This window comes from Lolium rigidum, chromosome 2 (assembly GCF_022539505.1).
Source record: "Lolium rigidum isolate FL_2022 chromosome 2, APGP_CSIRO_Lrig_0.1, whole genome shotgun sequence".
Classification (NCBI taxonomy): Eukaryota; Viridiplantae; Streptophyta; class Magnoliopsida; order Poales; family Poaceae; genus Lolium; species Lolium rigidum.
Genome location: NC_061509.1, coordinates 156546497 through 156690675, shown reverse-complemented (window position 1 = coordinate 156690675; position 144179 = coordinate 156546497). Strand labels below are relative to the sequence as shown.

Sequence of the window (144179 nt, the reverse complement as noted above, 5' to 3'; positions counted from 1 at the left end):
GACTTGGCCCACTTCTCACGGCATTCATATATCCCAATCATGAACAAATGATCCCTGAGTTTGTATTTATTTAGCAGGGCCTCCCATGCAGCCTCAAACTCATCAATGGTTAGCATTTCGTTCAAAACCTTATGGAACTGGTGCCTGAATTCAGATCTCTTGCTGTATACTGGACCCAATGATTCTTGTGCCTTCCTAAGGACATGCCATTTGCACCATAGATGTGTAGTGTTAGGCATTACTTTCGGTAATGCTGTAGCCATGGCTATACACTGATCTGAAAGCACAAAAGCAAAAATAGAGTTAGGAGGTTGCATAAAATCTATAAATGCTTCATCACTGTATATTTTAGATTTAAAACAAAAGAACTAACCCTGTGAACAATGTTTGTGGGGGTTTCCCTCCCATGAGGCTAAGAAACTCCTTGTAAACCCACTCAAAACTCTCATGTGTCTCATCTCGCATAAGAACCCCGAGCATATATTGTCGGTCGAAAGTGATTTGTTGACCCCAACAAACAAACCGAATGGCATCTTGTATATATTAGTACAGTAGGTGGTATCAAATGTGACTACATCACCAAAGCACCTGTCTCGCATCTTGCTCCTGCCGTTTGTCCAGATCAGTGACTTTACCCGGTTGAGACTATCTAGGTCAACACTGAAAGCAAATTATGGGTCATCATTCCTCATTTTCTTAAAAACCTCTAGGGTTTTCTTGGCATCATCATCCATCTGGTCACGCGCTATTTGAGAGCAAATGGTGCGCAAGGACCTCTTGGTGAACGGGAGGTCAGCCACACCACCAAAAATGCTACCTAATATGCAATGGACCTTGCTGAGGGACACATTGTTCTCACGGAGGTACCTTATCATATCCTTTGTGTAAGCACCGATTGTCCTGTGAGACTTCCACTGCTTCTTCTCGCCACAGCTTTCTCAAAGAGGGTGGTTGTGGTCTTCGATTATCTGGCTAACATACCAGCCATGATCCTCAGTGCGTAACAGCTTGAGAGACGCCATACATTTGCGGCAACTATTCTCGGTATTTACATCTCTTGTCTTCACCCTGAAGAAAAATCGAATGGTTTTGACATGATAAAACATTAGAAGTCTTTGTTTTCTAGAGGAAGTTGCAAGTCATACTGATGAGGACATCCCTACCTCACTACTACCTCCGTCATTAACAAATGAAGATGAACCTGCTGTGAAGCTCAAGTCCAATGAAGTTCGGATTGGACCAATTACAAGAGCTCGTGCGAAGCTACTTAAACAACGAGTGAACTTGTTCTTAAACGATACTTTGATTGATGAGAACTTTATACCTGCCTAAGTCCTATTACTTATGTATCATCGGGTATCAAGAGGAGACAAGCATCGCACGAGGAGAGGAACAGCTGGACATGAAGACGGACGTCAAGAGGGCCGTGAAGCTGGACATGGAGCTGGACATGAAGATATCTCATGGACGCGCGAGGGAGGAGCGGGAGGAATGCGCGAGAGGAGAAGAAGAAGTCCGGGCCGGTCCGGAACCCGGTCCGACCGGCCTCCGGACCGGCCAGCCCGGTCCCCGGCCCGGTCGACCGGTCGTAAACCGGCCACCAACCGGAGGAAATTTATCGTACGGGCGAGACCGGAAGCTTCGCAGTTTCCGGTTTCCGACCGGTTGACGGACCACCAACCGGACCGCCCGGTCCACAGCCCGGTTGACCGGACCATAGACCGGACCACCCGGTCCACAGCCCGGTCGACCGGATCCCAGACCGGACCAGTCCGAGTCTGTCTCGACCAGATCTATTCTGGGTCGGTTATTTTTGTATCTTTTCGACCAGAACTCGTCCCGGACACCTATATAAGTGCCCAGGACGCCCCCTAGCTGCTTTAGACCACGTTTAAGATAAACCCTAGTTCTTAGTTGTTTGCTCTGCAAAACTATTGAATTCCCTACACCATATTGCTTGGATATTGTGTAGATCCTGTTTAAGTCTTGTGTGATCTGTTGTTCCATTGGGAATTAGACGGTTGCAACTTACCGCTTCGTGGTCGGCGGCTACGTGCGCAAGTGTGTGGAGTTGCGAATATCTTGCGGGGTTGAGAGCTGTTGCATTGGCGACAGGGGACCAATCGAGAGATCTCGTTGCGTCATACAAGTTATCATCCACTACATCGTCGTGTTTCTCCGCTGCCATCACCCCGTGATCATCATCACCACCGTTGCTTCATCGAGAAGATCGGGCCACCCCTTATCATCTTGGTATCAGATTTCCAGTTTTCCTCGGTAAGCTATCCACAATCCACCCCATAGTTGAGTTGTGAGTGTTGTCCTATCCGGAAAAAGCCATAAAAAGTTAGGGTTAGGGTTTGCCATAGCCTTAGATTGCACTAATTTCGAGTTTTAGTTGCTTTTCGTAGTTGTTTTTGCGTACCTTTATCTTTCTTCTAGTAGAATTGTTAGGGTTTGTGTTTTCTTTTCATCTAGTTTGTCATCTAGAGTCAGTTTTGTTTACTCCGAGTCCACATAGCATACAGTGTGTTTGTCCAAACCATAGCTACAGCCTTTCGATATACGTGACTAGGAACTTCCCCAGAAGAGACTAGTTTTACCGCTCGACAGGCTGCTCATTAGGGTTTTGGTGCTTTGCATATCTTGTTGGCCGTGTTATCAAGGAGTTGAGTCTTAAAAAAAAAAAAAGAGAAAATTGAAAAGAAGCAAAAAGAGCTACATAGGCTGCGTGTGTTATACAAAAAGAAAAATACAAAAAGAAAAGTGTCGTGCTAGTTGAATCAAGTGAAAGGCCTAAGTTTTCTTTACTGCACCTGTAGTTGAGCAATCTTGTGCACTGTCTCGTTGAGCTTTGCTAGCGTCTCTCTTGTGCATTGCAACCTTTCCCACATATAGTTGCATTGCCCCATTATATCGCCTTGTGTGAGTATCTTTGGTTGTCTACGGTCGGCGCTAGAGCTTGTTATTGGTGCAAATAGGTAGCCTACCTACAGCCCCACATATATCCCGCTTTGTCGTGTGATTGTTCTTATACCCTTGATATTCGCTTCGCTACATCCGTGCACTAGTTGTTACTACAAGTGGTAAGCAACACTAATTTACTTTGGAACGGTAAGATTTCCTTTTCTTATCAGTTTTGAGTGAGTTGTGAGAGTACCACCATATATTTTTGATTTAGTGCACTAACCTACTAATCATGTCTGCTAGTGATACTAAGATTGTTAATCGTAGAAAACAAGAATTCGGCGAGATATCATCACATGGAGGGAGTATGAAGCTCTTCGTAACGAGATGCGACGTGAATTCCGCACTAAGGATGATGAGCTTAAGGGTACAGCTTGACGAGATCAAACGGACGTTGGATGCTACTAATGTCACCGTCACTCGGTTTGGCTGATCAAATGACCGATATACAGCGCAATCTTGCCGATATGCGCCTCGCTATTGAGAATTTGACTCGCACAACAACAACAAGACGATGATGAAGATCCTGAGCTTGCCGATGACGCACACAATGCTCGTGGTGCGCCTCGTGATTATCGTCCACGTGGTCGGGCTCCACTTGGCCGTAATGGTCGTGGGCAAGATGAAGAAGATGGATTGGGTAAGCCCAAGTTTTCCATACCCAAGTTTGAAGGGGGAGCTTATGTTGAAGAATATCTCACTTGGGAGCTCAAGATTGAGAAGTTATGGAGCTTACATTCCAACTACTCTGAAGATAAGAAGATCAAGCTTGCTTCTTCTGAATTTGATGGTTATGCATTGCGTTGGTGGGATTCTTTGATTCGTAACCGCGACGAAGATGGTGCACAACCTATCCGTACATGGCGTGCTATGAAGGAGGTTATGACTTCTCGTTTTGTGCCTACCAATTACATGCGGAATATATTTGATAAGCTAACACTATTGAGGCAAGGTGTGAAGACTGTTGATGAGTACTACATGGAGATGGAGATGCTTATGCAGCGTTGTCGTGTCCGTGAGTCTCTAGAGATGACAATGCAGCGTTTTCTCAATGGATTGAAGTATGACATTAAAGGCATTGTTCGTCATTACACCTACACCGATATGAATCAATTGTTACATCATGCAAGAGAAGCTGAATCACGGCTTGGCTGAAGAAGCAAAGGTTAAAGGACGTGCTACGGGAGCTGGGCGTTTTACACCCCGCGCGCCCTCTACGGCGCCGGCACCGTCGACGCGCTCCGTTCCTTACTCTACTCCGCCTAGCAAACCGGTCTCCAATGTATCTAATGCAAAGAAGTCCGAATCTGCGGCAAGTACGAGTGGTTCCGGTGTGTCTACAACGCGCAACCGCGATATGCTTTGCCATACATGTGGTGGCAAGGGTCACTTCAAGAGAGATTGTCCTAACCGCAAAGTCATGTTTATCAATGAGGACAATGAGTATGAGACTGGAGATGATGTTGATCCAAATGCTCCAGACAATGATGACTATGACACTGATGGTGAAGATGCATATCCTTCCGATGCTCGTACCATTGTTGTGTCGCAGCGTGCTCTTAATGTGTTGCCTAGTGCATCTACTCGGCGCTGCAATTTGTTCCAAACCAAAGCTTTGGTTGGTCCGACAAGGCTTGCAAGGTCATTATTGATGGCGGGAGTTGCCGCAATTTAGCAAGCAAGGAGTTATGCACCAAGCTGAAGTTGAAGTACCTACCGCACCCGCATCCATATTATATTCAGTGGTTGAGCGACAATGGTGAGATGAAGGTAAACCATATGGTGCGTGTTGAGTTTGAGATTGGACCGTATAAGGATTGCATTGATTTTGATGTGGTTCCTATGACGGTTTGTCACCTCTTATTGGGTCGGCCTTGGCTCTATGACCGTTCAGTGCAACACAATGGCCGAGCCAATACATATCACTTGGAGTACAAGGGCAAGAAAATTAACTTACAGCCTATGTCACCACAACAGATTGTCAATGAGTCTCGTCAGAAGATTGAAGTGAATTTGGAGGATGCATCCATAGATAGGCGAGAGAATTGTAATGCCGTGAGTGATATAACGAAAAGTGAGAGAGTGAATTCCTTAGTCTCATTAGCCACCAAAGAAGACATGAGAGAATTTAGTGAGGATCCTACGGCCATGCCTCTTGTGCTTTTGTACGGGGGTACGGTTTTGGTTTCTAACGACATGACCCCTCTTCCTCTTGGTGTTTCTAGTGTTTTGCAGGAATTCGGCGACGTGTTTCCGGAGGAGGTACCCGCAGGACTACCACCATTACGAGGTATTGAGCATCAAATTGACTTGATTCCCGGAGCATCGCTGCCCAATAGGGCGCCATATCGCACTAATCCCGAAGAGACGAAGGAGATACGTGAAGCAAGTACAAGCGCTACTCGACAAAGGTTATATCCGCATAAGCCTTAGTCCTTGTGCTCGTTCCTGTTATTCTAGTTCCTAAGAAAGATGGTACTTGGCGTATGTGCGTAGATTGTAGAGCTATAAACAACATTACTATTCGATATCGTCATCCTATTCCCCGTTTAGAGGATATGCTAGATGAATTGAGTGGTGCTGCTGTGTTCTCTAAAATTGATTTGCGTAGTGGTTATCATCAAATTAGGATGAAAGAAGGGGATGAGTGGAAAACAGCCTTTAAAACAAAATTTGGTTTATATGAGTGGTTAGTAATGCCTTTTGGGTTAACTAATGCACCTAGCACTTTCATGAGACTAATGAACCATGTTTTGCGTGAATTTATTGGCAAATTTGTGGTTGTATACTTTGATGACATATTAATCTACAGCCGCAATGAATCTGATAACACTATACATATTCGACATGTTTTGCAAGTGTTGCGTGATAATAAACTCTATGGTAATCTTGAGAAGTGCACATTTTGCAAAGATAAGGTCATATTTCCGGGTTATGTTGTCTCTAAGCATGGAGTAGAAGTAGATGTGTCTAAAATTGAAGCTATTCAAAATTGGCCTACTCCCATGAATGTGAGTCAAGTTAGAAGTTTTCATGGTCTAGCTGGGTTTTATCGCCGTTTTGTGCCCAATTTTTCTACTATTGCTGCACCTTTGAATGAATTGACTAAAAAGGGTGTTGTCTTTGAGTGGGGCGTTGCCCAAGATCATGCTTTTGATGAACCGAAACGATTGTTAACTTCCGCACCGTTGCTTGCACTTCCTGATTTCAATAAACAATTTGAGATTGAATGTGATGCTAGTGGTATTGGAATTGGTGGTGTGTTGATGCAAGAGGGTCGCCCAATTGCATATTTTTCCGAGATATTATCTCGGTGCTAAGTTGAACTATCCTATATATGATAAAGAATTGTATGCTTTAATTAGAGTTCTTGAGGTTTGGCAACATTATTTGTGGCCAAAAGAATTTATCATACATTCTGATCATGAAGCTTTAAAATACCTGAAAGCCCAATCTACTTTGCATAAGCGTCTAGCTAAGTGGGTTGAGTTCATTGAGTCTTTTCCATACATTATTAAACATAAGAAGGGAAAAGATAACATTGTTGCTGATGCTCTATCTAGGAAGAATATGCTATTAACTCAACTTGATGTTAAAATTCCTGGTTTAGAGATACTATGTGATTTGTATGCTACTGATCATGATTTTGCTGAACCATATCGCTTATGTGCTCTTGGTAAAGCATGGGAAAAATATCACATACATGATGGGTTCTTGTTTCGAGCTAACAAACTATGTGTTCCGAGAATCGTACGTGCGTTTGCTCTTATTGCGGGAATCACATGCTGGAGGTTTGATGGGTCACTTTGGGCGTGAGAAGACGCTTACTCATGCTCGCCGATCATTTTTATTGGCCAAAGATGAGGCGGGACGTGGACGAGTATGTGAAGAGGTGCATTACTTGCAACAAGTCCAAATCCAAGCTGAAGCCTCACGGTTTGTATACTCCAGTTACCGGCACCTACTACACCTTGGGAAGATATTAGTATGGATTTTGTGTTGGGTTTGCCGCGTACTAAGAGAGGCCATGATTCTATATTTGTGGTAGTGGACAGATTTTCTAAAATGTCACACTTTATTGCCTGCCACAAAAGCGACGATGCGTCGCATATTGCTAACCTGTTTTTCGGGGAGATTGTTCGACTACATGGAGTCCCGAAGACTATTGTTTCTGATCGTGATGTGAAGTTCATGAGCTACTTCTTGAAGACACTTTGGGGAAAGCTCGGGGACAAAGCTCACGTTCGAGTACTACTTGTCATCCTCAAACCGATGGTCAAACTGAGGTGGTAAATCGAACCTTGTCACAACTGCTGAGATCCATGATCAAGAAGAACCTGAAGGAGTGGGAAGAGTGTTTGCCGCATGTGGAGTTTGCTTACAACGGGGCGGTACATTCTACCACGGAGGCTGTGTCCTTTTGAGGTGGTGTATGGTTTCAAACCCATTACTCCACTTGACTTGTTGCCTTTGCCCATACATGAAAGAGTTAATATGGAGGCATCCAAGAGGGCAGATTTTGTGCGTAAGATCCATGTGAAGACTAAAGAGTTGATCGAGAAGAAAGGCAAGAGCAATGCTGCAAGGATGAACAAGAAGCGCAAAGAGATGTTGTTCAAGCCTGGTGATATGGTTCAGGTACATTTTCGCAAGGATAGGTTCCCGAAGCTGCGAAAGTCTAAGTTGAAGCCTCGTGGTGCTGGTCCTTACAAAGTGCTTGCCAAGATCAATGATAATGCATACTCGATAGATCTTCCAGGTTGATGAGTTTGGTGTCAGTAATTCTTTCAATGTTGCTGATTTGACACCATATGACGGAGAAGACCTTGGAGCGTCGGGGTCGACGCCTTTTGAAGGGGGGGAGATGATGAGGACATCCCTACCTCACTACTACCTCCGTCATTAACAAATGAAGATGAACCTCGTCGTGAAGCTCAAGTCCAATGAAGTTCGGATTGGACCAATTACAAGAGCTCGTGCGAAGCTACTTAAACAACAGGTGAACTTGTTCTTAAACGATACTTTGATTGATGAGAACTTTATACCGCCTAAGTCCTATTACTTATGTATCATCAGGTATCAAGAGGAGACAAGCATCGCACGAGGAGAGGAACAACTGGACATGAAGACGGACGTCAAGAGGGCCGTGAAGCTGGACATGGAGCTCGGACATGAAGATATCTCATGGACGCGCGAGGGAGGAGCGGGAGGAATGCGCGAGAGGAGAAGAAGAAGTCCAGGCCGGTCCGAACCCGGTCCGACCGGCCTCCAGACCGGCCAGCCCGGTCCTCGGCCCGGTCGACCGGTCGTGAACCGGCCACCAGCCGGAGAAATTTATCGTACCGGGGCCGGACCGGAAACTTCGCAGCTTCCCGGTTTCCGAGCCGGTTGACCGGACCACCAACCGGACCGCCCGGTCCACAGCCCGGTTGACCGGACCACGGACCGGACCGCCGGTCCACGGCCCGGTCGACCGGATCCCGGACCGGACCGGTCCGAGTCCGTCTCGACCGGATCTATTCGGGTCGGTTATTTTTGTATCTTTTCGACCGGAACTCGTCCCGGACACCTATATAAGTGCCCAGGACGCCCCCTAGCTGCTTTAGACCACGTTTAAGATAAACCCTAGTTCTTAGTTGTTTGCTCTGCAAAACTATTGAATTCCCTACACCATATTGCTTGGATATTGTGTAGATCCTGTTTAAGTCTTGTGTGATCTGTTGTTCCATTGGGAATTAGACGGTTGCAACTTACCGCTTCGTGGTCGGCGGCTACATGCGCAAGTGTGTGGAGTTGCGAATATCTTGCGAGGTTGAGAGCTGTTGCATTGGCGACAGGGACCAATCGAGAGATCTCGTTGCGTCATACAAGTTATCATCCACTACATCGTCGTGTTTCTCCGCTGCCATCACCCCGTGATCATCATCACCACCGTTGCTTACTGAGAAGATCGGGCCACCCCTTATCACATACCGCATTCCCACACTCGAATAACTGCTTGGTTCTGTAATTGCTGCCCTTGTTATCCTTGCTTCTGCCATACCTAATGCCGAAATCAACCTCCCAAGAGTATAAATTGTAAAACTCGTATGCTTCTTCAACAGAGTAAAAAACAAGCCCAGGTGTTGGGTAGAATATTTGTACGGTCTTCCTAGAAGCAGAAGCCCACAATGCAGCCTACGGCTCCAACCTCGCCTGGTGGACTGCATGTAGGCAGCTCTACCCCCTTTGGCGTACGTTTGCTTCAATGTTTGCAAAAATAACAGAAACAAAAGTTATATTGTTGGAAAAATAAATAATTTACTGGGTTATAGAGGAATCACAATGACCGATAAATTCAAGTTTGTGAAGGACAAAATAAAACAGAAGTTACAGTATAGGTAAATGGTGCTTAATTTTTCTGATGCAAAAACTGCATCAGACCGGATGCAGTTCCGGGGCATATATACGTATAATAACAGATGAGATATGAAAAACATAAACAAAAAAATGCATATCTTTCGGTTCTGAATTTCTATCATTGTGCTAGAAACTAAATTCTAGTACTACCTCTGTTCTATTCTCAACTTTTTCTAGGTACGGATGTATCTATGGCAAAAACATGTCTATATACATCCGTATGTGGACAAAGTTGAGAAGTTCTTTTCGAGACGGAGGTAGTAGTGATTTTGTTGATAACATGAACTAGATAATTACACTCATTTACAAGCAAATGGTGCTTGTCAATTAGAATCGGAAAATTCCAAAAATTGGTACAGAAAATGCAGGGAGATGGCATGGTACTGAACTACATCGACATAAAAATAAGGCATACTGTTTTGTTAATTAGCTATACTTGAAAACAATGTAAAGCTTGCAGTTAGAAGAGGGGCGCTAACCGTTTGACATAAAGAGATCTTGGAGGAACATAATTATTTGATGCTTCAGGAGCAGCAGCACAGTGCATCACAGTAGCAAAAGTTTCAGCCGAGGCGGTGTACCCCTCACCACCAAGAAATTCGCCACCGTCAGTGGAAATTGGGGGCGGATCGTACGGCTCTGAACCGCTGTCGTCTTCATCGTCTTCTTCCGAACCTCGACGCCCCTCCGTCCCGGGATGAGATGCCGGGGTCCGATTCACCATAGGCTCTTGAATATTCGCGTCGACTGTCTAACGCCTCGCCGGACGAGCCCCAGTCGTTCGCCGCTACCCTGGAATAAAGGACAAACAAAGCAAATGAAACAGGGGGAGATCTGGATGTTGAGGCTGCCAAGGGTAGGAGATCAGTACTGGAAGGGGAAGCACTTACTGCACGAATCCAGGGCCGGAGACGCTCGCAAGAAGCTCCGTGAAGCTCTTCATCCCGACCATGGTGGCGCCGGCAGAGACGGCGACTTGTCTAGTGATCCAGTCTGACAAAGCATACTTAGTTTCGGTGGTTAGCCCACAACGATTGCTCACGACCAGGCACACATCTCACCGAATCTCAAAGACAGGAGCCCTCCAAAGTATACCTGCCGATAATTGTCCATCACCCATACCCAAATCCATACCCATTCTTTTGGGTAGGGTATGGGTAGAAAATTATTTACCCATTTTACTTTGGGCATGGGTAGGATAATACCCTGTTATCTTTGGATTACCCGCCTTACCCAATGTATAATGCTGCCGGCTGTCCGCGGTTAACGAACGCGTGACCACGATCGTCCTCCATGTCGACGTGCACCGTCGTGAGGTTGGAGAAGTTGGCGAAGGGCACGGCCGCGTCGGCGTGGAGGTCCAGCAGCTGCTCGGCCGACACGTCAGGGAGGCTGCTGCGGCGCTCGCAGGCGGCTTGGCGATGAGCGGGAAGCGGAGCGCGCCGACCAGATCTGGATCGGTGAGTTCTGCGACGTCGTGGATGGCGACCTGGACGGGCACGCCGAGGGGGGTGGCACGCGGCCGGGGGCGTTGACCTCGGCGGGCGATGGCGGCCGGCGGGTCGATGACGGGGACGGAGGGGTGTAGGGCGGAGAAGGCCCTGAGGACACTGCGCGTTCCAGGGCTCGTCGTAGAGCCTATTGGATGAGGAGGTGGAAGGGGCCCTGGTCGAGGAGGGGGCGGGAGGGATCTACGGCGACCAGGTGCATCCCGCGCTCGGCTGCCTGAGCCACAAGTGACGGGCGGAAGACGGTGTCCGGCTGCTTCGACGGCATCGCTGTATGCTAGCTTTATCAAGTGGATAACCCGTAACCGCTGGGTAATATCCATTATTTTTGGATATGGATAATATCAGATTAAACGGGTATGGGGAAATTAGGTTGTGGGTATGGGTGCATCCATACCCTGTCCAACGGCAGGTATACACCAAAGACAGATACGGCCAAGATAAGCCCGAGACGCGTAAAAATATGGGGAAAATTTCCTTATTTGACACTCGGCTAAAACTTGTTACCTATTTGACACTCCAAAAATATTTCTTCCCATTTTAACATCTAAATCTGCTTTATTTCCTCATTTGACACTCTAGTTCATTTTCAACACAAACGGTGTCAACTAGGAGTATGGAAAGACCCTTTTGCCCCTGACTTATCATGTGAGAAAAAAATGTTTTACCAAGACGCATCGGAACCCCTAACTCGCGACAACGAGGCCAATGGGTCGTTTGAAGGAAACTGATTTTGTCATGGTAAATGAGCTACTAACTCGCAAGTAATGATTGGAATGAGGATTTGATCTGTGAGATCTTTTTTGCTCCAGATGTTGATTCCTTTTTGAGTATTCCATTGAGGAGTACAGGGGGTGATGACTGGTTGGCATGGTCCAAAGAAAAATCTGGAATTTATACAGTTCGGTCGGCCTACAAGTCCTTGATGGAAGCGCTAGTCGGAGGAGGCTAGGGTTAATAATGGGCATGTTGTGTCTTCGTCTGAAAATGATACTGAATTATGGAGAAGATTGTGGAAACTGCCAGTAGTACCTAAGGTGCGTGTTTTTTGGTCGCGAGTTCTTCGAGGAAGGTGCGTGTTTTTTGGTCGCGAGTTCTTCGAGGAATTCTTCCTGGCTATAGGATTTTGTCACGGCGACATATAATGGATAATAGCACATGTGCTCTATGTAAAGCAGAATCTGAGAGTGTGATGCATGCTTTAATTGAATGCAGTCATGCAAAATTGTTTTGGGAGGTTGCAAAGGAAAAAAATTAGTCAAATTGCCGAAGCTACATACAGTGACATGGGCAAAAGATATCCAGTGCGAGTCTTTTTTCAACCAACATGAGAAAGCTATTATAACTTCAGTCATGTACTCGATCGGGTCATCGAGAAATAATCTGACTCATCGTGAGAGTGGTTTTAGTCCTGCTAAAACTATGGAGATGGTGAAGGAACCTTGCAGACTCTTGAGTTACCGGGAGAGAGGGTGTTCCTAAATCTGCTAGGCCGGACTTTAAGTTGCCGATACCACCTGATGGAGTTGTCAAAATTAATTCCCATGGTGTTGTTAATGTCAATGATAATCTGGCAGCTACTCGTGATGTTGCACGAGAGGGGGTGGCTTCCGTGGTGCTACGGGTAAGACTTACCGAGGTGTGTCTGATACTTTGATGGTGGAGTCCCTTGCCTTTAGAGATGTTGTTTTGTATGCAAGAAGCAGGGGTTTCACTAATGTTGTGTTTGAAGTTGACTCTGAAGATTTGGTCTAACTTTGGCAAAATAGAGATAATGATCTTTCAGTAGTCAAGCAGGTCTTAGATGAGATTAGTGAGCTGAGTTTGTTGTTTACAAATTTTAGGTTAGTTCATGCTCGTCGCGAGGCTAACCAGGCGGCTCATTCGTGTGCAAAATTTATAAGCCTACATGATGGGTCGTTTTCCAGGGATGCTGAGCCACCTGCTTTTCTAGTTCACAGCCTTAGGGCTGATTGTAACTTGGTGTGATTTGTGGGCTGCAGGTTTCTGACGCACTCTTTTCCTTACCAGGGTACCTAAGGGGGCTGGAAGGTTTTTAATGAGGCGGCTTGCTAGCTTTTAATATATATATTATCTTTCAAAAAAAAGGTTGCACTCACGTTGTAGTGAGTTGTCACCAGATTTTAAATAAAAATAAATAAATAATTGGACATAGCCTTGATGACCCACAAGTATAGGGGATCGCAACAGTCTTCGAGGGAGTATTACCCAATTTATTGATTCGACACAAGAGGAGCCAAAGAATAAATATAAGCCTTGACAGATGAGTTGTCAATTCAGCTGCACCTGGAAAAATAATAGCTCGCAGAGGTTTATCAGTAGCAACAGTTTTATAACAGTGGCGGTAGTAAAGTAACATCGGAAATAAAGTAAAAACAGCAGTAGTAGTAAATGCTGTAAACAGCAGGATTAAAATAATGTAGGCACAGGGATGGATAACCGGGCGTTGCATGAATGAGAAGACTCATATAATAGCTAACATGGGCATTTGCAGATAAAGTGATACAAGTATCAAAGAATAAAATAACCATAAGCGTGATTTCCTATTTAGTCGCACGTGCTCGCAATGAGAAATTTGTGCGGCATCTTTTGTCCAACCAGCCCGTTACAGCGGGGCCTTGAGGGAAACTACAGCTCCTTTTAATAGAGTACCGGAGAAAAGCATTAACACTCTGTGAACACGCGTGATCCTCACATCAAAGCCATCCCCTTTGGTTGCCCCGATTATTGTCACTTCGGGGCCTCGGGTTCCGGACAGAGACATGTGTATACAACTTGCAGATATGATCAAGAACAATATATAAAGCATCATCATCAAAACACAGTATGTTCAGATCTGAGATCATGGCACTCGGGCCCAAAGTGACAAGAATTAAGTATAGCAAGTTGCAACAATGCATAAACTACTCACAACGGATACTAGGCACTATGCCCCAAAAAAATATAATGCTATTACATGAACGAACTCATCCAATCCCGACCATCCCCTTCAGCCTACAGCGAGGGAACTACTCACACATGGATGGGGGAACCATGGATGGTCGATGGAGAGGCGTCGGTGATGGCGACGACGATGATCTTCTCAAAATCCCCGTCCCGGCAGGATGCCAGAATGGAGTTTCTGCCTCCGGATTTAGGGTTTTCGCGGAGGCGGTGGCTCTATGGACTTTTCTCTGGTATAACTTCGAACCTCCTCGGGGTTTCTCGTCACGAGCGACTTATAGCCGAAAGGGGAGGCCGAAACGATGAAGGAGGCGCCAGTACCACCCCTAGGAGCGGCCAGGCTTGGGGCCGCGCCTGGGCCAGGTACTGGCAGCCCAGGCCCCTCCTGCTCCTCAGCTTCTGGCTCCGTAACTCCCCCGGGAAAATAAGACATCTGGGTATATTTCTGGGATTTTTCCCGAAAGTTGATTTTCTGCACAAAACTAAGACACCAGGGCAATTCTGCTGAAAACAGCGTTAGTCCGCGTTAGTTGCATTCAAAACACACAAGTTTGAGGTCAAATAGCAACAAAAAAGGTTCGGGAAAGTAGATACGTTTTGGACGTATCAACTCCCCCAAGCTTAGCTTATTGCTTGTCCTCAAGTAATTCAGTGACAACTGGGTGTGATAAAATACATTCACGAACCTATTTGTTTCACAAGATGTATATATTCTCACGGATGATCAAATACTTAGCTAATTCATAAATAAGGAGCATGTGAAACAACATAATCAGCAGTATTGCAAACCATGAATGGATACCAATAGCAATGATAAGCAACATAAAACATAAACACTTGCAAGATAGCAATAGTCATAATGAAGTAAGAAATAGTGGTATCTCGCTTGCCCCTATTTAGAAGCAAAACATAAATGCATAGGGCACCTCTGAAGTTCAAAAGAAGACTAGAAGTAAAGATATCGGAAGCTGCAAACACCACAAATATGCCACAAATAATCTTGCCTTGGGACAAGCACATTACACTAAGAATGACTGCCAATGCTTTTAAGAGAGTGCTTTTTTTAAGAAATAATTGTGACTCAACTTTGCGGTGATTGAATGGTGAGTGAGAAGATGAATGCGTTGTGCAATAATGCTACTAATAAGTTGCAAGCCTCATACATGATATACTAATAGTGCCCACTTCTTGTCCTAATTAGCTCGGACTTCCCATGGATCATCACCACATGCATATGTTTTATCCAAGTATCACAAAGGGGTATGATACGTCCCAAACATATCTATTGTTTTGTGATGATTCCTACATGTTTTATGTGCACTTTTCTACACTTTTTAGCATTTTATGGGACTAACCTATTAACGAAGTGCCAGTTCCTGTTTTCTGTTGTTTTTGTGTTTCAGAAATGTTGTACATGAAAGTTTCTCGAAATTGGACGAAACAAAAGCCAGTACCTTAGAATTCCGGGAAGAATAAGGAGCCAGAAGGGTGCCACCTGGAGGCCTGCCATGTGGCAGTACCAGGGGCAGGCGTGGCCCCCCTGGCCGCGCCTGGCCCTGGTATTGCCACACCGTCGCCTCGCTCGCTTCGCCCTTTCGCCTGTTTATTCCGCGTATCGGGAAAACCCCAGATACCCGAGCCTCCATCCACGAAAAGTTCCTTCGCCGTCGTCATCCTAAACCCTAGTTCGGGATGGTTCTGCAGTCTGTCCCGGCACCCTGTCGGAGAGGGAAATCACCGCCGGAGGCCTGTACATCGCCATGTCTTCATCCAAGGTGATGCGTGAGTAGTCCTCCACGGGACCATGGGTCCATAGCAGTAGCTAGATGGTTGTCCTCTCCTCATAGTGCTTCATGTTTTGATCTTGTGAGCTGCCTAACATGATCAGGATCATCGATTGTAATTGCTACTCGTTGGTTTGATATGGATCCGATTTATAGAGAGATTGCTTGGTTGAGATTATGCATTATGTTATTATGATTCTTGCATGCTCTCCGTTTCTAGTAGATGCTTTGGCCAAGTAGATGCTAGCGACTCCAAGAGGGAGTATTTATGCTTGATATTGGGTTCATGCCTCTATTTAACCATGGGAAGTGATAATAATCTCTACGGTTGTAGATGTGATGTTGCTACTAGGGAGAAAACAACAATTTGATATTCAAGGGTAGTACAATTGATTACATTACACACAATGGTTAATGCAATTATTTGTTGTTCGCAACTTAATACTGGAGGGTGTCGCGGATGCAATCCCGAAGGTGGATTATTAGTCATAGATGCAGTTGGATTAACGGTCAATGTATTTCGTTGTAATGCCCACATGATCACTTAATATATATTCTACCTCAACTTTAAGCGGAAAATCTCTGTTTGTCAATTGCCCATCTATAATTTGTTTACCCAACACACCTGTTTATTAGGGAGGCGCCTCTAGTGAAATAATGGATCCCGGACCTTCTTCTTTTAATTGCAAACATCCACAACAATTTCATGTTTGTTCTCTGCAAACAACTCTTTTTCCACACGGTTCGTTTAATCCTTTGTTTTCAGCAAAACCAGTGAGCCTGACAAACTCGCTGAAAGTTGGGGACAAAGTACTTGGTTGTTTGTGTGCAGGCCTCCACGTTGCAGCCGACGTCGGCAGTGCGCCCTGCCACAAATTGGTTCGCAACACCTCGGGAGAGACCGTCTTTCTCCTACGGGTTCGATATCCTTGGTTAATTACTAAGGGAAAAACTTGCTGCTTGCTCTTCACACCTTCCTCTTGGGGTTTCCCAACACCGCATATTTCTCCCTCGCCGAGCAAGCGTAACAAGACTTTTTCTGGCGCCGTTACCGGGGAGAAAGCATCTCTTCTGCGAGGGGAGTCTCTCACTCTCAACTTTTTACTTTGTTATTGTTTTGCATATTTTATTTCTTGTTTGCATTTTATATCAAAATCCAAAAAAAATAGTGTAGCTTTTATTGTGTTACTTGCATTATATATCAAAAACAAAAACAAAATTAGTATAGTTGTTATTTTTATTGCATTTAGTTTACTATGATTAATCCTGAGTTTGAGTTTAGGAACCTATCTTTAGCTGAACTTGCCCCTGATTATGAAACCGCTATGGCTTGCCTAGTTAAAATGCTAGAGAGTAAATTCATTAGCCTCCATCCATCCTTACAATACATGTTTCTCAAATTACATGAAATTGAGGATGGTGTGAAAAAAGACTTTATTCTTGAAACCTTGCTTAGAAAAAATAAAAATGAAGCTTTAGAGGCAAGGAAGATATTTGATCGTTACGGTATGCTAGGATCAAGCATAGACATTCTGAGTTTATATGGTGATATTGGTGAAGTTAAACCGGAGGAAATCAATATACCTATACCTTTCAAACTTGCAGTCGTGCATGATGCTTATGATAAGAATTTTGATTGGATTATTCCTGAAAATTTATTTGATGAAGAAAGTAGACCCAAGAGCACTGAGAGAGGAACTTCAAAAACCACTATAGATACCATAGAGTGCCTTGTTGGAAAAATCCTTAGTTTTGATCTTAATGATCCTCCACTTGATAATACTTGATATATGCATACTTTCTGTGCCTAGCTCAAAGGCGTTAAAGAAAAGCGCTTATGGGAGACAACCCACGTTTTATTTCTGTTATTTTTGCTTTGTTGAGTCCTGGAAGTTATTCCTACTATAATAACCTCTCCTTATCATGTTTTTGTGCCAAGAATTGCCTCTAACTTAAGAAAAGTAGTATTCGGAGAAATTGTTATTTCTATTTCTGTTTCTGGACTGTCACGAGAAAAATTCTCAAACATCACCAGAACGTCGCCTTGAGCTGAAAATTTCTGAGCAGTTGCCCTGGGTATTTATATATCTTTTGTTAGTTCATCATTTTTCCATCTAGGCGACATAAAAAAATCAAAAAAATCGATCTCTGCCTGCTATTCTGTTTTTGACAGATTCTGCCATGTTATGCATTATGCTTCTATATTTTGTTTCTTTTGAGTTCCTTTTGATCAGAGAGCTTATTTAAGATTAAAGTTACATTAGCATGCTATTCTGAATGTATTTTGGCATATGTCATACTGAACCATGCTGGTTTATTATTTTGATTGCACTAACGTCGCTAATAAAGAATTGTGATGAGTTTCGTGTGAAGGAAGTTTTCAAGTGTAGGGAGAGAAAAATGATGCAACAAGATGAATTATGGACAAGAGCTCAAGCTTGGGGATGTCCCCTGGACCCCCCAAGAAGTACAAGTGTCAAAGCTTGGGGATGCCCGAGGCATCCCTGTCGTGGTGGGAACACGGCAGATGCCATAGGATGGCTTATCTTGGGGCCGTAGGACGCTGGAGGTGAACGGGGAGGGTTCTCGCTAGAGCGAGGGAAGAACTCAAGCACACGAACACGATCGCGTACCCAGGTTCGAGGCTCTCTTAACGAGATAACACCCCTACTCCTGCTTGCTTCTCTCTATAAACTTGTTCACAGAGAGCTACAAAGTGCTCCTTGAGCTGTATCAATGGAAAATGGAGGAAGATGTCTTGAGGTGGAAGAAGAAGATGGCGGCGGGTGGAGAGATTGATCGATCCCCCACGCAAGAGGGCTAGGTCCTCCTTATATACGGGAGGACCTAGGTTACAGAGGAAAAAACCCTAAGCTATGTGATGACTTATGTGACCTTCGCAAATGGGGTGATGTGAGTCTTATCACCACTCTCGTGGATGCCGTCATTGCCTGCACGTCGCTCCAAAGCTTCTGCCCGTTGGGGAGACAAGTCGTACTCTCCTGTCAGGGCCTAGTACACCTTTTGACTTCCTTTTGACCGTGGACTACAGGTCTTGTCGGTGCTTTAGGGGAGTGGCATCTTCCTTCACGAGGAGAGCTCGAGTCTCCCAAGCCGGAGCGGTTACCGGCTTAGGCCTACTCGCTCCATGCCGGCCCAGCCAAAGAGCAACTCGGCCCTTGCCTAAAATACGAAAGTGGGTTAGCTGCGATCGGCCGACTTCCAAGTCGGCCAGGTGACGAGATCTTCCAGGCGACCCGGCAGCATCAAACCGGGCATCTGCAACTTGGCATCTTCCAACTGGCGGGCATGCAGGATCGAAGAACCGCATGCTGGGTTGGCCTTCCAGCCGCCGGGTTGCAGAAGCGTCGTCTTGGCCCTACCGGGGGTCAGCCCCTCGACAATAGTCCCCGAAGTTGCTGAGGTCCGGGGGTCTTGATCCCTGGGCCTTAGTAGGTTCCAAAATGCATCTATACTTCTATCGTCCAACTCGCATGCCAATTTTATGCCGGGTTCGGATGCCGGTCGTGTCCATTTGCTTACAGTTGAGTGCTTCAGCCTTGCCGACATGGGGACGAGTTTGAATTCACTCGTCCGGGTTGTCCACGTCATGGTGGAATCCTGCCGTTTGCACATTCTGACAGGTATCAATACGTGGCGAACGCTTTCCAGCCCTTTGGTGCATATTTGGACACGTGGTGACCGCAGGGGGAGGTTGCCTCTTCGATTCCTGTGTCTTGAATGACGTTTCACTGCGGTGCATGGCAGCAGAGGAGAAACGGTCGAATCGCTCTGCCAATGCATTTGATGAGCTGCCCACTTGCGGTTGCACAGTGCGCCAGATCGCGTCCGATGGTTCCCGGGTGTGGCGCCTCAGATCATGCGTAATGGGACGGTTAAACGGATCGTGTGCGTACATGATCAGCATAACCCTAGCTTCAGCCTCCTTTAAATAGCGGGCGGGCGGCCTCTTCTTCTTCCTTCGCTTCTTTCGTCCAGATCTTCTCGAGCACACAGCACCTCTCGTCACCGGAGCTTCGAGCGCACAGCAACTCTCGCCGCCGGACCTTCGCGTGCACAGCAATAGCTCCTCCACGCCGCCGTCGAAGCCGCTCGCCGCCGCTGCCGTTTGCCGCGGAGCTTTCCTTCTACGAGCACCTCAACCGCACGGCACCAGCGCTAACTCCTAGCTGATGCGCTCCTTTCGTGGCGCCGCTGCATCTCGTCGCCGCCGCCGCTGTGGGGAAGGTTAGCTTTGACCTCTATTCCTTCGAGCACACCGGATCTTGCTCGAGCGCGGTTTCTCCCTCTTCCTCCTTAAGTTCAATGTCTTCCTCCGGCGAACTGTCTGGTAGCGCCGCCGCTAGGGCCGGTAAGGAAGTAGACGCGGCGGCGATTCCGTTAGAGGAAGAAGAAGCCCCTGAGCGCGCTTGTTGGGACGGCTCGAACGTAACCGACGAGGAGATTCAATGCCTCCGGCACTCCCACCGGATTCCCGATGGTGCGGATTGCCGGCTTCCTGGCGCCGAGTTGCAGCCCGATGTGCAACCCGGCGAGCATGTCATCTTCATGGCGCATTTTCAGAGGGGACTCGGGTTCCCTCTGTCCGACTTCATGGTGCAGTTCATGCAGAAGTTTGGCGTTTTGCCTCACCACCTCCCGGCAAACGCCTCCGTCCATCTTTCCACTTTCGTTTCCTTCACGGAGGGCTACTTAGGAGTATGGCCCTCCATAAATCTGTTTTGTAAGTATTTTTCTCTCCGGCGGCAATCCGTCCCCAATCCTGATGAGGGACGAGTATCACCTGCTGCGTCTCAATCACCACCGCCATACATCATGATGTTTGGACAGATACCGGTGGAAATGCCACCAGCTGAGGAGGTGAAGCCGAACTTCAGGACGCCACCTGCAAAGGAGATGCCTGAAGCCAACCGGATAATCCAGTCGTAGTCCACCGGATAATCCGGTCCCCGAGGAAGAAATCCACTAAGAGAATGATGGCGCGCTCACGGTATAGCGACCGGAAAATTGGTCTGGATTTTTCGGAGTACCGGAAAATCCGTCGATCGGATTATCCGATCCTACCCTATCGGATAATCCGGCCTAAGTGTTTTCTGTTTTCGTTTTGTTTTCGTTCTCGTGTGTAACTCGGCCTGGACTTCTTCCTGGCCGACTTAGTTCGCCCCAGCCCTCTTATAAGGAGCTGCAGGCCACGTTTTAGAGGTAGACAAGTTTAAAGTAAAGTTTAGGTTTTTTGAATAAACACCAGAAAAGGTCCCAATGTTTGGGGACGCATATCGTTGGTTTTGCTTGCGGATTTGCTGAAGATATGTTCGTTGCTGAGCGTGGGAGTTGATCTTGGTTGATTCCACCGTTGAAGTTTTGGGTTTTGCGATTGATTCTTTGTCAGTCGAATTACCTCGCTGTTTTGCATCTTGATCGCCGTGAAAGATCAGGCCAATCCCCTATCGGATCGGGTCGATCCGTATCATCTTGGTATCAGATTCCGTCGGGTTCCTCACGGCGAAACTGCTGCTGAGATCTATCTGCTGCTCGTCGTCAGATCAAGCCGCCGCCGCCATCTGCCGACCGGATTATCCGCCTCTACCCACCGGATAATCCGCCCACCGGAAAATCCGGCCCCTTCAGACCGGATAATCCGCCCCTGCGACTGTTCTTCTGCCTGCAGTTTCTGCACCAATGACGACATCAGATGTTGGTCAGACTTCTGTTACTGCTGCTGCTAAAGGTCCTGCTCTGAAGACCACGGATATTCCTCTACCGGTCTATGACAAAGGACTTCCTGACAATGTCCGTGCAGGTTTTGATAGCACTTGTGTGTATATTCAGGACTGCACTAATGCTTTGGTGGAAAGACTGAACTTGAAGCTGGATTCCATTACGTCTCGCCTTGATGCATTGACGGATATGGTTGCTAATCAGAATGCGCGAGTGGAGTTACCTCCTACCACAGATTTGTGAGGTGCACCCGCACATGATGATTTGGCTGATGATGCTAACACTGGTCCCCGACAGCCCCGCTATGATGCACGTCAAGTTGCTCCTGCTCGTGTTCCGGGTGTTGATAGAGGCCGTGTTGGTCAAGCTGCTCGTGTTCCCTTGGATGATGGTTTTGGTCGTGTCAAGATTTCCATACCACCGTTCTCTGGTTCCGGCACCCCTGAAGACTACCTGGAGTGGGAGATGCGCATGAATCACATATTTGCTGCACACCAATTTTCTGAGGACAAGAAGCTACAACTTGCTGCTATGGAGTTCTCTGGCTATGTTCTGATTTGGTGGACACAAATTATGATGCTTCCCCAACGTCCAGCTACCTGGCAAGGTATGACCGAGCTTATGCAGCGTCGTTTCGTGCCTGAATATTTCAAGCGCGAGTTGTATAATAAGCTCCAGCAGCTGACTCAAGGTACAAAATCTGTGGATGAGTACTATAAAGAGATGGAGTTGCTGATGATATGTATAGGAACAAGGGAGAATCATGAGGCTACAATGTCTAGATTTCTCAATGGACTAAATTATGAGATTCGTGATCGAGTGGAGATGGTCTACTATCATGATTTACATGATCTTGTGCACCAGGCTGAATGTTCTGAGCAACAAATAAAACATCGCCGTGCTATAGCCCCTGCATTTTCATGGCGCCAGCCTTCGTTCGACACTGCTACTACTAGTGCACCGACGGTGCCTACTCCACAGTCCAGTCCTGCTACTCCTAGTGCGTCTACAAAGTCTGTTGTGTCACAGTCTGCGTCAAGCGTGCAGTCTACAGCTAAGACTGAATGTTTCTCTTGTGGAGGTCGTGGCCACTTGAAGCGTGATTGCCCCAATAGAAAGAGGGTGATGCTTACTCAAGAGGGCTATGTGTCTGCTAGTGATTATGACCAGATTGATCCAGCTACTGAAGAGCCTGCTGAAGAAATTGAGAGCATTTATGTCCGTCCTGATGATGTTATGTTTGCTGGTTGCACTAACCTGATGGTGCAGCGTGTTGAGGCAGATCGCATAGATGGTCAAGGACAGCGCTGGAATATATTTCAGACTCAATGCTTAGTCAAGGACACCACATGCAAGCTGATTATAGATGGTGGTAGCTATACCAACATTGTTAGCAAGCAATTGGTGGACTCTCTGAAATTGCCTACATGGAAGCACCCGCAGCCACATTGTGTTGAGTGGTTGTATAATTCAGGGAAGCTGAAAGTTACACATAAGGTGCGCCTGAAATTTTCAGTAGGTGATTATGAAGACACGGTTGTTTGTGATGTGATGCCTATGGATGCATGTCACGTGCTGCTAGGACGACCGTGGCAATTTGATAAGCGATCCACTCATGAGGTAAGATCAAATGTATATTCTTTGCGGCATAAAGGGAAACGTCATGTGCTGCGCCCTATGCTTGTCAAAGACATCCAAGTGGAAGTTGTTGCTGTGAAGCTGAAGGTCCAACAAAAGAAGCTGAAACCGTGGACGGTTTCCTTTCAAGGGGGGGGGGGGGAGATGATGAGGGACGAGTATCACTTGCTGCGTCTCAATCTCCACCGCCATACATCATGATGTTTGGACAGATACCGGTGGAAATGCCACCAGCTGAGGAGGTGAAGCCGAACTTCAGGACGCCACCTGCAAAGGAGATGCCTGAAGCCAACCGGATAATCCGGTCGTAGTCCACCGGATCCCGAGGCAGAAATCCACTAAGGGAATGATGGCGCACTCACGGTATAGCGACCGGAAAATTGGTCCAGATTTTTCGGAGTACCGGAAAATCCGCCGACCGGATTATCCGGTCCTACCCTACCGGATAATCCGGCCTAAGTGTTTTCTGTTTTCGTTTTGTTTTCGTTCTCGTGTGTAACTCGGCCTGGACTTCTTCCTGGCCAACTCAGTTCGCCCCAGCCCTCTTATAAGGAGCTGCAGGCCACGTTTTAGAGGTAGACAAGTTTAAAGTAAAGTTTAGGGTTTTTGAATAAACACCAGAAAAGGTCCCAATGTTTGGGGACGCATATCGTTGGTATTGCTTGCGGATTTGCTGATGATCTGTTCGTTGCTGAGCGTGGGAGTTGATCTTGGTTGATTCCACCGTTGAAGTTTTGGGTTTTGCGATTGATTCTTTGTCAGTCGAATTACCTCGCTGTTTTGCATCTAGATCGCCGTGAAAGATCGGGCCAATCCCCTATCGGATCGGGTCGATCCGTATCAGATCCGGAAGCGCCCAAAGCCGAGATCAAGCCGATGAAGCAATGTGGCGCTGCCACCATCAAGGCTCGGCCTGGTTCCGGCTTCCCGCGGGCCACGCCGCTGGAATCTTGCAAGGGGTGGAACCGGACCTTCTTCTATGTGAAGAACCGGGACCCCAACGTCGACCTTATCCGGATTCCGCATCCGTTCAAGATCGGGGCCCCCACCGACATGACGGCATGGGGCTTCAATCCGAAGAATCCGTTCAAGGAAGTCAATCTCGCGCACGCTCGCTTGACGAACCTGGTCGTGGTCGGGCTGACGTCTGACGATCTCCTCCGGACCTTCATCAAGAGGAGGGTCCTGCCGCTGCAGAAGCGATGTCATAAAATCTGCCAAATGAGTGGCCGGCTTGATCCTACCCAGATCTCCACGGTGAAGCTGTCCAAGGCGAAGGTCCAGAAGCGGGCGAAGCTGATCGCGATGACCTCCATGTCGGCGGACTGGATCTGGGGCGTCAAGCCCTACAAGCGGTCCCGGCCGATTATGCCGGTAAGTACCCGGCATGTCAAATTTGCTTGCAAGCCGTTTCGTCTTGCATTTTTGTTTTCGTTACTGATCCCGACATCGTTATTGATCTTATACAGATTCTCCCTCGACAGGTGTATGAAGACGGGCCTCTCCCCCTCACCTGGACGGCTGATCTTCCCAGCGATGCCGGCGGGGAAAATGACTTGGAAAGGTTCAGCGTGTAGCGGGATGCGAACCCGACCACGACCCCTTCGATCGGTATGCCCTTGTTTACGATCTCTCTTGACGGCTGGCCAGGGGATATTGACCACATGAATCCAGTGATTCCAAAATTCGTGATGCCGCTTTCTTATTCTTATCCGGCTCGTCCGGTAGCATCTGAATTCTTCGATGTCGTTGAGGGCGTGAGGCCGCTTCAAGTCGGCAAGAAGAAGGTCCCTTCCTTCCAGAAGCCCGTGCGCCGGGTTCTGAAGAAACCGGTGGAGGAAGGGTATATTGCTCATCTTCGGTTTTTCTGTTTTTATTTTTGCCGGGTTACTCCGCCGCCTTACAGATACTTGGTTTCGACTTGCAGGGATGCGATGGAGCTTCCCAAGGGCCCCCGCTCCATGTTGGATTCCCCTCTTCATAAGAAGGGCCCGGGTCGCACCTCCAGACCGGCATCACCGTCCGGGTTATCGCGGCCTTCTTCGCCACAGGCGTCTTCTCCATTGAAGTTCGACCATCCGATCTGGCCGGGCACCGTCAACCAACCATCTGGCAAGGTGATCCTCTTGCCGGATTCGACACCAGTCCCCGACATGGGGCCTGGTGTGACCAAGGAGGGAAGTGTGGCCCCAGAACAGGAATTTCACCATGCCCAAGAAATGGATCTCGGCACTAGCCACATCAGTGCCGAAGAAGAGAGAGTTAAGTCTCCGGCGAAGCCGGAGCAAACTGCGACCCCTACGACATCTTCCAAGATTCCTACGCCGACTTCGACGCGGGCCTCCACGCCGCCCAAGTCGGTGACTTCTCCTGAACGACGTCCGTCACCCCCGCCTAGAGTAATATTGGCCGTTGACCTCGGCCTCCTGAAGCGCTCCCGTCCGGAATCGTCCGAAACTTCCCCCGCAAAGAAACAGCTGGCGACTAGTTCACCGGCCAAATCCGCGCCGACATCGGGCGCCGGGAAGGATCTGCAGGTCCACGGGCCGGCAGCAGTCGATCGTGCCGCAACTGATCAAGCCGCTCGTCCAGGGCGTATTTCAATCCGGACGAAGAGCGGCGGAAGCATGGGCTCCCTCAAGTGGCCTTGGGTCCACGAGTGGAACGCCGCAGATGCAGATGAAGGTGAAGTCAGTTCTGCCCTGGTTGGCAACCCGCGGACGGTGCCACATCCAGCTGGAGGCGTCTCCTTGAGCCAGCAGATGCTTGCCATTCCCGAGCACAGGCTTGCCGGGGATAAGCTACTTTTCAATGCAAGCCGGAATTTCGTGGTAATATTCATTTCCCCCAGTCCCCGAGTTTCGTGTGGAACTCGTTCGATTCGAAACTCTAATGAATGCCTTTTGCTTGCAGGCTTGCGCCAACACATGGTCCCGATTATACCAAGATCTTCTATGGGAGCACCGCTCTGTGTCTCGGCAATTCTCCATGACGCTGAAAGAGCTGCATGACCTCCAAGGTAAAGAATCCAGTTTGTCTGCCTGCCTTCTTTAATCACATGAGTTGCGTTGCCAACAAGATTCTCCGTCTAGCAGAACAAGGGCGCAAATTTCCTCAGGCTGAGGAGCTGCAAGCCCGCATCTCGGCCTTGACGGCTGAGAGGGCCGACTTGGAGAAGAAGCATCAAGATTGCACGGCTGCCGCCGACATGGAGCGCATCCTCGCTGACCGGGACCGGGTTAGCAATGGAAAGTTGGCGAAGGAGAAGGAGGAGTCTCTCCGGTTGGCTGCCGAGATGAAAAAGATGGAGCAGAAGCATGCTGAAGAGCTAGCCACCATGAGGTCTGCCTGCGAGGCTGAGGTGAACAAGCAGAAAGAGCTGGCCGACATGGTGGTCACCCAGGTGTCCACAACTCAGAAGAGCTTGGACCGGTGCCGGGCCCAGCAAAAGTCCTAGTTGTCCTCCTTGCGCCAAACTCAAGCCGCCATGCGAGGTAAGCAACATTCTCTCTGCGAACTGCCACGATCTTAATACAACACGAGTTTCTCAATTCTTTATGTTCCTTGCTGCAATGAGTTTTCCGGAGTCCGAGCGTGCGGCAAAAGGCTGTTGTGGACCGGTGGGCCAAGAAAGCCGAGACCGCCCCTATGGAAGCTGCGTGGGGGCATCGAAGACCACCTTGCAGCGCTGCAGGCCCGGGTTGGGCCTTTGAAGACGATCGGCGTCGATGTCTTCGAGGCCACGCTTGATATGGTAAAGGCCCTCTAGACTGAGGAGAAGTTGCCACTTCCCCATGCTGCCGTCGCGGAATGTCTTCGAGATGGCCCTGACCGGCTTGAGGAGTGGCGTGCTTCTGCTGCCCGGGTTGGTGCCGACGAGGCTTTGAGTTATGTGCTCTCGTGGTTTGAGAGCATACCTCTCAGCCGGCTCACGCACATGAGGAGCAACGACAAATATGAGAAGGACCCGGAGGCCAAATGCCAGCGCCAGGAGCTCGCCTACTCGTACGTTGATTATATAGACCTCAGCCAATTCCGGGAAGATACTCAAGCGCCAGAGCAATCCGGCGTAGAGCCGAGGATGAAGAATCTAGCGATGAGTCCAGCAGGCCCGACAAAGCCACTGAAGAATCAGTCAGGATCGAAGCCGGCAAATCGAAGACAGCCGATGCTTCTGCCGCCGACATGACCTCCTCAGCTAGCACCCCGGCTGCTCCTCCGGCTTCTTAACTAGACGTTCTTACTTGCTCCACCTGTATCTGTAACACCTTGAACGAATTTATCAAATTCCCGGTATGCCGGGTAGAAGATGTAAGCTAAGACATTTGGCGACTCAAGTACTTGTATCAAGATATGAAAAGTACGAGGCTTATGTCGAAAACATCAAGCCGAGTCCCCGAGTTCATCTTGCGTACACTGATTTTCTTGTCTTTGCTCCTGCCCACCTCTCTGGGTGTTTGCGGCCTTGAGTCACAAGACCTTGAATTTCGGTGTACGGTTTTAGAACTCGTAGAGTTAACCGTTGATGTTACCCGACATAACATGCGAGCACATACAACATGACAAAATATATGCCGGCTTAGATGAGTCTCTTTCCTTAGCATTTCCACTGCTGAATCCACCTCTGGCTTTTGCTCTTGCGGGTCGGAAAGCTGTATTGAATGGACAGTGACCTAACTAAGAGTGGGCCTTTGGCAATGCAACGCTTATCCGACATGCGGAAATATACAAAGCTAAACCGGGATAGAAAACGGAAAGCTAGCATGCATGACACGAATGCCGGAATTCCTTGCGTACATTTTCCTTAGTCGCTTTTTTTGGATGTTTTCAATTTCAGTGTGTGCTCTCGCCGGTCAGAAAGCCGTGTTGCATGGACAGTAACCGGATTGAGAGTTAGCTTAAGAATGAAACACCTATTGAGCCGACATCAAAAAAGGTAGAACAAGCATACGCCGGCATAAAAAGCATAACGCAATTAAAAGGCATAGAGGAGAGAAAACATAAGTCATGGCAATGCATTTTATTCATAGCATGTGTCAAAACCGACATCACGAAAATTCAGAGATACATACTGTCCCTCTTAGGTGTAAAATGGGCGCAACAAGGCAATGTTCCAAGGCCTTTTGGTTTCTTCATCCGTCTTGCATTTCTTGCCTTCCACTGGTTCCTGCGCATCGATAAGATAGTATGCATTGTTCGCCAGAGCCTTGATGACTATGAATGGTCCCTCCCATGGGGGTGAGAGCTTGTGCATGCCTTCTGTTCGTTGCACAAGCCGGAGTACCAACTCTCCTTCTTGGAATACTCATGGTCGCCCATTACGACTGTGGTACAGGCGCAAGTTCTGCTGGTATATGGCTGATCGGGATGCAGCTAGTAGCCTAGCCTCCTCAAGCAGATCGACATCGTCCTCTCTTGCTTCCTTCACTTCTTGCTCAGTGAAAAGGCTAGCTCTTGGAGAGACATGCATCAAGTCATACGGGAGCATGGCCTCAGCCCCATATACCATGAAGAACGGTGTGTACATGGTTGATCTGTTGGGAGTGGTTCTGAGACCCCATATGACGGCCGGGAGTTCATCCAGCCATCATCCCGGAGTTTTCTATAGTGGTGTTATCAATCTGGGCCTCATGCCGGCTAGGATGAGGGCGTTTGCCCTTTCGACTTGCCCATTGGCTTCTGGATGTGCCACTGAGATGACATCCAGCTGTATGTTTTTCTCCCTGCAGAATCGGGGGAAAGCACCTTCAGCGAAGTTGGAGCCATTATCGGTGATGATGTTGTGTGGGTATCCATATCGAAGGATAATATCTTTCAAGAACTTGACCACTGTATGGCCGTCACATTTCTTGATTGGCTTCACCTCCACCCACTTGGTGAATTTGTCAATCATGACTAGCTGATGCGTCATATTTCCTCTCCCTGGCCGGAATGGACCAACCATGTCCAAGAACCAAGTGGCAAATGGCCAAGTTATTGGTATTGTCTTGAGGGCAGATGCCAACATCTGAGTTTGCTTGCTAAATCTTTGACATCCTTCACAGACCCGGACAATGCTTTCGGTGTCTTGCAGCACTGTCGGCCTATAGAACCCATGCCGAAATGCCCTAGCAACCAGGGCACGAGATGAAACATGATGTCCACATTCGCCTTGATGTATCTCCGTGAGGATTTCTCGGCCTTCTTCTGCCTCAACACAGCGCTGAAATACGCCGGTTACACTTATCTTATACATCTCATGATTGATGATGGTGTAAGACTTGGAACGGTTTTGCACCCGTCTTGCCAAGATGATGTCCTCCGGGAGGTTGCCGTTGAGCAGGTACTCCATGATTTCTTGTCCCCAAGCCGGCACTGGATGTCGGAGGGTGAGTGGCTGATCTGTATCCATTGGATCGTCCAGCATTTCAGGCGCTGCATCCGGCATTGGCTCATCGCGGATCGGTGTTGAATCTTTGGCTAGCTCTGGCTGCTTTGCACGCATGCTCCTTGTGGCCACCGGCATGCACTGCGCAGTCCCCGGGTTCAGACGAGCAGTCCCCGGGTTAAGACGAGCAGTCCCCGGGTCCGGGGAAATGCTGTCAACCCAATCTGAAATCGCCCGTAGTATTTCGACCGACACCCCATGCACCGAGTTTTCTGAATCTGATGGCGCGCCGAAAACCGACATGGATTGCGCAGTCCCCGAGTTCGGACAGGCAGTCCCCGGGTTCGGCTGGATGGTCTTTCCCTTGCTGGTGTCTACCTCCATAGGTACTGCTTCTGAGTTACTATCATCTGCCATATTGATCGAACTCGAACTGGATCCGGCTTGATAGAGGGTTTCCAAAGGTACTCCAATGCGATGTCGGGTGGGACGGCTTCGAGGGATGACCCAAGTTTGGATAGCATGTCAGCTGCCCCATTGTTTGCTCTTGGAACATGCTTGAACTCACATCCTTCAAAGAAGCCACTGACTTGTTGGACATGAAACCGGTACAGAGACATGTTTGGATCTAGTGCGTTCCACGTGCCGGAGCATTGCTGAACCACTAAGTCAGAATCGCCGAAACACTCAATCCGGCGGATGCCGACATCCTTTGCCACCTTGAGCCCATGGCCAAGTGCTTCATACTCGGCAACGTTATTGGGTGACTTGAAATGGATCTGCAGCACATATGTCAGCTGGTCCTTCTTGGGTGAGGTGAGGACTATGCCGGCTCCGAGGCCTTGTTTGGTTTTGGACCCATCGAAGTGCATTACCCAGTAATCCAGATCCGGCATGGGTGGCTCATATTCAATTTCGGCCCAATCCAAAGTCAGCCAAGGCCTGTGACTTGATGGCATTTCTCCGTTCATAGCTTGGGGTATAAGGGGCCAACTCAATCGCCCATTTGGCAATCCGGCCACTGGCATCCTTGTTGCAGATAATCTCCGAGATCGGAGCTTTGCACACAACTCTCATGTCATGCCCTTGGAAGTAATGTTTCAACTTCTTGGCCGCCATATAGACGCCATAAACCATCTTCTGGTAGTGTGGGCAGTTCTGCTTGGAAGTAGAAAGCACTTCACTGAGGTAGAATATCGGGCATTGTATCTTCTCACCATTTTCTTCCCGCTATAGTACAATCACCACACTAACAACTCGGTTTATTGCCACGATGTAAAGTAGCATTGGCTCTCTGCTCAGTGGCGAGGCTAGTATGGGAGCTGTGGAGAGCATCCTCTTGAGCTCATCAAATGCGGCATCGGCCTCTTTAGTCCAGACAAACTTGTCCGACTTGCGCATTAACTGATACAGGGGCAGAGCTTTTTCGCCAAGCCGGCTCACAAACCGACTTAGGGATGCTAGGCATCCCGTGAATTTTTGAACATCCCTTAGGCATGTCGGTAAAGTCACTCTCTCTATAGCGCTGATTTTTACCGGGTTCACCTCTATGCCCCGGCTTGAGACGAGAAAACCGAGTAGTTTTCCGCCTTGCACACCGAAGGTGCATTTGGTTGGGTTCAGTTTCATGCGATACCGTCTTAGGTTATCGAATGTCTGTTTAAAGTCGGCCACTAGAGTGTGACTCTGTTTGGTTTTGATGATGACATCGTCGACGTACACTTGCACATTGACCCCGATTTGGTCGTGCAAGCATTTTTGCATACATCTCTGGTAGGTTGCACCCGCATTTTTCAACCCAAATGTCATGGTAACATAGCAATAAGCCCCGTACGGGGTGATAAACGATGTCTTTATTTGATCATCACGGTTTAGTGGGATCTGGTGGAAACCAGAGTAACAGTCAAGAAATGACAGAAGCTCACAACCAGCAGTGGCATCGATCACTTGATCGATGCGGGGTAGTGGGAACGGATCCTTCGGGCACTCCTTGTTGAGGTTAGTGTAATCGATACACATGCGCTAGACTTTCTCGATGTTCGGGTTCTCCTCTTTTCCACCAGAACCGGGTTGTCTAGCCAATCCGGGTGTAGGACTTCCATGATGAAGCCGGCTGCTATGAGCCTCGCGATCTCCTCCCAGATAGTCTTCCTCTTCTCATCTGAGAAGCGCCTCAGAGCTTATTTTACCGGTTTAGCGCCTTTCCTGACATGGAGCGAGTGCTCAACCAATTCCCTCGAAACACCCGGCAGGTCTTTATTGGACCAAGCAAAGATGCTCCGATTCTCACGGAGGAATTGGATGAGCTCGCTTTCCTATTTGTCGCTCAAGCCGGCACCGATGCGGACGGTGCGCTCGGGGAAGTCGGGGTCTGCTTGCTAGCGCCAAGTGACGCTCGTTGGGAAACCCCAAGAGGAAGGCGTGATGCGTGTAGCGGCTAGTTTTCCCTCAGTAAGAAACCAAGGTTATCGAACCAGTAGGAGTCAAGGAGCACGTGAAGGTCGTTGGTGACGGAGTGTAGTGCGGCGCAACACCAGGGATTCCGGCGCCAACGTGGAACCTGCACAACACAATCCAAATACTTTGCCCCAACTTAACAGTGAGGTTGTCAATCTCACCGGCTTGCTGTAACAAAGGATTAAATAGATGGTGTGGAAAATGATGTTTGTTTGCGAAGAACAGTAAAGAACAATGTTTGCAGTAAATTGTATTCAGATGTAAAAGAATGGACCGGGGTCCACAGTTCACTAGTGGTGTCTCTCCAATAAGAAATAACATGTTGGGTGAACAAATTACAGTTGGGCAATTGACAAATAAATAGGGCATAACAATGCACATACATATCATTATGAGTATTGTGAAATTCAATTGGGCATTACGACAAAGTACATAGACCGCTATCCAGCATGCATCTATGCCTAAAAAGTCCACCTTCGGGTTAGCATCCGCACCCCCTCCAGTATTAAGTTGCAAACAACATACAATTGCATTAAGTATGGTGCGTAATGTAATCAACACAAATATCCTTAGACAAAGCATTGATGTTTTATCCCTAGTAGCAACAGCACATCCACAACCTTAGAACTTTCTGTCACTGTCCCAGATTAAATGGAGGCATGAACCCACTATCTAGCATAAATACTCCCTCTTGGAGTTACAAGTATCAACTTGGCCAGAGCCTCTACTAGCAACGGAGAGCATGCAAGATCATAAACAACACATATAGATTGATAATCAAAATAACATAGTATTCCATATTCATCGGATCCCAACAAACGCAACATGTAGTATTACAGATAGATGATCTTGATCATGATAGGCAGCTCACAAGATCAAACAATGATAGCACATGAGGAGAAGACAACCATCTAGCTACTGCTATGGACCCATAGTCCAGGGGTGAACTACTCACACATCAATCCGGAGGCAATCATGGCGATGAAGAGCCCTCCGGGAGATGATTCCCCTCTCCGGCAGGGTGCCGAAGGTGATCTCCTGAATCCCCCGAGATGGGATTGGCGGCGGCGTCTCTGGAAGGTTTTCCGTATCGTGGTTCTCGGTACTGGGGTTTTTGCAACGGAGGCTTTAAGTAGGCGGAAGGGTAGGGTTAGCGGAGTCGCGAGGGGCCCACACACTAGGGCAGCGCGGGCCCCTCCTTGGTCGCGCCGGCCTAGTGTTTGTCCACCTCGTGGCCCCACTTCGTATCATCTTCGGTCTTCTGGAAGCTCCGTGGAAAAATAGGCCCCTGAGCATTAATTTCGTCCAATTCCGAGAATATTTCCTTTGTACGATTTCTGAAACCAAAAACAGCAGAAAACAGCAACTGGCTCTTCGGCATCTTGTCAATAGGTTAATGCCGGAAAATGCATAAAAATGACATAAAGTGTGTATAAAACATGTGAGTATCATCATAAAAGTAGCATGGAACATAAGAAATTATAGATACGTTTGAGAAGTATCAAGCATCCCCAAGCTTAGTTCCTACTCACCCTCGAGTAGGTAAACGATAACAAAGATAATTTCTGAAGTGACATGCTATCATTCTCTTGATCAATACTATTGTAAAACATTTGTAATGAATAAAGTGATTTGAAGCAATGGTAAAGACAATGAATAAACAACTGAATCATATAGAAAAGACTTTTCATGAATAATACTTTCAAGACAAGCATCAATAAGACTTGCATAGGAGTTAACTCATTAAGCAATAAATTCTTAGTAAAAAGTTTTGAAGCAACACGAAGGAAGATATAAGTTTCAGCAGTTGCTTTCAACTTCAACATGATTATCTCATGGATAATTGTCGACACAAAGTAATATGATGAATGCAAATAAGCAAGTATGTAGGAATCGATGCACACGGTCGACACAAGTGTTTGCTTCTAAGATAGAAAGAAGTAGGTAAACTGACTCAACATAAAGTAAAAGATAGGCCCTTCGCAGAGGGAAGCATGGATTGCTATATTTGTGCTAGAGCTTTTATTTTTGAAAACATAGAAACAATTTTGTCAACGGTAATGATAAATCATATGTGTTGTGCATAAAATGACTTATAAGTTGCAAGCCTCATGCATTGTATACCAATAGTGCCCGCACCTTGCCTTAACGAGCTCGGATTTTCATGGATTATCATTGCATAACATATGTTTCAACCAAGTGTCACAAAGGGGTACCTCCATGTCGACTGTACAAATGATCAAGGAGACAGTTCTTTAGGATCTCTCGCCATCGAAAGGTCTCAACTTGACCATCCATACCGGAACAACACAGAAAACAGACAAATGGGCTCCTCGAATTTAATGCTTTAAGCATTTAACAATTACTATTATCTCGCAAGAGATTTTGAGGATTAGTTACCCATGCTGAAACTTCCACCATGATACATGGCTTAGGTTGGCGGCCCAAAGTTCTTCTCTAACAATATGCATACTCAAACCATTTGATCATGAAAAATCTCCTTTACTTCAGAACAAGATGAACATGCATGGCAACCCACACGATATTCAACCAAGATGTGGCAGGTTGATGGCGTTCCCCAGTAGTTCAATGGTTATCGCACAGCAGGCAACTTATAAGAAATAAGATACACAAGATACATATTCAAAACCACAATAGTTTTTACGCTATTTTTCCATGAGCTATATATTGCAAAGACAAAGAATAGAATTTTAAAGGTAGCACTTCAAGCAATTTACTTTGGAATGGCAGAAAAATACCATGTAGTAGGTAGGTATGGTGGACACAAATGGCATAGTTTTTGGCTCAAGGATTTTGGATGCACGAGAAGCATTTCCTCTCAGTACAAAGACTTAGTCTAGCAAGGTTGTTTGAAGCAAACACAAGTATGAACCGGTACAGCAAAACTCACATAAGAACATATTGCAAGCATTATAAGACTCTACACTGTCTTCCTTGTTGTTCAAACCCTCACCGTAAAAATATCTAGACTTTAGAGAGACCGATCATGCAAACCAAATGTCAACAAGCTCTACAGTATTTCTTCATTAATAGGTGCAAAGTACATGATGCAAGAGCTTAAACATGATCTATTTGAGCACAACAATTGCCAAGTATCAAATTATTCAAGACATTATACCAATTACCACATGTAGCATTTTCTGTTTCCAACCATATAACAATGAACGAAGCAGTTTCAACCTTTGCCATGAACATTTAAGAATAAAGCTAAGAACACATGTGTTCATATGCAACAGCGGAGCGTGTCTCACTCCCACATAATGAATGCTAGGATACGATTTTATTCAAACAAAACAAAAATAAAAACATAAAGACGCTCCAAGTAAAGCACATAAGGTGTGACGGAATAAAAATATAGTTTCACTAGAGGTGACCTGATAAGTGGTCGATGAAGAAGGGGATGCCTTGGGCATCCCCAAGCTTAGATACTTGAGTCATCTTTAAATATGTGGTGATGAACCACGGGGGCATCCCCAAGCTTAGAGTTTTCACTCTTATTGATCATATTGTATCATCCTCCTCTCTTGATCCTTGAAAACTTCCTCCACACCAAACTCAAAACAAACTCATTAGAGGGTTAGTGCATAATCAAAAATTCACATATTCAGAGGTGACACAATCATTCTTAACACTTCTAGAAATTGCACAAAGCTACTGAAAGTTAATGGAACAAAGAAATCCATCCAACATAGCAAAACAGGCAATGCAAAATAAAAGGCAGAATCTGTCAAAACAGAACAGTCCGTAAAGACGAATTTTTATGGGGCACTTAACTTGCTCAGATGAAAATGCTCAAATTGAATGAAAGTTGCATACATATCTGGCGATTACGCACGTAAATTGGCAGATTTTTCTGAGTTACTTACTGACGGGGCAGCTCTATTTCGTGACAGTAAGAATTCTGTTTCTGCGCAGTAATCCAAATCTAGTATCATCTTTACTATCAAAGACTTTTACTTGGCACAACAATACGATAAAATAAAGATAAGGAGAGGTCGCTACAGTAGTAACAACTTCCAAGACTCAACAAAACAAAAATAACAGAAATAAAACATGGGTTGTCTCCCGTAAGCGCTTTTTTATAGCCATTATGATGGGCTCAATAATTTCATGATGCTCTCATAAGAAATATGAATTGAAGTGAAAGAGATCATCGAGAAGCAAATATGAAACACATTTAAGTCTAACCCACTTCCTATGCATAAGAATCTTGTACACAAATAAATACACAAAGAACAAAGTGACAAGCATAGGAAGATTAAAAAGGAGTAACTTCAGAATTTTAAGCATATAGAAAGGTGTTTTAGTAACATGAAAATTCCTAAAACCATATTTTCCTCTCTCATAATAATTTTCAGTAGCATCATGAATAGACTCAACAATATAACTATCACATATAGCATTCTTATCATGAGCCAGATGCATACAATAATTATTACTCTCCACATAAGCATAGTCATTCTTATTAATAGTAGTGGGAGCAAATTCAACAAAATAGCTATCATTATTGTTCTCAATAGGTATGGGACACATTAAAGCAATCCCATTTTCAGTAGCAAAACAATTCTTACAAGTTTCATTCATAGGAGTATCATGGACACAAGTATCACAAGCAGCAATTTCATCAAAAAGGGATATATCAAAGGAATCAATGGGATCGTCACATTCATCAATATAGCACTCATCCTCCCTTGGGGGAGAGAATCTACCAAGGTGTTCATTTATATAGCAATTATAATCCTTGTAATTATCAAAGCAATATTTAAGTATAGCATAAACCTCATATTTATAAGACGCTTCATCAATACTCTCAAGCAAAGAGGCAATTTCGAATGCACCCTTCCAATTAATAAATTCTTCAATTTGTTCCACATCATAGAGCTCATAATTTCCCCTGACATAAGAAGATATGGTAACATTATCATTATACTCACATTGAAAAGGGAGGTGTTTGTGCCTCCTACAGCAACAAGATTTATCAAAGCAATATGTAACATTATAAGTAGAGCACAAGTTTATAGCAATGATATTCAATCTATTAATTTGCTCCCATAAGCGTTCCACTTTTTCTGACAAGTGGTGTTCATCATAATATTGTTCTTCCATGAACCCACCTTTTCTATAAGATTTGGTGTCAAAGGAATCAACCATTGATAGCATGCATGATAAAGCAAGTAACAAACAACATAAAGAAAAGCTATACTATTTTTTTTTTGGATTTTTGATATAAAATGCAAACAAGACAAGAAATAAAATATGCAAGCAACACAATAAAAGCTACACTAAATTTTTTTGGTTTTTTGATATAAAGAACACAAACAAAGCAGTAAATAAAATAAAGTAAAGCAAGAAAAAAACAAAGTAAAGATATTAGAAGTGGGAGACTCCCCTTGCAGCGTGTCTTGATCTCCCCGGCAACGGCGCCAGAAAACGTGCTTGCTAGCGCCAAGTGACGCTCGTTGGGAAACCCCAAGAGGAAGGTGTGATGCGTGTAGCGGCTAGTTTTCCCTCAGTAAGAAACCAAGGTTATCGAACCAGTAGGAGTCAAGGAGCACGTGAAGGTCGTTGGTGACGGAGTGTAGTGCGGCGCAACACCAGGGATTCCGGCGCCAACGTGGAACCTGCACAACACAATCCAAATACTTTGCCCCAACTTAATAGTGAGGTTGTCAATCTCACCGGCTTGCTGTAACAAAGGATTAAATGTATGGTGTGGAAAATGATGTTTGTTTGCGAAGAACAGTAAAGAACAATGTTTGCAGTAAATTGTATTCAGATGTAAAAGAATGGACCGGGGTCCACAGTTCACTAGTGGTGTCTCTCCAATAAGAAATAACATGTTGGGAGAACAAATTACAGTTGGGCAATTGACAAATAAAGAGGGCATAACAATGCACATACATATCATGATGAGTATTGTGAAATTCAATTGGGCATTACGACAAAGTACATAGACCGCTATCCACCTTCGGGTTAGCATCCGCACCCCCTCCAGTATTAAGTTGCAAAAAACAGACAATTGCATTAAGTATGGTGCGTAATGTAATCAACACAAATATCCTTAGACAAAGCATTGATGTTTTATCCCTAGTAGCAACAAGCACATCCACAACCTTAGAACTTTCCGTCACTCGTCCCGCATTAAATGGAGGCATGAACCCACTATCTAGCATAAATACTCCCTCTTGGAGTTACAAGTATCAACTTGGCCAGAGCCTCTACTAGCAACGGAGAGCATGCAAGATCATAAACAACACATATAGAATCATAATCAAAATAACATAGTATTCCATATTCATCGGATCCCAACAAACGCAACATGTAGTATTACAGATAGATGATCTTGATCATGATAGGCAGCTCACAAGATCAAACAATGATAGCACATGAGGAGAAGACAACCATCTAGCTACTGCTATGGACCCATAGTCCAGGGGTGAACTACTCACACATCAATCCGGAGGCAATCATGGCGATGAAGAGCCCTCCGGGAGATGATTCCCCTCTCCGGCAGGGTGCCGGAGGTGATCTCCTGAATCCCCTGAGATGGGATTGGCGGCGGCGACATCTCTGGAAGGTTTTCCGTATCGTGGTTCTCGGTACTGGGGTTTTCGCGACGGAGGCTTTAAGTAGGCGGAAGGGTAGGGTTAGCGGAGTCGCGAGGGGCCCATACACTAGGGCGGCGCGGGCCCCTCCTTGGCCGCGCCGGCCTAGTGTTTGGCCACCTCGTGGCCCCACTTCGTATCATCTTCGGTCTTCTGGAAGCTCCGTGGAAAAATAGGCCCCTGGGCATTAATTTCGTCCAATTCCGAGAATATTTCCTCTGTAGGATTTCTGAAACCAAAAACAACAGAAAATAGCAACTGGCTCTTTGGCATCTTGTCAATAGGTTAGTGCCGGAAAATGCATAAAAATGACATAAAGTGTGTATAAAACATGTGAGTATCATCATAAAAGTAGCATGGAACATAAGAAATTATAGATACGTTTGAGACGTATCAGGGTCATCGGCACATCCTTTGTACCACTGACCGGCTTGAAGGTTGCCCCGGCATTGGGGTTGGTCATTGCTAGCAAGCCGAGTTGGCCTTGCTACGCCAGAACTCGGACCTCTTCGATCCTCTTTTTCTCTTCCGCAATCACCATGGATTATGCCAGGACTGAGCCGGTTGTCGCGCATTCTATGGAACGCTTGTAGTTTCCTGAGATGGTGATTACCCCATTTGGCCCTGGCATCTTCAGCTTAAGGTAGCTTATGTGAGCCGTGGCCATGAACTTGTGTAAAGCCGGCCTGCCGAGTAGCAGGTGGTAGGGGCTATGGAAGTCAACTACCTCGAACAGGATGTTCTCAACCCGGCAATTTTCTTTGGTGCCAAAGATGACGTCAACCCGGATTTGACCCATGGGAGCACAAGACATCCCGGGCACTATCCCATGGAAAGTGGTCCGGGTTGGCTTCAGCATGCCTTCGGTGATACCCAACTTCTGCATCGTATCCCGGTGCATGATGTTTATGCTGTTATCGTCATCAATCAAAGTTCGAGAGAACTTGATATTTTGACGGGACCAACCAAAGTCGGATCCAGTACCAAGGCATAAGTTCCTGGCTTCGGCATGATTTTTGTATGATCAACTTGGCTCCATGTGATTTCTTGTTCATACCAGTCCATGAAGCTTGGTATTGCCGGCATGGTGGCATTAACTTCCATTTCGCGCCACCTCTGGCTCAGCTTGTCTGTTGGCTCAGTGATGAATACCACACAGACCTCATCATTCTCTTGGTATACATGCCGGGTTCTGTAGTCACGCTGCACCTGGTTGACGCCCGCATTCTGTGGTGCCGGCCGCGCTTGCGGTTGCACCCCGGGGTTTGCTCTAGACGGCGATGGTATGGCTTGAGTATTGGCTCCAGTGAGCGGGTTGTGCATCTGTTGTGGTCTTGGCGCCATTCCTTCTCCTCTTGCAAGCCGGCCCATCCAACTGCACTGGCGGGACGTATGGTTCGCGGGAGGTTGTCCTGCCGCTGTATCGAAGCTGCATGGCTAATCTAGCATAGACTCAAAAGTCCAGCCGGAATCATTACGCTTGCTCTTCTTCGGGCTCCATTCCTTCTTGCCGGCTTGCTAGCCCCACGGCTTTTTCGGGCCATTGAATTTTGGGCGTTCCTGGAACTCGACAGCAGGTGGTTCTTCATGGTCCTCTATGGCTGCCACCTGATAAGAATTGTAGCGATGATCATCCTTTCTCTTTTGCCTAAAATCTCTCTGATCGTGCTGCCGGAATGAGCCTCCTCCTGAACTGAGGTTTGGGTCAGCGCAAGCCGGCTGCATTGGGTCTCCCAATGCATAGCTGTCTGCTATCTGAATCGTTTCGGCTAGGGTGCCAAGTCTTTTTCTTTGCAGCCTTTGCCACAGCATAGAGCCATGCCAGCAGCCATTCGAGAACCAGCCAATGGCTAGGTTCTCCTCGATTCCTTCACAAGAGTTGCGAAGGGTGCACCATCTCGTTAGGAATTCTCTGTCAGTCTCGTTTTCCTTCTGCTTGCATGCCTGCAACTGCTGCGGCCGGTTTGGGCGCTTGTAAGTGATGGTGAAGCTGCTATTGAAAGCTTCTTCGAATTCAATCCAGCAGTTGATGCTACGAGATGGCAAATTGTTCCGCCAGATTCTTGTTGTTCCTCGAGCACTTGTGGTACATACCGGATAGCCCACCGGCGATTGCCACCAGCGACATCAACCGCTTGCAGGTAGTCTTGAAGCCAATCCTGAGGCTTGGTGGTGCCGTCATACATCCTCATGGTGCGAGGAAGGTGAAAGTTGTTGCACGGCGGCGGCTCGTTCAGGGTCCGGGAGGTGAAGCATGCCGGTCCAGGTGGACCTTGCTCCTCCAGCTGTTCCGACAGCATAAGCCGGTCCAGCTTGTGGCGGGCATCCCCTGCTGACAAGCTGCGACCTCCAAGCCGGTCAGCCAAAGTGTCACGATCCCTGAGCCTGGCCGGGTAAGCACTTTCTCCTCTGCCGCCGACATGGCTGTCATATTCACTGCTGTCCAGATGTCGGCGCGTTGGCTGGTTGATGCGGCCGGGTCGGGGCGGGCGTCCGGCGCTGCGACCTGCACGATCGCCACCTCTGGCTTCGTGTTGTCTTCCGGCTTGCTTACCGGTGTAGACGGGACCATACACCATCATCTGCTTCTTCTCTCTGGAATTCACACTCCCTTCGGGTCGAGTGTTCGTTCGAGCCCGGCCTGCATGCCGATTCGGAGAGGATGCTTGCCGGTTTGACCGGTTCTGGCCGACATCGCCGCTCGAGTAGATGATACCCGAAGGAGCTTTCGGGTTAGCCTTCTTCATCTCAGCATTCAGCTTGCTGGCCGTAGCTAGGAGCGCCTGAAGTCGGGCCTGCTGCTGAACCAAGGTCTCGCCAGATAGACCACTCCACTCGGCAACTACTTGCTCTGCTGCCTTGATGCATTTAGCCGGAGTATTGTAAACCGGCTTCGAAACCGAGATGAAGCTACTGTGAGCACTAGACTCAGCTACACCATCTAACTCCTTAGCTAAGTTCTTCCCTCTAACATGCTGCCTATCTATCTGAGCAGGACGGGATCGAACTATGGGAGTAAAGCCATTGGCAGAGTTGTACTCACGCATGTCGCGGTCCATCTCTTGGCGCAGCTTGGCCATCTGCTCGGCTTCGTAGAGGATTTGCTGGCGCTTCTCATCCAGTGCTCTCTGGATCTCAGCCGGGTCGGCGCCCTCAGTGAGCTCGACCGGCATCTCCAGCTCTGCGATGGTGTCACACATCATGGTCGGGAGAGGCGAGGAAGACGGACCCGCCTGGTCCCGGTTCTCAGGCTTCTCGTAAGCCGGCTTGCTTCTGCGGGATGTTTGTTCCACCAAGTCGGCGGCGAGCTTTTCCCCACCGGCTTGAGCAGTGGTAGCTACCATGATTTCGCAGCTCACGATTTCAGCTGGAACCCGGCCACGCGCAGCCAAGACGGCTGGCGGGTCCTCTGCCTCCTGCACGAGGAGGGGAAACTCGCGAGCTTGCTGACGAGGCTTGACGCTGCCGGCGAAGATCTCATGCACACCGAAGCGCAGCACGCAACCATCGAAGGGGAACGGCTCGTTGCCGATGTTGGCGGCGTTGTCGGTGATGAAGCACAACGCCCCAAAGCGCTCCACGAGGCCGGAGACGATGCGCTCGCCGCCGGGAAGAAGCTTGACGCCCGTCCGGATCTTGACTCCAGCCAGCGCCACTGCCAGCCCCACGGTGGGCGCCAACTGTCGTGGTGGGAACACGAAAGATGCCATAGGATGGCTTATCTTGGGGCCGTAGGACGCTGGAGGTGATCGGGGAGGGTTCTCGCCGGAGCGAGGGAAGAACTCAAGCACACGAACATGATCGCGTACCCAGGTTCGGGGCTCTCTTAGCGAGATAACACCCCTACTCCTGCTTGCTTCTCTCTATAAACTTGTTCACAGAGAGCTACAAAGTGCTCCTTGAGCTGTATCAATGGAAAATGGAGGAAGATGTCTTGAGGTGGAAGAAGAAGATGGCAGCGGGTGGAGAGATTGATCGATCCCCCACGCAGGAGGGCTAGGTCCTCCTTATATACGGGAGGACCTAGGTTACAGAGGAAAAAAACCCTAAGCTATGAGATGACTTCTGTGCCCTTGGCAAATGGGGTGATGTGTCCACTCTTATCACCACTCTCGTGGATGCCGTCATTGCCTGCACGTCGCTCCAAAGCTTCTGCATGTTGGGGGGACAAGTCTTACTCTCCTGTCAGGGCCCGGTACACTTTTTGACTTCCTTTTGACCATGGACTACAGGTCTTGTCGGCGCTTTAGGGGAGTGGCATCTTCCTTCACGAGGAGAGATCGAGTCTCCCAAGCCGGAGCGGTTACCAGCTTAGGCCTACTCGCTCCATGCCGGCCCAGCCAAAGAGCAACTCAGCCCTTGCCTTAAATACGAAAGTGGGTTAGCTGCGATCGGCCGACTTCCAAGTCGGCCAGGTGACGAGATCTTCCAGGCGACCCGACAGCATCAACCCGGGCATCTGCAACTCGGCATCTTCCAACTGACGGGCATGCACGATCGAAGAACCGCATGCCGGGTTGGCCTTCCAGCCGCTGGGTTGCAGAAGCGCCGTCTTGGCCCTACCGGGGGTCAGCCTCCCGACAATCCCCTCTTCATCAACAAAAATCACCAGGTCATTTTTTAGTGCGCTATATTTTTATTCCTTCATGCATTATGTGTTTTTCTTGGAGCGTCTTTATTTTTGCTGTGTGTTTTATTTTGTTTGTTTGTTTTTTATAAAGTTGGACCCATCATGTTTGTTTTGGAGAGAGACACGCTCCCAAATGCCTATATAGAACGCCCTAGTTTTCACTTCCGATGCTTTCTAGTGTTTTAGTTTTCGTCTACTGCGTTTAGCTCTGTGTTTTCATCAATATTTTTATTCAGAGCTTGTTAGTTTGCTTATGAATAGCTCTCTGAAAATTTACTTATTTTTCATATATGAGAGTTATTTGGTTTCACTTGGTTGGCGTTGGATGCATAAAAAAAGGTGCTATGCGTATGTGATGCAAATAGAAGCATTATTTTAGACTGTGGTATAGATTTTTGCATATCATGCTAGATTTTCTTCTCATGATGAACTTGTTAATTATGTTTTCATTATGATTAGTCTCAAATACTGAGAGTGTTTAGTGTGCCATTTAAGGTTTCATGCATTTTTTAGCATATAAATAGCAAAGCATAATATTGTGGTATATATTCTCCTACGAATGTTTTATTTGGGTTGACTTGGCGCATGTTTTGCAACAAGTTATGACTACATCCCAGTCAATTCTTGCCTTCATGATCATTTAGTTTGCAACTTGTGTATCACTTTATGCTTTGGTTAATAAATATTTTATCGCTATGCATGATTATGGCCATTATGCTCTCATAGTCGGTCGCATCCCAGTCTTCTTCTAGCCCCACTTGTACTAAGACGAAATGCTTCTTGTGCATCCAACCAACAAAAACCAAAATATGCCAAAAGTGTCCACCATATCTACCTATATGTGGTATTTCACCGCCACTCCAAGTAAATTTGCATGTGCAACCTTTAAAACCTTCAAAACACTTCTCATTTTGTGCCATTGTTTTTAGCTCATGAGAAAGTAAAAAATATTATTATTGTCTTCCATACTATTAAGTACCCCAAGACTCGTGAGCTTCATCTCTCTTGTCATTTAATTTGCAAAAAGAGCTGGTCAGGCCACTACTTCCAATAGGGGAAGATCATAATCAAAAAGAAAAAAATAGGCACTCCTCCATGGTTTGTGAAAGTTTGGTCGGCACCCGAGGATTCGGTTAGCCTTGGTTTGTGAAAGAAAAAGGTTGGAAGGAGTGTCAACAATTGAAATAATGCAAAAAGAAAAGAGGCTTTGCCCAAATATTCGGAACCTCTCTTAACTTATTTAGTATGGAGATGACAAGAAGATCTTTACTAATTCGTTGACATTAACCACCACCACTCAAAAACATTTTTATTAAGTTTTAAAATAAAAAGCTCTAGCACATGGTTAATCTCTGCTTCCCTCTGCGAAGGGCCATTCTTTTACTTTTATGTTGAGTCTTCATCTTCTAAGTTACATGCACCACTTATGAGAGCATAGTTGTCATTCTTAGTTTTATGTGCATGGTCCCAAGATTCTATTGATTGATTCCTAATTATGGTATTGCTTGTTCAAACTTTATGTTTTTAGTCATCCTTATAACCATTTAAAGGTGTCCAAGCATTTATGTTCTGCTTCCACTCATGGGACAAGCTGAGTACCACTTTATTATGTACCTATACTATGCTCTTAACAATCACTTTACCTTTCATGCACATTTTTACATTTTCTTATGTTTGATTACTATTCATGTTTTAGCATGGTTATTAAGTTTCATTGTTTGATTATATCTATCATGCTATGTTATGATCATATTACTCCAGGTATGTTTGCTTTTACATCTAGAATGATCAAAGTAGTGTGACAACATGTCACCTCAAAAATTATTTGTTTGTTATCACTTGCCTACTCGAGGACGAGCAGGAGTTAAGCTTGGGGATGTTGATACGTATCAAACGTATCTATAATTTTTGATGCTCCATGCTTGTTTTGTTATGATTCCTACATGTTTTATGTGCACTTTTCTACACTTTTTAGCATTTTTTGGGACTAACCAATTAACGAAGTGCCGCAGTGCGTGTTCCTGTTTTCTGCTGTTTTTGTGTTTCAGAAAAGTTTTACATGAAAGTTTCTCGGAATTGGACGAAACAAAAGCCCGGTACCTTATAATTCCTGGGAGAATAAGGAGCCAGAAGGGTGCCACCTGGAGACCTGCCATGTGGCAGTACCAGGGCCAGGCGCGGGCCCCCCTGGCCGCGCCTAGCCCTGGTATTGCCACATCATCGCCTCGTCCGCTCCGCCCTTTCGCCTATTTATTCCGCGTATCGGGAAAACCCCAGATACCTGAGCCTCCATCCATGAAAATTTCCGTCGCCGCTGTCATCCTAAACCCTAGTTCGGGAGGGTTCTGCAGTCCGTCCCGGCACCCTGCCGGAGAGGGATATCACCGCCGGAGGCCTCTACATCGCCATGTCTTCATCGAAGGTGATGTGTGAGTAGTCCTCCATGAGACCATGGGTCCATAGCAGTAGCTAGATGGCTGTCCTCTCCTCATAGTGCTTCATGTTTAGATCTTGTAAGCTGCCTAACATGATCAAGATCATCGATTGTAATTGCTAGTCGTTGGTTTGATGTGGATCCGATTTATAGAGAGATTGCTTGGTTGAGATTATGCATTATATTATTATGATTCTTGCATGCTCTCCCTTTCTAGTAGATGCTTTGGCCAAGTAGATGCTAGCGACTCCAAGAGGGAGTATTATGCTCGATAGTGGGTTCATGCCTCTATTTAACCATGGGAAGTGATAATAATCTCTACGGTTGTAGATGTGTCATTGCTACTAGGGAGAAAACAACAATTTGCTATTCAAGGGTAGTATAATTGTTTACATTACACACAATGCTTAATGCAATTATCTGTTGTTCGCAACTTAATACTGGAGGGTGTCGCGGATGCAATCCCGAAGGTGGATTATTAGTCATAGATGCAGTTGGATTAACGGTCTATGTATTTTGTTGTAATGCCCACATGATCACATAATATATATTCTACCACAACTTTAAGCGGAAAATCTCTGTTTGTCAATTGCCCATCTGTAATTTGTTTACCCAACACACATGTTTATTGGGGAGGCGCCTCTAGTGAAATTATGGATCCCCATCCTTCTTCTTTTAATTGCAAACGTCCACAACAATTTCCTGTTTGTTCTCTACAAACAACTCTTTTTCCACACGGTTCGTTTAATCCCTTGTTTTCAGCAAAACCAGTGAGCCTGACAAACTCGCTGAAAGTTGGGGACAAAGTACTTGGTTGTTTGTGTGTAGGTATCCACGTTGCACTCGACGCCGGCAGTGCGCCCTGCCACAAATTGGTTCGCAACACCTCGGGAGAGACTGCCTTTCTCCTACTGGTTCGATAACCTTGGTTAATTACTAAGGGAAAAACTTGTCGCTTGCTCATCACACCTTCCTCTTGGGGTTTCTGAACACCGCATATTTCTCCCTCGCCGAGCAAGTGTAACAGGGTACCCCCATGCCTCATGTACAAAGGTCCTAGGAGATGCATCGCTTTTAGTTTCCAATTTTTGAAGCATCTTCGACTATGGACATCCATACCGGGACGACATGGGCAACAGATAAATGGACTCCTCATTTTTAATGCTTTTAGCATTCAACAATGATAATATTTCTAAAAAGATAATGGAGGATTTTTCCAACTGAAATTTCCACCATGTAAGCATGGCTTCGGTTAGCGGCCCAATGTTCTTCTCTAACAAAATGCATGCTCAAACCTTTTTCATGGTTGGTCTCCTTTACTTCAGACAAGATGAACATGCATAGCAACCCACATGATATTCAACAAAAGGATATGTTGATGGTGTCCCCATGTAAGAAATGGTTACCACACAACAAGCAACTTAAAAGAGCTCAAAAGATTGCACAAGAAACGTTCTCTTAAACACAATAGTCATTTGACTACTTTCACATGAGCAAAACGCTAAGAAGTGGCAATGAAGTACCACAATAGGTAGATATGGTGGACTCATTTGGCATGTTTTGGTTTCAGTAGTTGGATGCATGAGTGTTAACTCAGTACAGGTGGAGGCTAGCAAAATACTGGGAAGCGACAATCAAAAATGCATTTGGCGGTCATAATCATGCTTGCGACAAAACGCGATTAAAAATGGCATAAAAGCAATGTAAGAACTCCGAGGCAAAATAAATCATCAAGGCTTAATTGACTATTGTTCAGTCATATGCATGCGTGAGCATGTGCCAAGTCTATTCAAATGAAACAATCAGAGGAGGATACCACAATGTCAATACCGCTATATGAAAAGAGCAAAAGCAAACACGAATGCAAAATGTTACCCGCCATAAGCAAACTGGAACCAGTCATGAGAGAGCGGATACTACTGAATATAAATGAGTAACATACTCTCCACATGAACAAACTAAGTGCTCTCACATAGATGAGTATATGTACAAAAATGAAAACAAATAGAGTTCATACCAGCCTCTCACCACAAGCAGATTGTCGTAGATCGTCATTATTGCTTTACTTGTGTGACTCGAATGCTATAAAATGAAAACCATGATCCAATATAGCCTTGAGAGACCACTGAACCCTGCATCAAACTATACAAAACCAAAAAAAAAATTGGGTTTTTCATATTAGAGTCACCGAACGAAAGTAAAATCTTTTTGGATTTTCTCATAGAAAACCAACAACAGCAAATAAAGCAAAACCAAAGAAACAAAAGATGAAGAGAAACAAAAGAAATATTTTTTGTATTTTTGTGTTTTAGAAAAGAAACAAAGCAAAAACAATAGAAAGAAAACTAAAAGAGACACACAAAAGCAAAGTGGCAGAAATCTGCCAAAACTTGACAACAGTACAGTAATGATTTTTTACGAAACTGTTCTGCTGCTCAACTAGAAAAGTGCCCAGCTAATGAAAGTTAGATAATAATCTAGGGAGTATGCACAAAAATTTGCAGCTCAAAATAATGTTCTGGTGATTTTTGAGAATATTTCCAGTAACAGTCTAGAATCTGTTTTTTTAGACAGCACTTCCCCAAATATTATCTTCCTCATATTAGAGGCAACCATCGGCACACAAATGAAATAAATAACACAAGTAGAGGTTATTACAGTATTAACAACCTCCAAAAACTAAAAAGAGAGAACCTACTGAAATAAAAATAACCGAAAGAGAAACAACAAAAGAAGCGAAACAATATATACAAATGACAGGCAAACGAAACATGCAAAGAATGAGTGATGCCGGCGTACCTCCCCCCAAGCTTAGGCTTTTGTCCTAAGTGAAGCTCAATAACAAGGGTCCCATGGTGCAGGAGGTGCTGGGACGTACTCCGAGGTAGCACCATCTTCCAGATGCGAGCTCGAGGATGCACCGGGATAGTAGACCGTGTAGTTCACAGGGGGTGCCTCCTGATACTCCTCAGGCTCCGGGTCGTGCTGCTCGTGAAAGCCAAGTACTATCACCTCATCCTCCACTCTCTCCAATGTAACAAAGAGAGGCATGTTAACAATACTGAACAATTTTTGTCGAGGTAAAGGCAAGTGCCTTTCCTCATGGTTAGCGAAAAACAATCTATACACCAAGTTTCCAACTTTTGAATCGTTCGTAACAAAGTAGGGCATTTTCATTGCCGCAAGGTTGAGCCTTGGCGACACAAGCAAGGTATCAGTAGGATCCACATCAAGCTCATAATGGTGAAGAGCGAAAGTAGCAATAATCCCACCAAAAGCAGGACCTCTCTTTGCCAACCGCCGAGCAATCAAAGCACCAAGATTGTACTTGGGGCTTTGATGGATGGCCGCATCAAGGAAGGCCAAGTGATGGCTAGAGATATTGGTAGTGTTCTCTCCCCCCAAAACAATAGTAACAAGGAAATAAGCAAAATAACGAAGCAGGGAAATGGATGTTTCTTATCTTCCCTCGCTGAGAACCGCGAGTGTCGTCACCGGTCACTTCCCTATAGATTTATACAAGTTCAGCTGGACTGTTTGAGATCTTATTATCTGCACCTACTGTACCAAGACCTAGCATGCTGCAAAACTCTGTCAAGAGCATCATAATAGTCCTATCATATATCTTAAAGGATACATTTATACCATAATCCCTAGACTGGATACTGAACCTCTTGGTGAAATTCTTTGTGAGCCTTGCATATTGAGGAACTTCATTCCTCACATAAAATTTTAACCCATCCCCATCAACAAGGGCAAGGAAATCATTAAAAATCCCTGCATCGTTTAAGAATTCGTAGCAAGGATAGGTGCATGCATTTGCATCACCATAATCCCTACTCTCTAAGTCCGGCGCGATGTCATCTTCATTGTATGATCTTCTAATTCGAGTAGAGTACTCGAAGGTCTTGATGACCTTCTTGGCTCTCCCTCAAAGAACTCACCGAAGTTGTGTTGGTTCATACTGTTTTTCTGAAATTTGAAGCCCACAATATAAAAATTAATTTCGAGACAAACAAATGAGGTAGAAACACTAAAACAATAAGTAGGAAGGCTAAACATGAGTCGAAACTACTTCTAAGAGCATAAATCAAGCATGCAAGCTCACATATCCTGTCACCTAAGATGGAAAAATACTCAAGATATACTCTACCAAACAAAATTATACTTGGATATTCGGAGGAGTCACATACCGGAGAGTAGATGTGCCAAATTTCAGATAGAAATCTGGGTTGAGCAAGGAGATCGAGAAATCCTGAGCTATGGGGCGAAAACACGAGTGAGAACGAACTGGTTCGAGTTTTTTCGGGAGAGAGAGTGAAATGTGTGAGGAGGATGAGTGAGTGTGGCCAAGGTGGTCCCATACAGGCAGCAGGCGCGGCCAGGGGGGTGCACGCGCCTGACCCCTGTATGGCCGGCCTGGGTGCCCCTCTGAGCATCCTCAGGTTCCATTCCCCCTCATTTCATGAAAAAAAAAATTTGGTAAACTTTCTGGAATTTTTGAGAAACTTCATTTTTGACCAAAATCCAGATTTTAAAACAGAAATTCCAGCGCGGGAAAAATTTAAGCAACGATGAAAAACAAAACCAAATAAAATTTCCAGAAGCTCTAAAACATTCTAATATGAAAAGTAAACAGTAGTGGGATTTATGAAAGCATGGTTTCATTCATCAAAATCATTTTGGTGGCAATGTTGATCAGGTCTTCACATCAAAAATAATTTCACATGAAGCAAAACTTTGCATTTTCACAGAATAATCAAGTTACCTCAATTTGAATAGGAATATCTCCAATCATAATAATATCACACTCCTTATGAGGCTTTGACATAGGCACACGTATTTTACCAATTTGGATAGTCTCAATATTGATAATAGAATTTAGGCAATATGCCCCATTAATCTTCTTCGAAAATAGACGGTATGCTCCTTGTCATTAACAATAAAAGTAATCTTGCCTTGATTGCAATCAATAACATCCCCTGCAGTATTAAGAAAAGGTCTTCCAAGAATAATAGACATATTATCATCCTCGGGCATTTCTAGCACAAAAAAGTCAGTTAAAATTAAACAATTATGAGCAACTTGAACAGGAACATCCTCACATATACCAACAGGAACAATAGTAAACTTATCATCCATTTGCAAAGATATATCAGTAGGTATCAACTTTTCTAAATCAAGTCTCTTATAAAGGGAAAAAGGCATGACACTAACCCCGGCTCCCGAATCACATAAAGAAGTTTTAAAATAAATCTTTTTAATAGATCAAGGAATTGTAGGTATACTTGGATCACCGAGCTTCTTTGGAACTTTTCCATTGAAGGAATAATTAGCAAGCATAGTAGAAATTTCCTCATTAGGAATTTTCCTTTTGTTAGAAACAACATCCTTCATATACTTTGAATAAGAAGGCAATTTAATTGCAGCAGTCAAAGGAATTTGCAAGTACATAGGTTTCATCCATTCACAAAACCGGTTAAAGTGTTCCTCTTCCCTTGATTTGCGTTTCTTATCAGGGAAAGGCATTGTTTTTTGCACCCAAGGTTCTCTTTCTTTACCATGCTTGTTGGCAACGAAATCTTCCTTAGTGTACTTCACATTTTTAGGTGCAACCTCACCTTCTTCTACTTCTTATCAGGGAAAGGCATTGTAAATGGGACGATGATCCCCCTAGCTTCCTCCTTAGTAGCCTCATCACCGATGTTTCGATACTTTGATTCTGAAGCAGCAGGTTCCAGACGCACTCTTTTCCTTTCAAGGTACCTAAGAAGACTGGAAGGTTTTTAATGAGGCGGTCTGCTGGCTTAATATATTATTTACTTAAAAAAATTATTTACCTAATTCCACGAAACTTTTTTTCACTTGGAGGTGACATGTTTTATTATTTACGATTAGGTGGGAGTATAAACCCGTCCAAAAAAAGGTGAAACAGGGAGAAACCTTTTTTACTTTATTATTAAGTATAAATTAACCTATTTTGATAGCTTTCGGTATTTTGAATGATACATATCCCCTCAAAGAAAGTGCACAACTACATGCATAATACGCAAAATCTTAATACAAACGCATATGTTGTGACGTACCTTCTGAACAGGGAAGGCAACACCAAAAGCCTATAAACATGCCTTCATTAGTGGTGTTTGAGCTGCAACTAACAGCCCTTTCAGTTCAATCCCTGCTTACTCGTGCAATGAGACTCTTTTGTTGGGGGAAAATCTGATATGTTCATGGTCCCTTATAATAATAACGGTCCTTTCAGTTCACTAGCCCTGATGTTTGATTACATTTTTTTCCTGTGTTTCATAGATATTTCAAGTTATCTTTTTTATACATGATTATTTTGTTTCTCATAATTTGGTTACTCTTTTACCACAGTATTTAGCATCATATGCTATGAAATTTCCGCAGCAACGCGCGGGTATCACCTAGTTAATATGATTACTGGTCCCTTGACTAAGACTTTTAGTCAGGAGTTATTTGGTAAGCATGTTAAGGCTATGGATTCACTGATATTTGAATGATTGTTTTGGATAGGTGGGAGATGTAGGAAATATGTGTCCTGCAACTTATTCAAATTTAATTATTATTTATATATAGGAACCTCATATGGAATCATACTTATGCTTGCACATGGAATTATATATACTTGTTGGAATATACTTAGTGCATTGTCATGCCTAAGGAAGCTGGTCAATATAATTTATTATGTACATATATTGGAAAGACTACCCGGATACGTTGATAATTGAAAGAAACTAGGTCATAGTTAGATTATAGCCCTAATGTCGACCTTTATGATTTTGCATTGCTCACAAGTGCGTGTTCCGGGACATAACGGGTAGAGTCCACTTACAAACAAATTATATCATGGTTGGTAGTTTGATCTGAACACTATCCCAAAAACTAGTTTATAACACTAGGAATCTTATTTATACTAGTATTAAACAAGCCAACATGAACTTTCTTAAATACACCCACCTAATCGTGCGCAGAACAACCAGAACCCTCTAATTAGATCCACTTCGTAAAACTAATCTATACTTCTATATCTATATCTATGCTACCATTAAAATAGCCAACATGAACTTTCTTAAATACACTCAGCTAATCGTACGCAAAACAACCAGAACCTTCTGATTAGAGCCACTTAGTTAAACTAACCACATGATACAAGTAATAAGCGGTGATTGTGCATTTAGCAATTATTTCGACGGAACACCGACGAAACAAACAAAAACTTCCACACGGTCTAGCCTCGATTGGATTAGGATAGTCCCATCGTTTTCCCCAAGTCGGCGCCTCGCCCTTCTTTCCCAGCACACAACCGCCTCGCCTCTATATATTGCATCCTCACTAGGTCGTCACTACTATTAAACTAGCCAAAATGAACTTTCTTAAATACACCCAGCTAATCGTACACAGAACAACCAGAACCGTCTGATTAGATCCACTAAGTAAAACCAACCGCATGATACAAGTAATCAGCGGTGATTGTGCATTTAGCAATTATTTTGGCGGAACACCGCGCGACAAAACAAACAAAAACTTCCACGCGATCTAGCCTCGATTGGATTAGGATAGTCCCATCATTTTCCACAAGTCGGCGCTTGCCCAGCACCCAACCGCATCGGCTCTATCGCATCCTCACTAGGTCGACATAAATCGGGATGGGATGCTCACGGCGACCTAGAGACGTCATCCTGCCGCTGCCGCCGCCGCCGTTCCCATGTCCGCCCCCAGGATATCGCGAGTCCGACGCCGTTCACCTGCCTCTGCACTGTCGTTTCGCTGTCCAACGCCACCGTGAAGAGGCCTTCGGTAGGACCCTCCTCATGCTTATGGGAGGACAACGAATCCCATGGCATGCCTCCCTCGCACGTAGCCACCGATTGGAGCATACACCACGGATTGGAGGCCACCGCCCATTTGCCGCCGCCGTCTTATGGACCTTAAAAGGCACGCCATGATCCTGTCTGCCCCGAGAACGATAAGGGCGACATACACGGCTACACCGCGGCACCCAACACGGGCAGCAACTTCACGACGGTAAATTCCCCTCTCGATATCTGCTTTCTCCTTTCTTTTCTAGAATCCCTAAATTCCTCAGTCCAACTTACCAATCTGGCAGGTTCATCTCCACCTAAGGTATTTCTCACGCCTCTGGATTTTCGTTGCTACCTCACGCCCTATGGATTTTTTGGGATTTATTTTGGATTCCCTATGATTGCTCAGCCTATCAGTCTGCTGGCTGGCCGCCGTCGACGTCTCTGCCACCGGTCTGCACTCTAGAGGCATTCCGGTTTTGCTCACCATTCTGTTTTCATTATTCGCCCAATCATGTTTTTGAATCTGCTAGGTTGCACTTCGGATCAGATCGGATGTTGCTCGATGTTTTGCCTCCCCTGCTTGAATTGGATTGTATTATGTTTGCTGCTAGCTGATGTTTGGAGGAAGCGGGTGTCGGCTGGACTCCGCGTGATACTTGCTGGAGGTAGGACTGGAAGGAGGCGGTTGTCATCATCTGTACGACCCACACACGATAGACAGCAGTAACTGCTTCATGGTAAACATCGCTCATGTCTTATTCTTAATTTATATTCTACATCAGATGAGCACATGCATCTTACATTTCTTTTACTCTTGCTGATTGCTTCATTTTGAGCCCCTCAAATCTTCCCAATCAATGCCGATTGCATTTTCTCTTTCCAATTAAACTTTGACAACGATCTCCCTCCTCGTGTGTAACGGAAGCACTGAGGCATGAGGCGATTACTCCTGTCTGGTTATCTCCTATAAATATCCCGTGATGCAATCTGAGTTGGAAAACTACATACACATCTCTGTATTAGTGTTGATGTCTGCTCCTTATGGCTTGCTAGGCCTTCCCCTCCCCAAGGACATGTCAAGATCAGCAAATATGCTTTGTCCCGGAGTCTAATGGGTGCGGCCAGACTGCTTGTTGTGATTAGTGAAACTTGAGTACACTTAGTTGATGCATTTTTATTATTGCTTATGGATTCCATATTTCTCTGGCTGTGGTTCTTCTCCCAATATATCCAATCAAGGAAGTTTTCCTTTTATGCATGGATATTTGATGGTTACCCCGCAAAACCTGAGGTATGGGAGAAATTCTGCTTACATGATTGATTTCACTTCCAAAATCAACTCGGCTTCAATGAATGGTTTGCCTATTCTATCTTAACACTGATTGGCTGAATAATGAATATGTGGAACAAACTGTTCAGTCTATTTCAATACTGAAACACAGGATGTGCAATGAATCTGCAGAACATGCTATTCAGTGTATTCTATCACTGAATGGTTGTGATTGTCAAAATCATAGAGGCTATTCAATATAACAGGAAAGGATCTTATACTATTGTTACCAGTCAATATTTGAAATTTAATACTTTATCCGTTTCTATAATCTTGTATGGTATTCTGTTCAAAATCATTTGTTCTATTTTCAGGTACAAATACACTTCACGTGTCTAAGGTAGTACCAGAGCTGGTCCATCGAAGGAAAATCCGATTCACATATATTAGCTCATTGTACTAAGCTTTTCCTATAGTTATGATGAAAAATATAATTCCATGTCTCCCGGATATCTTCTTTTAAATTTGCGTTACAAAGATGTGTATTCAATTGTGTTACACATTATCTTTTGCTTTTGTGTTGTGTTACAATTTTTCTCAGTTAAAAGAACACATGTGTGATCACCTTGGGTATATGCATGTCAATTTGCTACATTCTGCACTTCAAATCATGGCATGTGTGTCCACTACGGAATAACTTTAAAATAATATTCGTCCTTGTAAATTTTGGTCTTCGGGATTTCAGTACATTTGTTATTTAGTCAAGCAACTTCAGTGGCAATGGTAAAAGAGAACATTCCTACATCCGTGTCTTATTCTTTGCATTTCGAGAAATGTTCGTAGCATCTGTGGATTTCTATTTTTTTGGGAAGTTATGCATGCTAACATTTTTTGTATAAATACTGAAGGCTCACTTTTATGTTTTTCTGGAATGATGGATTCAAAACCTAAAGGCCTTACGTCTAGATAAGCGAGTGGAAATGAGTTCTCAACTTTATACAAGTGTTCTATATAATATTTGTGTTGATACTTTTGTTACCAGTTAGATTCTCACATGTATCTTATTTGCATCTTTATATTGTGAGAAATATACCATGATATATTTGATCCCCACATTTGGGCACTTATTTGCGGCTCTTCTTAAAGTAAAAAATATTATAGTATTGCTTGCTAGCTTTTCTTGAAGTAAAAAATATTGCATGCTGGATTCTATTGAATCTCACCATTTTACAACGCTGATAGTAACAGTGTGCATAATTTTTGTCTCTTCAACCTTACAAAATAGCTTCGGATTGGATAAAAATGGGCGTGGGGAGGCCCAGTTTCCCAGCGGCGAATCCACGAAACAGTCGGCGTAATATTTGAATGCAAACGAATTTGAGCGAAAATAGATGAAATTACACTAAATTTGGTAGCTTGTCGAATTTCAACATATATATGAATTCGACTATAACTAATTAGATTTAAAAACTAATAAACCGGTGTTCTACATGCCGAAGTGGCGGTAGAACACCGTGTAGTCGCCACCGTCGTCAAACCTTGGCGATGTCGCTGGCACCTGCTGGCTGCTGCTCTGGCCGGGGTCTCCCCAACGGCTGGTACCCTGGCCAGGATCGCCGACGCGCGCCGGAGACGATGATGGCAGGTACCATTTGTCGTCGCTCTCCTCGAGGTTGACAACGGGAGCGACGCGCCAGCGAAGCGCGGCTTCCTTCAGTAGCCTCTGCTGCTTCGCCGCCTCCTGCCTCTCCCAGTCCTCCCTGGACCAAGCGAGCGTCTGGTCCATCGGGAGGGCGTTGCCGGCGGGGATGAGGTCGTAGAATGACCTCGCATCACCGCCTCGAGGATCGTCGCCTCCTTCGCCTCGGACGCGGCGGGGGCGTTGTGTTGCTCCTGCTTCGGCGTCCGCAGGCGCCTGGAGCTGCATGTTTCCCGTCGGGGGCGGACGAGGTAGACGTGGCCGCGTGGCGGAGACGGATCACGCCGTTCGTGGATCACAATGCCACCGGCATTGCGTCCACGCCCACGGGTGCGTGGCGGCGACTACGGCTCCGACTTAACTGGCCGAAGGCCGCTCCTCGGCATCGCAGGAGGAGCGGAGCCGCTCAAACGCGACCTCGATGCCGAGCCCGACGACGAGGACGGGTTCGCCATCCGACGAGGCAGCCAGGAGCGGCGTGACACGCTCGCCATCCTTGGCTGCGGCGGCGGCATCTCGAGGATGGGGTAGTTGCCGCCCTAGATGTGTGCGAGGACGGCTTCGGGGGTGCGCCCCAGTGCGCTCCACCAACAGAGGCGACGAGCGGCGTTGTTGCGCATAGGAGGGGGAGGCGGGCCGTCGTAGGAGGCGAGCTCCCGCTGGTGGCGCCGCTGGAAGAAGGCGTTCGAGACATCGTAGTTGTCGGGGAAGTGTCAACGCCCAGATTTTTAAGTCCAGATGCCTATTATGCCATACATCACAATCCCAGGAATACCATTTTTGCGAGACATAATAGATTGGTGTCACAACACATCATTTATTACAAACCATAATCGTCTTAAAAAAGAGGATCTCATGATCCAGTCTTAATACAAAAGTTGATCTATTGACCAAATACAAATCAAGCATCGGAATAAACGTAGTCGTGTCCATCTGTTCCGCAGGCAATGGCTTGAGCTTGGGAGCAGTCTTAGTTATCATAGACGTCCCGGTGTCCATCTTCCGGGTACTCCTTTCCATAGTCTGGCCATTTGAATAGCTAGGGACAAAGCCATGAGTACTTTATAAACAAACCAATACTAATATAAGTACTTAACAGTGCTAAAGGGTGTTCTAAGCTCTAGGTTTATTTTGCATAAAGCTATTTTTATTTCATCAACACTTGGTAGTAAAAAAAATTGTCAAAAATTACTCAAGTGGGAACATAAGTGTCATTACCACAACTGTGGTAGTCAAGTCACAAATCATTTTCATTTCCAAAAATCTGTGGTGGTCAAATCACTTTCACCTTTCAAGTCACAAATAGTTATGAAAACATGTGACAACGGAACAGTATGGCCTTTCCAACCGTCCATGACTGCGGACGCGGCTATTCAAGTAGTTTTTCACTCTGCAGAGGTCGTACTCTTGTACCACAACATTTGATTACATCCGTCAGGGATTGCCCTGAATAGTCATACTCAATATGCGGATCATCAACCATAACCTTTCAATTACATACCCTAGTACATGCACCTCTCCTATGAGCCTGGCCTCCTAGACATGGCAAACCACCATCCTAGGAACTGCATGGGTGCTTGGGTATGTCATTCACTTGTCACGAGGCAGCCTCAGCCTCGCCTCTTTTTCACACGTGAGGGAACTCATACTAAGGTACATAAACTTCCAGTTAAACCCTACCCAGATTCAGGTATAGTGGGTGTACTCAAAAATTAGAATGATATCGCATCCGAACCCAACCATCAGTTTTTGTCAAAATCACCTTGTCATTCACAGTCATATTCACCTTCAAAACTTTCACTAGAATGACTCATCATTCTAAGGTTTTCATAATCATTTTATTCACATGTTCCCATCTAGAGTGATCAAGTTTATTTCTTAGCACTAGCAACTAGTCATGATTGATCCACTAGTGAGGGGGTGCTAACTACTTTCTAGCCATCTAAGTTTGATACTCTTGTAGTAATCTAAATTTAGACAAAGGTCAATTATTAAAATAACTTTGATAAAATAAAAGTAAAGCTTGCAAGATAAAAATTGTGATTTGTAAAGTTCATAAATAAAACAAATTGCAAGGGTTCTTGCAATTCATCACAAAAGCTTGCATAAGGTAGCTTATACTAGTATAGCTTGCCTTGATTGGTACAATGATCAAAGTTTTCCTCCTCTTTGTAGACTTCGGCTTCCTCCTCATAGCCTTCGGTACTAGCGTCTATAAATAAATACGAAGTGCACAATCACCAAGCAACACTTACATACTCTATTTATCACACAAAGGTTCACACAATATGATCTATTCTCATCCCCAAAATAATACTAGGGTTTGATTTATTTACTCTTTGAAAAGTAATTTCCACTGATGGAAAATTACTAAGACTTAATATCCTCAAATAATCAAATATGGGCTCATGTTGACAAATGTCATAACCACATATTTATCACTTGGGAAATTGATTTAAATGAGAGGTTACACCTCATACTATTTATAGTATTTTAGACTAATTTAAATGGGCTAGAAATAGCCACATAGTCATCATTTTAAATCCGTATGTGACTACTGTAAGTAAAAAATATATTTTATTTCATATTCAAACACAGCATATCAAATGTGAATTTTTTGAGGTGGAATCACCTCAAAAGGATTTCTGATTATTTTTCAATAAATGTTTGAAGTTTGCATAGTCACTGTTTTATTATTTTTACTGTAAGTGTTTTATAATTTTTCAGAGGAGGATAGTATTTTATTTGAATATAAATATTAATAAGATTTTTATACATATTAATTTCATAAATTATGGATCTGCATAACTTTTTAAATGCATTTTTCAATACTATGTAACTCATAGATAACAATTAAAATAGGAAAACTAAACTCAAATTGACTGGGTTTAGGCGGGAAGCTATTGGGTCGGCCCAGTCTCAAAAAAAGAATGCGCACTGATCAAGGGGTCCCACTATCAGCGACTATTTAGAAAACCCGAAGCGGTATGCAACGTGCACCGTTAGATTACAGGTGCATCGGACGGAGGAGAGTCATCTCCGTCCGGGGAGTGTCTCCGGCGAGAGGCTAACCCTAGCGCGGCCAGTGAGGGTCGTGGGAGGGCCTTACCGGCGTCAGGTGGCGTCGGAGATGGGGGCGAACGGTTCAGGGTGGTGAGGCAGGTCGAGGGAGAGGCTTGGGGGCGCTGGAGAGGGCCGGGATCAGTGGCGCCGTTGGTGACTGCACGGGCAGCGCTCCGGCGAACAATCAAGCTAGCTAGGGGAGAAATTGAAGCGTGCACTTTCTCTGGAAGGATCAGGGGAGGAGGGGAGTCAAGCTGTCTGAATAAATCGAGAGGGAGAGGTCGCATTATATAGGCTCGACGAGGAGGGCGGAGGCATGGGCACTGGCGCGATGTCGACATGGCTACGGTGAGCTAGCATCACGCGCGCGAGGTTGAGCGTTCTCTTAACTTCCTTGAGAGGCTCTGGGACAAGACGGCATGGGCGGGACGGAGGGGCATGCGCGTCCTTGCTGCTTACCGGCGGACAGGGGCGTGCGTCAAGGACAGGCTCGATGGCTACGGGGAGCTAGCGGCTAAACGGAAGTGTCTAGGCGATAGGCGAGGTACAGGTCGGCGTTCTGGAGAAAGGAGAGGTCACTAACTAGCACTGTGCAGGCGAGCATCCGCGTGCACTTCTGTGCGCGGGGAGGTGGCATGGGCTCGCGCGTGATGGGCATTCCAGAGCTTCTCTTCTTCCAGGTAAGGTACCAGTGTGCTCTGGGATGGAGGGGGGCCTGCTAGACAAGGTTGGGCTAGTTAGGGGAGAGGGAAAACATGTTGTGCAAAGAGGGGTTTCAATAGAGTGACATAGACATGTCATGGACTTGTCAACCTCTCTTTGAGGGCTGCAGAGGGTACAAGAGCTCAGGGCAAAGATGATAGGTGACAATGCCCTGCAGTGGATGAGCAATGCATGCCAAAAGTGTGGTCATACATGTACCTTAAAGTGGTTTTTGTGCTTCCTGCCTGCAATGTGTTTGTGAAAATGGCCGCAGGAAACTTTTAATTAAATTTTGTCAAACTAAAATTTGTGAGCGTTAGCAATATTGTATAGCATCCATAAGTAGCATTTTTTTTTTGCATTTTACTATAGGTTTGCTTGCATGTTAGAAAGTGAGGATCTTGTTTATGTTATTGCATTGCCACTTTGCATCTTTATCAAATTCATTTGAAAAGTGCTCTGCAAGCTTTGCAAACACAAAAGTGTTCACTTGCATGTGCTCTTTGACACTAGCCAAAACGATCCATGTGTTTGGTTTAGAAATGCACTAATGCATGGGCTCAAAGTGGAGATATTGATAACATGGGCATATGTGACCATTATCGCACACATGCATCATTTTCTTTTTCTTATTTTTTTCTTTTTGCCTTCATAGAGTTCAGTGAGTATTATATTGAGTTTATCAATGTTTTCAAACCATCCAAACAAAATAAATATTGCATTTAATAAAATATGCAAATGTGTTATGTCACATGCATGCATCTATTTTTATTTTCTTTTATTTTTTGCTTTGCATTTTATTTGCTCTAATTATTATTGTTTTGGTTTTGTCGCATTTTCAAACACTTAAAGAAACATGCATGGCATAAGCAAGCATTCACTCAAAGTCACTAAGGAAAATACTTTGCATAATGCAAGTTTTTTGGTGACTCAAATTTTTGGGTATTTGGAAAATTTGTTTTTATTTGTTAATATTTTTGGGGGTGTTACAGGAAGAACCGCGGGTCAGCGCGCTGCTCGTCCGACATCGTGTCGCGGATCTCCTCGATCGCGACGTCCAGGGCGTCACCCTGAGGCGGCGGCGGGATTGGCACGTCGCCAGCGCCCAGTCTCCAGCCGCCGGGAGCGCGAGTATACGGCGGCACCCGGTACCCCTCCCCTCCCGCTGATGGAGGGAGCGGCGCGCGAAGCCGTTGTTCGTCGCGTCATCGTCGTTGAACGCCATTGCTAACTGTGTTTTTTCCGCGCGAGAGAGAGAGAGTTGGTGCGGCGGCCGGTGTGGATGTGCCGCGTTATAACTACAGTTCACTTTCACATATTTTTATTTTTACTGTTTCATTTTGGCGAATTCTAAGAACTTGGAAAACGTGTTCGTTGGATTCTCCTTGAATTGTCAAAATGAATTCACTATCGTAAATATGCATGGTGTTCTTATCAATCTAATTTGAACATCTGCAGAATATAGTTTGGTATTTTCGTAGCAAACGCATGAGCAAAGGGACAGGCGCATGATCGTGGATGTACGATAGCACTGATGGGCGTGCGGCTTCGACGAAGATGACGAGATGGCGGTGATCAGCAATATTAGGCCGAATCAACCTGTAGCAACGCACCTGTAATTTTCATAGTTATCTACATATATTATGGAAACCAAACATGATTAATTTTCACATTAGGAAGACAAAAATGGTTTTTTCTTGAAAAGGAGCATGAAGTCCATCTGGGTAACTTATTATCTCTGTCAGTTGTGCTAGAACAGAAAAGTCTCCCACGTACAATATTCAATATATTTTAAAGTAATATACGGTGAGAAAGGAGAGTGGACTGGAAAATTCAAACATCGGACCCAGCCGTGGATATACCACCAATGAAAAACCGTTCCACTGGTATTACATCACTCAGTTTGGTAAAATAGAAACATCAGGTCCAAGGCATTACTATAGAATTACCACCACGAGAGAGCAGATTATTAGGGAGACTTTAAAGTGCGCTTCAAAATAACTAAAATGTCTAACTATTTTTAAAGGCATTCAAAGAATGTGCTACATTTAATCGTGTTGCAGAAAAATATTGCCGCACTTAAAAAAAAAACGCCCCTAAATATACAATTTTTCCCCGCATTTTGAAAGTGCCCCTAAAAATGCTAATTTTTACTGCATTTTAGTAGTACCTCTAAATATACAATCTTTTGACGCGCTTTGGTAATGCCCCTAAAAATACTTTTTTTTACCGCACTTACCCAAAGTGCTTTTAAAAATGCCTCACATTAGAAATGTCGAATACTGGCCCCAACCACATCTGATTTCTCTTATACGCATCTTTTTTTTCGATGACTAGCTTTACGTCACTGCCCAGGTTAGCCCTTCAAGTCCACCCGGGGTATTTACTACCTCCGTTCCACAAAGAAGTTCTCAACTTTGTCCACATACAAATGTATATAGACATGTTTTTGCTATAGATACATCCGTATCTAGAAAAAGTTGAGAACTTCTTTATGGAACGGAGGTAGTACTCATTTGTTCGCTAGCTCCCCCACGTGGGACTAAAAAAGTAGTCCACCCGGATGACAGATTCGTTTCAGCCCTAAGAGCATCTTCACCGGCGGCACCTAAATAGTCGCCGGCAAAAAAAAAAAAAAAAAAAGTCGCCGGCAGGAGCGTCGACACAGCCGTATGGGGGCGCCGGCACCGCATTTTTAATTTGGAAAAGCCGTTCCCACACGGCGCCCCCAAACCGTCGGCCCCCAAATTGAAATTTCAAATAAAAAAGAAAAAATGCATAGAAATTCAAATAGGTTTACGAATCTAAAGTCTGGGCCAACACACAGCCACCACGCCGTCGGCATACGTTCGACATCAAAATACAACTTGCGCTTCCAGGCCAAATGATCAGGCAAACGGGGGCGAGGGAGAATCAACCGGGAAGACCGCGTCATCGGGGGTGAGCATCGGCGGCACCTCCATCACCGGCTCCGGCACCACGGGCGTCGGGGGAGCTACGAACGCAACTCGCGCCGCCATCACCTCTTGGCTGATGCGATCGCGGATCATCTCATGCCACGCCATCGCCAAAGGGTCCATGTTCTTAATGTCCGCCATCAAGATCTTCGACTGCTGGGTCATCTTGGCCAACGAAAGCTGCTTTGCTTCGTTCGTGGCTTTCATGGCGGCGGCGTGAGCTTCCATCTTCGCCGCTTCCACCCTCTCCCTCTCCAATGCAATTTTCATGTCTTGCTTGTCCAATATGGACTTCCACACGTCCGCGGCCCTGTCCGCAGCCTCCTTGTTCTCCGTCGTGAAGGACGATATCATCTTTTCAAGTGAGGCGTCCATGGCCGCCAACGCCGGCGCCACGTTCTTCTCGACCTTGGCCTTCTTGTTGCAACTGGGAGGCCCGGTGGAGGCGCCGCCAGCCGACTTCGGACCATTGCCCTCGCCGTCCTTGTGGAGAGTGAGGCAGAGGGTGTCCCACTTCTTGCAACCTTGTAGCTTCTTGAAGCAATGCATGAATACAAAGTCTTTGTTATCATTTTGATTCTTGAACATCTAGAGGGCCTCCATCAACTAGCAATGCATGAACACATTAACAAGATATGCAACAATGCAATACGAAATGGACATCATCTAATGGACATAGGAAGTACCCAATCCACCATCGTCGAGCCGCTATCTTTGCGCCTCGTGATCTTCGCATAGTAGCCATGAAATTTGCTTACAACCGCCTTGATGATGTTCCAACGGTGAGAGAGGGTGCCCTCGTTCCGGTTCATGTGAATAGCGGCGAACTCGCCGTCGTTCTTCTTCTCATTGAAGGAATCTAGAATGTGCTTGTAGTACTTGTCGGCGGTTTGATGGCGCCGGTAATGGGGCAAAATGCCACTTGCTTCCACGCCTCGATGAGACATTCATCCTCCAACGGCCTCCACCTAGGGCCACGCGTGCCGGCGGCCCGTTTCTTCTTCGTCGTCGTTGTGATCACGCCGATGTCGACGTCAATCAGCTCCTCCTCCTTCTCTCCCTCTTCCTCTTCTTCATACTCGTCGTTGACGATAGGAGGCTCGAACTCCATGAAGCTGCTCAGGATCTCGGCGCCGTCCATCTATGCAACACAAATCACCTAAATTTAGTCGTCGGCGGTGTCTACAACACATATAGAGGAGACAAACTTGCGTCATCATCGTCCATGGGCGTGCTGGACGCGTGGCCGAACACCTCGTGGGCGCCCGTGTTGAATTCCGGGAAGAGGCTACGGGGAAGACCGGTTCCGTCAGTCACGTGGCCGGCGGTGCTTCTAGAGTGGCACAGATCAGGCGTCGCGTTGAGGTCGACGGCGCACCGAAAGGTGCCGCTGCCCCTCGTCGCCGCATCTGGCGAAAACACCATCGTGGGGTCGTCGGTGGTCTCGTTGTCGGCGTACTCGGGGGAGAACCGGGCACAGCCGTCCATCTGGGACATCCGCATTTGCGAGATCGACGGCGCCTCCTCGTAGTACCCGGCGACGAGGGCGAGCTGCGACGTTGCGTACCTTCATCCTTATGGCCGCCCAAGCTGAGGTATACGTCGGCCTCAGCCGCCTCTTTCATGGCCAGGGCATTGTGGTCCTGCGCTGGGAGGCGGCGTCTTCTACGGTCGGCCGTGGTGAAGGTGCAGCGGCGCCGCTCCTCGTCCCACGCTTCCAACGTCATGGTCGCCGACTTCTGCTTTGACGCGACGGCACGGGGCTTCGTCGACGCCTTCGGTGGCGTCCTCGCTGCGGAAGGCGGAGCCCTCTTCTTCGGCGGCATGGCGACTGCGAGGGTTTTTCCCGTTGAGGTCTAGTGGATGGACGTGGGAGAGAAGGAATGGCAGGCGGGAGAAATGAGCGGCGGAGGGGAGGGATTTTTTGGAGAAAATAAAAAGATAAATCGGTTGTGTGGCTGACAGACGGCTCCCACGTCGAAAATTTTCAGCTTGGGGAGGCGCCGGCACGCCCGCTCGGCGCCCTTTGCGAAGGGGCCGGCACGGGGTTGCTGGCGCTTCTATTGGGCTTGAAACGGCGTCGGCGCATTTTAGGGCGCACCGGTGTGAGCCCATTTTCGACCCCGGTCCTCAAATCGCTGTCGGGGGCCGCGGGTGGAGATGCTCTAATGGTTCAGATCGCACCCTCGCAAACAGCTAGCTGCCGGCCGGACTCCCGCGCCCGTGTCAGCCGGACTCCCGTGTTTCGCGCCGACATCCTCGTGCGTCCCTCCCGTACCTCCGCAACCACGCGCCGCTGCTCCCCGGACCAACACTGCTCGCTGCTAACCGCGCGCGGCTGCTGTCCGCAGATCCTCCCTTTCCCGCGGAGGGATCCCGGCGGCCGGCGCTTCCCCTTCCCCTGCCCAGGCGACCTAACCGAGCTCGCCGACAGAAAGCTCGAGCAAGGCCACGCCGGTAGAGGGCGCGGGAGCGGGGTAGCAAGGCCTTGACAGTGGAGGGAACCAGAGCGGGGGAGCAAGTAGCTGCCGGAGAGCCAAAGCGCTTCCGCTGTCCCGCTGTCCTCGTGGCTGCTGCCCCTTCTCGAAATGGTTGCCATTAATCTGTAGAAGCAGTCGCCGCCGGAGAACCAGGCATGGAGGAGACACGGAGGTGGCTCAAAACTGTGCATATGCTTCAGTCCTGCACATAGATGTAGAAAACACAAATCGCATAAATGTGCAGTTTAAATCCACAATAGCAGAGAAGTAGCTGATGATAGTGCACACAGTCTACTATTGGTAAAGTATCAGATTGTTGCCAACAGAAAATAAGGCACGTGCATTGTATAAAAACACCAGAAGCAAAGTAAAATCAACAAAAAAAAAACAAAGATATTAGAGACACGTTTAGCATCAGTGGCAGAGCAAGCACTAATTCAGTGTTACTTAATGGTGTAGTTGGCTCAAATGGGAAATATTTGAATCGATGGTCTTTAGATGCAGGACAGTAGGTAGAGACTAACATGGTTCTGTAGGTGACCATTTGACTCTTGCAGCAGGGATTATATTCAGGGAATGAAATGATCAGGACAGTAGGTAGAGACTAACAATTATGCAAGATACTGCTTTAGCATAAACCGTTATGAAGTTGAAAAGTTGAAAATATGACACAATTATAGTTCTAGCATGGGCATGAAATGATCAGTCATTCTGTTACTTAATCATTTACCTTCTTGATTGCTTTAAGTTGTTCATGAAAAGATGACACAATTATACATTTTGAACATTGTACTGACAATATCCTGGGAAGATATGAACAAATGCCAACCATACATTATGGTAATCAACATGTGGAGTAGATGAATGGATTACAAGATAACTGAACAAGCTTTCACGGCAGTCATGCAATATGTGTAGAAAAATACCTTTCTCCATGCATTCTCTGTCCTCGCAGCAGAAATTTTCAATCCAAAAATGCATCTGAATATGCACAAAGTTATAGCATATGGTAAACAATAATATGAGTCAAATAATATGATAAACAATAATATTTAGTAAATATAAATGGACCTCAGTGTCTTCTTGTTCTAAATAAAAACAGCAGATGCAATAATATTGTTGTACGAATCAATGAGTGATCATTCTCGTTCACGCTGACATAGTCTATATCTTCTATCGGTGTTCTGGTGTGCTGCTACATCTGCCCTTTTTACTGAATGCTGATGCCAATGCCTGATGAAAATCTCAGTTTTAGACCAAGTGCTATCTTGGATCTTCATGTGTTTTGGTTGCTTCATTAATATATCAAGTCTGGCGATTTCGCTTGGGGAAAATCCCTTTTATTAAAAAATAATATTACAAAGTGCTACTCTACAAGTGTAGGGATTCAGCTATTTTAAGATATAAAGCAAGGAGATTCCTCCTGTTAGAATTTGTTGTATCTGGAAGCAGCAAACAATACCATTTATATACTGAAAACAAAACCTATATGGACTCGTGTATCCCTAAGCAGAACTGTTTATTATTGATGAATTCTTAAGCAGTCAGACTGACGAATTCCTAAGCACGAAATTGAGAATGCAATACACTGTATTTAATAACAAATATGACACCTTAGAATAACCTTTAAATCCATTAGACTGTTCATTCCTCTACCTGGACAAGATCAGACTACATTTTACTCGATGCATGCAATCCAATGTCCCATGTAGCATGCAGAAATCAATGGTTTACAGTAATATTTCTGAAAATAATATCCCACTTAATCACACGAAACCACAATACAAATTAATTTGTTCCTACTTAGCTTCTCATCAAATTGATTCATAGAAAAAATACAAAATTTAGGACTTGGGGAAAGCCTCCAACAACTTGGGTAGTAAACCAAAGAGCAGCATATTCATTTCTTAAGATTCAGTTCAAGATGCTCCCAGTAGGGTCCAGAAACTCCAATCATGTAACCAAATTTTCTAGCAGTGGTAAAGTAAGATGCAGCTTCACATACAAAATATTGTGCAATGACTAAATGATTAACAAAATTCTAGTTAAATCAACAAATGCTCTTACAAAATTCTCATGACCTCCATGCTTTTTCAGACATCCCATAACACACTTCATGTACCAGAATGTTAAATGCTGACACGAAAGATCGACCAACACATGCAACAGCGGGTTCCAGTACACCACCAAGTAGACGGGACAACCAGGATGCTCACCGAGACAACCAAGACGCGGAAGGCTGCTGCTACCTACTGGCCACCTCCAATTCCGCTCCCTCCTATAAACAGAATTTGCACTCTTAGCGCCAGAAATCAGGTGTTCATGCATAACATAGAAATTACATGGAAAACCAATAATAAATATATAGATCACCAGGAAATGGCTCCCAAGTGCAAGAAGCAATCTAAATATAGGTTTCGCAGATTCAACTTATATCATCAGTGTTGTATTGTCAGCAGACCATGATGACCACATTTAACTTATACTATCAGAATTTATAGAAAATAAGTAGTATCTTACGTATTTAACCATCAATTATCATTACCCAATACTAATCAGTTGTACTTAAGTTCTAAGAGCATCACTTATGTGGAGGACAAAAACAGAGATATAAATATACTTCTATGAAACAGGGAATATAAATATACTTCTATGCTTAATTACATCAGATTTGGTCATTTTGAAATCTGGTGCCACTGCCACTACAGTTAACACAAATCAGATTTCAGCGTTTGATGAGGGATCTGTTGACTCACAGTAAGTGCATCTTCCTGCCTATGCTAGTGCCACGGGAAGCAACTTAATCAAATCAATCACCTAAGCCCACCTAGTATTATGAAACACCGAGAGAATCAAGCGTTTCCAAATGACCAAGCTGCCTTGTTTCATTTACTACTTTGTTTTCTGCAGTTACTAACAGGAAAAGTTCTAGTATAGCTACCTAGTGTACAGACGGTAGCTTCACATCTTATGTGGGCATATGTACAACCCATCTAGTAATCAATCAATATGGAGGACAAAAACAGGGTAAAGCAACTATAGGCAAGGAAATATGTAGTATGCTGATCACAATGAGATGGCTCAGGCTGCATTCCGGCATTTTGATGCACTTCTTGGGACTGCCGTGGAAAGGGAGCACACCCTAGACCTCTCGCCTCTGATTGAAACCCAGGACCTACATGAGTTAGATGAGGCTTTTGGCGGGGAAGAAATCTGGGATGCTATCAAGCATCTGCCGGCGCGCAAGGCACCTGGCCCCGACGGGTTTACTGCGGAATTCGTGCGTGCATGTTGGCCCACAATCAAGCAGGATTTCGTCGATGTTTTCCAGCAGTTGTACGAGATGCGGGGCCGTGGTTTCAGCAAGCTCAACCAGGCCTTGCTCACATTGCTGCCAAAAAAAGGAGATGCAAGCCTCCTATCTGATTACCGCCCTATCAGCCTAATACACCTAGTTGCGAAGATCTTCGCCAAAGTGCTTTCTCTCAGGCTGGCTCCCAAGCTTGGCACCCTGGTCAGCAACAACCAAAACGCCTTCATCATGGGCAGAAGTCTCCATGACAACTTTGTCTTGGTTCGACAATCTGCGCGCCTGTTGCACCAGCTAGGGGAGCCACGGGTTATACTCAAACTAGACCTAGCAAAGGCCTTTGATTCCCTATCATGGCCGTTCCTCTTTGAGGCCCTGCAGCAGTATGGCTTTGGTCGCAGATTTCTTGAATGGCTGTCTATCCTGTTACATACCGCGAGCACACGCGTCCTGCTCAATGGCGAACCAGGGCCCCCAATCTGGCATCAGCGAGGGCTACGACAAGGTGACCCTTTGTCCCCTCAACTGTTTGTGCTGGCAGTAGACATTCTGGGCAGGCTAGTCAAGCACGCTGTCCAGCTGCAAATCCTGAAGCAACTACATCCCAGAAGAACAATTCCTCACATATCCCTATATGCGGACGACGTCATCCTCTTCTGTCACCCACTGCCCAGTGACATTGCTGCTGTCAAGGAGGTCCTGCATTTATTTGGGCGTGTCTCCGGACTAAATGTCAATTTCTCCAAGAGCTCAGCCTCCCTTTTGCGCTGCAGCCCGGACGACATTGCGCCCTTTATTGCGCCCCTTCAATGCCCAATTGTAGAGCTGCCCATCACCTATCTTGGCATACCCCTGACGATCCGAAGGCCAACGGCTGCACAGCTCCAGCCTGTCATTGACAAAATCGCTGGAAGCCTACCGACGTGGATGGCTGGACTGATGAACAAGGCTGGCCGTCTGGCCATGGTAAAATCTGTCTTGAGTGCTATCCCCATCCACCAGCTGCTTGCCTACGCGCCTCCAAAGAAGTCCCTGAAGATGATCGTCAAAATCCAGAGAGGTTTCCTTTGGGCTGGTCGCGCCGCAGCCAATGGTGGCCATTGCCATGTCAACTGGGGACATGTATGCCGTCCCATCTCCTATGGTGGCCTGGGCATACAGGACATCGAGCGTGCTGGCCTTGCCCTGCGCTTGCGCTGGTTATGGCTATCCCGCACAGACGACACACGCGCGTGGAGTGGCCTGGACCTACAATTCACTGCTGAGGAACGCGCACTGTTCTTCGCATCCACCACCATGTGTATTGGCAACGGTCAGAAGGCATTATTTTGGGAGGACAGATGGGTCAATGGCAAGGCAATCAAAGAGCTTGCTCCACTTCTATATAGTTGCATACCCAACAGACGGCGCAAAGCAAGGACTGTTGCCGACGGTATCCATGGGAACAGCTGGGCAAGAGACATACAGGGGGTCCTCGGAATCCATGAGATTGGACAGTACCTACAGCTATGGATCTTGATCCAGGGCACCATACTCAATGACCAACCAGACCAGCTACTATGGAAGTGGACTGCTTCCGGCTCTTACACAGCCCGCTCATGCTATCTAACCACTTTCCATGGATCGACATCTTGTTACTCCTGGAAGTTGATTTGGAAAACATGGGCGCCGCCGAAGGTAAAGTTTCTCCATTGGCTGGCCAATCAGGACAGATGCTGGACCGCGGAGCGCCTAGCTCGCCATGGCCTGCCGCACCACCCTCGATGATTACTTTGTGATCAGCTGCCGGAATCCATGCGACACCTGATGTTGGAGTGCCCGTTTGCTAGACAAGTCTGGCATGAGATCTTCGCATGGCTCCGAATGACTACTCGCATGCCAGACCACGAGCCCTCCATCATGGACTGGTGGCGCAAGGCCAAGCTAGACACCCCTACACCTCTTCGTAAGGGCCTCGCCTCTGCCACCTTGCTCATCCCTTGGATGACATGGAAGCACAGGAATGCCTGCTTCTTTGAGGGTGCAAGACCATCTGTGGCACTCCTGATCTCAAACATCAAGGAAGAGGCCAAACTCTGGGCTAGAGCAGGTGCCCAGGGGTTACATGTAGTGCTGCCATCCACTTGGGATGTGCACTGACTTGTTTGCCTAAGTTTTGTAACTGCCTCCTAGGAGGATGTATCCTAAACTCTAACTTTTCGATGAAATGAAATGCAAAGGTCCTTTGCTTTTCCTCGAAAAATATGTAGTATGAAGTATGAAATTTTATCAAAAAGGAAATATTTAGTATGTAGTATGAAGTATGAAATTTTATCAAAAAAGAAATATATGAAAAAGGCAAGCATGTAATTCAATAACCATATAGGAAAGTGTTTCCCATCTATTCACAACCATAAGGACCGATGATATTTCTAAAGCCTGAAAAGCGCGGATGAACTATGGCCATATAAAAAAAACGTGAACAACATGCATATGTCTCACATGCAGTGACAATGTATGCATAGGCATTCACATCTCAGCCAAAGATTCCCTAAAGTTTTGGGTGGACAAGCGATTTCTATTATTTGTACTTAAGGGTTAATAACAGATCGAGATACTCCCATATTATAATCTCAAACTTCATATTTTAAAACAATAAGACATTGCATTTTTATAATTTTATTTTTACTGAAGAATACAGAAATAGAAGAAGCAATTATGACAGAAAAATCATACAACCCTCCAATCCCTCACCAGTTCAGCTATGTTGCTTAATTCCTTTCCGCAAGTCAACCATAACAATTCACCACTTAATCCCACAAACCTCCTATCATTGCTACAATACAACACAATTTCATGGCCTACAAATTTTTTCATGCAAGAGAGCAGATTCCACGAAACTATTCTTTTTTTATTGATTTCTACATATCTTGTTGACTAACATAAACTATGCACAACACTCAATTACTCCAAACATAAAGATGATATCACCAAATTTTTTTGCTTCAGAAGTTCAAATGGAACAACGATTACTGAAGGTATTACTTTCTGAGTTCAAAATTTTACTCCTACGGAAGGCAATGAAGCTGAAGTAATCAAGAAAACAAAGTAACACAATGCACGAACAGTTCAGAGTTGAAGTTAGTACTAACAGAAAAGGGAGCCATCCTCATATATGTAAGCTAGTATTATACAATGCATAATTCTTCGAGCTGAATACAGACAAGAAAAAGTGTAGGCTTTTGGGGAAAATTGTGGATGAGTCAAGGGAAAATTGGGGAAAAGTGTAAGCTAGTATTATACAATGCAGTCTGCAAGGAAAAAACCAGTTTTCGTGGCTGGTCTGAAGCTTTCAAAGCGTGATCCACAAATGGATGTCTAATCCAGGCGTGGGACACTGGCTGTCTCCGGGACCAGCTAACTTCACTATTCGGAAATGATATAGTATACCGGCTTAGTACAAGCATCTGTCTGCAAGTTAATACGGTTTGTGGTCCTCATCTATGTCCGAATCTTAATCTTACACCCACCGTCGATGCGCCAGGTAGGTTCACATGTCGCATTTTCCCTAATGAACTCAACTGATATTCTGAATCGTTGGGAAAAAAATGCATTGCAATTAGACACCCAGAAAAACCAAACAGATTACATGAAAAAACTCATCATCTCTCAATGGCAGGACAAATTATGGCCCACCATATGCGGTCTAGGCAACAGTCACAGCTCTTGTACCAGCAGAAACAAGAATACATAGTGAAACATACAGAAACAATGATCATATGTAAAGAAAATGCAAGAGAGAATCAGTAAGTGGGAGCAAGGCACAACTTACCTTTGAACATCTTTTTGACAGTGGACAGTGCGTACAGATGCAGATACAAGATTCTCCCCACAATTGATCTCCAGTAATCATGTAAGCACAAATGAAAAGGTCAATCCCCAATTTTGCACCTCTCCTTTTGCACCCTTAATTTTGCATCATCCACGAAACAGCAATCTAGAAAAGTAATGACATTGAAAACATGACCCTGTGAAGCTCCCATTTGAAGAATTAAACCATCAGCTGCAAAATTATACATCCTTAGACCCTTCTTTCTGCAAGCACATCATCAAACTTTCCATGAACATAAAAACTGAAGATGTAATTCAATCACCACATAGAAATAACCAAACACTGGATTCTTATAGGAGAAATGCCCAAGTTCAACAACAATAAAACAACAGATTTTGCCTCTCTGCTTTCTCTTTGTGTGCGGAAAAGGATGTCTAAACTGACGGAACGAGAAATCTATTGATAATAACTTGATTCATCAATGTTGTCAGCGATCACAGCTCACACTCGTCGAGTTAGAGGTTCATAACTAGCCCAACTCGGGGACACTATGAGATCACACACATCACCCGCAGGAAACAGGGCACACCATAGAACAAGTTTGGAGTAGACCAGAGGCATCTATATAGAGGTCGCCATGGCCCGAAGTATGCTCACGATTTCTGTGAAGGTCGGTCGATCCGATGGATCGGCCGACCAGCACTGCTCCATCAGCCGCCTCCAGTGCGGATCACACGAATCAGGAACGGGGGGGCGCAGGGTGTCGTTGACAATCCCACCTGGTTTGATTGTGCATCATATTATGCAGTTGCCAAAATGTTATAGGAAGAATAATGGCAATGGACTCAAGCTAGTGAGGTAATGCAGTGTGTATAACAGTAGAAGTTGCAAGCATACCTAGAACTGTGCCATAATGTAAGTCGGCATAAGGCTCTTCACCGGTAAGTAGTTCCCACATCACAATTCCGAATGAGAAAACGTCAACCTACAAAGCAAAAGGATGTGAAGGTAAGCCAGAAGTGGATCAGGGGAAAGGTCATGCAAAATAGTATGGAGGGTATAGCACACCTTTTCAGAAACACGGCTGCTACTTCCATTTAATAGCTCCGGAGCCATCCAGGGAAGTGTTCCTCTCACTCCACCAGAGATCAGTGGTTGGTGTTTGACCTTTGATAATCCGAAGTCAGCAACCTACAAACACAACATGGTTACATAAAGAGGTTCAGGAAAATCTGACCACCACGTTAAGAATATGCAGGCGTGCACCAAGAGTGTCCCACTTATTATTTGCTGACGATAGCCTCCTGTTTTCCAAGGCAGATTCTAACCAGGCCAACAGGGTGATGAATGTTCTACAAACTTATAGCCAATGTACGCAGCTAATAAATCCGTCCAAATGCTCTATATATTTTGGACCAAATTGCGATGAGGAGGACAAGGTTCAGGTAATGAACACTTTGCAGGTGGTGGTCCAAAAATGTGAAAACAAATACTTGGGACTACCAACACCAGAAGGTCGAGTTTCCAAAGGCAAATTCCAGAGCCTGCAGGGTAAACTTGTGAAACGACTCATGCAAGTGGAGGAAAATCAGATGGCTCAAGGAGGACGTGAGGTTATGATCAAAGCTGTAAGACAAGCTCTAGCTACCTATGTCATGGGCGTTTATAAACTGCCCTATGGTCTGTGTGACGATCTGGACAGGATAATCAGGAATTTTTGGTGGGGAACCGAAAATGGCCAACGAAAAATGCAGTGACTGGCATGGGATATTTTGCTGAAGCCAAAAAAGACAAGGTGGTATGGGGTTCAAGGATATGCGCATGTTTAATCAAGCACTCCTGGCAAGACAAGCTTGGCGACTGATCCAGTTCCCAGATTCGCTCTATGCCCAAATTCTGAGAGCTAAGTACTACCCCAGTAGCAACCTCCTTGACACGGTGTTTACGGGTAATGGCTCTTCCACCTGGCATGCCATTGAACATGGCCTTGAATTATTGAAGAAAGGGGCCATTTGGAAAATTGGTAATGGGGCCGATGTCAGAATCTGGAGGGATCCCTGGATTCCTCGCAACCATCACTTCAAACCAATTTCCCCTAAAGGAAGATGCAGGTTAAGATGGGTTTCTGAACTCCTCAATCCGGATGGCACCTGGAATCGCCCACTGCTGGAACAGTGGTTCTACCCTGTTTATATTGAGAGGATTATCCAAATTAAAACTTCTCGAAGAAATGGTGATGCACCTGAAATCATTGCCTGGCAATGGGATGCAAAAGGACAATTTTCAGTGCGGAGCGCTTACCGATAAGGAATGGAAGAGACAGAGGGAGGAAGATAGAGGGTCATCACGTGAGAGGCCTTATGGGTATATTTCTGAATGGAATCTGATATGGCATAGCCTAGCGCCTCCAAAGGTTAAAACATTTGCCTGGAAGCTAGCTAGGGATGGCCTTGCAACGACAGCAAACATGGTGAGAAGAAAGATGATCACTGACAGCACATGTCCTATTTACGGGGCTGGCGAGGAAGACATCTTCCATGCCCTCGTCACCTGTCCCCAGGCCCATAATTTATGGGGAGCAATGAAGCAATGCTGGAATATCCCTAGTGTCAAGGAGCTGTACAGAAATGGGAAGGACTGGAATCTGCCTCTCTTAAACTTCGGTTGAGGAGCATGAAACTCAAGTCTTGATGGTCCTTATGATCCTCTGGCGATGTTGGCATGCCCATAACGAACTGACTCATGATAAGAAGACCCCTCCGGCAGAGGCTTCGAAAAGATTTCTGTGCAGCTATGTTAATAGATTTTTTTCTTTCCCCGCAGAAAGAAATATAGACTCACCTTGCATACAGGGCGTTGGGCATTACTTCGGTTGAGGAGCAGATTGTCACACTTCAAATCAAAATGTACAATGCCCTTCCCATGTAAATACTGCATACCCAAGGCGATATCCATCACAATTACTAGACGTCTGCATCTATCAAATAACCTGCATACATCAAAAAATAAGAAACTGAGACAAAAACAGTTACCGTATGAAAAGCATTATTTGGAATGAATATAACGTACTTTTTTTGCAATGCCTGTCGAACTGATCCACCATCCATGTACTCGGTGATTGTTCCGACGGACCCTTCAGGTCCATCGAGAACAACACCATAGAAGGACACCAAATTCGGATGGTGCAAGGATGCAAGGATAGAAGTTTCGTTCCAGAAATCAGTGCGCTGTTCCTCAGAAGCCCAGATCCTTTTTACAGCGACATCCGAGCCTTTCCATTTTGCATGGAAAACCGTGCCGAAGGCTCCAGACCCCAGTTCACATAACTCTTCAATGTCAGTGTGCTGAATTATCTGCACTTGCAATTCTCCAGAACCCAGTGTGACAGCATTTCTGAAAGTAGGGTCTTCCATGCCCACGCGATACCCTCCAGGTTGAGTTTTGTAGACAAAACGACCATCCATAGTCGCAGGAGAATTATCAATTTCTCCCTCACAATGGGCATGTGGCAGTGTTTTCTGGCAATGATCGGAGCTCAATGCTGGCACGGTAGCCGAGCTTACCACCACTGGAAATGTCCCCAACCTGGTCGACAATGGTGAACTTACTGTGCTTGTGACTACCGACTTCATATGAAGCAACGGAGGAACGTGTGAAAGCTGCTGCAATACCCTGTAACTGTTATCAACCGGAGTTTGCATTGGCTTTGTGAAATGAAAATTCTCCAAAACACAGTCTGGAACTGCAATAACAGGCCTGGAAGTACCAATCTGGGTACTGGGCACATACTGGCTCATTTGCACAGGCACTGTGCTTGTGCTCTGCGTATCTTCAATTGTCTGTGACGTCATATGAAGCAAAGGTGGAAGGTGTGAAAGTGGCTGCAGTACCCTGTAACTAGGATCAACCAGAGTTTGCATTGGCTTTGTGAAATGAAAATTCTCCAAAACACAGTCTGGAACTGCATAAACAGGCCTGGAAGTACCAATCTGGGTAGCAGCAGTCGCATTGGAGTTCATTCCCAGAGTACTGGGCTGGCTCATTTGCACAGGTACTGTGCTTTCCGTATCTTCAGTTGTCTGCGACTTCCGATGAAGCAAAGGAGGAAGGCGTGAAAGCGGCTGCAGTACACTGTAACTCGGGTCAACCGGAGTTTGCATTGGCTTTGTCAAATGAAGACTCTCCAAATCCTGGTCTGGACCTGCATAAACAGGCCTGGAAGTACCAATCTGGGTAGCAGCAGTCGCATTGGAGTTCATTCCCAGAGTACTGGGCTGGCTCATTTGCACAGGTACTGTGCTTTCCGTATCTTCAGTTGTCTGCGACTTCCGATGAAGCAAAGGAGGAAGGCGTGAGAGCGGCTGCAGTACACTGTAACTCGGGTCAACCAGAGTTTGCATTGGCTTTGTCAAATGAAGACTCTCCAAATCCTGGTCTGGACCTGCATAAACAGGCCTGGAAGTACCAATCTGGGTAGCAGCAGTCGCCTTGGAGTTCATTCCCCATGTATTGGGCACATACTGGCTCATTTGCACAGGCACTGTGCTTGTGCCCTGCGTATCTTCACTTGTTTCTGACTTCCGATGAAGCAAAGGAGGAAGGCCTGAAAGCGGCTGCAGTACCCTGTAACTCGGATCAACCAGAGTTTGCATTGGCCTAGTCAAATGAAGACTCTCCAAATCCTGGTCTGGACCTGCATAAACAGGCCTGGAAGTACCAATCTGGGTAGCAGCAGTCGCCTTGGAGTTCATTCCCCATGTATTGGGCACATACTGGCTCGTTTGCACAGGCACTGTGCTTGTGCCCTGCGTATCTGTCTGTGACTTCCGATGAGGAAGGCGTGAAAGCGGCTGCAGAACACTGTAAGTGGGGTTAACCGGGGTTTGCATTGGCCTTGTGAAATGAAGACTCTCCAAATCCCGGTCTGGACCTGCATAAACAGTGGATAGTTCCGTCTGTGGCGGCAAGGACGTCTGTGGTGGAAAGAACGGTGGCGGAGGTTGTGGCTGCGTCGAAGGAACCTTGGGCCACTTCTTCATGATGATGATGATGACGACGATGATCAACAAGACAACCACAAGAATCACCCCAGAGATGGAGAGAACAACTATCACTTCAGTAGATATACTTCCATTCCCATGGTCCGGAGGCGGTGAAGCCGAGACCGGGGCCGGGAATAGCGGCTGTCCAGGCATGGAATCACTCGATTATATTACACTGTCCACACAAAAACATAGGAAACATCAGAATCACTCGATTTTTGACGTAGTTCTAATTGATGAGACTACAAGTAAGCAAGTATGTAACCATGTCACAAGAACACATAATCAGATCTCCTAAAACAATTGTTTCTTGATAATTTGAAACAAACCTTCCAAGTAATCCAAGAACTTAAATACTCTTTAATGGATGAAAATCTAAGGATTTCTGGAATAGTACTGAGTTACATTTTAAAAAATAACACAAAAGTACTTCTAGTTTAGTATTGAGTTACATCAAAATTCATAGAAAATTACTTCTAGCAATATAAAAAATATAGAGAATGTTTACAGCTGGTTGTTTCCACGTTCGATTCTACACTTCCCCAAACTAAAATCTGACTAGTTAGATCCAGTAGAACTATCTCTGCAGACTGCTAAGACTTATCCCAATCTTAAAACTAAACTATACTACCTACGCTAAAATATTGAACCTCAAACACATGACAAACGACCTAACAAGTGAAGAAATCCACAAACTGACCTTCTAAATGACAAGCCAAGCAATCAACACTTCGATTCACTCGAGAAAATTTGCCCCGATCTCCTCAATTAGAAGAAAATACCCTCACCGATCCACTGGAACACATAAGCTAAGCCTGCCAGACAAAAATAAATGATGGTTCAGTAGAAATTAGAACATAAACACCAGGGAAAACAACCTCAAAACGATGGAGGAAACTCATGGACGCTAACATGAAGAGTTGAATACTTGATAAATCGTGCAGGCGACTACTTTTTTCTTTTCTTCTAAAACCACGCAGGAGAACTGCATTTGATGCACTACTAAGAAGCAAGGCAGCCTTGGGGCTAAAGTACACAACCAGAAGGAACAATCGATCGCTAGTCCTTGACTGTTCCCTTCCTGTCCCGGCACTCCAACCTGCCTGGTTCTTCTTCCTCCCTGTTTCCCCATCTCCTTCTCCAAGGGCCAACACAGCAAAGCCCTCGATGTATTTACCATCGTATGAAATCTTAATCAAATGAAGTTGAATGGACACGTACAGGACAACTATGTTCGATTCTGAATAGACAGTGGCATATTGATGTTAATAGAAATGATGTAAAGTTGTTAACATTTGTCTAGTTTTTGTTCTCTACTAGACTGTGTGTAATAGGATCTTTCTGTGTCATAAGTTAGCAGCGTCGTTCCTTCCTAGCTGCGCCACTAACGACCGGGACAACAAAAACCGAAACCAAAAAAGAAGAAAGAAGCACTGAGCATAATAACGGAGCCAAAAGAAGCAACTAGGTACATCTACAGCGGTGTTTAGAATGAAACGACCCTGCTCCTTTCTAGTGCAGGCCTAATGTAACGCGTTAGCTTGCTGAGTGACTAGCCGACTACTGCTATCCAGCTCGAATTTCTGTACATGAGCAACAAACAATTTTGCCGCGCACGCATCAGTTTCAGATCGAGTTGTAAATGTGATCCCACCCGCATTGTTAGTACAGTAGGAAAAAACGACAGGAACAAATAAATCGAGCTCGCCAGGGCAATTTTGGTGATGAAATTTGTGGCGGGGCGAGTACCCGAGATCTCAAAACGGCGGTCATCTCGAACGGCGGCGGTGACCAGTCGTCCGCGCGCGACGCCACCAGGCGCCTCGATGGGGCGCGAGGGGCGGGGCACGGCGGAGCAGCGCGCCGCGGAGGTGGAGAGGGGCCTGCGGAGACCGCCGCTGAAGGAGAGGATCGCGGCCATTTCTTTGGGTCCGCTCTCCCGGAGTCTCTGTGTGTGTGCTGATGGGTTGCTGTGAGGTGTGAGCGTCAGCTTAGATGGAGGTCAATGGAGGTGGCGGCGGGGATGGATCGAGAGGAGTGAGGAGATGATTTGCGGGATAAATGACAAGATTTGACAATGCACCGAGACAAAGCCTAATTGTCACCTACACTACTTGTTCGTGGTGCCGGCTGCCGGCTGCCGACCGCACGATCAAGATCGCGCATCTTTCTTTCTTTCTTTATTTTTTCATCCAAAAAATGGCAGAAATATGATTGTATAGTACAGCATTGAGAGGTCAGAAAGAAATAAATTCTTCCCCAGTAGTAATGACGATCGAAAAGGCACAAAAAATAAGGCGTTCATGTGCTGAAGAAATAAATCCGCTCAAGATGGAAGAAAATACGTCCTACCTTTGCCTCGCCGGAGTTGTGCCAGCTGGCCGGCGGCGATGCCTGGCTCCTTGACTCAGTCCCAGTTATTGGCTACAAGTACAAGGCAATGCCCTTTAGATGGGAATGATAGCTTTACTTCAAGGCACCGTACGTGCACAAATTGGTACATTATTCTAGACCTGTAAATACATTTAGACATGGCGGTTCCCGATCCACAACGTCTCGCTGTTTTGGGCAGGTAAATGCCTGATAATGGTGCAAACTCTTGCTTGCACACAAACTCAACTAACCGTACGTCTACGAAGTGGCGCTCGCTCTGCCTGATAAACTAGTGTCGTGTTTACCTAAGAAATAAACTAACCGGGTAGGATTGAATTTGAGATAGGGTTAGGATTTCAAATATTCTAAAGGCTCGCTCTATTCAGTTTGTAGTGCAACGTATTCTGTTGTAGAGGAATTAATCCACCCCGCTGCTGCGTCTTCAACCGTACACCTATCCCTGCCAGTTAATATCATTCGGTTAATCTCTTCTTTTTTCAACTACAAATTTTAGGTTTTGTTCAACACGTTTCGTCTTCTCACATCGATATTTCTTTACTAGTATTAAGAGCAAACTGGTGAATGTCTGGTGTCACACTTTCATTTAAAGACAAGAATACCCCCGGTAACTATCGTCGTCTCCTGCTCCTTAATATCCTTCATTAACTAACCAATCAGAACCCACGTTATTCTCCAACTTCCAACAAAAAAAAGCAACCACGTACAATTTGTGCCTCGTCCTCTTCCTTCTTCTCGCACAGCTAGAGAAAACCATTTGTAACCCCTGCAGATCATTCCCCCTGGTGCCACCACCACCACCGTTGTCTCTGTGTGCCGACTCATGTACCGCTTTCTCCATTGATCCATTCCCACGCCACTTGTCCCATCCACCATTGTCAACGGACAACCGCCGTGCAGCTCCATCGACATGGAAACTGCGGACGGTCGATCGCGCCTTTGTCATGCTTGTCTAGTTTTCGGCCATCCTTCGTTGGCTCTGTCGCTTCTCGCCGTTAATCCAGTGGCAGCCAGAGTGTGTCGGCTCCTACACCGGTGCCGGCCAAGGTATTGCAAGAGTCTTAGATTGAGGGAGTAATATGCATTCAAAATCCCTGATGTAAAAGAGGACCTTATATGCTTGTATTCCGTGCATTTATGTTAAAGACATTCGTGAATAACTGTATGTGAAAGGGATTTGGCCAGATCAACAGAGACGGATCTAGATAATATACTACGATTGGACCTCCTTCAAGTTTTTTGCTTTCTTTATTTTGTGTAGTGTTTGTTTTTTAGGGGGTTGGCGTGTAATCTCTGCATTCCGTTGTGCTTTTCTTTTTAGCGACATTCTATTGTGTTAGGGATGGGAACTGCTGGAGGGGCAAGAATTTGAAGTTTTTGAGCTTCTATATTGGTCAATAATTAAGTGATACAATATTGGCTAAGGATTCCATGTGAATAATTATGCCTCAAGATTATTTTTATGAATTGAACATTGAACAATTTATGAAAAAAAATTGAATGATATTTCTGAATTCTTGTCCGGCTTGCTTGTGGAAAAATAGCCTATGAATGTCAATTTGTAAGCAGATGGATGGATATAGCCCTCAACAAGTTGGGTTATGGGCTCGTTCGTGTGAGAAAGTAAGTTGCTACTGGATCTGTTACTAGCATTTTCTCTCTTACATGTTCATTTCTCTTTCAACTTACCGTCAGAAATATATGTTATTGCTAATAAATTATTGTCGTTTATTAACTAATGTCTAGAAATAAAAGATTGTTCGCTTAACTGATCATGTCTTAGACTAAAACCACTAAGAGGCACATATATATAGACACTGGTTACTTCGCTCGTGACTTGTGAGAAAATGGTTTGTTAACAATCCTATATATAATTATGTAGAGTAGTATAACATTTCAGTTGACTGCACCAAATCGTGGGGTATGGCTGGTTTGAATTATCCATGTGGACGGCATATATAGCTAGCTCAGAGAATCTTGGCCTCCATCGCCATCTTGTCCATCACGGTATCAGTGAGGCCCCGTTGAGAGAATTTAGTCTACGGCTCCGCGCGCGCGCGTGGGCCAGCTGGTTGAGGCCCCGTTGCAACAGCAAGGGAGGGTGTTGTTTGAGGATATCGTGGATGGGGTATCTACTGCCCGCAATTGTCTGATTTGTACTACGTAAGTATATCAGAAGAAATGACAAGGTAGCACCTCTTATTATTTTGCCTTTTTTTTTAACCCTTCGATCGTTGCTTGATTGATTCTTTTCATCTACAATGCACATATACAACAGTTTCGGTTTGTCATCGTTGCTCTATCTTATATTACCAGCCAATGTATGATTGCTTCAAATGATTTCTCTATTATGCCGTGTTCCTTTATTTGGCTTGATGACCTTTCAGTTAGCATGAAAAGGCGGCATATAAAATCGAGAGATGTTTGTCAAGGTATGAAATCTACTTGATTAATTTGTTTCCAGATTTGTTGTTAGTAAAAAAAATGTTTTTTATGCTTTGACTGATTAAGTTCCGATTATCGAAAAACATGGCAGTCTATATCAGTCAAGTTGTAACTGAACACTTTTGTTCACCATACTATGTCTTTATATGCAAGCTACCCTTTAAGATGCGAGACTTTCATTCTTTAATTTAGGATATTTTCGTAGAGTAAATTAAAATCTTGTTTTTTGTGAAAAGTGGTATGTGGCACAAATCTTATATTGCATTGTAAGTAGGATATTATGAAAATGAACTAACAATGTACTTTGACCTAACTTAAGATGATATAATGGTCCATCCCTTTCCAACTCTCAATACCCGAGATGAGCCTTCTCAAGTCTTTTGTTTAGTGGTTTCCTTTCTTCTAAACATTTTAGCTATATCAGATGAAAAAAAAAATGAGGTGTGAATTTAAGAAAGAATGTTTATATATTGGGTGCAAATATAATAATTACTCCATTGACTGAAAGTGGTTGCTTTACTGTGGTAACAAGGGTGAAGATGAGGACGACATGCATTCATCGCCTCCGTTTGTTGACCACCGGTCCGTCACTAACGGGTACGGTGCACTCCACCAGGCGGCAGCCAATGAGCTGGTGGGCGATGTTGAGGTGCTCCTCGATTTGAAAGCCCCAGAGGATGCATGTACTGTACTCAAACCGGCTCTATGTTTTACAGTTTTCTTTACATTCATCATTCGTGCACATATGGGAACCAAGACATTTCATGTAGCTGCTAATTTTAGTATTATTTGTAAATTTGGGTTCACTATTGGTCCAAAAAAAATCTTGATCTCACTGTGGACAATGATTTTTTCTACATGGCTGTGCGTATAGTGGCATGCGAGGAGGATACACTATTTGATCGAGCCTCCTATGCGCAACATGGACTTAAGATTTTATGTGAGTTATTGTAATCACACTTTTGGCTACCCCATTGTAATCGTTTTCATCACCATCAATCAAGAGCATACAAGCAGAAGTAAGGGTTTTACCTCCTCGAGGGTCCCGAACCTGGGTAAATCGTGCCCCTTTTTTGCTTGTCGAACGATGTCTAGCGCTAACTTGCAGGTTTCACCTAACCCTAAGCCCCGAATGGTGGGCACTGCCGAGGAGCCACCTCGTAATCGTGGACGCAAGTGACTACGCGAATGTTGTTGACTAAAGTACTTGAGTTGTTGTAGACGTGCTTTTGATATCGATGTCGAGGTATCCAAGCATGATGTAGTTGTGGTCGAGTTTGTTTTGGTCGGTGTAGCCGCTAGCCGGAGGAGCAAAAAAAATGCGCAATTTATGTCGTAGGGGTTTTCCATCTCCCGGTCGTAGATTTTTGTGCGGCTGCGGCAAAGGATCTACGGCGGCAGGGTTTGGTGTCATATTGCGGTGGCAGGTTTTCATTCGGCGATGGCAGGGTTTCTGCGACGGGCTTTTGGTTTTTGGCGGCGTGCGGCGACTCGCGTGGGAGCGGCGGCGACTCGCATGGAAGCGGTAGCGGATGACGGGTTTTGGTTTTTTGGCAGCGGTGAATTTTAACCATGTTAGACCTTTATAATTATTTGTAATAAAGGCGAAGTAGAACTCCGTGGAGATCTTGTAGCAGCTTGATGAAGTTGTATACCTTAATGTAGTTGTTATTTTGGAGTCGGTAAAGTTAGCGCGCGGAGTGGAGTTTTCACCGTTGTATTGTCGTAAATTGCACCCCGAAAGCCAGTTAGAGCACCTCTAATGGCTGCCCTATAATACAAGTGCCCTATAAGTTCAAAACAGATGCCCTTTAATTTTATTGGTTTTATAGGGCACCTCAGGTTTTTATGGTTGCCCCATAATAGGGCACGCCGGCTGCAGCAGTTTGCGTGCGGCAGAGCGGAGATGTAGCGGCCTTAACGGAGACGGCGTCGCAAGGGCTCTGCAGGCCGACGCTCGTTAGAGAGGCCCTCCGGGAGACAGAAACCGCTAGCCCTGACTCCAAATCGACCGGCGGCGATGTTGAATCGAGCTCCACAGCAACGATGCCGTTGGGGCGCGATTTGCACCGAAGCGAGGCCGGCGGCGCCCATGACAGCTAGGGAGAGGGAGGAAAAGTTGCGCGCGTGGCTTCTTGCCGCCGGCGGCACCTAATTTCTGCCCGCCATGGTCGGCGGCAGCAAAATCATGGTGGCGGGCAGCGGCGCCGTCGGGGCCGATTCATGTCGGAGAGAGGCCGGCGGCGCCCATAACAGCTAGGTGGACGGCGGCGGCCAAATCACGCTGGTGTGCAGCGTATGGGAAGCGCGTGAAGTTTCAGCTTAGCGGTTAGGCTCTGCCACGTAGGATTATGAATTATAGGTCTAACACTCGTGTGCCTAAAAGATAGGTAGGAGGGTGTGTTCTTTTGGGCTTGCCCAATAAAGTTTTAGGCCAAGCGTAAGGCAGTCACGGAAGACATATTTTTTCGTTTTTGTGTGCCCTAGCTATGTGATAGTTTTTATCGGTACCTATGATGTATGGCTGCCGTTGGACAGGCCGGGTATACCCACACCAAAATTTCCCCATACCCATTTAACATGATATTATCCATATCCAAAAAAAACTGGATATTACCCATCGGGTGCTGGTTATCCACGTACTGGGTAAAGCAATCTGCAGCACTTCGGCACTTCCTGCTCTGATCCAGTATCACACATACAGATACAGAGACCGCGCTTCGTCCGGTCGCGCACTCGTCACAAAACACTGCACCTTCATTCGGCAGCAGTCAGCAGCGTACTGAGGAGATGTTCGTGTCAGCGACAGCGAGAGGAAGGCGTTCGTGGCGAGCATGAATAGGCGGTATCCGCGTCGGCGATAAGGGCGCCGACCTCACTCCCGAAGAATCCGGCGATCGACGGAACCAGCACCCAGAAGCTCTTCTTGCTCGCTCACACGAGGACCATGACACACACCCGACGGCCACTGGGAAGTCTCCTCCATCCGAAGAAAGCTGCGCTGCACCCGGGCTTCTACCCGGCGACACATGCATCACCGCTGCACCCATCGGAAGAACACGCCATCGTCCCCGCCGGCCGATCGATGTGCTTTCCTTGCCGATGAAGATCACCACTTCGGCGCGCGACAACATTCTGGACAGCGCGGGCATGGACACGCGTGCGAGGTGAAACCCAGGAGGTCCCGTGCGTGGCGAGGAGCGTGGGATTTAATTTGCGCCGCGCAGCAGCCGCTCCCGACCTCCCGTCCGTGTTGGCAAACGTGAAGACGGTCTGCGAGAGCTTGCCGTTGAGCAGCGCAAAGAAGAGCAGAACGAAGAGGGCAGCGACCGGGCTGAAGCAGTGGTATTCGTCGGAGAACTCCACCCTCAGGACCTTCCCCAAGGAAGCAAGGACCACATCGCCACCACCAACCCCTGCGGCGACCTTATGGACGGCCACGACGCTAGCTGTCGACATGTCGAGCTTCTTCCACCAGCAGCCCTACATGCCTGATGCCGTGCCAGTGATGGTGGCGTCGCAGGAGGCGCCGATGGCGGTGTACATGCACGAGCTGCCGCGGCAAGAGGACGACACTTCCGCCCACCGCGATGGCAGTAGCTGCTGAAGAGCTCGATGCGCCCCAGGGACAGCATCAAGGGCCGGAGGTATGTATCGGGATTGACGTCTTCCGGTACGCCGATGACGCACCTCCGCGTTGATCGAGCCACAACGGCAGCGGAACGGCCGGCGCGCCCGTGGCGCAGACGACCGCGGGCTTGAACGAGACTAGTGTACAACTCGCCGGCGACCCGCGGACGGAGAGAGCAGCCGCAGATTCCTTCGCGAGCTAAGATAGGGATGGACCATGGACGGATTGTTTCTAACTACTAGTACAATGCCCGCACCCACACCACACTGCATCAACACAGCGGATTCAACCCGCGGGTTCGGCCCGTGGGTTTGCTCAACTCGCTGCGCTGTGGTTCCTCACGCTTGGAGTGAACGCGCATTGAGCAAGGCACTGGCTGCTAGCACGCTACTAGCTAGGATCGATCATTTTTCTTATAAACAGCTTGCAAACGCTCATTTCCAACGTTCTGATACATCCAAATAAATTATTTAACACTATAGAAAATAGAAAAGGGAATAGGCACCAAAAGGCACGCATTTGCTCCCAGTAGCTCACATAGTCTAGCTCCTAAAAATTGCATTATTGCTAAGACACTAAGAAACATGAAGTATGTGCATCTACATTCCTGGAGTACATATGCTGGTAATGGGTGTGATTCCACAATATTTAACACTGGGAACTAATTGATAAGCTAAATTAAAACCAAATTTACCTTCAACTTAACATAATTAATACCATAGCACTGATAAGTAACAATACGATAATGATGGTTCCGAATTAATTCCGGACACTGAGAGTGATAAGTACCAAACACAACACTTTCAGTCTATACTCATTAGCACAAATATATGAGATCAAGTCAAATATATACTCATGCGCTCAAGCATCCATGCCCATTAGAGTACTCACTGCAAATTTTACTAGACAGGGTATCGAGAGAAACATGTATAAGATTTCATGTCAAAATAAGTTAGAAATATAGTACTACTTGGAGAGTATTCTGCAATATATACAGCCTGTGAATAAACTTGAGAGTAACCAGACTAGAGAAGTTTTGTCTCCACACGCTGAAACCAAAATAAACAGAATGACTCCACTCAAGATAACAGACCAGACGTGAACCAGTACTGGTCAGTTCGTCAAGCGCGCAGTCAACTACATCCATCTGTGCGCTCTTGAATAGATTTCACGAACAACCCAGTGCAAGATCAATCCTACTGCACTATACTATTGTTTGTCAAAATAAGGAATAGCATGTTAAATTATGTATGCTGCAGTATACCAAAACTGAATTTTGACAAACAATAAATTCTATAGCCATCAATCAGCATAAATTATGCCAAGAAACTCAAGAAGAGGAAGGAGGCCTCGTAGAAAGGGGGGTCGGTGGCGAACAAGCCGCCGTCCCAGGTGGCCTCCGCCGCGTGCGTGGAGGACAACGGGCTGACGACACCGCAGACGGAGGAGGATCTGCGGGAGATGTACAGGCTGTGGCTGGACCATGGACGGATTGTTTCTAATTAGCGTTCTTGGATTCTACTCAAACACAGCCCGTAGGGTAAGGTGGGTAATCCACGGATAACAGCCTATTATCCTACCCATGCCCGAACAAAAATGGGGAAATATTTTTATACCCATACCCTGCCCAAAAGAATGGGTATGGATTTGGGTGTGAGTTATGGATAATTATCAGGTATACTATGATGCACTAGTTGAATGCCCGTGCGTTGCTACGGCTTTTATTTTTTCTCGCAACATCTATACTTGATCAAGTGTGGCATAAAATATTCCTGAGCTCAAAAACATCATGCACAATAATACTTGTCATTATTACACAAAATAACATCATGTACCTTGACGATGGGGTATGCAGAGATCACCCATGGATGGCATGCATGCAAGAGTATATATATAGCACACAAGGACAATATCTTGAGAATTGGTGAACCATGTCTGGAGTTTTAAAGAAGGTCAGGAATTTATAATTGTGTCCCTCACTCACCATGGTCGACTCCGTGTGGCATCCATTTCATATGAAACATAAAATCATGCAATCTCGAAAAAATAAAGTTAACTCGTGCTTACTAAATGAACTTTTTGCATGCAAGCTATCTATCAAGAAAGGATCACAAGTTGCAAGTCAGTGTAATCATCTCAAGGTTGTAGGAAATATGTGTCCTACAACTTTATTCAAATTTAACGATATTATATATATTTAGGAAACCTCATATGGAATCATACGTGTCCTTGCACATGGAATTATATATACTTGTTGTAATATACTTAGTGCATTGTCATGCCTAAGGAAGCTGGTCGATTATCAATGGAATACAATATATTGTGTACATATATTGGAAAGACTACCCGGGTACGTTGATAATTGGAAGGAACTAGGTCATGGTTAGATTACAGCCCTAATGTCGACCTGCATGATTATGGAATTGAAACATGATCATGACGCATTGCTCACAAGTGCGTGTTTCGGGACTTAACGGGTAGAATCCGCTAACAGACAAATTATATCATGGTTGGTAGTTTGGTCTGGACTCTATCTCGGAAACTAGTTTAAAACACTAGGAATCTTATCTGTATAAGAGGTGGACTCTTTGGAAACACAGTATAAGAAGGTCCCTATCCCCTAGCCTCAGATATGCGAATTGTGAGCGGCACCACGGAAATGCGCAGAGGAATAGGGGATAGACCACAAATCTAATTTCTAACATTGGTATCAGAGCCGAAGGTGATCTCGTCCCCGCCCACCGTCCAACTCTGCCGTGGTGATCATCTCCGCGATCTGCTGCTACATATCACGTCTACGCGTTGCTTCGCCAGATTGCACGGTCGGGGACGGAATTCAGATAAGATCTGCTGCGTACTTTTGGTGTTTCGCTACTAGCCACCGGTCTTCTCCGGCTTCCGCTGTGAATTGGCCCCGTCGTGTGGATTAATTGCTGATTGGTTCTGCTCCGATGTCCGCTGCGCCAAGACGTCTCCGCTCCCGATGCTAAATCCATTGGCCACCGATCAAGATTACCCGGCGCTGCGCGTTCCGGACCACGCGTGTTTGTTCACCAAATTCGGTGCCGACGTGCTGACCTATGTTGCGAGCGTACGACAAGTCTCTCAAGGTCTTAGAGCAAGTTTAATAGTATAGTCAGCTGCTGGCTATAAGCCATGTGCCATGTCATTTGTAGCTAACATAGAGCTAACATGTATAATAGTGAGCTATAATCATGTACTACTTTATCAATGGATGACCCACATTTCACTCTCACAAAGTGCCTAGGAGACGCGTGCTTGGAACTTGGCTCTGCACGTGAGCCCACTCCTCTTCTCTCTCCTCCTCTCTCTCCTCCAACTAAGCATGAATATATTATTTTAATCCTTATAGCCAGCTGACTAGGACTTATTATACTTGCTCTTAATCGATTTGGAAAGTAGAGCAGCCCTGTTTCCCTGCACACACGGATATCGAGGAAATCACCGGGGGGTCGAGGAAGAACGTCGAATCAAGGTTGCCGCGCGCCTGACTTCGAGTTCGATGGCCGCCCCACCTGGCGCCCACTCTGCCGGGCTCTGTGCTATGTGCTCTCTCTACGCCCCGTCCAGCTCGTGCCTCTTGTTGCGATCTCCGATTGTGGAGCACGCGATGTCCCAGTCTAACAAGAAACTCGGCCTCAGGTTTTGAGCATCGTGGTGCCCTCGACCTGGCGCGCGCGATTTGTTCATCTGCAATTCAGCGACTACACGGATTATGCTCTGAAGTTTTACCTTCGACCCGACATCCATGACAAGCTTCAACAAGTGCTCTGAAGTGTCAATCTCACGTAAGGAAAAGCTACGCCACGGACTTGCCGATGCAAGGGCGCAAGGCATATTCACGCGTGTTTTGTGACATCAAGCTGGAAGCTAATCAACGGGAGCTGTTAATAGCAAACTACTACTTTCATTATGGCTGCGTGCTGACCAATGAAACAAGGCGTCAAATAGTTGTTAGAGAAGGCATGATTAGTATAGTGCGACGCTGACGAAGGAAAATTTGTTATCGGAATTCTTCATCCGGAAACTATGTCATTGGATATCTACGGGGCCCATGCCGGAACCCACTGATCTGCACCGGAATTTAACCGCTGGGAAGAACATCTATCTGCTGCATTTTGCTATGCCAATTGCACGCGTCATGGCTGGAAGAACCACGCGCCTTACACACACGTGCCATCAGAGTGTTAATCCACTGCATGTACAGATAAGGAAAAGGATATGTACTTGGAAGGATTTCAGTCTCCACGTGTAGCAAGAAATTTAGAAGGACTTCATATGTTTTGCACAAAGGAAATTCTGCAGGAAACTAATTGACTTAATCTGGGATTTTTTTTATGAGGTTTTCTATTAATACGTGTCACCTATTTTGGAGGAATACGGAAATCACTCCATGGACAGGGAAATCAACTTGTTGCTCAACGGTATGTCCATTGTTATTGTTTTGGCTAAATATTTGTTTGGAATTAATGCTCCATATAGTTTGAATTTTGCATGTACATCATAATTTGATGGAATAAAATGTGCGTATACTCATGCAATGTTAAATCTCATGAACTGTGGATTTGGAAAACTATGCAATCAAACTCCTTTGGTGGAGGAAAACTAATTATTGTTAGGACACTATATTCACCTATAGTGGGAAGAAAATTATGTTATAGTTCACTATTGGAATTGGAAATTATCTTATTTAACTCCCTCGTGGAGGAAAAGTATTATTATTTTTTGTAGGACACTATATTCACTACAATGAAAAGGAAAGTGAGTTATAGTTATCTATGAGATTCTATTAATTGTGACAAATATGTGGAGAAGAAACAGTGAAAATACTGCTCACTGGAAATTAGTGCATTATTGATTTTGACACAATGGTCTTCATTGTTTTTGATGTTCCATCGGAAGTTGTTTACCAAATTATTTATTGGGTGAAGAAAACTCCATATGGAGGAATACTAATGGTAGGAAAACATGCTCGGAATTTTATTGGTAATATATTCACGACTTGGTCATATATCAAGGAACAAAATTAAGTGACTCATTCATTGTGGAATTCTATACTTAAGTGGGAGGACTATCAGTTATGGATTCAGTTCTTTCATTGCAGCATTTGAGTGGGAGGATTATGATACTTCGTCATCATGGTTTTATGGTATTTCTTGATACTCCCACTAAAGGTCAAACTCTTTATTTTATGATTGTACTATATGGTTATTTATATGTTCTACATACAAGTCGGAAGGTCTTTATTGTTTCATTACGGACATCTCATACTGAAGTGGAAAATCAGTTCACCAAAGGAATCAAAGGTTTGTGAACTGATTCGTGGGGGGAGTACACTTCAGGAATTAATGGAATTTATATATGAGCATGGAATTATTCACAATTGTACTATGGCATTTACTCCACGGTTGAATGGAGGAATCTAACACTTTGTTTTTACTTGAATATTTGGAAAAGGAATTACCTACTGCTATTAGTTCAACATTTGATTATTTCTCACGGTCACTGGTAATATTTAGTGTACTGGAAGGTAATTTTTCTTTATGTTTGACAGTATCGATATGATATGCTATATTACTACAAAAAGTAGAAATACACTATCTTTTATAAAGGTTGGAATTACTAGCAATTATATCATGCTGGAATCTCATGTGGAATACTATTATCTCACTAGGAAAACACATGCTACGCTCCCAATACTAGAATGCTTAGGAAAAGTGGGAGGAATCTACTAGAAACATCATGTCTATGTTATTATTATTATTTTTCTTGTGGAAGCCACTCTATATTTTAGAGGAACGCTAAGCTCAAATGAATGACTTGAAATTGCCACTATTGACATCTATTGGTGGAAGAAACAAGGGAAATAATAAACTCATTGAGTAAGCATAAAGTATGGGAACTTGTTATCTTACCAAACAACTAAAAGCCCATTGTTTGTATGTGTATTTTTTTTTCATTGAAATTTAGCCCATTGAAATATTCTAGTGTCATTTGGTTACTCAATTATTTACACAAAGGGATTTTTGCTTTGTGGAAACTCTATCTCCTGGAATACATGGGAAGAGGAAGTCAAGATACGGTTAGCTAATTTTATAAACTATTTATTGTCTTACAACAAGCTTCACATCAATGGAATAGCATGTCATATTGTTATGTACATGGAGGAAGACGGTCATCTACAAAGGTACTCGTAATCTATTCTGCATTATATATGTTAGTTATAATGAAGTCACATTGATGGAAGTGAAAGCTTGGTTATCTTCTAACTACCGACGAAACATTGTTTTGTGGCAAATTGAAAACCTACGAAACTACCTTGCGTAAAGGGAATCATACTCAGGGAGGAATTGTGTTTAACTCTTGAGGAAAAGGAAATAAAATGGTGTTGGATTTTTTATCTATTATCATTATAGAACGATACCATTACTTCTGGAATTTACCACTGCATCTACAAAGAGGAAAGAAAACCTTCTTGTTAAGGGAACTAGATGACCCGTTGCGCTATCGCGCAAGTGCAAATGAAAGCGTATTAATATGTCAATGGATGCTGACCTATAGGACGGTAATTTAATAAATAATTTGTTTCGGTGCTTTAATCTATATTTTTGGTGATTGTTCATGTCTTGAGTTGCTATATACGCATCAAATATGGCGTTTATTTCTTATCCCTATAAATTTTACAGAATTATACAGGATGTTTCATACCAAAATAGTTGTAAGACGATCTTTCATGTATTGGTCATTCAAAGTTAATGCGGAGAGTATTCACGGTTCTACTATATTTGCCTTCCATTTTTGCCATGAGATTTTGTTTTCCCATTTCCTGGTATTGTCCATTGATATTAAATATTTCACAATTTCTATAACATGTCAGGCTTTACCGGAACCACATTGGTTAGCAACGTATGCTATAAAACTAAATCATCAATCTATCACGTGGATGTCTGCACATTATGAAGTTTTGTTAGAAATAATCCGAAATAAGCAATGACTAAACCGAAACTCAGCATTGATTCAAGATGAAAAACCGTGCATCTTCCTCAAATCACGCATGTGATAAACAACCATGTCAAGATGTACCTGCCATTTTGATTCAAGATGTACTTGCCATTTTGATTCAAGATGTACATGCCAAGCTAGGTGTACATCCCACTGCCAAAACCAAAATCTCAGCCAAAAATGGGCCCGGAGTCGTTAATTACAACTTCTACACAGGATAAACTGTGACAAATAACTATTCTGCAAACAACATTTTTACTACTGTGGTAAACCATAGAAGATAATGCCTGAAACATCACGAGATAGTTAAGTTTGTGCTAAATAAGAGAGAACTACAGTTTAGAGAATACCACATGCACAAACATGGAATCCCTTTTCTTCATAGAGCATGGCAAGGACATATACCATCTTGTTTATAGAAGGTCTGCCAGCAAAAATCAACAAGTAAAATCAAAAGGAACAGTACATATGATAAGCTACCAAGCAAGATCATCTATCTTGTCTAACTGAACACCATTCCATCTAGCCTGGATAGTGCACAAAAATCTGAAACTCGTATATTAGCAGCCTTAGGATAAAATTACAGAGCACATGGCCATATAATTCTGAAACTCATACCAGTTTACATCTTCTCTGAAATTTAACAACCTCACAAGTTCTGATTCCTGAACACTACAACTCGACCGACTACAAAATCCGGTCGAATCCGGTCGATCTCGAGTGGAATCTCAAGCGCACGCCCCCCTGCGCCGGTGACAGTATCAGCTTGCCCAAGGCTGCGAGGCAGCGCTGAAGCGGCCCGGCCGCGCGTCCGTCTCGTGTCCAAGGAGTACATCCTGAGTCGCGTCTTCTCATCTATGGAACTAAAAAACGGAAACATCTAACAACCTTAGATGCATGCCACATATCAGCCATTTTATTTTGTGCTCAGGTTCCTTATATGTCAAATACACTGTAATAAATACCGTCAGGTAACTTTTGCTGAAGAAATATCACTTCATGCACAACTTAGGTATGAACTGTAATATATATAACACTGACATATATACATACTTTCGAGACACTGTCATGCGAGTATTTTTCCTTGAGAACACCTAATGTAGCATGAAGACCTGAAACGTAAGTGAGTGAGCACAACAAGCAGGTCTTATTACACACAAAATATGAAAGTTAATAATTCTGCCAGGACATCTTGCCCTTTATAAATTATGCTGCATCTTAAAATTCCGAAGGGTTAATTCATGATCACACACAAATTGTTCACTGAACCTAACATAGAAGAGTAACAACCATGTGTCGTCAGGTTGTTCAATGAACCTAAAATGGAAGAGTAAGAACCCTATGTCAGCTGGATTAAATCTGCAGTACATATTGCATCAAAGTTATGATAATATCTATGACTTTATGCCAAAAAGAGGGAGGCTGGGGTCAAGGGGAAATGTGAGGGCCCAGCTAGGACAAAATGTTAAGTATGACTAAAAGCATAACGAGCATAGTGCAGATTCTTCAAACGGAAATACATTTGTACACCCAAACATGAGTGTGGGTGTACTCTTTGCTGTTGGATCGTTGGAGATTCGTGCAAGATGCCATGTGAGAGAAGCCATTTTCATCTATTTCCTCCATTTTCTGGAAAGGTAGTAGGTCCCATGTACAGGGGCAAAAGCCACCCCGCTGCTGCTTTTCCTCTCTCCCGACAAGGCATATCATTGATAAACACATCTAAGACATGGATGATATTACACATCACAAGTATCCAGTACAAGAATGATTTCCTTCCTTAAATGTCATCAGCTAACAAGGATCCCAAAATAAACACCTGAACTACTTTGATAACTTGGTACTGAACGAGAGGAAGGCATTGCTAACTGGCAATTAAAACACTAACTGACGATAAACTCCTGCGTGACGACCAAATAAGAATCAAAGGAGCCGAGCCCAGACGCGTCGCAGCATGATGCTCCAAACGCCTTCGTCGCCAAAACGTTGACGGTGGCTAAGCACCTCGTCGACGCTTGGTACCCAACATATGAAGAAGAGTTGCCGTCCTCAAGCTGTACAATCACACAGCTGCAAGCTCGACGCCACCGGCGCCCATGTTCTCCGCCACATGCTCCTCCTCGACGACATGGCCGGCAACAACCTGCGTTTTTTGCTGTTGTTGAAACCCAGACACTGTATGGACTCGAAAATAGCTTGGGTTTCCAGATTACAATCGATGGAGAATCGAACTCACCTCGTCATGTACAAAGATCACGATCCCTTCGTTCTCCTCCCCATCGGCAGGGTATGCTTCTTCAGCATCGCCATGGCCATCGTATCCAATGCTGGGTTTCACGTAACCTGAATCCCCATGTCCGATCTAAAGTCAGAAAATTAGCATAGACAGGTAGACAGAAGAGATGTATCCCAACGTCTTATTTTTTTGGATGGTTGCTAGACTGAGAAAATTAGCAATTACATAAGAGATTCGTACTGTTTTTTGCCTATTTACTTTTTCTAAGTGGAACCAGTGTAGCAAGTTGAGCTACAGAGACAGAAAATGGAAAACTGATTGCTAGTTTTCTTTGCATTGACAGATTGCTAGTGTTCTTTGCATGGACAGAATAGATTGCTAGTGTTCTTTGCATTGACAGAATAGATTGCTAGTGTTCTTTTCATAGATAGAATAGATTGCTGGTGTTCTTTGCATAGACAGAATAGATTGCTAGTGTTCTTTGCATTGATAGAATATAAAGCATTGACAGAATAGATTGCTAGATGCCGCTGCCCAATTTTATATTCTATATTGAAGACCTGTGCGCCTTTGTTTTGTGAACTAATCAATCAACTTGGAAACAAATATGCAAGAATTATACCATCAACCTGGAAACAATTCGGGACTCACGTCATGGAAATAATCTGATACAAAAACCATATGCTACAAATCCTAGGTGAAAGAGAGAAGATAAGAGGTATAGAATACTGCACATTTGGATCCAAAATTAATGAATCTGGAAAACATGAGAAACCACATTCGGATTTGTCCCAAAAATATGCATAGACAAACAAATGTGCAGCATCAGAAATTCCACAGGGAAAAGATGGTCAACTTGTACATGCGACTGCGAACGCATGCTACATGAAAGAAAAACATAGTACTCAAGTAGTTTTTCTCAGTAAATGGAAGAAAAAATTAGTGTGCATGTGATGCATGGAACATGAAGATGAAAGCTGAACAACAACTACTGGATCTGGGTCGAACCGGAACACATCGCGAACAACAGATTCCCTCCAGATACATGACCAAAGTACCAGGACCAGCAGCAAAAGTGGAAGCAAGTCTAGATCGTAAAAGAAACCAAATCCGATCGAAAAATAAATGCGAAGAGCAAACCAGGCTCCAGGTCATCACCTCCCTTCCTACCTCCGCCCCCTGCTTCTCTTCCGGATGCAGACCGCGTCCATAGTCCCTTCTCGCGCGAGCCACCTCCCCAGTACCTTCTCGCCCGAGCCGGCGAGCCGCCTCCCTTTGCGCGCGAGAAGCTGCTTCCCGGCGTCAAACGTCGTGGGATCTCTTCCCGGCGTCAAATGTCGGAGTAATTTCGGAGCAGATGGCGCTAGGCCACGCCTGGTGAAGTGGAGCTCTCAGGCCTCCCGGTCCAGACCACCCATGCGTGGGTGTACAAAATCCACACTCTTCTTCAAAAAGAGATGTAATAAAATATATTAATGCCTATGCAAGCAATCCATCCTATGAAGCACCTCAATAACAAACACACGGTCGCAAACCATCCTAAACCCAAGGCCTAATGCGGGTTGTGTACATATAATTTCAAGCTCAGATATGTCACAAACAAATTTGCACAGTTACTTGTTTATGATTAATTACCTCGTTTGAAGATATGGTATCTACAACTACCTGCTTGTGTCTGATCTGAGCGGACTGCACCACCAGCGCACGGGACGCAGAGGCCACATCAGTAAGTAAACCCGATGATGTCTTGCTCCCTTAAATCAGATTGTGAGAACCATTTTCTTAAAAAATAGAAAAGAAGGGACATGATGCGTTTTCTAGTAGAGCCATAACACTTAATTAAGATGCACAGGGACAACAATAATAGGGACATAACACTTAATTCAGATGCTAAATAAATAAGTACCAAGAAGAAGGACAATCATGGCAAAGGCTTGCATTATGTAGAAATGAAGATTTTCTTAATCTACATGCACTACTTTTATTTCAGTATACTAATGTAATAGTATCAATGAATTATAAAGAGCAAATAAAATCGGTAAAAGAATTATAGGTCATATATTCATAACGCATGTAGAAGGTAATCTCTAGTAATATGGATTGAGTTGGAATCTACATCAAATGAAGTAAATATAATTATGCATGTCAAGTACAGTACTGCTCCAAAATACTCTACATGTCAAGACGGGTGAAATATCCGAGTGGTCTACTTTCCAAAAGAAAAACGTGAGGCAAATGGATGATTCATACGCTAACCACCATGTTCATGCATCATATACGAATTAGAAGGACACATTGGTACACTTCTCAAAGTATTAATGCATGAATGGGTAATCAAATTCTTAAATACGGCCTAGTGTACATCAATAAATTAGATTTGCGTCCAGCTTTCAAAATATAAAGCCACCGATTTGTTTTCCAATGTTTGCCGCTTAGAGTCCATAACTTTGAAACATTTAACGATGTATTTGCTGCTGGAGATAAATTGGGGAATGCAACATAAGCCTTTCCCACAGCGAATCACTATTTTATTGTACATAGCAGTTTAACCTAAAATCTAACCATGTAGGGGAAAGAAGATAGCATGGATTGTCACAATCACTATAGAAACAATCAAGACCGAAACAAGGATAAAAAAACAAAAAAAGAAGGAACAAAGCTTTCTCACCTCACCATGCCATCAAGAACTCACGCCAAGCCCCGGCAGCCACCCTCCAGTACGCTTCCCTGCCTGCAGCCTGAAGAGAGGAGATGTAGAATTTGAGAAAAAACTATTGTGTGGACACAACAAAGCATAAGACACACGGAAAGAGAGGTGTGGAAGATGTGATTTCTTGTACCATCCATGGACAATATTAACATAAATGCCGCATGTAATCGCAAGTGGTAAGATGCTGAGAACCTACCTGCTAGAAGAATCATACTCCTGTATACTCATCTCAGACTTCAGTGGAGTAATACTTTGCAGGCATCTCCATTTTAACGAAAGAAAGGACCAAATCTACAAAATAAGAGAGACAAAAATAAGTAAACATATAATACTTTGTTTCCTAAACAAAAAAATACAGTCCTGAAAATAAGATAATTTATGGCCTAGTCAAGAGACATTGTGCTGCCTATCAATATTACAAAGCCATAAGAAATGGTTCACATGGCAAGACTGACCAGGTGCTCAAAATAGTCCTAGAATGGCACACTTAGAAATATAGACAAAAAATGAAAGAATATAAAGACTCTATATAATGCTAACGAAAAATGTGAAGAACCAACAGTTAGTGTACAGTTTTTTAGTGCCGAACTAAACTAAATACAAAATTATAGATGGAAAATTCACCCTCCTCTAACACAACAGTTTTGACCAGTACTGGTCGCCTCCTTCCTACAAATCACCTTCCCAGGACTCTTCTTTTTGCTCAGATCCATGACAAAGCTGCAAAAACAGCAGCAAATCCATCGGACCATCAACAATTTTATAATGAGGTGAATAATAGTTACAACAATATTATTACGGCAACGTTGCTAATTAGTGTCCAGTGGAATCATTCAAGATTCAGAGCCATTCAGAACTTACTCCATTGCTGCCATCCTTTTGATGATGCCCAGGATAATCTGGAGGCTCCAAATAAGCTCGCATCAATAACCAGCGCCTTGCAAACCAACAAGGCCTTGAAGTTCTTCACCTTTATACCAACCTACTCAAGAAAGAAGCAAAAGTTAAACCTCAAAAGCATCAGTTGGTGGCTGCAAGATTTACTACTACACTAACCACATCAAATCAGCAAGATTACAGAGCTGAATAATAGTTACAACAATATTATTACGACAACGTTGGTAATATGCATAGTCTACGGAAATTTAGTCAAGGTTCATCGGTGCCGTTCGCAGGTAACAATGTTGCATAAAACAGACTGATGATTGGATTGGATCCACCATGCCAGACAATCGTGGGAACACCATCTGCAGCAAGTAGCATGAACCTTGAAAAGCTAGTGGATCCTAGACATTAGAGAAGTAGATCTGACATACTCTATTGGCATGTACAGAAGCTTGCAAAGTCTTGTCTCCAGGCTGCATCGTACCTGATAGAGTATGTCAAGGAACACATAACATGATTTTATTTCAACGAAAATATTGTATTTCTCTACGAAACCAACACCATTAGCCCATATGTATAATATGAATCAACAGTGAAAATTACAAATATATATATAGCAAGATAAATGGACAAAGATGATGGTCAGTCACTGCAGTTTTTTCAAAAGATACATATAAAGGTTCCGCACAACAATAACGGTATCCTGATGCATAAAAAGGTAAAGGGTCACCTGGCCAAAACAAAAATGCCGTGCGACGGAGGAAAGTAAAAAGACACATCACCTACAACCAAATCCACATAATATTTTCCTAAAATGCATGCATAAACTAATGGTGACCTCAAATACATTGAGCATGTTCTTATATGTCTCTTTCTAATAGTTTTCAGGGGAGAAGAATATTCTGATCTTGAAACCAACCGAGGGGAGAACCTTCGTTTTATTCATTCCAGCTAGAAAGTGGCAACAATATTACACATAAGTCCATAGAGTTGGATAAAGCTCATGTCATGGAAGCTAATAGCAGTATTAATTTGTACCGAGCCTAAAGTAGGTACTAACTCAATGCAGATAAATGGCTGGACATAATAACTGAAGACATTCATAGACTACATCTGTTGAATAGTTTCTACTGACTGGATTTAAATGCATTATGAGCGCCTGCCGTTTAGCAGTGAAGGTTGTATGATTCAAATGCACTGATTAGCTGCTGCCTGGGCGGAATCTGTTGTATCCTAAAGCAATCCCTGGGACCAATTGGAACACTGAACCGAAAATCTAGCTCTAAATTGACTACTGTGAGAATTACATATATCAGCTCGAAATTCCTCTGAGAACAAATAAGTTCATTTACGAATTTTTTCTGTACTTGAAAGTAACCAAACAAGGAGCATGTAATCATCCACTTACGAGAAAAATATTCTAAATTTATTAAATTAGAACCGAGTGGTGATTAGCTTGGAACATTTATCAAGACAAATAAGCTGAAGCCAGTGATATGGGAAAACATATCTTGTTGAGGAAAATATTTATACACGGAACGATGCACAAAGTGAAAAAATGCACATATGCATATAGTTAGATGGCACCTCACGAATTGGCATGATTGTTTGTAGGAAACAAACACCATCTTCTCTGAACTCGATAAAGCGGTAACAGTGATTCTCACATGAACTTTTCTGAAAACACAGGTTAAGCATGTTAAAGGAAGAGGAACTAAATTAGCACGTAGATTCAGCATAGTCATAACAAGTTTATTCATTTGTCATTTGCAGGTTCACATCTACTGACAATGATTCAAGAACAAGCAGATATATGCGAGATAAGAAAAAAGCAGCTGATATAATTTGATATTTAATGGTGGAATCAGAAAATAGGTGTGCATACCATGTCAAGCAAGACGCAGCCCATCCCAAAATCTTGAAAGGAAGGCCCACAGCAGGATAGCTTTGCTGCATGGCTACCAAGTTGTTCATTAATCCACAAGAAAATAATGACAGATTTGGACAACCATACAGTTTGGGAATTTTTATAAAAAGGACACGGAGAAATCAGATGGAGCAATGTTCACCTGGGGGTCTGTGACCTTCGATTTTGGCATGGGATGCCAAACGTAGAGAGTGAGGAAAGGAAATAACTTACGGAGTACAAATTCATGCACAAAAATAGGATCGAAACTTGGGAAACCGAGTGAGAGACAAAAAGCAGCACACATTGGAGATATACTAAGTCCTGATTCCAAAACTTCAATATTACCAAAGATGAACGGGAGTATCCCGACGTGTGCTCCATCCAAATCTTCCAAAGTCTGCAGATATCTGCAGCAGATCCCTGACCGTGCACATCACAGCCAGATCGGGAAATACATGAGGTAGGGTTAGGATTTTACCTGTCAGATGTTAGGATGTGATGCTCCCCGCTGTAGGTGGAGCTCGCCTGCGCCCGTCCCAGTCAGAGGTCGCCGCGCCCACCCGCCCCTTGCCGGAGCCGGAGCTCGCCGCGCTCGCTCACGGCCGCCCCCGCTAAAGCTAGAGCTCGCCCGCCCCTATCCAAATGCACACACGAAGACTAATATATTTAAAAGCAAAGAAAAAAATGTGCCTCAAAGGCTACAAGCTGCCAACAAACATAAGACGAAACCTTGGCGACAGTAGCAGGTTGCCGCCATGCACAAAGTCGACGATCCAGCAGCCCTTCTGGAAGCGATTACAACATGATATAAGTATTCTTTGGAATCCTCTAGAGGACCACAGACTGAAATACTACATAGGTGGATATATGCATACACCTATATTTTTATATGGACAAAAAAAAGTGCGGCTGTCAATTTATATTTGGATCAAACAATTAGAATTGACCACAAACTCAATCAAATACCAAACTGGATTCATGGCCTGGAAGTGAAAAACATGAATAAGAGGAGATGATTACCGGTCCAGAAACGGTCCAAATGAGAAGATCATGGCGTTCACATGGCCAGCATCAACCATCAGATCTCCACACGCATCTACAAAGACTACACCCAGGCCCATTCCCAGTACATGTTCCCAGGGATCTGACAAAAGAAAGGGGCAAAACACATGAGAGGGAATCAAAACCGGCAACTAAAGTGGTACAAAGCTACATACTGAAATCAAGAACATGAGAGGCAACATTAATACCAAAAAGGCTAAGAGGCTAAAATTTCGACAGAGTGTGTTCACAAATAAGTCAAATGGCAAATTTGTGGTGTCATAACTCATAAACTGTACTGCAACAGGAAATAACATAAATTTCTACAGAAACCTCTAACATTCGGTCTCATCCAGGACAAGTCAATGACTTGGCCGGAATATAGAGCTCACTAAACCTAAATCTGGAACCACATCTTACAGTACGGGCGCCATCAGATCCACATGGAAAGAGAGAGAAAGTGAGAGAGGGACTTGAGAGAGGGAAGATTCATCTAGATAAAGAGGAGGGTCTTACTCGTGGAGGAGTCCTCCGGCGCCGCATCCTCAGACCGAGCCGGTAAGGCTGCTCCTCCCTGGTCGCCATTGATCGTCTCCTCCCACACACGGTCACATCTGCTGAGGGGGAGACCCAAATAAGCTAGGCGAGAAGAAAACCTCGAGCCCCGCAGCCGAGAGGAAAGGAGCCGCCGCCACGCCGCACCCCGATCTCGTCTCCTCGCGCGCGGGGAAGGGCGACGCCAGCGCAGCGGAGCGACGGACGCCGCGCCTCCCTGCAGCCACGCCTCAAGCTCCTGGTCCGGCAGCCACCCCACCGCATGCGCGGAGATGGTGGAGACCGAAGATCTCGATCTCCACCGGCGGGGAGATGGTGGCGGCGCGTCCCATCGAGGGAAAACGAGAAGAGCAGCTGAGGAGGGGCCGAGGATTGGGGAGGGGAGCACGTCGTGGATTGGGCAGTGGCCATCCCGATCTAGGGTTTTCACCGTTTCACGGAACAACGGCCGAAACGAGCGACGCGGATGAGCGCCAGCCGCTGTCTCTTGCTGCCGGTCCCACACAAAAATGGGCCCAAGCGTCATAGACCATTTACGAATCGCTGCAGGTAAAAAAAAAGTTAGTGCAACGGATGGCTGAGATGAAAAGTGGGGAAAAGATTTTACTGTGCATTGCCAAACGTGTGAACCAGATTCATTTGCCCCTCTTAGACCCCCTGGTTGAGAGGGTAGTCTTTGAACATTTATAGGAGGAATCTCATGCATCGCATCAGAAACTTACATTTTTTTCTGGTATATATAGATATTAAAGGTGAACACATTGAGGAAATTATTATCGTATCCATGAAGTGTGAAATAGTTCCAGGTACGTATACTCTATTTTTTCTATAGTACTAATATGTTGCAGGTTCATTGAGGAAATTAAATGCATTGGATATTTAAGTGTTTTTCAACATGTTTATCATCTACTAGACTCAATGTGGAATTATGAAGTAAAATTAACGTTATGTGATGTGGAATTATTGATGCGGAAATTTCACTCGAGAAATTAATACTCGAGGTGCCAATGATGTCAGGATTTTACTTGAGGAATTAAGACTCGAGGGCTAACGACTACGCTGGAATATTTTGGCGGAATAAGGTCTCTATAGATCTTAAGTATTACAGCAGGAGAACATATTGAGGGAAGGCGTCACCATACATTTTTTCATGGTTTCTGCACATTATTAATATGATTATTGGTCCCTTGACTAAGCATCTTAGTCAGGAGTTATTTGGTAAGCATGTTAAGGCTATGGGTTTATGGATATTTGAATGATCGTTTTGGACAAGTGGGAGATGTAGGAAATATGTGTCCTGCAACTTTATTCAAATTTAATGATATTATATATATTTAGGAAACCTCATATGGAATCATACGTGTCCTTGCACATGGAATTATATATACTTGCTGTAATATACTTAGTGCATTGTCATGCCTAAGGAAGCTGGTCGATTATCAATGGAATACAATATATTGTGTACATATATTGGAAAGACTACCCAGGTACGTTGATAATTGGAAGGAACTAGGTCATGGTTAGATTACAGCCCTAATGTTGACCTGCATGATAATGGAATTGAAACATGATCATGACGCATTGCTCACAAGTGCGTGTTTCGGGACTTAACGGGTAGAATCCGCTAACAGACAAATTATATCGTGGTTGGTAGTTTGGTCTGGACTCTATCTCGAAAACTAGTTTAAAACACTAGGAATCTTATCTGTATAAGAGGTGGACTCTTTGGAAACACAGTATAAGAAGGTCCCTATCCCCTAGCCTCAGATATGCGAATTGTGAGCGGCACCACGGAAAAGCGCAGAGGAATAGGGGATAGACCACAAATCTAATTTCTAACAAAGGTTTGTTCTTGCACATAACTCTTTTCTCCATCTCATAATTTTCTCCCACTCTCTAGTGCCCTCTCGATGCATTGGAATTTCATAAGTATTATACATGATAAGATGGGAAAAGAGTGCCGATCCTGTTTGCGAAGTTCTTGGTAGCCGCTTTGAGGCTTTTGAGCCTTTGTTTGCAAAATACTTGCAGCTCATGCAGCTTGGGAAAGCTGCTCAAATATGAAGACACTGTCACTCGGTTGTTCTCAAAGTGAAAAAATTGTGCATTTGTTGAGAAATTGGCATCCATTCATTACTTAGACACAAGTTAACGGGAGGTGAAAAACTACATAAATGAAAGCTCACGGGTGCTCTTCCTGCAATTTCTACTGATGAGATCTTACAGCAAAGTAGGAAAACAGAGCACCCGTAAATACAACCGTAAGACAAGGGGTTTCAGTGGTGTTACTTCCCTGTAACAAACAAAAATGATATACATGCTGACTACACACCTTACACGAAATTCACTAATTGGAATCAGATATGAACTGTCAGATATTGTTGGTAAAACCGATCTGCCATGTGCATCATATACGAACTGTCACATAGGGCATCTTCACACTGTTAAGTCAGATATGACTGTCATATTTGAGATATGCAACAATCTCAAAACATTTCATTCATCAAGTAATAAACAAACCTCTCTCTATGAGTATTTCGGTTTCAGTCATGAACTATCAGATTTCAGATCTCTTCATAATATCAAGATCATGAAGTTGAGGAAAAAATCAACTGTACGAAATCTGCTATGAGGTTGACAAAACGGATGCCGACAGGATTCTTTCCAAGAAGAAATTGGATTAGGGTCAAATAAGAAAATAATAGATCCAAGAAGAGAACGGCAAGCAGCTTGTTGTAGATGCCGAGGATGTATCGGACGAAGATCATGGCGCCGAGCTGAAGTGTCCATGGAATACCAGCAGCATCCCGCTTCCCTTCCCTCGGCCAATAGGGACGCCGCTGCTGTGGCCGCGGACGTCCTTCTCATCCAAGCGCACTTCCTTCCCTCGTCCGTGAACAGATGCCAAGGAAGGAGAGACACCAGCGCATGGCGGTCCAGACTTTGGAAGCGGAGCGGAATGACGTCTTTGTTGCTTCACGTGAAGATGATAGGGAGCAAGGGCAAGGGGGTGGTGATACGGTCGAAGCTGCGTGGGATGGGAGAGGAGGCAGTAGGCGGCAGAAGAGAGATCGCGATGGAGATTGGAGGCCCACGGAATCGCGAGGACCCTAGATGATCGTTGGCAGAATGGCAAGTATAATCAAAGTGCATGGCTGCATCTGCATGCGCTCGGCTTGCGCGTGGGCAGCTGCTGCCGAGCGTCTCCTGCGTGGAGATCGGATCGCGATCAAGTGTCGAAGCTTGCCGGGACTTGTCGCTGCAGCCTGCAGGGTGCGCGCATGCACACGAGGCCGGGCCGTAAGGCGTCGTCGACTTGTCGCTGGGTTGTTGCCTTGTTGGCGTCGGAAGCATGGCTGCCCAATGCCCCAGCCCAAGTCGAAGATGCGTCACCAATTTCGCACTGAATTTTCACGGGAGATTTGAGGGCAATGGTGGATTTATTTGGCTATGATTGGATCTGATCTATGGAATTTCGCACTGAATGTAAAGAACCGATTTAATCTTTGATTGAAACCGGGTGCCGTGGCACGAGGGAGATTCTAATCTAATCTAAAGAATCAATTCGATCTTTGATCGAAACTGGGTGAAGAAATGGTGGGGGATATAGGATCAACGTCGTGAGGCTAACCGTCTTTTTTTTTTCCATGATCTGGAACGAACGATGGATCGAGCGCTCACATAGTTGGTGGTTAGCCGAGAGTTAACAATCGCGAAATAACAATATCTCAATACATTCTGAAACTGGTGCAATCCTACAACTTTCGATAAATATTTCCATGTTACTTTTGACCTCTTTCACCAATCCTTTGTGTCCACTAGCTTCAACTCCCGTGGGTCAGTCATTGCAGTGTGCCGCGTCCGTGTCAGGAGCATGAAATGACTCTGCTCGCATGTACTAAAACAGAGCCATTTCAGACATATTATCCGCGGATATTATTCTGGCCATTTCAGACAATGCCTTTGACCAATCCGCTGCCATCGAGTAGCGAGCGTACTTCCTGGTTTAGTTCCGGTCCGTACGCCTAGAGGAGAGGAATAACCGAACATAGCCTGAAGGAGTCGCCTTTTCTGGTTTCCAACCTTGTGACCACTTGAATTGTTGTTTCGATGTTCAAAATAGCCTGCATTTTTCTACTCCTCCGGTTCATATCAATTGATTCATTTTTGTCTAAATATACATAAATCTACTCTAAAAATTAATTGCATAATACGAATTTAGACAAAGTAAATTAAAATGGAATGGAAGTGTACTCTTTCATTTCCCATACATAAAACGGAAACTTTTTCATTTCCCATAAAAGACAACCCAAGTGTACCCCACCACCTTTCCTGCAACCTGATTATTTTAGGGTGTGAATCTTACTTGTAGGCACATTAATTTATTGTCTCAACAGATTACTTTTATGATGTGATGCACTAGTTAGATAACCACTTTGGACAGAAAGCTAAGGGTAAATGGTGCGGAGACCACGTAAATTACATGCAGAAAAGTCGAAAACTCTTCACCTCTTGCATGGGTCCCTAATATATGGGTTTACACGGGTGATGCAAAGGCAAAAATTCAATGCACAACTCCAAAGTGGCACACACTTTACAAACATGACTCCTATATTGCTAGAATATTCTGCACTTCGATTACAAATCACCACCGCCGACCAAGTTCTTGTAAGAACTTGCAATATGTTTGGGTTGGTCACGTTCATGTGACCCATTTTAACGCAAACAAAAGCCCTCAAGGTTTTGATCCTCGCGAACGGGGCTTTGAGGAAGAACACGTTAGTTAAGTGCATATGTCACATCATCCTCTTCTTGGTATGGGTTTTCAAGGTTGGTTGGGATTGAATGGGGTGACAGTGGTGCGACAAACAGCGAAAGAAGAGAACTGAAGAGGAAGAGGCGGGAGACGTACCCTCGTATTCGTATGGTAGTGTCGCCTATGGCGCAATATCTGGACTGACCTAGTAACATGCCGGCATGTCCGCTAGTAAATTTTGGGGGTCTTGAACTAAAAATAAAATCATATTTCTCCTTCATTTCCCTAGACCCAGCTTGAAAAAGAAAACAACGTAAGCACATGCACTATATAAAACTTCTATTTAAAGAGGAATCGTGATAACTAAAATACTAGTAAACTACGGGGAAATGCTACACCCATTGCTCATAAAAGATGTTTTTTTAGTCTAAAGATAAATAAAAAAATCTAGGTGTGCATCAAGACATTATATGTTCTCACACAAAGTGACAACAAACCACGATATTTTTGTGGCCTGTGAAAAAGATAATTTTCGTGCTCCATAACAGCTTTTCACGACACATTTTTTATCTTTTTTACACATGGCATAAATAAATAAAAACAAAATTGTGTAAGAACATAGATGATCAGATGCACTCCCCAGATTTTTCTCCCTTTTTTTTGACATCTTAAAAATGTATCTAAAATGGAATTTTCATAATATGTGTATCTAGACCTATGAGCCAAAACAAAAACTACATGCTTTATTAATAGCTCACTGCTCTATTAATCTGATTGACAAGTTTCATGTGCTTTATTGAGCAACCTAACTAAAAGCCTAATAATTATGGTTCATTGTTGGTCAGAATCTGCGCTTTTTAGGTGCACTGCGTATTCCCCCCGTCTGGAATTACCATGCATGTTGGGTTCGCTCAGAATCATACTTTGCAAAATTTGACCAAACCCAACACCCCGTCGCATATTTGACTCCCTGAGACCATATATATTTGACTCCCTGAGGCCGAATATTATTCTGCACCCCGTCGCACCCAGCGCCCCGCACCGGTCGGAAGTGCCGCACCAGCGCACAAGATGGATCCCGCGCGAGTTGGTTGTCGCTGCATGCGAGGTAATCTTACGTCGTTATTTTTGCGGCCCAGGATCCCCATCACCCCGTGAACGAGACCCTTTTGCAAACTGCCGCCATAGAAAATTCTGCTTGAAGTATATAAAAAAGTACTCCCTCTGTTCCTTTTTAATTGACTCGAATTTAGTACAAACTTATACTAAATTTGAGTCAATTAAAAAAGAACGGAGGGAGTATGACGTAACAACATTGGCCACACGTCCAGCCCCATGATTTTCTTTGGTTTTCGACACTGAACACAGGAGCTATTCCTGAGATTGGTTCCGCCAAAACCGGTTGCAAATAGGTGGTTTTTCTTAATGGGCTGGAGTGGTTCAGTTTGTTATGGGCTGACACTGTAAAGAGTTAGGTTTAGTTTGGTTCTGCGAAAAACACAGTTGGGTACGGTTGGGTTCAGTTCTAAATGGTTCGGTTCGTAAACAGTTGCAACTACGGTGGAGACCCGGTTCTTTCAGACGGGTTCTAAGGCCTCGCTAGCCAAATCCCCAGTCTCACTGCGTCCCTCCTCGCTGCCCTCGCCGTGGTTCCTCTCCCCCCTCTCCACCGCGCCGCTGCCGCCGGAAAGAAGATCCCGGCCACCGCCAGAATCACCCTCCTGCTGCCGGAAAGGAGATCCGGCCACCGCCAGAAAGGAGCTCGCCGCCGCCGGAAAGATGCTCTCCACCGGCTCCTCTTCTCGTGGCTAACCTCCTCCCTCCCTCCAGGTTCGTATCTACAGGCTCGTCAGGCTCTCTCTCTACCCAACACTGATGATGTTCTGATGATCTGATCTACTCCGTCTTGGTGGTCATAACTCACTCTCTCAGTACCAAAATATAAGGCAATCCATCCATCCATCTACCATTATTGATCAACTGACAAGAGCTACCGATTTCTATTCCCAGCAAATACGTATCCTGCATCGCAGCACAGGTGCTTTTCCATCCTTTTGTAGGCACAGTATTAATTTCTGACATGTGAGTGTACACAGTTGAAAATAGCAAGTACTGTTGTGTAAGGACAACTAGACGTATCTTTATTATTGATCGCATATTTCAGTATTGGCAGGTAGAGTGGAACAAGTCATTGCGGGACGAAGTAAATTTTTATTCTCATGGTAGATGGATGGATTGAGTGTCATTTTTTGTAAACTACTTTTGCTTCTGTTTTTTTTTCATGGATGGAGAAATTCAATCCACATTTTGTTGCAGAGATATATGAGTGCCCAATAAATTAATTTGTGCATGAAGATGACTTGTAAACTACAAAACTGTCTCGGACATATATTACTGATTTCTTTAGGGAACATATTAATGAAATGTCTAGCTAATAATATTTGCATGAACTCAAACCTGGTTCTGATGAAGACTGGTTTGTATGTGGGGCATTCAAAATACAGCTGAAATTGTTCACTTGCGTAGGAAACTCAGTGAAATAATAATGTCTGGTATACATGAGTCTACGAGGAACATGGAAATCTTATTTGGCTAAAGCTGAAATTCTTCTGATGAAGAAGGTGCTTTTCTTTAGGCAAGAGGAGACCATGAAGGGACATGGAAATCTTATTTGGCTAAAGCTGTAGCTACTGAGGCTGATTCAACGGTAGTTATCTTATATTCCTCTCGTCGGTTTCAATCCTTGACAGTTCTTATGAACTTATATGATTGTTGATGTAGATACTTATACTATTGCAAATTAATTTCCTGAGAAAGTGCACTTTATAATGGATTTTAGATTTTACATGCTCCTGGTGGTTTCAAAAAAAGTTGTGCTGTTCTTGTCTGGTATACATGAGTTTAGACAGTATCATATGTTGTAGAACAATATCATATATTATGTTGTGGTTTGTAGAATAGTGAAGCATTTATGATCTGAAACAAATGAGTTGAACATGCTAATCTTGACAGTTCTTATGAACTTATAATGGAGCATTTATCATCTAGCTAGGATCCCAAGTTTGCTAGACATAAGAAATCTTACACTACACATACTCTAAGGTAAAGGAACGTGACAGTCTAATAGACACACTTTGGCATAATGCATTTCAAGACTGAATTTTCCTTACCTAGTGGCTACTCTCTCGTGGGTTCAGGCTCACTTGACTTTTTAACTGAAAACACTTGCCAGCCCTGATTTATCTTAATTGACACCAATTGTTCTTGTTCAGATTTATCTGTGTTGAAATGGAGTGAAGGGATTTCAGTCGAAGTAGTGGTGCGGCTCGGCTCTTCAACTCTGCGTCGTGCGGGTGTTGACAGCAGAGCTGCTGATCTCTCAGGTATGGCTTGGATGCTGGCGGTGGCTCCTGTGCGGCGGTGGCGTTGCTGCCGCACAAGAGGTGTGTGGGTCAGTGGGGTGCGGGTTGGCGACACTGCGGTCTCCGTCGTCTTTGCTGTCCAGCCGCGTGGGGATGTGGAGGCTCGATTCCTCCGGGCGAAAGCCCAGACCTCCGTGGATGTCGCCGTCCTTCCCCTCTTGAGGGCGTCGTCTTGAAGTCGGTGATCCTCTTCGTGCACTCCAGTGGGCTGGCCACACGTGGCATCTACACTGCATGATTTTCCTTGAGTTGTGAAGAAGGGCATCAATTTTATTTTAGAATACTAGTTTATCAGGATCTGATTCTTGATGTTCGTAATATTTGTCCAATTAATTCCAGTCAGATTTGTATTGGTGCGATTGTTGTTGGTTCCTGTGTGAACTGATGTGATGGTATTATTGTTGTTTACCTACGGTCACGGACGGAGCAGCTAGTTGTTTCATTTCAGTCTACGTAAGTATGTAAGGAGCTGTTCAGTTTACGTAAGGGACAGCTGGGTGGGAAACCGTTCAAAAACCATAGGCCATAACCATGGTTCCTACAGTGGTTTTAGTTCAGTTTAGGTGGAGATGTCACGTGGTTGAGTTTGGGTTGGTGTGAACGCATATCCTAGTGGGTTTGGTTTGGTTTGGTTTCCTCACGATGCATCCTGTGGTTTTAGTTTAAGTTTGGTTTAGATGTCCAACCATTCTCAGGACTAATTCTACCCCCTCTGTTCCAAAATATATCCTATACCTTGTCCTATGTTAAAGTTGACCATGTTTCTACAAAAAAAATACAGCACCCACAATATTAAAGATATACACTATGGAAACATATTTTATGATGGATCTGTTGATGTTGGTTCGGTATTGTAGATGTTGCTATTTTTCCGTAAACCTTATTAAACTAACTTTGACTTATGGGTCTTATATGTTGGAATGGAGGGAGTAGGCTCTGTTTAGTTGATTGAAATGCAAAAGACGTCCACTTCTCTTTTTTTCTTTGGACAGTATTTATAAATGCAAATATGAATTATTTCTAGGTTAGCAGTAATAATAGTACTTTTGCAGCTAAGATATTGCCTGTGGTAAAAAACCAGCACCTGCTGTTATGTACACTTCTGATCTGCAATGCTATAGCCATGGAGGTATTGTTACCATTCAAGCTATGTTTGAACCCCCATCCCCTAAAATTAAGTAGCTGATAACATACTTCTGCATTCTTATTAGGCATTGCCAATATTTCTTGATGGCTTGGTGACTGCTTGGGGTGCGATTTTGATCTCTGTGACATTGATTCTGCTGTTTGGTGAGGTGAGTCATAAAGATTTCACTTGTGAGACTCAGCTACTGGGTATCATGTGCTAATAGTTTGATATAAACAGATCTTACCACAATCCATCTGCTCACGCTATGGGCTGGCGATTGGCGCCTCAGTTGCTCCATTTGTCCGAGTGCTTGTTTGGATCTGCTTTCCTGTTGCATTTCCGATAGCCAAGGTATTGATACTACTAAACCTAGTGCCGTTATCATTACAGAACAAGTTACCATGAATTTACTTTTTTTTTCCCCTTTCTGTTCCAGCTGCTGGACTATATGCTTGGTCATGGTAAAGCAGCCCTTTTCCGTAGAGCTGAGCTAAAAACACTTGTGACACTGCATGGAAATGAGGTATCTAATCTTGTAAACTGAAATACTGTGTAACTATGTCTATGTGGGTCTTACACACCCGTATGTATTTATTAATGAGATAAATAGAACTGATCATCTAATCTTGTAAACTGAAATACCCTGTAACTCTCGACCGCACACACTTGTAATTATCTATTCGTGTACCTACTTTTTTGTGCTTCTGCACCCTAACATGATATGTGGGTCACATGTATTGTGTAATTTTTACCGGGAAATGCAATTTAGGACGCTTCACAGGAGAAGTTTGTGCATCATCTTAAATTAAATCTGCATCCCTTGGACACTGAAAGCATTTTCACGACACAATGATATACTCTGCCGATAATTTTTCGCATGAAGCAGATAATATGCAAGTGTGACGTATGAAATCTGAAGATATTATTTATATGCAGTCTGATCTGCGGTAGGATATAGAGAGGCTCAGATTCAAAGTAGACAAATAGCTATATATATGATAATGATATAGTGATATGGATTGATTTCAGAGGCTGTGTTATGTGTGTCCAAGATACTAGCTTAGATGATATATCATGTGCTTGTGTCTAGTTTATAAGAATTTTGGTACTAAAATCAAAGAAAAAATATAAAATCTGTGATTGAGATTGTGCCAACTCAAATCGTGGTGAAATGAAATCCACTGGTCGATCCAAAAGAAACGCTGAATTATGTAGAAGGGAATATGAAAAAATAGTAAAATCCACCAGTAAACTAGGGTTTTATTTGCTGGGTTGGTCTGGGATTTGTTGCTTTTTTTTGCGAATCTCTGGGATTTGTTGCCAGAACTGGTAAATTGAACTTGATTACCGACAGTCTGATCACCAAGCAACCTAGGAAACTGCTGCTGCTTACAAGGAAGATCAACTGGCGATTCATAGTGTGAACATGGATTACTGATACATATGATTAGATATAATCACTTTGATTTTCTGCTGGGAAGTATGCTTGTGTTGATCCTTCTGTCCCAGGCAAGTTGGTGTAGGCTAGATATGAAACCCAAACTGAAACTAGTGGAAAATGCAAGTAAAGCAGAAAATAGTGAAAAATGAAGTCAAGCAGAAAGTAGTGGAAAATAAATTATGCCCCAACGAGTTTCTAATGGGTTTCATATCCATAGGAATGGCTAGTTTTTACATTGGCTTGCCAAGCCTATCACAACCCTCGTCCTTTACCCAGGCTTGGGCTCTGCTATGCCTAGAGAGACATAGGCGGAGTTCCTAATAACCGTTATCAATATTTTTTAAAATTTACCAAGCATGCTCCTTTATCCTCTTTTGCCTACATTCCTGGTTTTTAGCCATCCGACTTGTTATTTAACAGGCTGGTAAAGGTGGAGAGTTAACCCATGATGAAACTACTATAATAGCTGGAGCTCTTGAACTCAGTGAAAAGAAAGCTAAAGATGCTATGACGCCGCTTTGTGAAACATTTGTGATTGATATAAATGGGAAGCTCGACAGGTATTGGATTTGTGTAGTCTGAACAAGAATTCCATTAAATATTTGCTACAGTTAGGTGTGTTTTTTAAACCATTTTTAGATGCATTTATGTCCTGTTGCACATAGTCCAATCATTTGTGTTCTCTTCTGCACAGGAAACTAATGCAAGAGGTCATTGAGAAGGGTCATAGCAGGGTGCCAGTTTATTATGAAAGGGAGACAAACATTATTGGATTGATATTGGTAAGGCTATCTTCTGCTTTTGAAAACTATGATACACATTTCTGTGTCTGTCATGGGTTTTTAATTTGGACATGAGTTTCTGCCCTGTTGCCTTGCTGCTAGAGTGATTTTTTCAGCATTGTAAGATTCAGAAAATTGACCAGGTAGTTTTTGCCCAAGTGAAATCCACGAGCGATTCTGTAGATAAAAGGTAGAAAAATGGTGTTTGGTGGACTCTGGGGCCCTTTGTCAATAGTGTTGTGAAGTGTATAGGTGGATTGCACTAGCTCTTTCCATCAGTTCGGACTTTTGGTTGCATTGACTAGTGCATGAAGGTTGACAAAGAGTAGTTTGATTTAATATTTGTACGACTGAGTGCAGAGTCAGAGTAGAATGGTTTCTTTTGTAGTAATGTACTAACTTGTATTTGAATTATGGTAGCATATTGTTTGCAAAATGGGGTGTCTGTGTATTTATGTGCTCAGATGAGCATAATTTGTGAAGATGCCACTAAAATTTGCATGTTGTCCCTGTTATCATGTAGCAATATTGCATCGCTTTATTAGTCTTACGCAGTAGTTCAACTTTTTGTTTGTATAGGGTAAGGACATGTAATTTTGTAGCGCCTGATACTTGTTTTCACCCTTTACAAGAAGTGATAGTTTTGTTGTAGTTATTTTGTCTATCTGATGAATAAGTTTTGGCGGTATATTCTAGTTTCTTTGGTATCAAATGTATAACTGATAATCTTCCATATGTTTTGACAAAATATATGTGCAATTGTAGTGTACTCATATACCATTTGCTGCATATTTTCAGGTGAAGAATTTATTATCGATAAACCCTGATGATGAAATACCCATAAAGAGTGTAACTATCCGCAAAATTCCTCGGTATGGTATAAACCTACTCCCTCTGTTTACAAATATAAGACGTTTTAGACATTTCAAAGTGGACTAGATACACACCATAATGAGTGAATCTCCACCCTAAAAGTAGAGTAGATATATACCAAAATAGACGAATCTACAGAAAGCTAAAACATCTTATATTAGTGAACTGAGGGAGTATAAGTTATTGCCTTTGCTCAACATTCTAGTAATCTATGTTGTTAAATACTGTACAATTTCCCCTATTCTGTGCTACTTTTAGTAGCTGTCAATAACCGGTCTGTAATTGAAACACACAAAGGGCTGTCATTGGATGATCTGTATAATTCAAAATACAATTTTCTGTTATACTTGGTTTATATATATATGCCCAATTATACTTACTTTCTCCCTGCCTTAAACAAGACTTTAAACTGGATTGGAGATTAACAGAGATGGTCTATACTAGAATTGCAGACTAGTTTTGTTTCATCCTTGTCACCTTACATGCATTTCTTATCTCTAAAATGTGGTGAAAATTATGAGGAGAATTCTAGATTAAATGCATGAAGTGGAATACACGAACACAATGACATGGAATTTTGTTCGTTCGAAATTCAGAAGTTGTGTACCGAGTATTTGTATGCTCAGCTTACACACCCCTACCTTCTTAAATGTCAGCGTTTCAGAAGACTTGCCCCTCTATGACATCCTAAATGAGTTCCAGAAGGGCCACAGCCACATGGCAGTTGTCATCAGGCAAAACATTCCAGACTACCCAGCTAAACAGCTCAACAATGGTGGTGAAACTCTTGGTGAGAGCCTCCGCAGTTTGCCGCACTCCTTCATTTTTATGTGTCACATGTATAATCTGCTATTTAGTTTAACTCAGTTTCTCACAGTTTTACTTTGTTTTGGTGCTGGAAACAGAGGTTGCCATTGCCATCGATGATAAACCTGGTGAAAAGTCTGTGAAAAACCTTACTCCTCTGAGGAGATGGAAGAGTTACCCCAACACCCTGAACTCTAATACAGGAAGCAGGAGGGGCAAATGGTCCAAGGATCAATCAGATGTTCTTCAAGTACACGAGGAGCCATTGCCCACGCTCAGCGAATATGAAGAAGCTGTGGGTATCATAACAATGGAGGATGTCATTGAAGAACTGCTACAGGTTAGTGGTTGCAAAGAGTTCAGATTTTTATCTTCTCAAAACGTACTAATGCATTGCATTTGTGAGCATGTGCTTGGATATGTACATTATAAGTGACATTCAAATCAATAAGTATTCCAAAAAAAACGTTTCATATAGTAAACTCGTAATGGTAGTTTTCCTTGTGCATGACGTAAGGTGGGCTGAGCTTGAGTGATCAGTAATTATTCAGCCTTGTCGATCATTGTGGCCTTAGATAAAGCTTTTAAGCGGCTAGCTGTTTGTTCTCCCTGAATCAAGCATATCTATAGATTTTTTTTCCAATATTATATTGACTGTTCTCCAATTTTGTGCTGTGCAGGAAGAGATATACGATGAAACAGATGTACACGTTGAGGAGCAAGATCAATAACACATTGCTGGAGTTTCCACTCCCCATTTTGGACCTGAAAAGTCACGTGCCACGCCAGTTTTGTGCTGAGGGGGAGAACAATCTGTAATGAAACGTTGTAGTAGTAAATGTGTATAGACGATGATACTGAACATTAGTTCGTATGAACTGTTGATGTGAATGTTTAGTACGTTGGTAGGAAGAACATTGGATTGCGCTTGGCCCTGAAGCTGCAGGATTGCAATGTTCCTGGAAACCGTACCGAGCATCCTGAATTCCTGATTCCCGAGACGTTGACGCGGCAGTGGTACATCCTGATTCCTGAGAAAACCCCATCCTGAACCTGTCGGAGGGAGCCGGGGTTGAGTCAAAAAAAAATGGCACAAATTGATGAGATATCATTTCCATTTTTTGTTAAAAAAAATAGTACCTTTTGATGCAAAAATGGCCTTTCCTTGATATCGAACATAATGCATAAGAGGATCCATAAAAAAACCATATGGTTTTACTAGAAAAAACCAGGGTGCATTATCCAAAAATGTTCCATCTTCCTAGAAAAGTGGATTCGTTCCAAAAAAGTTGCAGAAGATACTAATGGTAAGCAAGAAGATTGTTTACGAAGAAACAACTAGAAAATTTCATATTTTGATACATAACAGTTATATAGGAATTGAAATAGTCTTTCATTTTTTTAAAAAGAAAAATAGATTTCATTGAAGTAATAAAATTATTCCAATTTGAAAAATTATTGAGAAAGAATCACAATAAATGCAAAGATAGAACATCTTGAATACGGTATTGAAGGAGTTGAACCAAGATTTCAAAATGGATAGGATAGGGTATTTCTATATGTGATAATAATCCAAATGCAAAAAAAATTCTTCTAAAAAGGGAAATATTGAATGTGCCTTACTGGTGGGAAGTTCTTCTTTTCTCTTTTAACGTACTAGATGACCGGTTGCGCCCAGGCGCAACCTTTGGAAGCAAAAGCCAGAAAACATAACTATAAGTAGAAACATAATCTATAGAGCAATTAAATAAAGCAAACTAGTAATGCAGTTTCTTATAGAAATAATCTTATACAAAAGGGAGTCGAAAGGGTGCCAAAGATACACAATAGAACAGTCAAATCAGGTTTACCAAGGGTAGTAGGAAAATAGTAATACAACACATAACATAGAACTAAAATGCGGCGAATTTCATCAGTTGTATGCATGATCAGTTTACCAAAAGGAGTTGTGAAGTACTAACATGTAGATTGTAAGGTTGATGACTTTACATGTGAATCTATGTGAACAATACATTTCATTTTGTTTGGAAATAATATTTTATGTGATTACTGATTAGATGGCGCAAGTACCAGACCTCAATATCTTAGGAGAGTAGAGGATCTCTCACACATGCATCCTGAAATTGAGACATGTCTTGTGCCATAAGAGACATGTTGTCTTCTTTAGTGATAGTCATGATGAGGTTGCAGACTTGCACTGCTCGGTTCCCGGGTGCAATCCAAGTCAATTAACTCCTACCGCTCTCTCTTGAGTTGCCTTCCCCGGCTCCAGTAATCCAAGTCAATTAACTCCTGCCCGCTCTCTCTTGAGTTGTCTTCCCCGACTCTAGTCTAATGATCGCGGAAGAGGGCTTCGTTGTTATCAGGCTTTTCTTCTCTTTCTATATGGATCTTCTCTTTTATCTGTTGTTTACTTGTAATTTCATTTATTTGTAAGCTATTATTGGTATCTATTCAAGAAATATATGGGACTTTATTATTTTAAAGCCTTGGGTGCCTTCTATTTAAAAATCTTAAGCCATATGTTTCATCTTGCTATTATTGGTATCTATTCAAGAAATATATGGGAGTTTATTGTTTGCTTGCTGGTTGGTTTTATATATATTCATATTGCTATGTTAGTCATGTATGATGCTATATGTGTTTTCATTGACTGAATGCGCAAGTGGCAGCGTCAGAATTTAAGCCAAAATTTTTATCTTGTTTTAGGGCATGTTTCTGCCTTGCCGGTGTCAGAATCACACACGTTCTTAGAGTTTCGACGGTACAAATGCAATGTCTAAGCATGAACTTAAATTTATCACTCACAATAGCAGATTGTCAGACCGAACATATACATTCGTGCACGTCAGTTGATGTTGGATTCACAAATAGGAGAATTTTATTTTCATGAAGGGAATAACCCGACCAATCATAGATGCAGTATAAATATATCATAGGAGGGACAGAAGTCTATTAAAATGTCATGTAATTTGTAGCGCTTGGTATTGATTAGACAACAGCACTGTACAAAACTATTGGGCAATTGCAAACAGTAGTCTAATGAGCTACCTAGAAGGTTAAAGCTCCTTACAAAAAAAAAAAAAAGATCTCAAGCAGTCACTTGGCAATAACTTTTGTGCATGCCATATGGATCTGCTCTTTTGGGGCTATCCTGGACCAGCCATAGCAGGCACTCTTACTCAAGTTGTTGCTCGTAGTCACTGCAATATTAAGCATCAGGTCACATTTTCTATTGAATAGCAATTAAAAACTATAGCGATCACGGATCGCCATAACTACACTAAAACATCATTGTTTAAATCCAAATCAATAGTGTAACAAATACCCGTACTGAAAAAGTTTGTTATACAGTACAATTAGTTCCCATTTCATGATTGATAGCTCATATACTTGTGCATCCCTCAAGCATGAATCATAAATATTTACGGAAGATAAATTACAAGTACATTAATATAAAAGGCAAAAAAAATACTAATCACCAAATGCCAGCTGTTGTCACCGACAGTGCAAGAATCTCCTGCCACCGAAACCCAAACATTAAAATCTGAGCTCAACATCTGCAAAGCAGCCAAGTAAAAGAAAAAATGTCAGCACATATATTTTATAGCAAAACAGTAAATTTGAATCGTATAAGACAGCTTATCATCATAAATAACCCGTCAAGTCGGTGAGAAAAGATATCGATGGTACCATACATACTGAATTCAACTAAGATATAAAAGAAAACTTACTTTGAGTCAGGTTATGTAAATATTCATCAAAATAAGCAAGCTATATGCTAACACTATGTAGTTCAAATCATTGAGCCTGTACAGAAATTTACATTGTGTAGTTCATAACTAAATATAAATTTGTTTCAAGCTGAGTAAAAAGAACCAGAGAATCAGTTTTAATTAAACAAGCACATGCCACTCGTAAGTTGACAACAAAAATGGATCCATTATGGGGAGACAAAATTACAGAGACTGTGTGCATGCCAAGGAAACATTAAATAAAGATTGATTCAGAACTATGAAGAGCCAGCAACGGGAAGAACTTTGGACCATAACAACCATATACGATTAAAAAATGCCTAAAAGTAGATGTAACTGCATTACCCATTCTTTAGAACTATGCACTTCTGTACCATGCTTTAATCTGAATTGACAGTAGGCGTGACGCTAGAGATGAACTGAAAGAATAGAGGGTCAGGGGAATGATCATGGACTGTTCTTTGTGCATATATTCTCGACAGTCGGCTTAAATTTCGAAAACTGAAGCCATTGAAATATGGACGCATGATCTCACCAGAATAAATTATAGCAAAAATACCTTCGTGGGCTCAAATTCAGTACATGTTCCATCTGATCGTCTACCTCTGTAAAATAGCAAGCAAAAGGTCTTGCTTCAGCGGAAACAGAACAATAAGTATGTAGCAAAACAATAATCTACAGCAATGAGGAAACATTCTTATAATCAATAGCAGTTAAGAAAACGTATATTAAAGGCATAGTTGCTCGTATTATTTGTTAGACTGAAGCTAAGAACTATAAATAAGCCAGTTCATCAACCAATCTACTCTTAGAAAAGGCCAATAACATAAATAAATCTATAGCAAAATAAGCAATAACCATAAATACATAAATTCCTCAACCGATCCAAGCAAGATTTAGGCTGCCACACCAGAAAGTTTGTTTACAAAAACCCAGATCCCTAGAAACTCAATATCCAAACAAGACCTAAATGTGTGGTGATAGTGTTGTGCCCGAGGCTGGCTGAGGAAGCTGCAGAATACGCCGACAAGTAAATCACAAGGCATTGGGCCGGTTCTCTAAACACTCGATATCCACACATCCAAACAGAAAGAGAAAACAACTAAATATACTGAAACACCAAGGCCTACTGGTTGATCTGCACTCTTCCTTGATTCGCAATTTAGCTTGTTTCTTCCCCATCGTCCATCCTCTCAAGGGAAAAGCAAACAGAAAACTGCATTCTTTATTCCTCTTTTACTCAACTAAATTTTATCCCTAGTAAAAATAATTCCCTAATATTTAATAAACATGATTTCACCGCAAAGTAGATGCAAGGATCACCGTGACATACATCGCGAAACAATGAGCAAATTTATGTGTGTTAAGTTTGCACACAAAAAGGTCACTCAAAGTTTACGTTCAGATACAATGCAAGAACAGTTTCAGTAGTGAGTTGGCAACTAAGTAGGTCCACATTGTCTCTAAAAAGAAAAAAATGTGTGAGCCACCGAACTTTCACAACTTAGATCAGAACCCCCACAACGATTCTCAAGGCTGAAGACAATACCAACTGAACAATGAAATTAAGACAATAAGTCACCAGCCAGAATACTACTTCCTCCAGCCATTAGCACTACCGATTGACATGGTCCTGCCTTGCGAGAGAGAGGCCAACGGCCTTGGTCCCCAATAATGGCTCTTGCAATGGAGTAAGTGGAGAGGGACATATCAATATGAATCTCTTGAACCCTTTTCAGAATTTGAACCTGCACATATCTCAACAATGAGCTTGGCAAGGATTAATAGATGACCCGGTGCGCCCCGGCGCGAGGCAAAAGCAAGACAATACTGTAACCATAAGTTTGAATGAGCTGATGTTTGTTTAGTTGTCCAAGAATTTAGTAGGTTTTTGAAAGCTTCAAATCATGTACTACCTCCGTCCTAAAAAAAGCTTCTCAACTTTGTCCAAATACGGATGTACATAGACACCTTTTAGTTATAGATACATCCATTTTGGGGAAAAGGGGAGAAGCTTTTTTTGGAACGGAGGTAGTATAAGATTTTTTAAGGAGAATCAATCTTTCATGTATAAAGATAACATGTATAACAAATAAAATTTTGTAAAATAAGTGCAAACTGAAACCTAAGACATTATCAGATTACTACAGAAATATAAAGGTGACTTGAAAATCTCAACAAATCAAAATACGTAAAAATAGTGTATTCTCGCTCATGCAAGTCATAGCTGATATCAAGAAACAAGTAACCCCATAGTTTACGCGGGAATAGATTATCACATCATCTTTAAGGCCTACCGGGCATACAAACTAAAAGAGCTTCTTAAGGAGAATGGAAAGACAAATGAAAAAAAAATGAGTGTCGCCTGTAATGATTTTTAAGCAAGGACGGTGTAACTCTCAGGTTAAATTGCAGTCCATTACTGGATGTAGCAACTGAACCAAATGCAGGATAAATTAAAATACACAAAAAGGGCGTACACTCATGATTTACCGTGAATGCCTGCCAACTGGAAGAGGGGTGCAACATAGTTGCATTCCGCTTCCTGAGAAATAGTTTCTTATTAAAGAGAAACACCAAACATCTAGCACAACAGAACGGTGCTAAGCTCTAGCACAACAGAACGGTGGTAAGCTCTAGCATTTCTCACCCAACAATGATATCCATGATACATAGAGGTGGAGAGGTATATTACCTTTCATGGTACTAATTGGCAAGCTGCTCCAACTGCCATACATACTGCAGGTAAGTACACACCCGAATAGACTGTATGCGGCTCCAAGAGGCAGCTGGTACACACAAAAATGGCAAGCGTAATTAGAATCAATTAAAAGTGGCTAAAACAAGCCGAGTCTACCACTGAAAGAATAAAACGGCTCATGACAAAACACATTCTAGTTCTAGTAAAAAGTTATGACATGCGATTCTTGGATGATAGCAATGCAACGGCAGCATTCTGAGCAAATTGATGCCACACAAGTGAATATTAACAAGCATCTTACTTCCTTCTAGGCATTGATAACACATATTTGAATATAAAAGGAGAGGAAAGGAATCCACGGAAAAGTAAATATCTTACTTCCTACTGTATAATGATATGTCAGGTTGGCATCATCTATGAAATCTATTTCTTAGTATGCTTCAACTATATATTAGAAAGCATATTAACAAATTCTACGAAAATCATACATATTAACCGAGGTGCACTATAGGACCCTTTTATATCTGCATTGAGTACGAACAAGACCTTAGAAACATTATCCACTAATTCCACTCTCATATCAGACTATAATAAGAATGAGCTTTAGAAATTAGCACTCACATTTATAGGTGACAAGATGGATGATCATTTGTCAGTGAAACTAAAAGGCATGTTAATGAATTCTACAAAATCATATCTATTAACAAAGGTGCACTGCATGACCTTTTATATCTGCATTGAGTGCAAAGAGGAGCTTAGCAACATTATCAAATAATGTTATCAAGTAAACAGGAACAATTCTTCAAAGAGCTGATCAGATTAAACATGAACAATTTTCCTAGAGAAATCCTAAGAAGAAAACAAAAAGCTGGGTCATAACTATCTTGATCCTTTATGTAGTGCTTTCATATTTATTTGGTACCTCATGTCTCTGCAGCTCCAACACGGTTCGTATAATAAAGTTTCAGAAGCCAGGGATCATCTGCATTAGGGTAACAAAATCCTCCCTACATCAAAACAAAGTAAACCTGTCAAGATATCAGATGAAGCCTATCAATGTAAATCAAGCTTCGAGACTGAAAGCAAGCTTCAATGACTAAAACCAAGACACAAGAACAAAGTACACCGAACAAAAGATCACCAAAGCCTACCAGCCACTGTCAAAACATGAAAGTACGATAATGGGGGAAAATATAAACATGAATCAGGAGCAAATAATACATTCAGCAAATATCTCTAAATAAATATGTCTACATTTAGCAAATGTCCCTACATAGATATTTCAATATTAGATAACCCATGCACCAAATTAACCAGAAAATCAACCTCCACCAATCAGTCAAGTATATTCATCAATGTGCGCATCAGGAAGCTTATGTTCATGAACACCCCTCTACAACCTTATCGATGGGTCAACCAGAAAACCAAAACACGATACTGCACTAAGATGAGAGTTTGTTTTGTCTTAGTTACCTTTTCGAGCTGCTTGTTCTTGGACAACGCCATCGGAAACCTGCACAGTTACATCATTTCAGGGGCATCAGAACAAAACAAGCACACACGACCTCGGGAAATCACTGCACATTACTTCGCACTCACCATATCTCCCATACAAAATATCAATGTGCGCATCAGCAAGCTTAAGAATTGCCTTCTATAAAGAACACGGAAATACCCATTTATCAACCAGTTCATTGGCTAATTTCCTCATTGTTGCCTTCCTATTTCTACAAGGAAAGACAGTCATTCCTGCGTGGAGAAGAAAATGATTATTGGATATATTTAAACTGAAAGAAAACGAAGTGAAAGGCAAGATAAAAAATGAAAAAATCACCTCAGCCAGAGCCACCATGCTACACTGGATGCATCACAAACTCCCACACCGGGGCCACCCCTCCTCCTTGGTCCAACATGTTCTCCTGCATTTCTCTGAGAGACGAATGGTGCCACAGCCGGAGGGAGAAAGAAAAGGCAGAGGCGACGAGCTGCAACAATAAACTATCAGACCCCCCCAAAAAAACACAAATTATACCAGATGATTTGGTGGATAATACTTCAGATCTAGCAAATAATACACACGTGCAAGCACATGACCGACTAAAAAGGCCAAGGGTGAGGTAAATCTGCCATGGAGAAGGGGGTCAAGATTGGGTTCAAGGGTAACTGAAGTACTGACCTTCTGGCACCATTTTAGTCGGGAAGAAGACGAGAGGGGTGAGGGCCGGTGGGGGAGTGAAGAGGGCACACAACTTCTTCAGTTGAGGCCACCATCGTCCACCAACAGCGGCTACAGCCCCCCCACCCCACCCCACCCCACGGCCGCCACCTCCTGCACCAGCCTGTAGCGCCTCCTCCTCCCATGCACGTGTCACAGTTGCTCCAATTTGGATAGCTGGAGGAGGGTGCCGGAGGGAGAGAAAATGAGAGAGGCGGCTGATTGGGGCCGGAGGAGAGGAGACGGGGATTGGGGGAGGAGTGGATGTGGTCGATTGGAGGCGGGGACTGATTTTACCGATCTAGGGTTTCACCTTCTGCGCCCACGCACACAGGAAAAGGAAGGGCTACGCAGACAAGCACCCACCGCTGGCTTTGTTCTCCTGACCCGCACACGCTTGGGCCAGTCGTCAGTCACGCATCCAAACAAGCGACAGGTGAAAAAAGAAATCACAGTATCCGACGGCTGTGGTGAAAAGTGGGAGGTAAATTTCACTGTTCGGACTGAATTGGATGGTCCAGATTGAGCGCCCCGTGAGGATGGCCTCAACAGCCGGGTAGGCTAGCACCCCTTATAGGTTAGAATTGGAAGTGTCTTCTTAGAATGATGAGGAGGCGGCGGCGAATCTAGTATGAAAATGTTGGGTTGGCTCAGTGACCTAAGATTGGAATTTCAGACGACATCTTTGTTTATTTTACCATACACCTAGAACTATGACCAAGTCTAAATGTTTAGCTTCATTTAAGCAGTCATTTGCGCCTTGATATGTCGCAAACGTATCTATAATTTCTGATGTTCCATGCTTGTTTTATGACAATACCTACATGTTTTGCTCACATTTTATGTCATTATTATGCGTTTTCCGGAACTAACCTATTAACAAGATGCCGAAGTGTCAGTTCCTGTTTTCTGCTATTTTTGGTTTCAGAAATCCTACAAAGGAAATATTCTCGGAATCGGACGAAATCAACGCCCAGCATCTTATATTTCCCGGAAGCTTCCAGAGCACCGAAGAGGGACCAGAGGGGAGCCAAGGTGGCCCCACACCATAGGCTGGCGCAGGTGCCCCCCTGGCCGCGCCGCCCTGGCGTGTGGGTCCCCCAGACCGCCTCCGAGTCTGCCTCTCCGCCTACTTAAAAGCCCGGTCGCGAAAAACCCTAGACAATAAGCCACGATACGAGAAAAGTTCCAGCGCCGCCGCCATCGCGAAACTCCAATTCGAGGGACAGAAGTCTCTATTCCGGCACGCCGTCGGGATGGGGAATTGCCCCCGGAAGCCATCTCCATCGACTCCACCGCCATCTTCATCGCCGCTGCTGTCTCCTATGATGAGGAGGGAGTAGTTCTCCCCCGAGGCTGAGGGCTCTACCGGTAGCTATGTGGTTCATCTCTCTCTCCCATGTGATCTTTATGTGATCATGAGCTTTGTATCGCTATTAATCTATGTGCTACTCTAGTGATATTATTAAAGAGGATTCCACTAATGAGGATTCCACTAATGAGGACATTAATGCATAAGCATGTGGCAACAATTATTATTCTCATATGAGATTGAGGATATATGTCCAAAACTGAAACTTCCACCATGATTCATGGCTTTAGTTAGCGGCCCAATGTTCTTCTCTAACAATATGTATGCTCCAACCATTAAGGTGGTAGATCTCTCTTACTTCAGACAAGACGGACATGCATAGCAACTCACATGATATTCAACAAAGAATAGTTGATGGCGTCTCCAGAAACATGGTTATCGCACAACAAGCAACTTAATAAGAGATAAAGTGCATAAGTACATATTCAATACCACAATAGTTTTTAAGCTATTTGTCCCATGAGCTATATATTGCAGGTGAATGATGGAATTTTAAAGGTAGCACTCAAGCAATTTACTTTGGAATGGCGGAGAAATACCATGTAGTAGGTAGGTATGGTGGACACAAATGGCATAGTGGTTGGCTCAAGGATTTTGGATGCATGAGAAGTATTCCCTCTCGATACAAGGTTTAGGCTAGCAAGGTTATTTGAAACAAACACAAGGATGAACGGTGCAGCAAAACTCACATAAAAGACATATTGAAAACATTATAAGACTCTACACCGTCTTCCTTGTTGTTCAAAACTCAATACTAGAAATTATCTAGACTCTAGAGAAACCAAATATGCAAACCAAATTAGCAAGCTCTAAGTGTTTCTTCATTAATGGGTGCAAAGTATATGATGCAAGAGCTTAAACATGAGCACAACAATTGCCAAGTATCAAATTATCCAAGACATTTTAGAATTACTACATGTAGCATTTTCCAATTCCAACCATATAACAATTTAACGAAGAAGAAACTTCGCCATGAATACTATGAGTAGAGCCTAAGGACATACTTGTCCATATGCTACAGAGGAGCGTGTCTCTATCCACAAAGTGAATGCTAGGATCCATTTTATTCAAACAAAACAAAAACAAAACAAACCGACGCTCCAAGCAAAGTGCATAAGATGTGACGGAATAAAAATATAGTTTCAGGGGAGGAACCTGATAATGTTGTCGATGAAGAAGGGGATGCCTTGGGCATCCCCAAGTTTAGACGCTTGAGTCTTCTTAGAATATGCAGGGGTGAACCACCGGGGCATCCCCAAGCTTAGAGCTTTCACTCTCCTTGATCATATTGCATCATACTCCTCTCTTGATCCTTGAAAACTTCCTCCACACCAAACTCGAAACAACTCATTAGAGGGTTAGTGCACAATAAAAATTAACATGTTCAGAGGTGACACAATCATTCTTAACACTTCTGGACATTGCATAAAGCTACTCGGACATTAATGGATCAAATAAATTCATCCAACATAGCAAAAGAGGCAATGCGAAATAAAAGGCAGAATCTGTCAAAACAGAACAGTCCGTAAAGATGGATTTTATTAGGGCACCAGACTTGCTCAAATGAAAATGCCCAAATTGAATGAAAGTTGCGTACGTATCTGAGGATCACTCACGTAAATTGGCTTAATTTTCTGAGTTACCTACAGAGAATTAGACCCATATTCGTGACAGCAAAGAAATCTGTTTCTGCGCAGTAATCCAAATCTAGTATTCACTTTACTATCAAAGACTTTACTTGGCACAAAAAAACTCAAAACTAAGATAAGGAGAGGTTGCTACAGTAGTAAACAACTTCCAAGACTCAAATTCAAAACAAAAATACTTTAGTAAAAACATGGGTTGTCTCCCATAAGCGCTTTTCTTTAACGCCTTTCAGCTAGGCGCATAAAGTGTATATCAAGTAACATCAAGAGATGAAGCATCAACATCATAATTTTTTCTAATAATTGAGTCATAAGGTAACTTCATTCTCTTTCTAGGGAAGTGTTCCATACCTTTCTTGAGAGGAAATTGATATTTAATATTACCTTCCTTCATATGATAGTAGCACCAACGGTTCGAAGAAAAGGTCTTCCCAATATAATGGGGCAAGATGCATTGCATTCAATATCCAAGACAACAAAATCAACGGGGACAAGGTTATTGTTAACCATAATATGAACATTATAAATTCTCGCCAAAGGTTTCTTTTTAGCATTATCAGCGAGATTAACGTCCAAATAACAATTTTTCAATGGTGGCAAGTCAAGCATATCATAGACTTTTTTAGGCATAACAGAAATACTTGCACCAAGATCACATAAAGCATTACAATCAAAATCTTTGACCCTCATTTTAATGATGGGCTCCCAACCATCCTCTAGCTTTCTAGGAATAGAAGTTTCAAGTTTTAGTTTCTCTTTTCTAGCTTTTATGAGAGCATTTGTAATATGTTTTGTGAAAGCTAAATTTACAGCGCTAGCATTAGGACTTTTAGCAAGTTTTTGTAAGAACTTTATAACTTCAGAGATGTGGCAATCATCAAAATCTAAATCATTACAATCTAAAGCAATGGGATTATCATCCCCAAGGTTGGAAAAAATTTCAGCAGTTTTATCACAAGCAATTTCAGCAGTTTTAGCAGTTTCAGATAATTTTGCGCGCTTTACACTAGGAGTAGAAACATTGCCAACACCAATTATTTTACCACTAATAGTAGGAGGTGCAGCAACATGTGAATCATTAGCATTGCTAGTGGTGGTAATAGTCCAAACTTTAGCTACATTTTTCTCTTTAGCTAGTTTTTTATTTTCTTCTCTATCCCACCTAGCACGCTAGTTCAGCCATTAATCTTATATTCTCATTAATTCTAACTTGGATGGCATTTGCTGTAGTAACAATTTTATTTTCAATATCCCTATTAGGCATAACTTTCGATTTCAAAAGATCAACATCAGAAGCAAGACTATCAACCTTAGAAGCAAGAATATCAATTTTATTGAGCTTTTTCTCAACAGATTTGTTAAAGGCAGTTTGTGTACTAATAAATTCTTTAAGCATAGCTTCAAGACCAGGGGGTGTGTTCCTATTATTATTGTAAGAATTCCCATAAGAATTAGCATAACCGTTACCATTATTATAAGGATATGGCCTATAGTTATTACTAGAATTGTTCCGATAAGCATTGTTGTTGAAATTATTATTTTTAATGAAGTTTACATCAACATGTTCTTCTTGGGCAACCAATGAAGCTAACGGAACATTATTAGGATCAACATTAGTCCTATCATTCACAAGCATAGACATAATAGCATCAATCTTATCATTCAAGGAAGAGGATTCTTCAACGGAATTTACCTTCTTACCTTGTGGAGCTCTTTCCGTGTGCCATTCAGAGTAATTAACCATCATATTATCAAGGAGCTTTGTTGCTTCACCAAGAGTGATGGACATAAAGGTACCTCCAGCAGCTGAATCCAATAAATTCCGCGAAGAAAAATTTAGTCCTGCATAGAAGGTTTGGATGATCATCCAAGTAGTCAGTCCATGGGTTGGGCAATTTTTAACCAAAGATTTCATTCTTTCCCAAGCTTGAGCAACATGTTCATTATCTAATTGTTTAAAATTCATTATGCTACTACTCAAAGATATAATTTTAGCAGGGGGATAATATCTACCAATAAAAGCATCCTTGCATTTAGTCCAGGAATCAATACTATTCTTAGGCAGAGATAGCAACCAATCTTTAGCTTTTCCTTTTAATGAGAAAGGAAACAATTTTAATTTAATGATGTCACCATCTACATCTTTATACTTTTGCATTTCACACAATTCAACAAAATTATTAAGATGGGCAGCAGCATCATCAGAACTAACACCAGAAAATTGCTCTCGCATAACAAGATTCAATAAAGCGAGGTTTAATGTCAAAGAATTCTGCTGTAGTAGCGAGGTGGAGCAATAGGTGTGCATAAGAAATCATTATTATTTGTGCTAGTGAAGTCACACAACTTAGTATTTTCAGGGGTGGCCATTTTAGCAGTAGTAAATAAAACAAACTAGATAAAATAAATGCAAGTAAACTAATTTTTTGTGTTTTTGATATAGCAAACAAAATAGTAAATAAAGTAAAGCTAGCAACTAATTTTTTTGTGTTTTGATATAATGCAGCAAACAAAGTAGTAAATGAAATAAAGCAAGACAAAAACAAAGTAAAGAGATTGGGAAGTGGGGACTCCCCTTGCAGCGTGTCTTGATCTCCCCGGCAACGGCGCCGTAAATTTGCTTGATGCGTGTAATTGACACGTCCGTTGGGAACCCCAAGAGGAAGGTGTGATGCGCACAGCGGCAAGTTTCCTCAGTAAGAAACCAAGGTTTAATCGAACCAAGTAGGAGTCAAGAAGCACGTTGAAGGTTGATGGCGGCGGGATGTAGTGCGGTGCAACACCGGAGATTCCGGCGCCAACGTGGAACCTGCACAACACAACCAAAATACTTTGCCCCAACGAAACGAGTGAGGTTGTCAATCTCACCGGCTTGCTGTAACGAAGGATTAACCGTATTGTGTGGAAGATGATTGTTTGCAAGAAATAAGTAAAGAACAAGTATTGCAGCAGATTTGTATTTCAGTATAAAAGAATGGACCGGGGTCCACAGTTCACTAGAGGTGTCTCTCCCATAAGATAAAAACATGTTGGGTGAACAAATTACAGTCGGGCAATTGACAAATAGAGAGAACATAACAATGCACATACATGTCATGATAAGTATAGTGAGATTTAATTGGGCATTCGACAAAGTACATAGACCACTATCCAACTGCATCTATGCCTAAAAAGTCCACCTTCAGGTTATCATCCGAACCCCCTCCAGTATTAAGTTGCAAAACAACAGACAATTGCATTAAGTATTGCGCGTAATGTAATCAATAACTACATCCTCGGACATAGCATCAATGTTTTATCCCTAGTGGCAACGAGCACATCCATAACCTTAGGGGTTTCGTCACTCCCGCAGTTCACGGAGACATGAACCCACTATCGAGCATAAATACTCCCTCTTGGAGTTACTAGCATCAACTTGGCCAGAGCCTCTACTAATAACGGAGAGCATGCAAGATCATAAACAACACATAGGTAATAACTTGATAATTAACATAACATGGTATTCTCTATCCATCGGATCCCGACAAACACAACATATAGCATTACGGATAGATGATCTTGATCATGTTAGGCAGCTCACAAGATCCAACAATGAAGCACAATGAGGAGAAGACAACCATCTAGCTACTGCTATGGACCCATAGTCCAAGGGTGAACTACTCACTCATCACTCCGGAGGCGACCATGGCGGTGAAGAGTCCTCCGGGAGATGAATCCCCTCTCCGGCAGGGTGCCGGAGGAGATCTCCAGAATCCCCCGAGATGGGATTGGCGGCGGCGGCGTCTCTGGAAGGTTTTTCGTATCGTGGCTCTCGGTACTGGGGGTTTCGCGACGGAGGCTTTAAGTAGGCGGAAGGGCAACGCGGGGGGGCACACGAGGGCTCCACGCCATAGGTCGGCGCGGCCAGGGCCTGGGCCGCCCTATGGTGGCGGCGCCTCGTGGCCCCACTTCAACTCCTCTTCGGTCTTCCGGAAGCTTCGTGGCAAAATAGGACCCTGGGCGTTGATTTCGTCCAATTCCGAGAATATTTCGTTACTAGGATTTCTGAAACCAAAAACAGCGAGAAAACAACAACCGGCTCTTCGGCATCTTGTTAATAGGTTAGTTCCAGAAAATGCACGAATATGACATAAAGTGTGCATAAAACATGTAGATATCATCAATAATGTGGCATGGAACATAAGAAATTATCGATACGTCGGAGACGTATCATCCCTGCAAATTGTGAGTGCATTCTTGTGCATTAATGAGTCTCTCTTTATAATCAATGATATAATAATTATCAGTGTAACTTTCATTGCAAAATTTAAGGATAGAAGAGACATAATCTTTAAGGTCCTTACAAACAACACAAGTTTCATAATTTTTAACCATGAAGGATTCTATCTCAGAGGCTCCCATAAATATGATAAATTGTTCTACCTCTTCAAACCCAAAATGAATATAGCTATTCCAATTATAGTTCTTAATTGAAAATTCCTCACTAAAGCCACATTGAAATTTAAGATGTTTAGTGTTCTGTTGAGAGCAACAGTTTATATCATGGCGTTTAAGCAAGATTTTAGCAATTGTATTCAATTTTTCTACCACAGCACTCATCACTTTTCCCGCTCTTGATTCTCTATAATTATTATAATATTCTATAAGCTCCAAGTTGGTTATGGGTTCTCCCATAATAGCAGTTTTTTAATTTTTAGGTTTTTCAAATTTTTATGGATTTTTGGGTATATGAGGAAAATAAAACGAAATAAAAACAAACTAGGCGAAAGTAAACTAAGCAAAATAATACTAGACAGAAATAAACTAAGCACAAATATACTAGACAAAAGTAAACTAAGCAAAACAAAATAAAATAAAACAGAGAGAGAGGTAGAGTGTACTCCCCAGGTGAACTTATGAGTAGAGCTATGCCTCCCCGGCAACGGCGCCGTAAAACAGTCTTGATAACCCACAAGTATAGGGGATCGCGGCAGTCTTCGAGGGAAGTAAAACCCAAATTTATTGATTCGACACAAGGGGAGGTAAAGAATACTTATAAGCCTTAACAACCGAGTTGTCAATTCAGCTCGCACCTGGAAAAGCACTAGCAACAGGGGTGATGTAAAAGTAGCAGTGATATGAGAGCAGTAGTAACGAGTAACACGACAGTGAGTAATAGTAATATGAGAGCAATGGCACCGGAAAATAGTTGATACTACTTCCAATGACATGTAGAACGAGTATATGATGATGAAAGATGGACCGGGGTTCCCAGCTATCTACACTAGTGGCAACTCTCCAATAACAAGTGTTGGGTGAACAAATTACAGTCGTGCAATTGATAGGATTGAAATAGCATTAAGACAGAACATCAAGATCATTAATCATGTAGGCATGTTTTCCAATAATAGTCGTACGTGCTCGCAATGAGAATCTTGCACAACATCTTTTGTCCTACCAGCCGGTGGCAGTCGGGCCTCTAGGGAATCTACTGGAAATTAAGGCACTCCTTTTAATAGAGCACCGGAGCAAAGCATTAACACTCCGTGAAAACATGTGATCCTCATATCTAAGCCTTTCCCTCCAGTTGTCCCAATTTCTGTCACTTTGGGGCCTTTGGTTCCGGACATAGACATGTGCATACAACTTGTAGATACAATCTAAGCAATAAGTATAGAGCTTAAATCTAAGATCATGCCACTCGGGCGCTAGTGACAAGCATTAAACACAACAAGATTGCAGCAACAATAACTTCATAAACTTTGTAGATAGACAATCATAACGTAACAATCCATCGGATCCTGACAAACACAACACCAATTACATCAGATGAATCTCAATCATGTAAGGCAGCTCATGAGATCATTGTACTGAAGTACATGGGAGAGATGATACCAACTAGCTACAGCTAGAACCCGTAGTCCATGGGGGAACTACTCACGGAGCATGATGGAGGCGATGGCGTCGATGGAGATGGCTTCCGGGGGCACTTCCCCGTCCCGGCAGGGTGCCGGAACAGAGACTTCTGTCCCCCGAATTGGAGTTTCGCGTGGTGGCAGCGCTCCTGGAGTCTTTCTGGAGTTTCGTCAAAAGGTACTGCGTTTTTAGGTCGAAAGGGCTTAAATAGGCGAAGAGGCGGCGCAGGAGGGGCGACAGGGTGGCCCCACACCAGGCCGGCGCGGCCAGGGTGTGGCCCGTGCGGCCCACATGTGTGGTGGCCCCCTGGCTCTCCTCCGACTCCCCTTCGGTGTTTTGGAGCCTCCCGGAAAAAATAAGATCTTTGGCGTTGATTTCGTCTAATTCCGAGAATATTGCCCGAACAACCTTTCTGGAACCAAAAACAGCAGAAAACAGGAACTGGCACTGTGGCATCTTGTTAATAGGTTAGTTCCGGAAAATGCATAAAAACATTATAAAGTACAAGCAAAACATGTAAGTATTGTCATAAAACAAGCATGGAACATCAGAAATTATAGGTATGTTGGAGACGTATCACCTGGCTCGGCTCGATTTTCCTTGAGCCTTCACGAGCCGAGCCTCGAGCCGGCTCAGCTCGGCTCGATTCCACCCCTACATTCGCAGCTCGCCACCTCGGTAGACGTCGACGGTCGATCGGGCAGGTTCAGAAAAAGCCTGTGCCTTCATTGCATGCCTCGTGAAATTTAAGGATGTTTAGTGGTATGGAGTTGCTTGTCAAGTCTTCATTTTTCTTAAAGATCTTACAACGATGAGCAATCTTACGGCATCTCCAACGGGGTGATGCATTTTGGACGCCTAAATTATCCGCGAGCGTCCGTTTGCGTCGTCTGGCGGACGCGAAATGACCGCGAGGCGCAAATTGTCCGTTTGCATCGGGGATGCTGATACGTCTCCAACGTATCGATAATTTCTTGTGTTCCATGCTACATTATTGATGTTATCTACATGTTTTATGCACACTTTATGTCATATTCGTGCATTTTCCGGAACTAACCTATTAACAAGATGCCGAAGTGCCGATTCTTTGTTCTCGCTGTTTTTGGTTTCAGAAATCCTAGTAAAGAAATATTCTCGGAATTGGACGAAATAAAAGCCCAGAGGCCTATTTTCTCACGAAGCTTCCAGAAGACCGAAGACGAAACGAAGTGGGGCCACAGGGGAGCCAAACCCTAGGGCGGCGCGGCCCCCCTTGGCCGCGCGCCCTGTCATCTGGGGCCCCTGTGCCCCCTCTCGACTTGCCCTTCCGCCTACTTAAAGCCTCCGTGACGAAACCCCCAGTACCGAGAGCCACGATACGGAAAACCTTACTGAGACGCCGTCGCCGCCGATCCCATCTCGGGGGATCCAGGAGATCGCCTCCGGCACCCTGCCGGAGAGGGGAATCATCTCCCGGAGGACTCTACACCGCCATTGTCGCCTCCGGAGTGATGAGTGAGTAGTCTACCCCTGGACTATGGGTCCATAGCAGTAGCTAGATGGTTGTCTTCTCCCCATTGTGCTATCATTGTCGGATCTTGTGAGCTGCCTATCATGATCAAGATCATCTATATGTAATTCTATATGTTGCGTTTGTTGGGATCCGATGAATAGAGAATACTTGTTATGTTGATTATCGAAGTTATGCTTATGTGTTATTTATGATCTTGCATGCTCTCCGTTACTAGTAGATGCTCGGCCAAGTAGATGCTTTTAACTCCAAGAGGGAGTACTTATGCTCGATAGTGGGTTCATGCCCGCATTGACACCGGGACAGTGACAGAAAGTTCTAAGGTTGTGTTGTGCTGTTGCCACTAGGGATAAAACATTAGTGCTATGTTCAAGGATGTAGTCACTAGTTACATTACGCACCATACTTAATGCAATTGTTTGTTGCTTTGCAACTTAATACTGGAGGGGGTTCGGATGATAACCTGAAGGTGGACTTTTTAGGCATAGATGCAGTTGGATGGCGGTCTATGTACTTTGTCGTAATGCCCAATTAAATCTCACTATACTCATCATGATATGTATGTGCATTGTCATGCTCTCTTTATTTGTCAATTGCCCAACTGTAATTTGTTCACCCAACATGCTGTTCGTCTTATGGGAGAGACACCTCTAGTGAACTGTGGACCCCGGTCCAATTCTCTTTACTCGAAATACAATCTATCGCAATACTTGTTTTTACTGTTTTCTCTCGCAAACAATCATCTTCCACACAATACGGTTAATCCTTTGTTACAGCAAGCCGGTGAGATTGACAACCTCACTGTTTCGTTGGGGCAAAGTACTTTGGTTGTGTTGTGCAGGTTCCACGTTGGCGCCGAAATCTCTGGTGTTGCGCCGCACTACATCCCGCCGCCATCAACCTTCAACGTGCTTCTTGGCTCCTCCTGGTTCGATAAACCTTGGTTTCTTTCTGAGGGAAAACTTGCTGCTGTGCGCATCATACCTTCCTCTTGGGGTTGCCCAACGAACGTGTGAAATACACGCCATCAGGTACCCAGCGGTCCGACGCATTTTGGACACCCACAGTTTTGTTTTCATGATTCTTCTTTTCCTTTTTTGAAGAACTCTCCAATTTCTACATTGGTTGTAACGAATATTTAAAGCAAGTTCAAATGCGTTGTACTGATTATAAACTAATTCTCGAATCGAACAAGTTCAAACATATTTAACATACGAACTAGAGAACAAATTTGAAAACAAACAAATTATTAACTAATTCTTGACCTTCTTGTTAGAAGGCCCCGCATCGTCGTCCTCACGGACGCGCCTCCTGCTTGTCACCTTCTCTTCCAAAGAGGAACTGTTGGACGACGTGTCCGTCGAGCTTGAGTTCCAGTCGAACGACTGGTCAGTGGGGTCTTCGTCGTCGTCGTCGGCGAACGGACGATGATGCTCCGCCTGCGCCCTCCTTCCTTGCCGCCGCCGCGTTGTTCGCCGCCTCCAGCGCCTCCAGCCGTGCCCACTTGGCATCGGAGTCCTCCTCCTCCTGGCCGTCGATGCCAACGGCGCCTCCCTCCTCCTCGAACTCCCTCGGCGGGGAGCTAGGGTCGCTGGGCGTCGCATCCCTATCCCTCCAATGCCGCCATCCCGGCGGCTTGCACTCGTTGTCCGTGTTCGACTGCAACGACAAGTTGCTCATGGTGGCTAGCCGGTGTTGGAGAAGAAGAAGAAGAATGACAGCCGGTTGGACGTGAATTATAACAGGCGCATGGGTTATATTCAGCGGGGATTAATGGCGGCGCGTATAACAAAGAGACATGTGGTTGCTCTTCCGCGGCGGTTCGGCGCTCCAATCCGGCAGTTAGCGGGTTGATCGGCGCGGTTGCCACTCCGGCGGTTGACCTCCCCAGCAGTTGCTGTGCTTTAATTCGCGCCGATCGAGCCAGGGTCACTGCCAGGCGGGTCCGTCGGGAAGCGAGCGGACGCTCGGCGCGACCGCGGAGAGGAAAACATGCCGCATATTTGCGCTGCGTTTACGTCACTGCGGACGTCTCGGACATGATGCGTCGCCCCAGGTGCATTTCCGGTCCGCCCGGACGCAAACGGTCGCGCAATTGGAGATGCCCTTACATGGTAGAGTTCAAAATATAAAACAACACGATGAGGGTGTACCTCCAAAAACTACTACATGGGTGTAAGCAACTACTTATCGTGTACGCGTCCACTAGCCATCACTAAGTATCAGTATAACGTAACTAGCTAGGAGCCACCACAGTGATTTTGTGTCGTCAGCCGTCCGATCTACACGTTTAACGCTCGTGATGCATCGGCCATCCGACGGCACGCCCTCAGAAATTTTTCTCCCGTCACCTGCACGGTCACGGCCCGCCAAACGTTGATGGGCAGCTACTCTTGGGATTAGAAGCTTTCTGGTGCTTCGGGCCGAGATGCTCCTAACGCAGCGTCGGATTTTTTTATAGCCCATTTATTAACCGGGCCTCCGTTCGATATGGACACCATATCCATAGGCAGCCCCTCAAAAGGAAAAAAGAAAAGGCAGCCCCTCTCCATATTCCGTTTCTCTCCCCGCTGTTCATTGACCATGATGGTGCCGCCATTTCTTCGTGTGATTAATGGCCTAGAAGGTGAGCGTCCACTGTCCTTTATGTTCCCTGCCGTTTCGGTTGTAGAGGATTATTTCTGCCCGCCCATCTCCTCTTCCTCTTCCATAAGCCATGCTTGATGCCTTGCAGCATTTTTGATTTTTTTCCCCACCCTACCTCAGACCATTGGTGCTAATCCTTTTGTTTCTTTGGTGATTATCCCAGAGATTACGGCGGCGGCGAGACGGTGATGATGGCCGGTTGAGCGGTGGCGACGGTGGGCGATGAGGCGGAGGCATTAGCGGCTCGACGCCGCATAGGATGCTGATGAGGAGATGGTGGTTGTGTCTCACCAGTGCAAGAGGACGCGGTGGCGGCTCGCTGGTGTAAAGGAGGAGGCGGGGGCTATCGCTGGGCTAGACTACTCGACTCTCTCGGGCTCATCTTTCGTTGTTCGTCTGGGTAGCCAGGATTCAAGGACGAAGAGGAGATGGTTTGCGCCTTAATTAACCGCTTCGTACCAGAGGTGAGGAAAAATAGGACGGCATCAGTTCCTAGCCACCCGCAGTTACAGCTAGCACACACCTTCATGAGGAAGATGGAGTGGTCTGTTTGCTCTGTTTTCTTACTTTTCTAATAATGGTTATACGTTTTTTCTTTCTGTGTCGTTTGTACTCCATTGAATTATGTTAAGAGTCCACGATGATTCTCAGCCGTATATTCGTTCATGAGTATGTGGTACCAACTTCTCATATTTCGTTCCGTGACACGACGACTAAACAAACTGACCTCATCGAATTATGTGAAGCATTCTTATTATTGTAAACAATTCACCTTCACGCTTCAGCTTCCCAACCAATTGTTGTGTGCAATCGTGAATCGTGAACATGGGAAATGTTAACACGAACTGTATGTACGTGCTTGATTGGTATCTGCAGTTGCCAGCAGACGTAATCATTCTCTTATCAACTTTTTCTTGAGTGTATTGAAATAATTGTTATGAATAAAAAAACAATGCCCCCTAATTTTTCAATTGCAATGGCTTGTGTTTTCTTTTTGAAACAATTGCAGTGACTTGTATTTTTCTTGAAACAATTGCAGTAACTTGCGTTTCTTCGTTATGAGTGTCTGATCTTATATGTCTTTTTTACTGCCATTTACCGTCTTGCAAAATATATCATGTGTCTTATACAATATCTCTAAAATGCTCAACCTACCGTGCTCAAATATATCTTGTGTATAATATAGTAATTTTTAAATTTCTCACGTTTTACTCGACATAGAATAACTTTGGAGAAGATATAGGAGGACTTTCTTGTAACGAAGTAACTTGTGTTCAACTACCGTGGAGTTCAACTTGCACAACTGAGCCTACCTTCTACAAGGTAAACTCTGAACAGGTTGGTAAACGAGAGATGGTTTGTGCTCAGCTCTAGACATCAGTAGTTTTAGCTACTAAATTAGGTTTTATTAGTGCACCGTGCACATCAACGCTTCCAGTATTCATTTAAATCTGATGAACTGGTAATTATTCTCCTGCTATAGTATTAGAGCAAGTACAATAGAGTCCAGTCAGCTGACTATAAGACATTAAATAATATATTTTAGATGAGTTGGAGGAGAGAGAAGAGGAGAGAGAAGGGAGGTGGGCTACTATGCAATAGCCAGCTCTTGCACGTGCTCCTAGGCACCTTGTGAGAGTGAAAGGTGGGCCATATATTAGTAAAGTACTACATTCTTATAGCCAACTATTGTACATGTTAGCTATATGATGACTACAAATGATATGACATCTTGTTATAGCCAACAGTTGGCTATACTATTGGAATTGCTCTTAGACTGCTCATAGTGAGAGTAACATAGGTAGTAACATCACACATCTCAAGACATTTTGGTGACATGGCATGCGAATAAATGAAGAAAGAGAGTGAGGTGGTAACTAGCTATGTTACCATAACATCACACACCCCAAGGCAAAATGAGTCTACAACATAATAAATGACACATTGCATGACACCACATATAAGTTACTACCCACTATGAATGTAGTAACCTAGACTAGTAACATGACATATGTTACTAGTCTAAGTTACTCCCCACTATGAGCAGCCTTTACTACTTTCCACATTGTTCCTCTCATCTGCAATTATGCCAATGTCATCCACATCTTCACAGTAACCTTTTTTTTCACCTTGCTTACAGTATAGAACTTACTTATATGATCCAGACTAATTGTTGCATGATAACTACACGGGAACATGGGTTAAGTCGAGACTCTAGAGGATACACATGTTCTTTGCCAGTTAGTTGATGCCTTCTCTAGAAATTGAGGATATAATGCCCTCCTTAGATACAGATGATCACATGCTTCAGCAAGCCAGTGTACTACTAGATCGGCTGGTTTTATAATATGATCTCAGTTGGCTTTAGAATATATAATTTAGTAATTTAGTCTGTACAAACTTGAGGAAACTCTTAACTTGATGCAAGAGTTGAATTTCTTGTGAACATCGTTGTTAGTGGTATATTTATGCTGGCCTTTGGCATTCTACACTGTTTTCCTAGAGTTGAATTGTGTGGAAGAGTACAAGATGCTAGACTTTTAAAGGATAGACCGTTCTAAATTTTTTCCTTTGTGACATCACATGTATTAAGGCATGCTAATTCCAGTTATTCAGATTTTTATAAAATGTGTCTACTGTCCAAATTTTCCTACCATTTCTATCACTCATCCCTCAGAGAAGGACGGGCGCGGCAATGCGCGCAATTTATGGTCTAGTTAGTTGGTATAAGCAATCTTACATGGTAGAATTCTATTTTTTTTTTCAATCAGTGTTAGTGGCCTTGTATATATGAAAATATAATTTTTAATAGTGGCTTAAAGAGAATATAAGTATAAACCTTCATAGATGGGTCTCGCTTTGCTCATTATAAGTTAGCGTTTATATAAATTTGGATGACAACAAAATACAAATATGTACAATGTTAGATGAATACCAATAGATTTACAATGACAACATAATAAAAAGAAATATTTTCATATATTCACTATAGTAGTCGTTGAATTGTTTTCTATATAGTTGGTCGGATTTAGAAATAATTGACTTTTTTGGCTGAATTTCTACGCTGCATGTTCATTCACAGCTCTAGAATGGTATACTTCCAGGGTGGCTACATCAATAAATTTTTAGATGCATCATAGATAACTTCTATTTAGAGATTAATTCGATGAAGAAAATTGACTACTATTAAAATTTTCCATTTTCAAGAGTGGCCTTTGACCCTCTATTTTCAATAAGGTTTATTAGATATATGCCACATTCATGGCTATTCGAAAACTGCCACTCTAATTCTCAAACTTCGAAATATGTCACTCCAATCCTTCTGTTTGTTGAAAAATGTCACTCTAGTGATTTGGCCTCGTTTTTTGTCAGAAATTGTGTACTATATTTTCGATTGGACAAATTTGCCCCTGGTCCTACACGTGACTAAACCAACACAGCGAGTCGAGCTCATCATCTGCACTCTCACTCCCGTTCCTCTCTTTTGCTCCACGGGAACCCTAGGCAGGGCGCCACCGCTACATCACCCTCTCCTCGGGTGCGGCGCGCCTCACAACTCCCATGCGCCAACGACGCACATGCCACAGCCGCCGCCCCTCCTCTCCCCATCCCCCACATAGCACACCTCTGCCCCTCCATCTCGGTGCTCTGCTCCATGGTGGCGACGATAATGGATTTGAAGGAGTCTTGAGCAACGCATCCCCAAGGCCTGAGCCTCTTCATAGAACAACAATGTCATCCTCGCCACCGCAATCGAAGTAAGAGTTCGCAGATCTTGCTCAAGTTGTATCTACTCATGGACTGTGTGTTTAGTTCTTAGTTCTTCTCTAATTGATTTGAGTACCCATTGGATTATGGTAGGTGCGGTGGGACTGGGAGCAATTCTTTTGATTTAAAATTTGTTGTGGGGGCATTTTTCTGCACAAGTGTTGATGGTAGGAAGAGCTATGTGATGGGAATGAATATGGTATGGACCGGTAGACATAGATAAGTTTAGCATTGGTGCTCTAACACATCAGCTATATAATTAAACATTGGCAACAATCAATTGGTGTATTATGAAAAAGTCTTGGGCCAAGAAGTCCAACTATTATATGACCGAGTAGCCCTCTTTGATGTTTGAGATGTATGCAGCTGAGCTGAATGTGCCACTTACTATGATATTGATTGATGTAACTGGATCTATTGCATCCAATTGTGCTGAAAATCGTGTAGAGTTTGTTCCTATTAGTGTTGTGTCTGGTGGTGACCGAGTGGTTATTGGCACTAAAAGCATTCCAGATACGACAACTCAGCCTGCACACCAGCCTACAACTAACCAAACACAACAGCCTGAAAATCCTTTTAATCCATGCATTAACGTTCATTTGTTCAATGAGGGGCGCCAGGATCGAGAGATTTATTATTATAGTGTGGCAAGTTTAGGGCTGCTTATGCTGGGGCTGATAAGACACAATGGGAGCTAGTCGATCTTGACTTCCCAGTTAACCCACCTATACAAGAGAAAAGACCAGCAGGGAGACCTAGGGTTCAAAGAATTAGAGCTTTCCTTGAAGACCCAGGCAGGCAAGTGGTGAAATGCAAATAAATGTGGTCGTAAGGACCACTTTCAGAAAACTTGCAAATTTCTTCCGGAAATTATTGTTGAAACACCAATAGAGGAGCACACACATGAAGCTTCTGTTGAAGCTACTCGCTGAAGCAGCACAAGAGCACACTCCAACTAAAAGGTACAATTCTACTTGCCTAACTTTGTTTATGTCTACTGGGTTAATGTTTCTAAACCTTTTCACATTTGAGATGCTAATGCAGCCGAGGAGATAAATATAGAAGATGATGAACCTATAGCAAGTTATAAAAGGTATCATACTAATGTTCATTCTTTTATATGAACACAATGTTCTTAGTTCTCACACATGCTCTAAAAATATTTGCAGACAGAAGATGCCAGCGAAGAAGAAGACGCCGGTGAAGAAGAAGGCACCGACCAAGAAGAAGAAGATGCTGGTTAACAAGAAGACGTCGGTCAAGAAGTCAGCTGAAGAAAAGGGAAACAACAAGCAAACTCATGGTGCTTGAAAAAAACCTGTAGGGAAGAACGAGAAGCAGGTTCTTACACCGTCTACTAGTGATGTTGTACTCAATCCAACTTTACGAACCAAGAAAGACCATTTTGTTTCATCTACTATTATGCAGAATATTGTCACTTGTAATCTGCTGCAAATTAGTTGTATTTGCACCAAGGTCATGCCAAATTCTCTCACTTAATTCAGTTTGTAAATATAGTACTAATAAGCTTGAATTTACTTGGTATATAATTCAACAAGTACATTCACTCCTTTGTTGTCATTTTTTTTTTGCTGAACTGCTGCGGGAAGGAAGGTTGTCAAAGCTCAGACCTATGGCGACAAACAGGGGAAAGACAAGCGGCGATGGGCTTGGATGTAGATGGGATAAGGATGTGGGCCTAGGGGTAGTTTCGTCTGGGAGAAAATACAGTGCCCGTTTTTCTACCAAAAACGAGACCAAATCACTAGAGCGACATTTTTTAACGTATAGAAGAATTGGAGTGGCATTTTTCAAATAGACATGAATTGGAGTAGCATATATCTAATTAACCCTTTTCAATAAGTATGTTGTGTTGGTTTTCGTCCTAAATGTTTTATTTGGTACAAACTAGACCCTAAACTTTGCCATCCCGTTCACATGTCTTGTTCTTCTGATTTTCTTTCGTAAATGAAAACCAAGGTTGAAGAAAGAACAAAAATCAGACCAGAACAAGACTAGTCCTAGACAAGAACCTTGAATCCCACTCACGCGTGAGCAAGAAAAAGAGGATGGTAACTAACCTGCCATGCAGCCTCGTCTTTCTGCCGCTCAGCGATTCTCACGTAAAGGGCAGCAGCAGCCCTAGTAGGGTCATCATTATCCTCTGCATATCGCCCGGCCGGACGCGCCCACTGGGCGCATGTGAGGGCAGAAAGGGAGTGAGAGGTTGAACTGCTTTGTTCATCACAATTGCAGACCGACAGGCGAACATCATCTCCATTTTCAACCACAAAGGTAGTTGAAAGATTGTTGTGCATTTCGTTACATCTAGCTTGATCTAGTGGTGAACATCGCAGTGGATAATTGGGATGTCAGACGAGCGACGAATGCTGATGTCAAGTAGATAGATAAATTGTGGCGACCTACTCAAGCCAGAAGATTGGGGATTTATTTTGGCTGAAACAGGCTCGGTACAATTTATTTTGGCGAAAGGTTGGGTATGTTCACCATGGTTTTCATACTGGTTGGTTATGTTTCGTATTTTTTTAAAAAAATATCGGCAGAACCAGACATTTGAACAAGTTGGTAAAGTTTAGGATCTCTTTTAGACCAAATGAAACATTTGCAATCAAAAGTAAATTTGTGTAAAAGTTGAAGAACGAAAAATAGACTTTTTCATAAACTAAGTATATAAATGTGCTAATGGCCGGTAGTAATTGCTTGATTAGCCCATTATTGATTAGATAGTCTATCGCACACGGATGCCAGCAGCCCAAACACCAAGCAGCCCATGCACATGAGTTTAGGCCATTGTGGATGGTCCTGACTCCTGATCGGGAATGCCTTCTTCCCTTCTGTAAAAAAAAGTGAATGCCTTCTTCCCACGATCAATGGATCGAGATGCGTGCTTGCCAGCCGTCTCTGTCTTCTCGTCTCGCTGCTTAGGGCCGTAGAGCGC

At 44.0% G+C, this 144179-nt stretch overlaps 2 protein-coding genes, 3 long non-coding RNA genes and 1 pseudogene across 25 annotated transcripts; 1 reads left to right on the top strand and 5 right to left on the bottom strand.

Annotated features, from left to right (window-relative positions):
* Nucleotides 1-10022: 10022 nt before the first annotated feature.
* LOC124690248 lies at nucleotides 10023-11142 on the bottom strand (annotated as a pseudogene).
* A 61827-nt stretch (nucleotides 11143-72969) lies between these two features.
* LOC124687531 (NT-3 growth factor receptor-like) lies at nucleotides 72970-79471 on the bottom strand. Of its 3 annotated transcripts, none has more exons than XM_047221308.1 (8): nucleotides 79426-79471; nucleotides 78377-78491; nucleotides 76836-77851; nucleotides 75704-76376; nucleotides 75476-75623; nucleotides 73703-73825; nucleotides 73532-73619; nucleotides 72970-73413 (listed from the first exon to the last, which is right to left on the bottom strand). In XM_047221308.1, exons 3-8 carry the CDS (start codon nucleotides 77827-77829, stop codon nucleotides 73256-73258), a joined length of 2184 nt encoding a protein of 727 aa, XP_047077264.1. In that variant the 5' UTR covers nucleotides 77830-77851; nucleotides 78377-78491; nucleotides 79426-79471; the 3' UTR covers nucleotides 72970-73255. The 3 variants fall into 3 exon arrangements, with proteins under 3 accessions (XP_047077264.1, XP_047077263.1, XP_047077262.1); XM_047221307.1 differs by having other exon boundaries at nucleotides 75704-77151; nucleotides 77404-77851; XM_047221306.1 differs by having other exon boundaries at nucleotides 75704-77851.
* Nucleotides 79472-98379: 18908 nt separating this feature from the next.
* On the bottom strand, nucleotides 98380-99039 carry LOC124687530. The gene is made up of 3 exons (XR_006998236.1): nucleotides 98974-99039; nucleotides 98737-98832; nucleotides 98380-98403 (listed from the first exon to the last, which is right to left on the bottom strand). It is a non-coding gene; the product is annotated as an uncharacterized LOC124687530 (long non-coding RNA).
* A 9816-nt stretch (nucleotides 99040-108855) lies between these two features.
* LOC124692483 (DUF21 domain-containing protein At2g14520-like) lies at nucleotides 108856-116728 on the top strand. 5 transcript variants are annotated; one of them, XM_047225873.1, is made up of 14 exons: nucleotides 108856-109088; nucleotides 109191-109296; nucleotides 109894-109965; nucleotides 110531-110641; nucleotides 111733-111809; nucleotides 111892-111975; nucleotides 112047-112160; nucleotides 112246-112332; nucleotides 113671-113810; nucleotides 113945-114032; nucleotides 114831-114904; nucleotides 115562-115695; nucleotides 115811-116052; nucleotides 116393-116728. In XM_047225873.1, the coding sequence occupies exons 5-14, from the start codon at nucleotides 111804-111806 to the stop codon at nucleotides 116441-116443; spliced, it is 1020 nt and encodes a 339-aa protein (XP_047081829.1). In that variant the 5' UTR covers nucleotides 108856-109088; nucleotides 109191-109296; nucleotides 109894-109965; nucleotides 110531-110641; nucleotides 111733-111803; the 3' UTR covers nucleotides 116444-116728. The 5 variants fall into 5 exon arrangements, with proteins under 5 accessions (XP_047081829.1, XP_047081824.1, XP_047081826.1 ...); XM_047225868.1 differs by having other exon boundaries at nucleotides 110531-111809; XM_047225870.1 differs by having other exon boundaries at nucleotides 109880-109965; nucleotides 110531-111809.
* On the bottom strand, nucleotides 116220-118037 carry LOC124692484. 2 transcript variants are annotated; one of them, XR_006999540.1, is made up of 3 exons: nucleotides 116853-118037; nucleotides 116614-116765; nucleotides 116220-116525 (listed from the first exon to the last, which is right to left on the bottom strand). It is a non-coding gene; the product is annotated as an uncharacterized LOC124692484 (long non-coding RNA). The 2 variants fall into 2 exon arrangements; XR_006999539.1 differs by having other exon boundaries at nucleotides 116510-116765.
* A 585-nt stretch (nucleotides 118038-118622) lies between these two features.
* On the bottom strand, nucleotides 118623-124462 carry LOC124692482. Of its 14 annotated transcripts, none has more exons than XR_006999533.1 (9): nucleotides 124345-124462; nucleotides 124003-124153; nucleotides 123642-123917; nucleotides 123091-123175; nucleotides 122118-122256; nucleotides 121961-122012; nucleotides 120003-121215; nucleotides 119813-119886; nucleotides 118623-119272 (listed from the first exon to the last, which is right to left on the bottom strand). It is a non-coding gene; the product is annotated as an uncharacterized LOC124692482 (long non-coding RNA). The 14 variants fall into 14 exon arrangements; XR_006999534.1 differs by having other exon boundaries at nucleotides 122163-122256; XR_006999527.1 differs by having other exon boundaries at nucleotides 118623-118915; nucleotides 119195-119272; nucleotides 120003-122256.
* Between the last annotated feature and the right edge of the window lie 19717 nt (nucleotides 124463-144179).

Coding starts and splice junctions, on each gene's coding strand:
- LOC124692483 (XM_047225871.1), top strand. Junction 114,033..114,830: donor ACATTATTGGATTGATATTG/GTAAGGCTATCT, acceptor GCATATTTTCAG/GTGAAGAATTTATTATCGAT. Junction 114,905..115,561: donor ACTATCCGCAAAATTCCTCG/GTATGGTATAAA, acceptor CTTAAATGTCAG/CGTTTCAGAAGACTTGCCCC.
- LOC124687531 (XM_047221306.1), bottom strand. CDS start 77,829: ATGCCTGGACAGCCGCTATTCCCGGCCCCGGTCTCGGCTTCACCGCCT. Junction 75,624..75,703: donor CGACAGGCATTGCAAAAAAA/GTACGTTATATT, acceptor TGATGTATGCAG/GTTATTTGATAGATGCAGAC. Junction 73,620..73,702: donor GCAGCCGTGTTTCTGAAAAG/GTGTGCTATACC, acceptor TTTGCTTTGTAG/GTTGACGTTTTCTCATTCGG.